This window comes from Pelobates fuscus, chromosome 7, assembly GCF_036172605.1.
Source record: "Pelobates fuscus isolate aPelFus1 chromosome 7, aPelFus1.pri, whole genome shotgun sequence".
In the NCBI taxonomy this organism is placed as follows: domain Eukaryota; kingdom Metazoa; phylum Chordata; class Amphibia; order Anura; family Pelobatidae; genus Pelobates; species Pelobates fuscus.
In genome coordinates this window covers 103,154,359-103,298,537 of record NC_086323.1, presented here as the reverse complement: position 1 = coordinate 103,298,537, position 144,179 = coordinate 103,154,359, and the positions used below count along the sequence as shown (strand labels likewise).

Genomic DNA, 144,179 nt, shown 5'->3' with positions numbered 1-144,179 from the left:
CTTTAAACTGCTCACGTTAAATTCTAGGCGAGAGAGCTATACCAATATGCATATCTTTAACTCTGCACCAGCTGTCCAAGGGTGGACCCAAAGAAGATAACTACTCTAAAATGTTTATTTTTTTAACTTTAGTTGTGAGAATGTTAAACTAACATGCATACCATTCACTCTGTATGAGCTGTCCAAGGGTTGTCCCAAACCTGTCTTTAATCAACCCAAGAGCAGCTAGTATGAGGTACCAAAAAGTGTCTTAACTCTATGAAGCGATGTCATGTTGTACCAAATTGTGAATGCCTAACCCTAAGCGAGTAGCCAGAGAGCTATGCTAACTGATATATTCCTCACTCTACATGTGCTTCTAGGGAGTTTTACCTAATCAGGCATTCTCAGCCCCGCAGGAGCTGCAAACGTGTCATACCAAACTGTCTTGATTGTTTATGGCCTCACTCAATATGTGTCACGGGCGGGCTGCACCTGACTGTAGGGCTCTACATCCCCCACCTGACCTGCCACCGTACCCACCCGGGTCCGAGACACGGGCACTAACTACCTAAGATAGAGGGGGACCACAGCCGGGGTACAAAATGGACGGGGGGAGACGGCCTTCGTGAGAAACACAGAAGAGGGAACGGGGGGGATAGACAGGACACCAGTGGGTGACAAACAGGGACCAGACACACGATCAGGCACCACAACCACCACAGAATCCGGGGGACCTCTCAACCCAGTAATATGACTGCAAGGGGACAGCCAACGGACATGCCCCGCCAATTAACAGCAGGGGACGCATTGAGAGACAACCGGGTGACCCGAATACCAAAGAAACGAAAAAGAGACTGAAGGAGAGGAGGAAGTGAAGAAGAGCAAGGGTTGGGAGGCACATGTACCACACTATAGAACAGGAGAGACACCTAATGAATAGTGGGATAGGGACGACACCCACGACTGAGGAGAAAGAAAAGAGGGCACCTCACAGGGACACATAAAGAGATCCACACAGTAACCTAATGGCCTAACCACAGGGGACCCACCTGCTCAGTCGCAATTGACTATTATATGCCACTAAAGTATAGCGATGCTTGTTTCTTATGTTTGTATTATACCTTTATATTTTTGCTTTTATTCTTTTTGAACTGGAAATTGTATACTATCACCACAACCCGTGGAAATTTTTCCACAACAAAAATAAAGAATTTATAAAAAAAAAAAAAAAAAGGAACAAATGTTGTAAGAAGGCATCCTGCTACATTCAAAGTGCCACTGCTATATCTCAAATAGTACTACCACTGCACATCAATTAAAGATTGTATTATATATCAAGCATCCAAGTCCACAGTCCTGAAAAGATATAACTTTTCCACGCTAACACTGATATGCCTCTCAGTATTACACAATCCCCTGTGTGATTGGCAGGATTAGTGAACCTTATCCTGAAAGTGCTCTGTGGTCAATAATTAGAGCCACTTGCTTATCCTGGAATTGTACCTGTGAATTAACCATCACACACTGCATATATAGCTTCTCCAATGCTGTTAAACAGTTACATGTTAAATCATATGAGAAAGAAAAGTTCTCTCCATTTTTGTTTGGCTTTAATTTTTTTTTTATCATTTAGATTGCAATTTATAATTATGTTTTACAAACTTACACGTGGGCAATATCCTGTATCTAGTGGCAAGAAGTGTCCCTAAAATACAACTCTTATGAGGTCATGTGATTGGTAGCCCCATATTTCCCCAACCCTGCATTACCCACACAATGAGTGCTGTTGCATATGTTGTAGTACATATATACTACAGATTATGTACTACAATACTGTAACGAATGACAGCAGGACAACATATTCTGTTAAAATGTTTATATGTTGTAAGTAACTGAAAATTTTAATTTGTTGTGTTTATTTACTGAAATCAAAAGCTATTTCAATCAAACTTATAACAACATTTTAACTTTTTAAACATGTTAACAGGTCATGTTACATTTTAACATAGGACCCCTTATTTGATAGCAGCATCACAAGTTTTGCATCCATTGAGCTTGTGAGTTTTTGGACAGTTTCTGCTTGAATTTGTTTGCAAGATGTCAGAATAGCCTACCAGAGCTGCTGTTTGGATGTAAACTGCCTCCCACCCTCTTAGATCTTTTGCTTGAGGATGCTCCAAAGATTCTCAATAGGATTGAGGTCAGGGGAGGATGGAGGCCACACCATGACTTTCTCTCCTTTTATCCCCATAGCAGCCATTGATGCAGAGGTATTCTTTGCAGCATGAGATGGTGCATTATCATGCATGATGATGATTTCATTACGGAAAGCATAGTTCTTCCTTCTGTACCAGGGAAGAAAGTAGTCAGTCAGAAACTCCACATACTTTGCAGAGGTCATCTTTACACCTTCGGGGACCCTAAAGGGGCCTACCAGCTCTCTTCCCATGATTCCGGCCCAAAACATGACTCCACCACCGCCTTGCTGACGTTGCAGCCTTGTTGGAACAGGGTGGCCATCCACCAACCATCCACTACTCCATCCATCTGGACCATCCAGGGTTGCACGGCACTCATCAGTGAACAGGACTGTTTGAAAATTAATCTTCATGTATTTTTCTGCCCAATGCAGCAGTTTCTGCTTTTGAGCATTGGTTAGTGGTGGCCGAATAGAAGGTTTATGCACAGTTGCAAGACTCTGGAGGACTCTACACCTTGATGTACGTGGGACTCCAGAGGCACCAGCAGTTTCAAATATCTGGTTGCTGCTATGTAATGGTATTTTAGCAGCTGCTCTCTTGATCCTCTTGATGCATTGATCTGGCAGAAATCTTCCTCAATGTGCCTTTATCTGCACGAACCCGTCTGTGCTCTGAATCAGCCACAAATCTCTTACTAGTGTGATGATCACGCTTAAGTTTTCATGAAATATCTAATATTTTCATACCTCGTCCAAGGCATTGAACTATTTCACTCTTTTCGGCAGCAGAGAGATCTTTTTTCTTCCCCATATTGCATGAAAATGGTGCTCTGCTTAATAATGTGGAACACCCTCCTTTAGTAGTTTTTCCTTAAATTGGGCTCTCCTGGCAATCTAATTATCACAGGTGTCTGAGACTGTTTTAAGTGATCAAAAGAGCCCTGAGACACAATGCCATCCTTGAGTTAAACTGAAAACCAAAATATTTAATCTTTGTGACACTTAAATAGAATTTGCATAATAAATTGGAAAAGGGTGTAGATTTTATCTCTTTTTGTTTTAACTTGGAGGCCAAAGTTTCCAGCATACCATTAATAGTTGACAATCTGTGGGCTGAGGGTATTACTTGTCCCTATACACAGTGGCGGCTCTAGACTTTGTGAGGCCAGAAAACAAATTTGGGTGTCATTGTGTGTGGATAAGGAGCTGTAATTATATTGAAGGGTGGGCATGTAGCGCTGGTTACAGAGAGCTAGTCTCTGTATTCATCATTCAGAGGCTTGCAGTGTCACGGCTTCCTGTGCCGCTGCAGGGTCGGCCTGTCCATTGGTCACACAGGTGAACCCGCGGCAACGCTCTGATTAGCTGAGATCGCAAGACACTTACCACATAGTCTGCAGCTCTGCACCCAAAAACAGCTATTTGTTCTACATACAGCAGTCTTTAATTATGTGTGAAATAAATTATATTGTCAATTACTAATATCAGCCTCAAGAATAATATTAAAATAATAAATTAGTACAATAAAAGTCCAGAAGGGCGGGGCAGGATAGCCGACCAAGATGATCGCATTAACCTGAAGCTCCTCAAGGAAAACTTCCTACACAGCCTAATCTTCGACATTTGCACTATATTTTTTTAAACAAACCTGCATGTTGCTATCAGGTAGCACCGGGTCGAGTGACTGACCCGCTTGAGTCCGACTTCGGAGGGCATAGCTTTCACGGCCTGCAGAAGCACTCGAGGCTGGAGAGGCGGCCGATCCTCTGCCCGGGTCTAGAAAGCACCCACTGCTGAGACCTGTCCCCCCTCCTCCTTTGGACTGGTGGAAGTTATCCCGGTCACCTATGGTACACTCTCTTGCGACCCACTATCAGCGGCTTACTAAATCGAGTAACTCCAGGGGTTGTGGCGTATGGCTCAAGATGGCCACCATACTGCAACCTCCAGCTATACTGACCTTCCCACAGTGGTCTCACTACTACAACCTGCTTCTTCGGGCCTTTGACAGGCTGTGTGCCAAGTTCTGGGCACAACTGAGTTCACGCATACTTACCACTCCTAAAAACCAAGGTGAAGTCCTCTGGGCCCGGTCTGCGGATCGTTGCCACGTGGCTGGATCTCACCCATGTGGCCAGTGCAAGACTTTGCGGAGATGGAGGCTTAAGCGTCTGCCAAGACCAACGCATAACTGTTGCACCCGGGAAAGGAAGGATGAGGAGGCCAAAGTTGCTACACGCTTATGACATACCACTTGTTACGCCTCATCACCGTGTCGCCAGTGGTGTATCCTGGTTTTGTGCTGCCCTAGGCAACACAAAACTCAGGCACCCCTCCCCCCCACCCCACCTTCTAAATACACATACACACTCACTGACAGACACATATACACTCACTAATAGACAACATACACACTAACAGACATACACACACTAACAGACATACACACACACTAACAGACATACACACTCACTAACAGACACACACTCACTAACAGACACGCATACACTTTCACTAACAGACATGCATACACACTAACCGACACCCACACTAACACACTCACTAACAGACACACACATAGTAACACACTCACTAACAGACACACACATAGTAACACACTCCCTTACAGACACACACGCACACTGACACACACATACTAACACATTCACTAACAGACACACACTCTCTAACAGACACACACAGTAACACACTAACTGACACACACATAGTAAGACACTCCCTAACAGACACACACTAACAGACACATACACACTAACAGACACACACACTCACTAACAGACACACACACTAACACACAAACACACTTACATTTTTTTTATTTTTTTTTTAATTCAATCCCCCGAGCCTCCCTACCTTTGGGAATGCTGGGGTGGATTCTCATTTTCCCTGGGGTCCAGTGGGGCTGTTGGGCGGCCAGCCGGTCGGTGAGTGCAGTCAGCGAGGGAGCACTGATCCTCCTGTTCAGCTCCCTCGCACGCTGCGTAGTGATGCCGCCGCCAGAATGACGTCATATTCCGGCTCCGGCATCACTGCGGTGCGTGCTTCCTCACCGCCCGCCCGGAAAGCTCCGCCGCCAGCTTGGGGGGCCCTGAGGTGGCCACCTGGCCAGCTCCTGGGTCCCCCAGGACAAGAGGCTGGCAAGGCATTTGCCAGGGCAATTGGGGGGCAGCTTTTTTTCCCGCCCCCCCCCCCCCCCCAGAAAGTGCCGCCCAGGGCAAATGCCTTGTTTGCCTCGTGGGAAATACACCGCTGCGTGTCGCTATAATTCGCCTTGGGAGGGAACACACTCAGCAAGTGCCATCCATGTTGTCTGAGGGTCCCAGCTCAGCAGACCTGAACGCGTGCATCACCAGGGAGCTGGAGTCCTGTACCTGTGGTTGACCGATGCTGGCCTCGTGAGACACTTCCACAACTTAGAGGAGTCTCACATCCGTATGTTGACAGCCTCCCACTCGCAGGCATCGGCAGAGCGGCTCCTAACCCAGCTCTCTTATCACTTACTCACGCATAGACCGCACTTCATATTGCTAGCTCGCATAGCTTGACCCATACCCAGTGGTTAAACTAACAACCCTAGTTATGCTTCCTTACTAGACTAACCTACGTGTTATGTCTCTATCTCTCTGCATAACTTTATGTGATTTGTTCTGCTTAAGCATGTTCATTTACCCCCAAAATTGTGCTGATTTTTCAAATTCCATGATATTGTTTATTTGAAATTGTCCTCATAAGCTTGTACCTGTTGATTTGGCATTACAAGCCTGTTTGTTATTCTAAGCACAGAAAAAATAACGAATTATACAGCAGGCGGACACATGGACCGGGAAACTCCCGGTGGTATACCACGGATGAGACCGGGGTTTCTCCAGCCACACTACATGACTAGCAGCCTCCACAGACTTGGTCCCAAATAGGCTCGTACCCACCGCAACACTATAACCATGTTCTCCCTGTGTCATGAATAAATGTAAACCGTCGAGATGCCCTTTAGGCACCTATGTTTCACTAATGATGTCAACACTGTTACCATTATTGACACATGACTGTTTATATCTGTCAAATATTGTTATGCATAACACTGTCTGCCACTTAAGCAAAAGTAGAGAATTAAAAAATAAAGAATTATAAAAAAATAAAAGTCCAAAAAATATACAATTGATTAAATTCTAAGAATTGTACAAAAGCTATTTGTTCTTCATACAGCAGTCTTTATTTATGTGTGAAATAAATAATATTGTCAATTAGTAATATAAGCCTCAAAAATAATATTGAAATAATAATAATAATAATAAATTAGTACAATTAAAGTCCAGAACATATTTTTTCTTTTCAATTCTAAGAATTCCACAAAAAGCTGTTTGTTCTATATACAGCAGTATTTAATTATGTGTGAAATAAAGAAGATATTAAGTTAAATACTCTATTACAATATGTTCAGTTTCTGCTCAGTCTCCGTATTTGACCTGGATTTTGTGCTATCACTTTTAAATACACTTTCTTCTCATGTATTTAAATCAGAGACAGGTGTAGCGTTAATACGTTTATGAGAAGCCTATTAACACTTTGCAACCTTAGCGTGGATTACAATGGCTAATTGAGTCCTCCTAAACCCATTGTTGCTGACACTAGGGTTGGCAGCTTACTCAAGGTGGCACATTATAAAGACGAGGAGGTGATCACTCTTGCTATAGAGCAGGTCTGGCAGGAACGCAAGCACCTTAGGGGTCCCTGAGAGGAAGGAGAAACATAGACTGGTTTCTTTTTAGAGGGGGAAAGGACTTTTAAGATTTGCCACCATGAATGGAACAGAAGGTCCAAATTTCTATATTCCCATGTCCAACAAAACTGGAGTGGTACGAAGCCCCTTTGAATACCCTCAGTATTACTTGGCAGAACCATGGAAATATTCCATATTGGCTGCTTACATGTTCCTGTTAATCCTTCTTGGCTTCCCTGTCAACTTCCTAACTTTATATGTTACTGTCCAACACAAGAAACTTAGGACACCCCTAAATTATATCCTGCTCAACTTGGTTTTTGCCAATCATTTCATGGTCCTCTGTGGTTTCACTGTAACCATGTACTCCTCAATTAATGGTTACTTCATTTTTGGCCAGACCGGATGCTACGTTGAAGGCTTCTTTGCTACTCTTGGTGGTGAGTATACATAAACAGAAAAGGTTGCGTTTATGATTTACTAATTGTTCCCTTGAGTGTCAGGGGGTTAGCAAACCAGTGCTTCTTTCACTTATCTTGCTCTCTCTAATTTGCATAAATAGATTAATATACTAATGTTACCTTGCAAAAAAGTCACTATTCCCTTCTTCTTTAAAGCAATACCAAAATAATTTGCCTTATAGCTTTTTAGTACAATATGAAGCATTTATGGCTTTTTTAGGGGAAAAATAAAAATATATAGTTAGTAAAAAAAATTTACAGGATGAATTTAAGAGGAGGGTAAAAAGACAAAGAATAAGTTCTCTAAATGTATGCCATTGTGATTGTAGATTAGCTTTCAAAAAGAAGACTTTGTAGTTCATGGTTGGCATTTTAAGTCGCCAACTTTTCAGCTTCTTCTCAGTCTGTCAGTTTGTCCTCAAGCCCTCAGTTGACGTGTCATCACGTTTTTAGGATTACCTAATCTCTCTTTGTTTCTCCCTGACAGGTGAAATTGCCCTCTGGTCATTGGTGGTCCTGGCCGTTGAAAGATACATGGTGGTCTGTAAACCCGTGAGTAATTTCCGATTTGGAGAGAATCATGCTATCATGGGAGTAGCCTTCACATGGATCATGGCTCTTGCATGTGCTGCCCCCCCTCTCTTTGGATGGTCCAGGTAGGTTGGAGCAGAAAAATATAATGATTACATTAGAATTATAAACACTTTTGAGGCAGAATGTTACGTTCAATCATGTATTATTGACATATATTTTCTCTCATTTCTGTTGACTGGTTTTCTTTACTTAACACAAAAATATCTCACCACGTAATCATAATGAATTAAAGGTCTACTTGGAAGATCTCACTTAAAATAGTGTCTTGTTCTGAAGACCATTACTACAGCAAGAGTTAAAGATATTAGGAAAAAAATTAACAAGAGTGTTAATATGTATACTCCTGTTCAATAATAGATTTCCAGAAAATGATTGTATTCTCTACATATATATTTGTATAATGCTATCATATTCCCTCTGAGGCACAGTTTTTCTTAACTAAACAAAAGAAACAAAAATTGTTAACCTTTCTTCACAACTAAAATCTTCCATTCCTTTTATTAATTTTGTAGCCCGCCTCTGCACTTTTCCAAGTGCCATCATATCCTTCTTTAGAATAGGTGCCCAAAATTGCACAGCATATACAATATGTACTTACCATTGATTTATAAAGAGGCAGAATTATATTCTCATCTTGAGAATTAGGGCCCTTTTATATGCATGACAATACCTTATTGGCCTTAGCTACTGCTGATTGACATTGCACATTGTGGTCTAGTTTGTTGTCTATAACAATTCCCAAATCCTTCTCATGTGTAGTTATCCTTAATTCACTACCGGGTAAATTGCTTGTGCAATTTTTACCCCGAAGTGCATAATTTTACATTTATCTACATTAAATTTCATCTGACATTTGAGTGCACAGTCCACCAATCTATCTACATCCCTCTGCAGTGAAGTAATACCCTGCTGCTCTCATTGTATTACTTTACCGAGTTTTGTGTCATCTGCAAACACTGAAACATGACTTTCAATCCCTATTTAAGATCATTTATACATATGTTATAATTATAATAATGTGAATATATAAATAATATAAGTGGACCCAGAACAGAACCCTGAGGGACACAACTTACCACTTTCACCCAGCTTGAATTTTTACCATTAATGACAACTCTCTTTAAGCCAAGCTTCTACTCAAGAACAATATGTTTTATCTAGACCAATTTATTTTAGTTTGAATACTAACATTTTGTGTAGAACTGTATTAAATGACTTGGCAAAATCCAATAAAATTACATGCACTGCAACACTCTGGTCTATACTTATACTTAGTTATTTGTAGAATGCAAGATCTATGTTTCATACAACCATGCTTATTTGTGCTAATAACAATGTTATTCTCAATAATTCCCTGAAAATTACCCATTAATAACCCTTCAAATACTTTCCCAGCCATGGAAGTTAAGCTTATAGGTTAATAATTTCCAGGCAAGGATTTGAACAATTTTTGAATATACGAACCACATCTGCCTTTCTCCAGTCCTCCAGTAAAAATCCTGAAAGATTAAAGACAGAGGTTCGCTTATTTCCACACTTAGCTCCTTAAATACTCGTGGGTGAATACCATCAGGCAATCAGTTGTTTACATTACCTTTCTTTATTTGCAGAAGCAAATTGTCTTGAGCTTTTGCAGCAATCATTTGCATATCTCTTTCCAAAATTATTTAAAGTTTCTGCCTTTTCTTGGTCTTTATTAACTAACACATCCATCTATGATTTCATTTTTTCCCCTTAGAATTAATGTACTTACATTTTTTTGTTGGGTTCAATTTGCTCTGTTTGGCTATCACTGTCTCATTTTCAGGTTTAGCCCATTTAATTACCTTTTTGCGTGCATAATTAGCTTAGTTATATCTTAGGATAATTCCACTGAATTGTCTGTTTTAAATGCTTTAAATACCCTTTTATTTTATTTATTTTTTATTTCCTGGGTTACCTTCCCACTGAGCCAAAATTGTTTTAATTAGTTTTTTTTCACTAAAGAGTTTATGCCAGTCAACGAGTTGTAAACCTGCCATTATCTGAAATTTTAAAATACCCCATGTGTATTTTTTTTTTTGTTTATTTCAAAAGACCCTATATTGTGATCACTATTTCCAAAGTGCTCCCTTACTTGAATGTTTGTCACAATATCAACATTGTTTGTTATAACCAGATCCAGACAAGCATCCTTTCTACTTGGTGATTCTACTAATTGTGACATAAAGGTGTTATTAAACAGATTTAAAAATCTGATTTCCCTTGCTGAACTACTAGTTCTTCTATCCCAATTTATGTCTGGATAATTGAAATCTCCGGTTATTAAAGCGTTACTCAGATGTGCAACTTTCCCAATTTTCATTTTGCTATGGTAGCCTATTTCAAGTTGTAGTCCCTTAACCTGTTCTTCCCCAAGAGGTAAGAACCTCATCTAAGCCCTTCTCTACTGGAATGGTCTGTGTTATATTTGGGGTTCTTACGGCAGAGAATGGGCACAATATTGAAAGCTATGAGCATTTGGTAAAAGCTGTACATATCCAAAGGCAAACTTCTCCTTAATTCGTATTTGTTTTCCATTTGTTAATGAAGAATATATAAAATACATGTAATGGGGAGGTTTATAGGCCCGAAGGAACTTAGAGCATATCTTATACATCAGAGATATCAGCTATAAACAAGCAGTATACTATATAGACAATAGCAGGCTGGATTTTCCAGGAAGTTACAGACACTTCTGGGAACAACCATGTTTTGAGAAGTGAAATCTCTCTCTAACCCTGTGTGTTCTCCTTTTCTGCAGGTACATCCCTGAGGGAATGCAGTGCTCATGTGGAGTCGATTACTACACCCTTAAACCTGAAGTCAACAATGAATCCTTTGTCATCTACATGTTTATTGTCCACTTTACAATTCCATTAATTGTCATTTTCTTCTGCTATGGCCGTCTGGTGTGCACTGTGAAAGAGGTAAATAGCCTATTACGCAGTTCACCTTATCTTGAGAAATAAGATTCCACTCCTTTTCTACCTTTTTTATCTCTATTTTTTTCCTACTTTCCTTTTACCTCTGTCACTTTCCTTTAGTTCTACTTATCAGTCTGTCCATCTTTATTTTATTTTTTTAGGCTGCAGCTCAACAGCAGGAATCAGCCACAACTCAGAAGGCTGAGAGAGAGGTCACCAAAATGGTGATTATCATGGTAGTTGGCTTCTTGATTTGTTGGGTCCCCTATGCTAGCGTGGCATTCTACATCTTCACTCACCAGGGAGCTGACTTTGGACCGGTCTTCATGACATTTCCTGCTTTCTTTGCCAAGAGCTCTTCAATCTACAACCCTGTTATCTACATTCTCTTGAACAAACAGGTACCATCTACATCAAAAGCTTTATTAACAATCTTTACTCTTCACCCATTTAGTCCTTTTTCAGTTTCTTTATCTCATCAATTATACTCCTCTTTCTTGCACCCTCTCATCCCACATCTGAATAGACTATTGTCTTTCTCTACCAATCCTACATGATCATCCTCATTAACCATGATCCGCTTCCTTGCCTCCCAAATATGCCACTGCCCTCCATTTCAACAATTCATGGTCTTTTTTGCAAACCATCAATTCAAGCTCTCCCTCCTCACAAATCCATCAAATTTTCCTTATTATTGTTTTTCCTATAATCTTAGTCCCAGTACAATATGACCAACATCCCAATAGTATATCAAACCCCAAATCCACACATGCCTTCCTCCACATATCAATTTAGATACATTTTCCTCATCTTAATAATAATCCCTTCTATCTGTCTTTTACCGTAATTCATATACCTTATTTCCAAACATAGTTTATATAATTAATGCTCTTCCTTTATACCATATTAACTAATTATTCCTCTATAATTACTCCACACCATCTAGAGTAAGATTAAGGATGACCAGGCCTAGGCTGAATTCCAGAAGTTGTTATTTTGCCCTCCACTTCCCCTCCTGCTTACCATTTGGCAGTAATGGGCTGTTATTCCTGATTGTCCAGTGAAGGGCCCTCTGGACTGGATTCATGGTGGTCCAGTGGAGGGTTAACTTGGAAGGAGGATCCCTGGTGGTCCAGTTGGGAGCATCGTAGCCTGCACCATTATCAGGACTGACCACTTTAAGAGCTCCCTGGTTGCAGCATTAAGTCATTGAGATCCACCAGGGGATGGCAAGGGATCTCTTAAAGTGATATGCACCCGATATCGGTGCACACGACAATGTTCCCTCGAGTAGGTGAGGTGGCTCAGGGACAAGTAGTGAGACCTCGATCTCCCTGATGCCTCAAAGAAGGCAGCCTCACAGCCAGAACCCTCTACATTACTGTCTAATATAACATGGCATTATGGTACATATACTTAACTGGTTGTTTCTTTTTTCCTCCAGTTCCGTAACTGCATGATCACCACCCTGTGTTGTGGCAAGAATCCCTTTGGAGATGATGAAACCTCATCTGCAGCCACCTCCAAGACAGAGGCATCTTCTGTGTCCTCCAGTCAGGTTTCTCCTGCATAAGACCTTTACCCAGGCCTGTCTTAGGGTCCGCCGCCTCACACCCCAGCCCAATTTTCATTTTGTTAAGGCAGCCTATTGCAAGGTGTAGTCCCTTAACCTGTTCTACCCCAAGAGGTAAGAACCTCATCCAAGCCCTTCGCTGCTGGAATGGTCTGCGTTATACTTGGGGTCCTTGTGGCAGCGAAGGGGCACATCATTGAAAACTATGAGCATTTGGTCAAAGCTGTACATATCTTACGGCAAAGTTCCCCTTAGTTTGTACATTTGTTCCTTAAGAATTCAAGAGGCTTTGCAGATGTTCCAGTAGTTGGCAATCATTATGGGGGAGGGGGAGGTGACACAATTATGCCCATTTGTCTCTAGCCAGGTAAACAACAATTTTACAACAGAAGGATATTTTTGTAATATATGTTCAGATTTTCAGTCAATTTCCTCTGCTTCTTGGCAAGGTCTGATAGTGAGGATAGACAGACCCTTTGCACAGAAACCCTGTAATAAAGAGCACTTTGCAAGTAAAAAAAAAACACAAAAAAATGAAAACGTCTTTTTTTTTTATTATTATTATTATTATTATTACTATTCATGATGCATCTTTTTGGGTCCCTCTACCTTCCTAAAAGTGAAAGCCCTACACAAAGTTTGGAAAGCTTCTCATTAGTGTTGTGTGAAACTGATCAGGAATCATCTACCAAATACCAAAGACATTGTTCGTAGTTAAACAGAGCATCATACAATATGTGTCCTCATACGTTTCCAGATAAATTCTCAGGGTTTTAAAGAAGTATGCTATATTTCAAAGTACCCCAAATAATTTCTAAAAACACATTTATTGATTTTAGACTGATTTAAGAAATCCAAATATTGGCACGCAGTAGTTCTGTCTGCAGAGGCAAACAAAAGTGAAATTGTCAAAAGACTAATTTAATCCAAAACTACAATTTAAAATAATATTAAACCAATGCTTCAAAAGAACCCTTCCTCTTGTGTGCAAGTCTAATAGAGTTCAAATACAAAATACTGTCAAGAAACAATGAGCTTACACGCTAACAACTGAAGAGTGTAATCCTATTGATAGATCCATTGGTTTCTTTTACAATCCACTATGGTTATTTTACCTCCCACTCTCCAAATTAAGAAACATGTTAGTGTATCCTGATCTCCCCAAAATATTTGGGGAGCATCACATCTGAGGCAAGACTGGTTTTCATAGCACACTAACCTGATTGCTGTCACTCGAGATTGTAACATAGAGTGTTTGGCGGTGAAAGAGTTGATTTTTGTCATATTTATTATATCCCTACCACTGAAGTTTGAGATGCGGCGTATTTAACCCTGTCACTGCTAAACAAGACAACAATACTCCCTCCACGTGCACTGCTATAGTAAAACACCCAGTGCATTTTTTTCCCCCTTCTTGGCAGTGAAAGGGTTCACGTGTCAATCTCAACACTGGATGTAAAAAGTTTGTCTTATTTGGAAATTTGATATTATTTTATTTTTTTCCGTTTTGCAAATCTATGCTGTGGAAATGTAGAGGCTTTTGGAGGACAACTGATTATATTAACTCTTGAAAGTCCTAAATAGATGGGTGAGTAAAGGGGTTAGCGGATCAGACTGACTTCTTGTACAGTCAGTCTCAGAATCAGGACAAGACTTCATTCACTACACAGTGGGTTGCGCTGAGATGGCTACCAGGTTGCAAGATCTAAGCCAAACAAGCATGGATAAGAAAAAAAGAAATATCCGATGCTCTATCACATTAGATATTTTCCCCATATTGGCTATTTTGGTCTAAACATTGCAAGTAGGTTGTTGACTTTGCACAACTCACAGTGTAGAGAATGCACCCCAAATAATTAACTACATAGTGATTCAATCACAGTTTTGTACATTTTAAAGAACAATATTTGGTAGGCCTGTTTGCATTATGTGTGTCTATAGCTGCATATCCACACACACATAAATCTATATAACCATAACCACTAACAATCTGCTTAAATAGCTCTCTTTCCCATCCAAAGGGGAATTAAAGTATTTTGCACACAATCTTGATTCATATCAGCAGGTGACAAATAAATGATGCATTCATTCAACTCGGTGGCACTCATTTTAATCAACCTCAAATGGACATATAAAGGCAAAATGTACCCTGAATACATCAGAACCTGCAACCCTGAGGTTTCAAAAAGGTTTAACCAATTGAGCTACCTCACGTATACATGTGTGCATCATGTGCAGAAGAAATGGACATACAAGGACGATGGCATTCTGGTTTCTGTAACAGACTTTCTCCTAAGTGTAGTAATTTATTTTCTGTATAATACTGTAGATGACATGTCCACATAAAGAAACATTTCCTGCTTAACTGTCTGTTTTTGTATATTTATTAGGCTGTCTCGAACTCAGAGCACTCAGTGGTGCTGGTGGTGCTGGGAGAAGGAGGTGGTGGGGGGGGGGGGGGGGGTCAGTTCTGCTTTAAGATACTGGTGATTGGGCTTTAATCAGAGCTTTTTATATTGCCCCTCTCTCCTATGTAATCTCAACAGAATTTGCCAAAGATTTCCAAAATGTGCACAAAAATTACTATTTAAATATATACTAGTCCAGAGGTCAGCAACCTATGGCACGTATGCCATGCATGGAACTCGAGGCGCCTTTGCATGGCACTCAAGGCTGCCAGAGATAGTCTATGGCATATTAGGAGTCCCAGTGGGACCTCAGATATCTGCCAATGCAAACCGAGTGGAGATACATGACATTTGCACAGACGTTATTCGGCATGTGCTAAAACTTTATATAAACCTTTGCACAGACGATATTCGTCATGCACTATAACTTTATACTAAATGAGACACGGACACAGTTAATTCTGTTGGAGTACAAAGTCCACAGCTTTTATTAATTAATTATTAATTAAATTATCATAAATTAACATAATTTAGGGTCATTGTCCAACTATACATTAATTACTATACCCCCCACACAGTACCCCTGACAATGACCCTACCAATTGAACAATAAATAACCAAATAACAATTCACTTGAAACACGGCCTACCAAAGAGGCCCCACATCATATTGTTAACTGTAGGGGTGTACCTCAGACACCCCTACACCCCCAGGTTCGTCGCCACCGAAGAGCTAGAACCAACCAGTCCTTAATTCCATCAGGCCTACACCTCGGCCTGTCCAGTTGAAACTCCACGCCAAATTCCAATTTTTACTACGCCCTGTTCCGCCACAGCACATGGCTTGACCTCCTTAAGCACATGTGCGACCCCCACCACACCTAAACAGGGCCTGTTCAATGCCTTCGTGGAAGCCTAGATTCAACAAATCATTCCCCACGTCAGACAGGTGAACCCCGTCCCTCCTAAAATACCCAGGCAACATGCCCTCCAACTCCCTGTGACGCACCACTACGCCCCCAGAACGCCTAATAAAAACCGCCATCATCTTATTAACTTTACCCCTTGATCGAGCTATTGCAGCCGGATCCCTGGCGTGCCTCCACGCAAAGCGTGGAACCATCTCGGACCACACCACCACCACACCGGGAACCAGCTCCCTCAGCCGATCCACATCCCTCTTCATCCTCCTAACCAATTCCCGTTGCGGAATCCCACCTAAATCGTTCCCCCCTCCGTGAACCAACACCACATCCGGGACTGACCCACCAACCACTTTCTTAAACAAGAAATTACATAAACTCTGCCAACTAGCACCCCTAAAACCAAACCAGAATAGAGTCACTCGTTCCAATGGAAAGCCCAGCTGTGATCCGCTTCTGCGAACTGCGGCTCTCTTCTCCGCCCAGTACACATACGAGTGGCCCAGCAACCAAACTTCCAAACCTGAAAAGAGACAAAATTAGTGGCAGAAAAAGGCAACGTCCCCATCCCAGATTCTTGCACCCCAACAATTACACCAACTTGTCTGGCCTTACGTACGAGCGGAATCTCACAGACTCCCACCTCCCTATTTGTTTGATCCTCTCGTCCCCCAAACCCAAACGCGCAGCCTCTGTCGCAGCCCCAATGTGAAAAGAGTGCGTCCCAAATTGGCTCGGTGCCAAACCCATCTTCTGCAATCCTAACCGAAAGACCCGCAGAAACTGAAATCGTGACAACGCCGAGCCATCGGCGTGTAAAAAGAAACAACCTTTCCCTTCCGCCCGAACCTCGCAGTACCTTGCGCCGCAAGCCACCGGGCAAGCCCCCGACCCTGGCAACTCATATAGCACCACCGTACATCCCTTGCCGCAAACGTCCGTTTTAGACCGGCGCAGCCATATCTGCACCCTGTCGCTACTTATGACCACATCCTCGAACATCAAACCGCCGTTCCCCAACTTGTTAGTACTTACCAGTTCCCCAATGCGAAAAGCACCAAAGAACGCCCAGACAAACGCCCCGGAAAATAGTGTTACTTCGAAAGGGGAATTACACAAATCAATCAACACCCCTAACAGTTTTTGCAAAACCGAAAACAACACAGGCCGTCGCGGGTCCGCGAGCTTCTTACCCCTCTTAAATCCCTTCAAAGCCTGTCGAACTAGAAAATTCTTCGTAATGTCCTCCCAACCATTGAACTTGAACAAAAACGCCAGGGCAGACATGTACGTATCTATCATGGCCGGAGACGCCTGTTTAGCAAACAAGCGACACATTACCCACAACAGCACGTCCACCCGCTGCCCCTGCGAACTGTCGCCCCCTACCTGATGCATCGCCTCATCCCATTCCTTCCAAACCTTGGTGTAGCCCGACCAAGTGCTCGGCGCCAGAGAATTCCTTATACACTCCCCAAGCATGCGGTCCCGAGCTGCCACATCTCGCCCGGGCAAGCCTGCCCCTGTGCCAAAGATCCCGGCGCCGCTTCTCGAAATCGCTCCCACTGAAAACGAGAAAGCGCGTCAGCTACCACATTCAACATACCAGGGATGTGCTTAGCCCTAAACACCAAATTGAAAGACATGCAAAGAAGGACAAAACGCCGAAGCAAACACAACACAGGGGGGATGACGCCGACAAACTATTGATCGCCTGCACTACCGCCATGTTATCAGAGTGAAACACGATATGCTTATTGGACAACACCTTTCTCCACAAACTCACCGCTACCACCACCGGGAAGAGCTCCAAAAACGCTAGGTTTTTAATCAGCGAGCTCTGCCTCCAGGCCTCAGGCCATGGCTCGGCACACCAGTGACCCCCCAGGTAAGCCCCAAAGCCAATGCTACCAGAAGCGTCAGTGTACAGACCCACAACCTCCCCCGACGCCACCGGCTCTCGAAAAATCACCGTCCTATTAAAATCCTGCAAGAACCGATCCCACACCATTAAGTCCGCCTTCATATCCGCCGAAACCCTGATGTAATGCGACGGCAGTCGCACTTTACTCGTAGCTTGCGCCAGGCGCCTACAAAACACCCTCCCCATGGGTATGACCCGGCACGCGAAGTTAAGGCTCCCTACCAGCGATTGGAGCCCCCTCGCGGAGCCGTGATAACTTGTCACCCGGTAGCCTGCATTCCCATTTACCGGAGTCAATTTCTAAACCCAAAAAACTAAGGCACGTCGTAGGCCCGACCGTCTTGTCTTCCGCCAGCGGAACCCCGACTTTGTGCGCTACCCATTGAAACACGTCCAATATCTGTTTGCAACGGTCCGAGTCCCGCGGGCCCACGCAAAGAAAATCGTCAAGGTAATGCACCACCGCGCCCCCAGACGATTCCGTCCGCACAACCCACTCCAAGAAGGTACTAAACCTCTCGAAATAGGCGCACGAGATCGAACACCCCATAGGCAGGCACAGATCAACAAAATATTCCCCTTCAAAACAGCAACCAAGCAGATGATGGCAGTCCGGGTGTATCGGGAGCAGCCGAAACGCTGCTTCCACATCCACTTTTGCCATCAGCGCACCATGCCCCAGCCTCCGAACCAACTCGACTGCCTTGTCAAATGACGTATAAGAGACGTAGCTAAGGGCCGTGTCGATGTCATCATTCACCGAAGCCCCTTTCGGGTAAGATAAATGATGAATCAACCTGAACTTGCCTACCTCTTTCTTGGGGACCACGCCCAGCGGGGATATTCGCAAATCGGGCAATAGCGGTGACGAGAACGGTCCCGCCATCCTCCCCAGTTGCACTTCCTTACCCAGCTTTTCCCGCACTACCTCCGGGTGCTCCCGCACGGACTTGAGGTTCCCACATAACGTACCAGGTCCCCGAACTACGTAGGGAATAAAGAACCCCTCCCTAAAACCCCGCCACAAGAAAATTGCGTCTTTCCTATTAACGTATCGCCTTAGCCAAGGCAACATCACGTCTATTTTCACCGGAGACACTCCCAGCGGAAGCTGCGGGAGCCGTCGCCCCTGTGGGCCCTCCTCCCCCTCCAGTCTTACCCTTTTTGAAACAACGGTTGACACCGTGGGTCCCCCCGCAGCCCGAACATTCGTGCCGGAACCTGCAAGTATTTCCCCATTTGCAATCTCCCTCGTTGAACATCCAGCAGAAACCTTTCTTTTGCCCAGCCGACCCGGCCCCTGAGGCCGTGCCGGCTGCCCCGGGAAAGGGGGCCGCCTTCTGGGCCATCATAAGGCACATCCACAACGGCAGGTCCATTTGGTCCCACCGCATGCTCGTATTCGCTGCCAGCCGCTGACGAAACTGTTCGTCGTACCTCCACCAAGCCAAACCTCCATAGGTTCGGTACGCGTCTCCTATCCCATCCAAATAACAAAAGAGTTCCGAGCAACGCCCCGGAGCCTTCTCCCCGATCACACTAGCTAGAATGCAGAAGGCCCTCAACCAATTCCCAAAAGTCTTCGGTATCTTGCGATACCTCCGCCTTTTTTCCTCCTCCTCCTTTTTGGCATCTTTCTTATCCTCCTCCTTCAAGTCTAAGAACTCCTCTAGGGGAAGGAGGGAAAATATCTCTACAAACTCACCTTTCCATATCTTCTCTTTCAATTCCGCTTTCAAATGACATCCGAGAGGGCCCGCGAAGGACACGTGCACATTCTGCCGCGCCGCATCGGGAACCTCACCTACTTCACGCTCCTCGCCCCCACCTTCCAACCCGGACAACTCAGACACCGCGCCTGACTCACCTCCGCCGGGCACGGACAATCGTGTCCCCCCGAGCCCCGACACTGGGTCCCGGCTACTCTCACGCGCCCACACCTTCCCGAATTGCGCAGGCGACCCCTCCGCCCCCAGACAAAGACTCTAAAAATTTTCTCAAATCATTTAACAACTGTCCAGGGTTGTGTGTGTGTGGGAACTCACCGCTCGAACCTCTGGCCGCAGCAGGCTGCAGAGGCGCCGTCCTTCCGTCCACCTTTCCAGGCACCGGAGAATCCCGTTGTCGCCGACTCCCATCCGCCTGGACTCGCCTCGAGACCGTAGGGGTATTGCTCCGAGACCTGTAGGGAGAGGGAAATCTGGGTAGTCTGTCCTGATCTGTCCTCACCCTCCTTTCCTCCCTACGTTCCTCCCAATCTTCCTTAGCAACGTATCGTCTCGCAGGGCGACTGCCCTCACGAGGTGATCCCCTCCATCGATCACTGCGCCTCCCTCCTGGTGAACCCGATCTCCTTCGCTGACTCCTCCTTTCGCTGTCCCTGGAATCGCGCCTCCTGCAACAGGAGCCTGCTACGCTGCACCCGCTCCGCGCAGGTGACCTCTCCCTGCTTCCTGCACTCCTTGTTCTACTCCTTGAGACGCTGCGCCTGACGCCAGAGAAGCGCCGGTCCGCTCTCCACCCGCTCCCCGCGGCCTCCATGTCATTAAGCTGACCCTGAGAGCGGCCAGATGGGCCCTCTCGCCTACTTCTGACATCCTTAACCGACCTAACAGGAGGAGCACCCTGCCCCCCAACTGTCAGTGCCGAGCCTGGCCTCTCCTCGGCCGTCTGCCCCAAGCCAGATTCAACATCACTATCCTGGCAGACCGCCATGTGCCCAGACCCACTCGCTTCCTGCGAACTCCCCCTGTCCCTGCAGCTGTCTCCCTGACCTGCCTCTGTCTGAGACGTCCCTGCCACGACTCCGCTGTCCTGGCCTCCCCCTAAGGCCTGAGGGGCCGTCACATACACGCCATCACCATCACTCCCCTGCCCCCCAGCACTCGCACTAGTGGCTGACTCACCGGGACGTGTCTGCTTCGAGCCGCCGCTCACACGACCTCCAGCCAGCCTGGCCTCCTTCCCGGCCGTCCTCTGAGATCCGCCCGGACCGTTCCTCCTGCCAGCCGCGGAACCGCGTGGCTTGTATCCTTCCGCCACCGTGCGCAGTACGGCCGTCCTCGCCAGGCCGCTGCTGCGCCCACCGGAGCGAGCCGTGCGCCTCCTTGGCTCCGTCGACATGGCCTCACCCGGACCGTCGGCCACTCCACATCCAGCCGAAGGGCTCCTCCTCCGCCGCGCTGCGGGCCCAGCGCCCGGGCTCAAACGCTGGGGTGGTCTCGTCCTCCTCGCCGGTCGACGGCCCGGTACCGCGGGAGCAGGCCCGGCAGTCCCCAACTGCTGATGAAGCCAATCCAGCCCCCTGTCCTTCACAGCTGCCCGAACACCATCCAGGATCTCTTCAAGCGACGCCATAATCCTGCAGAAACGAAAAAGAAAAAGAACCTCGCCGACCTGATACAATTAACAGGTAAGAAAGGCTCTGGTTAAAATGGCCCCTATGTAAAATGGCTGCTCTTTATACTCCCTGTCTCCACCCCCAAGCACCATTAAACTAACCCAACCCCCAAACACTAGCACCTGCCCACTCCCTGGCTCTGTCAAGGCCCACTCCTCCTACTGCGTTGTTCCATGGGCTTCAGGTGGTGAGGGAAAATCCTCAATTTACATATTGCAGCACTTAGAAGAAATGAACTCAGATCACTTTCTCCCAGCATTTTTGAATGGGAATCCTCACTGGAGTAGAGCAGCTGTCCCAGCTATCGCAGCTCCTGTCCTTGATCTGTATCTGGCCAGCCTGGTCCCCACTGGATCCCAGGAATGCCACCCACACTGCGAGATATACACAGAGCTGCAGAATAATCACTCCCCTCTTACAAATAATGCAAACAGCCCACACATAAACACACTTGCAGACCCCACAAACACAACAGCACTGGCAATCCACATACACACACACACAACCATACAAGCAGCCCCACACATACACACATCCCCAAACACGCAACTTGACATATCATCCAGACAATTACACAAACAGCCCCCATTCACAGTCTACATTAATAAGTATCGTACACAAAACCACAAACTACTCATGAACATATACAATATAACAGCTCATATAGACACAAATACAACGCTACAAAGCAACTGCAGCACCCATAAATAACACAAGCACAATATGGCAACACACGCCTCAATTTAAAAATTAGAACCAGCACAACAAAGGACTTGAAGATCTTGGACTACTAAAAAGTTTCCTACCCCTGCACCAGTCTGACCTAATGACATACTTGGATACAGCCATCATTATTGGTATTAATATTGGAAAAGATGTAGGGACCTCTTTATGCCTGAACCATTAGAAGTCTTCGAGGACTGAGATTGAAAAGTCTTTTCTATAGAATGTCAGATGTACTTAACCCCTTAAGGACCAAACTTCTGGAATAAAAGGGAATCATGACATGTCACACATGTCATGTGTCCTTAAGGGGTTAAATGCAGCATTCAGGATAATGGCGTGTCTTTCAATCTCATGTAATTGCCCTGGTTTTCACAAGGGAAAACTAACTGTCGGAGCAAATTGGGAACCACAAGGGAGCTGGGCTCACTGTCTCTTCTGCCCTGCTATGGAGACTGGAAACCAGTTATTGGAAGAGCTACGGTTCTAAATAATAGAATGGAGAGTTCAGCGTGACAAAGAGTATAATGTACTTTAATGTGTAATATTACAATTCTTATGAAGACCTCTGAAGCCAATCAGGAAGGCAGTGTCTCAATCCATCGCTGGGTTAACTGCAAATCACATCATTAAAGAGATACAGAAATGTTAACTCAAGTTCAGTCTTCACTCTGTCAACTGTAATGGTCTGTGAGTCCTCAATTTCCAAGAACCGGGGTAACTTTAATTTATGAATAATAAAATAATATTACCATTACCAGTGCAAACGTCACATTCCACCGTGTAAGGCTAAAACATACAATAAAAAACATATACCTCAAATATTGACATTATGCAGAATATACATAACATGCCCAGAGAAGGGTGACCCAGTGATTGATACTAGATAATAGAGCACATTAACAACGGTTAGTGGAGTGATTAACTGCCTTTTAGACTAGGGATACTAATTTTTAGACGAATGGAAGTGCCTGCATATACTATGTGCACATTGTTAGGGATAGCTGAGGGACACAGAACAAGCTGTAAGACCTTCTAATTGCCGTGTATATTATCAGTCTTCTGTCCTCCGAGCAAAAGTAGAAATAACACAGCGCTGTGTGGGCAGAAGTGAGAAATGTGTGTCTTGATTTAGAAGTTTTTATCTCCTGCTCTGTAAATTTAATTTTAATCATACAAAGGCAACTGCAGGGTCTAGCAGGCTATTAGAACAGCATGAGATAATGCATGCTAAACTAAACAGACTGTGCAATAAAGGAATTTTAAACATTAGATCTCACCTTACAGGAAGTGTTCAGGAAGGATTTTACTAGACCTGTATAAGCAAAGTGAATTAACTCCTAAATAGCAAAGCATTGAGCAATGAGACCGTATGATATTTCACAACAAAACTGCTTCACTAAGCTAAAGTTTTAATTCTAGGGGTGTGATTGGATGCCTGACCATGGGCGGGGCTTTTCTGAGACATTTTATTTGACTCACTATTAACAATTTATATTGATACCGGAGAAACTGACGGAAGCCAAGCACAGAGAGATGGACACAGGTTTCTTCAGGAAGGAAGAGATTCTTTATTCGGTTCACCGATCGGGACTCAGAGGGACTAATGTCACCAAAATACAACAGGTTCTGAGCCCCGGACAATAGTGCAGGCTCCTTATATAGGCATATAACTCCTCCCATATTAAGCTCCACCCGCACATTCTCTTAACCAATCAAAACAAATAAGAACTAACTTCCTGCTTGACCGCATGGCTTGTCCAGCACAATGGAGGAGGGGAATACTACATCCTGTATTCTCGCACATGCTCCGTACACTACTGATCGTATCTTACCACGTGCAACCAACCGACCGATACGTCAGCATATGCACGTACACATGCCATGTGGTAATCTCGGCCTACTAAATTTATTTTTACCGAGATTCCACCACATTCCCCCCTTTGATGCCACTTGATATTTCACAATTACTTGAGGCATCACTTAACCTTGGTTTGCATACACCTCAGGTTACCATGAACCAGACCAGACTTTTCCTATGATGTGAATCCCTCAACACTCCTCTTCCTGCATTGGTTCTCCCTGATCTAGAGCCTTATATTTATATATAGCCATTATCTGTGCTGCAGCCTTTCTTTCTGCTATATTTTCTATCAGGCTTTGCACAGACCTAACCACTAAGGGAATAAGACATGGCAGGAGTAGACACAACATTAAAATCAGTATGACTCCGCCTACCAATGCCTTAAGCCCTCCAAACTGCTCATACCAGTTACCAAACCAACTACTTGGATTGTACCCTTTCCATACCTGAGTAGGCACATGCGCTAGTTTAACCATATGGCTAGTAAGCTCAGCTATTGCTTGCCCTTCGTCATCTATTTGAAGACAGCAATTGCTCAGGTTAAACTTCCCACATACACCTCCCTCTACTGCCAATAGGTAATCCAAGGCTAATCTATTTTGGTACACTGCTGTCCTCATCCTGGTATTATGCTTCGCTAGAAGATTGAGCGCTTGTGAGGTCTCATTAGTAATTATCTCAACCACCGCCTGTAATCTTATAATGCGGTTGAGCATATAAATTGGGGTTCTATATCCGAAAGTACCATCCTCTGCCCACGTGGCTGGCCCATAGTAATCTATAATACGCTGGGGAGGCCATTCATCATCTTCCCAGGCACCTATCTCTATGGGTCCTCTTTTCTTTCTATGATTCACATCATACACTTTAACACCCAAAGTCTCACCTGTTTCAATAGGTAACAAGAAGAAGGATGGTTTGAGCATACCTAACACACATGCCCCTTCCCAGTCCTGTGGCAACTCCGAATAGGCCTTCTTACCACAGATCCAGTACAAATTTGCTGGGGCTTTCCAACTAGATGTGATAGATAAATCAAACCATACGTCCTTTAAATTGGCATATCTTGCAAACGGGTTTGATGGTTCTGAGACATTTGAAGCCGACCACCAAGTTGTATTCTTTGTATCATCATCATAAGCTTTTTGCCCTAGACAAGTTAACTCTCCTACAGAAGTATTAAACATCATTCCTTTCCTTGCTATGCAAACATAACCTATGATGGAGGTCTTTAATCTCCACTCAGATTTACCTCTAACACTCATCTGATAATCGGCTTGTGAAGATATTAATTGTTCAACTGCCTCAGAACCGGACATTACCTCCTTTGCTTCCCAAGGCCATTGGTCTCCCATGTTAGTACCTCCACACACATAGCAGTTGGTTACATTAAGACTACCGGCAATACTCTCAGCTAAATCTATGAACAGGTTTTTAGCGTTATGGGGGATCTTATTATCTATACTCATCTCTTCATAAAACTAATGGAATACCTGATGAGTTTGGGAGGTTACCGTATCGGTCTCTATCCCTATAAACAATACTGTCCCAGGGTCTAAACCCGTCCCGTATATTTGAAACCCAAATAAATTACCATATCTATCTAAGAATTGGTCAGGATTGTTTATAAGAATATGGACTGGATTACATTCCCTAGACTTACAGTATGGATTGGTAGGCAACTTAGTCACAATCATGTCCTTGTCTGCGGTCTGTCCCCAAGTTGCCCACCCCACACAAGACCAATATGGGCAAAAATTATAATCCCTATTTGGGCATCTAGGACTCACATACTTATTTTTACTACTGGGACATATATATTTATCATTAGACCCATACGTTCTCTCCCATCTAAGATCCCCACATACATTCCACGGCTTTCTACCACTTGATATTGCTTTACATGCATCAAATAGTAGAACACCCGAAGAATGTACGGATTCTAACACCGTTTTGTTTATTAGGGTCCCCTGAGGATCTCCATTCCTGAGAGTCAACCAAATTGTACGGGCTTGATACTCTGGATTCAAGCACTTAGGTTCTCCTATCCCTAAATGGCATACACTATACTCTACATTTAAGTATCTACACCTAGACACATCACCTTTACACTCATATTGCGAATGCCAAATTGGGGTCTGGGAAATATGATTACCTGTTCTTGTAGTCTTAATGCATACCTCACAGCTAGGAGTGTCGGTACCTCTACCTTCCTGAATATAAAAATACATATAAATAAACATTATCACAAATACATCTTTCGTCGGCTGCATCCTCAGTCTTCGTCCATGCAATGGCACCTCAGCTTCCAGGATGTAAGGGCTGCAGGGAATGGAGTTCTGCTCGTCTTCACAGGGGTCCCTTCGAGACTTTCCTGGCTTTTAAACTACACGTTGGTGAGCGGACAGGCTTTATTATGGCCGTCTCAACACTCACTTACCAATCTCTGAAACAATAAAATTTGTAATCCACAAGTTTCCTCGTCACTCCGACTGAGTCGTGCGCTTTAACCGGATCTTGCAGGGATTCTCTGGATCTGTTGTAGCTTGCCAAGAATCTACCGCTGCTGGTTTAACCCTGGAGTGATGAATCCACGGAGTCACTTCAGCCACTTTTATCGCTGTAGGGGTAGACAAAAGAACAACATAAGGACCTCTCCACTTGGGCCCTAACGGTACATTATTCCATTCTTTAATCCACACTTGGTCTCCTGGGTGGTAACTATGAACTGGGGGATAAATATTCACAGGTAATCTGTCTTGTACCCATTTCTGTACCTCCTCCATAGTCTTACCCAACTCTACAACCTGCTGCCGGGTAATTCCTTCTCCCAACTGACTCAAATCCCCCCTTAAGTTACCAAGTACGGGAGGTGGACGCCCATACATGATTTCAAAAGGAGAGAGACCCATCCTTCTGGTAGGTGTACTGCGAATTCGCAACAGAGCTATAGGCAAAAGGACGTTCCACTTAAGTTGGGTTTCCTGACACATTTTTGCCAACTGGTTCTTAATAGTCCTATTAATTCTCTCTACTTTACCAGAACTCTGAGGTCTATATGCCGTATGAAGTCTCCACTTTATACCAAGCATATGAGTCAGTTGTTGTAGGCACTGATGAACAAAAGCTGGACCATTGTCCGATCCTATAGAGCAGGGTAGTCCATATCGGGGTATTATTTCTCGTAGCAGGAATCTCACAACTTCTCCTGCTTTCTCTGTACGAGTAGGACATGCTTCTACCCAGCCTGAATAGGTGCACACAACTACTAGTAGGTAGCGATGTCCACCAGATTTAGGCATTACTGTATAGTCAATTTGTAGATCGGACATAGGGAGTCCCCCCATATACTGAACTCCTGGTGGCTTTACTGGTCCTTGCCTTGCATTATTTTTAGCACACGTTACACATCTTCGAACAATGGCTTGAGTTAAGTTGGACAATCTTTGTATGTAGAAATGTTTTCTGAGAGATTCTTCTGTACTATCTCTTCCAGAATGCGTCCCGTTATGATAGTTTTGGACGATTTCTACCGCTAGTGATGCTGGAATAACTATTCTCCCATCTTCTAACTGATACCATTTGTTCTCCAAATACTTTCCAGGTTCAGTCTTTAACCACTCCTCTTCTTGAGCTGTATAAACCGGAGTCCATTGAGACAGTGGAGTTGGAATAAGAGCAGCTATATGTTCCACATATTCCTGTCTTCCTGATTCAGCGGCACGCTTAGCTGCACTATCTGCCATCCTATTTCCTTTGGTTACATCACCATCTCCTCTCAGATGCGCTCGACAATGTATAATACCGACTTCTTTCGGTTCCCATACTGCTTCCAATAGTTGTAGTATTTCAGCTGCGTACTTGATTTCTTTTCCCTCTGAATTCAATAGTCCTCTTTCTTTATACAAAGCTCCGTGGGCATGAGTGGTTAAAAACGCATACTTGGAGTCCGTGTAGATGTTCACTCTTAAACCTTCAGCCAATTGTAACGCTCGTGTCAGTGCGATCAGTTCTGCCTTTTGTGCTGATGTTCCTTTTGACAGTGGCCGAGCTTCTATCACCTTATCTATCGTTGTTACTGCGTATCCTGCATAGCGAATCCCTTCTTTCACATAACTACTGCCGTCTGTATAATATTGGACATCGGGGTTCTGGATGGGAAAATCACGAAGATCTGGTCTACTTGAAAATACTTCATCCATTACTTCCAAACAATCGTGTTGACTTTCAGTAGGTTGCGGCAGAAGGGTAGCTGGATTTAAGGTATTTACAGTCTCTAAATGCACTCTTGGGTTTTCACACAACATTGCTTGATACTTGGTCATACGGCTTTTACTAAACCAATGATTTCCTTTGTAATCCAACAACATCTGTACTGCATGTGGAACTCGTACATAAAGTTCTTGACCAAGAGTGAGTTTATCGGCTTCAGCTACCAGCAGTGCGGCTGCAGCTACGGCTCTTAGACAAGGTGGAAGACCACTGGCCACTGCGTCCAGTTGCTTAGACATGTAGGCAACAGGTCTTTGCCATGATCCCAAGTACTGTGTCAATACTCCCACAGCCATTCTTCTTTGCTCGTGTACATACAAGTAGAATGGTCGTGTGTGATCAGGTAGACCTAATGCTGGGGCACTCATCAAAGCCCTCTTCACATCTTCAAATGCCGTTTGCTGTTCTTGAGTCCATAGGAAGGGGTCGTGTTCTGTACCCTTGATAGCTGTATACAGAGGTTTTGCCAATATCGCATAACTGGGAATCCATATCCTACAGAAGCCTGCTGCCCCCAAGAACTCTCGCACTTGTCTTCTATTCTTGGGTGTTGGTATTTGGCACACAGCTTCTTTTCTCTCTGGCCCCATTATCCTTTGACCTTCAGAGATATGGAATCCCAGATATTTGACAGTTGGCAGACACAACTGGGCCTTCTTCCTAGACACCTTGTATCCTGCCTTCCAGAGAATGTGTAGTAGATCGTGTGTTGCTTGCTGACATATTTCTCTTGTATCTGCTGCTATCAACAAGTCGTCTACATACTGTAATAGTACACACTCTCCTGGGATGGACTTGAAATCCAGTAGATCTTGACTTAGAGCTGAACCAAATAGGGTCGGTGAATTTTTAAACCCTTGGGGCAGTCTTGTCCAAGTCATCTGGCGTTTTGAGCCCGTTACAGCGTTTTCCCCATTGGAAAGCGAAGATACATTGGCTTTCTGCGGCAATTCGAAGGCAAAAGAAGGCATCTTTGAGGTCTAGGACTGTAAAATAGGTAGCCCCGCCCGGAATTAAAGCAAGCAGGTTATACGGATTGGGCACAACTGGGTGTATACTAACAACCGCATCATTGACTGCTCTCAAGTCCTGCACAGGACGATACTCATCTGTACCGGGCTTTTGAACAGGCAGCAATGGGGTGTTCCAGGGGGAAGTACAGAATTTTAGGATACCATACCGTATGAACTTATCCAGATAAGATTGAATATTTTTCTTAGCCTTCTGCGGGATGTGATATTGCCGTAGGCTCACTGGATAAACCCCAAGCTTTAGTTCGATTCGAATGGGTGGAATATTGCGGGCCAGTCCTGGTGGGTTGTTCTCTGCCCAAACTCCTGGTATGTTGAATAAGGATTCATCACTCTTAGGGTTTTGGCTAGTCAACGCTGTATAAAGTCGCCACTCTTCTTCCTTTGGTACGGATAATGTCATAATACCTGAAGGTCCATTAAACTTTAAGGATGTTGTTCCATCTGGTAGGAACGTAATCTGCGCTTGTAATTTGGATAGCATATCACGTCCCAGCAATTGGACTGGACATTCAGGCATGTAAAGGAATTGATGTTTTACTACGTGGCCTCCCAATGTACAGAGTCGACTTTTAAGAACCGGTTTTGCAGCACTCCTTCCAGTTGCTCCTATTACGGTAATAGTTCTTCCAGATGGAGGAGCAACCAGATCAGTCACCACCGAATGTTCAGCACCAGTGTCGATCATGAATGCACTCCTTTTTCCCCCTATTGATACATCGACCATAGGCTCCGCTCGACCAAGGGGGATGGAGCCCGGTCGGTATCAATAGCTCTCCATGATCGTGTCAACCAATCCTACAAAGTCCCTATCTTCTCTATCGCGGGACCTTTGCGCTGCGGGATAGTATCTATCTTCTCTTACACTTCCTCTGTTACCACTGTTACTCCCTCCGGGACCTCCTCTACCTCTCGCTCTACCTCTAAAGTTTCCATAACCTGCCCTGGGTGGGTCTCTCTCGTATTGCTCTCTTTTTGGACACTCGCTTCTCCAATGCCCTTCTTCTCTACAATACGCGCACGGATTCCTTTTTTTTTTTTTTTAATTCTTTATTTTTGCAGTGCATATGGTGATAACAATCAGGCACGTGGTACCCCAAAGGCAATCCGCATGCACAGTCAAAACAGAGAGTGAGTGACATAGAAAGCATTAGGGTATTGTAGTACAATGCACTAATTTTATAATTATAAACGAGCTTACATCATGCTATAGGCATACTGTAGATTATAATATAGCTTTTCTATAGCTGTATGAACAGGCTTGTGGTAACTAATGAAATTCCTTAATATATGTATGATACAAGATAATATTACACGTTAGTAGCTTATGTTATCCTAGCTGGTTACAAGCTTTTAAATGGTTTCCTGCATGGCTGTTCATCAGTATGGGCAAATGTATGACACAGTTGAATCAAAATGGTATATCACAGGTATATAAAAAAAAAAAAAAAAACATATTAGAAGTATAAGAATAACAGGCACAATTTTATATTGTAGGCAGGCTAGGTTCAGTATATTGTAACTTAAGCTATTCAGTCGAGTCTGATACCTATTACTCTGTACAGGAGCTGTCGAAAGAGAATTAACTAACTAGGTATACGTTTTGCAGCTTGCATGGCTAGCTAGACATAGAAATGATTAGGATAGCATTATATTACATCGCATCTAAATAACACTTGTTGGTAACATTTTGGGTATTTCTTGAGGCTGTAGTTTAGTGTAGATTTGGTTACATCTTATTGTAAGTGAGCCTTTAATTGCTACTACTGCATGGCACACGTCAGCCAGCTCTCAATGGTACCTTAACTCAGGGGGCCACCACAAAACAATAATACAAGGCAGAGTCCACTGTAGCTGCATAGAAGTGGTGGCGTGGCTGCAGTCCCACCGCAGCACAGCAGCGAAAGTCAGCCAACTCCCATGGTTGGCAGGAGCGATGTGCTGTCCAAAGAGTCCCATGGAGCCTTGATGTCGTCGGTCAAGTGAGCTGGTGGGGCTCTACCACCGCCCCCCAGTCCTCCGTGAGTACCTTGAGTGGAGGGGGTCTGGGCTTGGCGGCAAGTCGGCCTCTTCGCTCCCAACGTAAATCTGTAGGCTAGTGTCCTCTCGATGCAGGGGTAAAGACCTTCTGGGTATCAGTGGCGGCTGTGCGTGTCCTTGGGTGGCCGATGCGTTGTGTCATCCTCCCATCTCCGCTGGCCGCGGGCTGATCGTAGGCTCTCCGAGTATGTCGCTTCGGCTTGGATAGCGGGTGGCAGTGTGTGGGGGGTCTCATGGCATGTCGGGACCCAGGCTGGCTGTGGTGAATGCGTGGTCTGGGCATAGCCTTCATTCTCCTCTGCTGCTTCGCACCGGTCTGTGGCTTAGTTGTGCGTATGGGAGCCGGTTTGTGTGCATGCGAGGTAGTGGGTAGTGGAGAGAATGTTGTAGTCGCCTGGTTCCGAGCCAGTGTGGCCCACAGCTGTGTCCAGAAATGGTCGAAGGCTGCTGTTATGCGGTCCACGCCTGCCTGTCGCGCCAGTAGAGGTTGGGTGTGTGTAGGCCCAGCAGCCCGGGCAGCAGCCGCCATCTTGGTGGGTGAGTAAGGGATGCAGGTAGTCGTGGAGGCTTTTAGGGTCCTGTGGCCCTGTGGAAAGTGGACCGGGATAACCCCCGCCGGTCTATAGGGGGGGGAACGTGGGCTCAGCAGTGTGTCAGCCGGGTATGGAAGCGGCGGGAGAGCGTCCGTCTCTCCCATGCCGCCCATGTGAGTAGGCCGCATGTCGGCGCCGAGCGGGATATCCGCGTTTGAGGTGTCGATGGGTAGATCTCGATGTTCCCAGCTCGGTAGCAGCATTCAAGGGCCCGGATTGGGTATTGATTTTGACAGATTCTGCGAGTTTTTGTCCGTTTGCTCAGGAGCTGTTGCTGCCCGCGTCCGCTCGGCTCAGCGGTAGGGCCCGCCCCCACGCGCACTGATTCCTACTCAGGGGTTCCCTATTCCACCTACTATCGCCTCTATCTGGGCCCCGTCTATCTACGCCTGCGATCGCTACCGCTAGCATATCCGCCTTTTAACGCATCTTGCGCTCTTCCTCTTTCTTACTTTCTGATTCCCTATTCATATACACCTTATTTGCTACCTCCATTAGTTGGGTGATGGACATTCCTGCAAACCCTTCTAATTTCTGTAGCTTGCGCTTAATATCTCCATAAGCTTGGCTGACAAAGGCAGAGTTTACCATTCGGGAATTATCAGTGTCTTCCGGATTAAAGGGGGTATACAAGCGGTATGCCTCCAATAATCGGTCATAAAAGACACTAGGCGCTTCATCACTTTTCTGAATCACCTCAACCGTCTTCGACATATTTATGGCTTTCTTCCCTCCGGCTTTCATGCCAGCAATTATAGCGTCTCTATAGGCTTTTAGTCGAACCATATCTGCGCCATTAACATTCCAGTCGGGATCGGTATTAGGATAATGAGTTGCGGCCCATGCTGCTGGATTTGCTTGGTTTAAAGTACGGGCTTCTTCCTCCAGCGCTTTAATAGCCGCTTGGTTTATCCTAGTCCTCTCCTCATTGTTAAATAATGTCATTAATAATTGCTGGCAATCAGCCCAAGTTGGATTATGCGTCTGGACTATCGAGGTGAACAGGTCGGTCATGGCTTGTGGCTTTTCAGTATACGAGGAATTGTGGGTCTTCCAATTCAAGAGATCGGTAGTCGTGAACGGGACATATACGAAGACTGGGTCAGCATACACCATTTGACCTAAAGCATTAAGATAGGCTGACCCAGGATTCAAACGAAGAGGCATCTGGTAATGTTTGGGTTGTTGGGTACCGGTCAGTTGTCGGGTTAGTATAGGGCTTCGTGGAGGGGCGTCGGTTAGAGGTTCCGGTCGGGGGGTAATAAGACGTGGGGATAGAGAAGCTTCATCATGGGGAAGGCCGGTGAATAAAATATTCCGGGCCGGGCTAGAGGAAGCCTGACCGGAAGCCTGAAATGGCGCCAAATCGGAATAGATGGACTTAACGGGGGCTGGTGTCGGAAGGGGAGGTTTATTACGGCGTGGGGTGGATTCTGAGCTAGAGGAGGAAGTAGATGGGTGAGGGGGTGTGGAACTTCCTGTACTTGTATCACCTTCCTCTATAGGGAAATAAGGGGGCGGCATAGGGATCTCGGACTCAGGGGGCGTGTCCAAAATGGGCTTAACCGTGGTCCTAGTGGACAAACAAGTCCTGGCCACCATGAGGCGACATTGCTCCTCGTGGCATATTCGGACCCATCTTGGCAAGTCGTTTACGGCCTGCCTCCAACAATCAATGTATGGAAACTGTCCGTAAAGTTCAGGCCTACCTGATACAGCCACGTGTACACGCTGTACCAGATTTGGGTCTAAACTGCCACGTGGCGGCCATGCCGCAACCAAAGTAGGCCATTCCCTAGTGCACAAAGTGATCAAACGGGCAGGAGACATTTTAACCCCAAAATCACATACTGTGAATCCCTTTTTAAAATTCTTTACCATACATCCTAAGGGATCCAAAATCGTCGACTCCGACGCGCCCATACTAATGGAGCGTCGTTGACAACGAATGCTATACACACGCTCTATTTAACAGTCACACCCGTTTCTTCCGGCAACAGCACCACGTGGTACAGTTACCAAGTGAAACGTACACAGTAACACAATAAAAACACTCAGGGAATTCCCGTACACACACAGCTGTTACACCAGTCACTAAGTAATCAATATTATGCCCTTTGGCGAAACTATACCGTCACCCACGCTATAATTCTCTATATATGAATTACCCGTCTATAACACACCCCAGTAACATCGTCTTTTACAAATAGCAGTTACAGTACGGTTAGCATAGGTCAAAGTACAATTTAAGGTCACAATACAATTATTAGTGGTTATGGTGTTAGACATGCAATAGACGACAATTATTAGTACTTATATACAGTATCAGTAAATATACAGGGTTATGGTACCGTGCACTATAATACAGCAACACACTATTAACACTCTCGCTAGATGGCAGAGCTCACGCTATCTAACAAGATATACACGTTACTAAACAATCTTTAACACATATACAATCCCAACTAATCTATTGGCCAGTACCTTGATGGACTACCTAAAACTATCTACATCCGTTTTGGTTAGCCACACTGCCCAAGCACCACATATAGCGAACTAGAGGGCGGAATTTACAACAGAACCCTTTTAGTCTTTCTACTCTATCAATAGTCTAGTGGGTTCCAAATTTACACGCCTTCCCACTTAGCCAAGATAGGTTGAGAGCTAGCGGACCGAATTTACACAGACGCCGCTTAGTCTCCCGGTCCCTCCGACCTAGCGAACAAATTGTACACCCTAGAACGCTAGTCTAGACAAGACACCGGTGTTCGGCTAGGGCTATTTACACAGAACCCCGCCTGACTCCAAACCAAATCAAACGGTCTTACTAAAGAGCGTTCGATTGAGCGGTGCGCCTTCGCTCCTTCCCTCCGACAGAGGGGGCAGATTCCATACACAGATTAACCCCTTATGGGCCTACCGCACAATCGGTATACCCCTAGTGGGTCCGCCGTCTAAAACAGCGGTCGTCTTACCTCCTCGTTCCTGAACCTGAGTTCACACTCATCGACGGGGACACCCCAGCACTTACTACGTAGAGGCCGATGATCTCCTGGACAACAGACCAGTGGCGCCGAGATGAAGGGAGGTCCACGCAGAAGTTCAGGGGTGCAGCCGTAGAGAACGTGGGCAAAGATAGACCGTCTCACGCCTCTGCTTCTCAGCTACCGTTGAACGATGAGCTTCCCGGCCAATGCACCAAATGATACCGGAGAAACTGACGGAAGCCAAGCACAGAGAGATGGACACAGGTTTCTTCAGGAAGGAAGAGATTCTTTATTCGGTTCACCGATCGGGACTCAGAGGGACTAATGTCACCAAAATACAACAGGTTCTGAGCCCCGGACAATAGTGCAGGCTCCTTATATAGGCATATAACTCCTCCCATATTAAGCTCCACCCGCACATTCTCTTAACCAATCAAAACAAATAAGAACTAACTTCCTGCTTGACCGCATGGCTTGTCCAGCACAATGGAGGAGGGGAATACTACATCCTTTATTCTCGCACATGCTCCGTACACTACTGATCGTATCTTACCACGTGCAACCAACCGACCGATACGTCAGCATATGCACGTACACATGCCACGTGGTAATCTCGGCCTACTAAATTTATTTTTACCGAGATTCCACCACAATATTACCATAAGGAGCACAGTGGAGGAGAAGGTTGCTAAAACAAAACCCTAACTTTATTACATCTAATATAGAAACAGTACCTAAAGTAGCTAAACGTACAATATGATAAACAGTAGTCTAGGGCAGGGGTAGGCAACCTATTTTAGAACAAGCACAATGTATCTTATTTACAGACTGGTTTCTAAACACATTATTATTATTACTATGAAGCTCTGTTATACACGCCAACAAAATGGAGCTCATAGAAATGAGGGGCATTAGGATAGAAAAAATGGACAGAGGGATTAGGTCCCAAAATACGGACAGTACCTCCTAAATAGTGACAGTTGGTAGGTATGAATTCAGGTCCTATACTACAAAGAATGCAACACCTGACAAGATCCACATATTCCCAAAACTAGTGGATGTGGGTCTTACTGTCTATGGCACAATTTAATTAAGGAGATGCGCAGTAAAAGCCACTACAGAAGTAATGTCCAATGTAGGAGATGCCCTTTAATAGTCTTTTTTATTTCCTAACCAGCTCCACTTTCCAAACAAAATGGAGATTCCTGAATGGAGATAATGAAAGCTGCACTTTTTAGTTACTCCACACAGCCCTAAACTGTACTTGATTAAGAAGAGAGAGAGAGAGAGAGAGAGAGAGAGAGAGAGAGAGAGAGAGAGAGAGAGAGAGAGAGAGAGAGGAGAGAGAGAGAGAGAGAGAGAGAGAGAGAGAGAGAGAGAGAGAGAGAGAGAGAGAGAGAGAGAGAGAGAGAGAGAGAGAGAGAGAGAGAGAGAGAGAGAGAGAGAGAGAGAGAGAGAGAGAGAGAGAGAGATATATGTAGTGGGAGTGATATATCTCAGTTTGCAAATTATTACAAGGGAAAACTAAACCAAGGATGTGTATAAATGATATTGGTAGTGAATGGGTTAAAGGGGTATTGTCCCTTCAGAGGGAAAGCACGTCCCATTAACTAACAAGCTAAATTATGTTGGACCTGATGTCCTTGCATCTTTTGTAAATATATGGAAGTGCAGAGAGTCTAGAAGTTGTTTACTTCCATCCAATTCATACAATCTCTTATTAAATGCTTTACTAGGTCATACCCCTTTAAATAAATACAAATTATTCACAATGGCTACAGTAAACAAGCCTTGTTCTAAATAACTTACTTCATCACATGACAGTAATACAGAATGTCTGCTAAATCGTCTCTTATATCATGTTTTGAAGAAATGTATCCACTTTTGTACATTTGGGAGTTTGGGAGGTAATGGACTCTGATGAAAACACCTGATACACGTTCCTTCTGAATGGAGGCACCTGATTAGCTCTGACCCAAATGACCTTCACAAGGTATAAATAAGCAGACAAAGGATGATAGAGGTAGTGCTGTTGGTGTGATAGTAAATTCAGGGTAATATGGCTCCTAAGAAAGCAGTGACTTCAACAGAGGTGAAAGAAACGGAAACTGTGCCTGCCCCAGAAGTTAAAGAAAAGGAAACTGTGCCTGCCCCAGGTGAGTGTCAATGTTACTACTACAAAAACTGAATAAATATGGTCTTTGCCCCTTCTATTTCAGTCTCCCTGAATAAAAGGCATTATTAGGCTTATTGTGTGTCCTGTATAATATGCTGTTAGTCCTTCTTGTAGGAGGCTGACCTCAGGCTTTGCAAGGCCTCAGCATTCCACCCACATCCCTAATACTGGAACTCCCGTGGTTCTCCCAAACTGCCACTGATGGACTGCTATATATCAAATTGCTGATCTGTATATTGTAACCTAACTCCTGTTTCTTTGCTCAGTGCAACTTGGAGTTTAGTTAGACATGTTACAACGGCCTCCATTTTGATTTGTGTGTTTTAATGTTCTAAGCTGTCTATTGCAGAGTTTTCTCCCCCCTCCCTCCTCTCCATGCACTTATTAGTAGTATTCTGCACCATATATGGCTTATCTGTGTTGTAACTTCCTAGTACTACACATCTTCTTAAACCCTATCTGCAAACTCCAAGTTGTGAAGGTATTCTAGGTTCTTAATACAGTAATTTAAAACACTGTGACTGCCTATCCTGGCATAGGATATATTATAGTTAATAATCTGCCTTGCTATGCATATCCTTCCTCCAAATATGAGCTGACACTCTGCCATTAAACTCTTGATTAGGCTTTGTTCTGAGCGATGCTTCAAACCTGCCATCTATGTGGATTGTGCATTATTTGCATTTCTTCTTTCTGTAGGGAAGGTGAAGGTGAAGGCAAAGGTCAAAGCCAAGCGCAGACTCACAAAGTTGGTGACGCCACTGGGCCATCCTTCTACGCTCTCAATGGTAATTGAAGCCCTGAAAAAGAACAGTGAGCGCAAGGGGACCTCCGTGCCAGCCATACGTACCCGAATTCTGGCTGCACATCCCACTGTGGATCCTATGCGCCTTAAGTTCCTCTTGAGAACAGCCCTGAACAAGGGCATTGAGAAAGGCGTCCTGATCCGACCTCTTAACTCCAGTGCGAAAGGAGCCACTGGACGGTTCAAGGTAAATGTCCATGAAATAGCTAACTTGGTGACCAACTTGGATCTGGTGAACTAACACTTGGCTAACAATTTAGCAAACTTACTGAATTAACAGGTGATAAGGGTTTATGTAAAAGTCTCGTGCTGGTGCAAGGATTCTTTGCCAGCCACAGACTGGAGCAGCCCACCAGGAAACTTCTGGCTATAAAATGCAGATGACCCAGCATTCTGGGAGGCTGTCAATCATGTGCTGATGCCAGACAGTGGAGGAAGGACAGGCTACTAAGGATTACTCTGACCAAAAAGTGTCCCCCTTCTTCTAATGCTTTAGATTCTCCCCCCCCCCCCCCCCCCCACGATAGAAACTGTCACTTGATGATGTTACATTCCCCAACTCTTTTCTTCTCCTCCTCCCCCCCCTCCCTGGTTTTCAGTAGTAATTAATACCACATCATACATAACATGGCAATGCTGTTCTGTACTCTCCAGCTTGCAAAAGGTGAGAAGAAGCCAACCACTCAGAAAAAAGAGATGTCTGAGAACATCGACCCAAACGCAGAAGAGAAACCAATAAAGAAGACTACTAAAAAAGCAAAAGTTGCTAAAGGTCAGTAACAAGTTTCCCATGGTTACTTTGGAACTAATGTGTTTTGGTAAACACGGCGTTCTAGACTACCAGCTAGCACTTGAGTGTTTTTTATGCTGAATCCCTACTGACCTGCAGTAACTCAGACCTGCTCTACTTATGGTGCATTCTAATGCTTCGAACTTACAGCTTTCTTGGAATTTAAGCTGATCTATTCCTTAAGTCTCTTGCTGAAAGACTGCCTAACAATATCTAACCCATGTCCCTGCACTGTGGCAGGACAAGGCTTTAGGCAAGGTTCTCCTTTAGTGGGGGGTGGGGTGGGAGGAGATGTCTTGTGTGGGCTTATTCTTTATCTTTAATCTGGTCTCTAAGAGCAGAGGGTAGCAGTTTGGTAGGTAATGTAGGCTGACTGTGTAAACCTTCTCTTGTGCAGGTGAGAAAACGGATAAGGTGGACAAAGCTGAACCCAAGAAGGATGTGGTGAGTGACTCATGGTGTGCCTCGGTGATACGGGGCTGTTCTGCTTTCAGTGTGATCCTCAGATCATCCCAGTGTATTCTGTTTAATGATAAATGAATCCCACATCCAAAAATGCATGGCTTAAAGTGTACCTGTCATTCCAGGCACAACTTGTGTGGTTTCCAAAGATCATCAAATTATAGGTATACATTATCCTAGCAAACTACAGCTTTGGAGAGAAGCTTAAAATGTCTAAGCATTAGTGTGAACTATTGTTACTCTTAATGTGCAATATGTCTAAATTGTCAGCCACTACCACACTGATGTGCAATCTGCCACTGCACACCCAAACCAGTCAACTAACCTACATGGCCAATGACACGGAGTGTAGAAGAGACTACCCACAGACAGTCCTTCTGTTCTCCACACATGGCAATTGCAGTGCATGCACTGGCTAGGCTTTGGTGACAATGTAGTCACACTGACAATGAAGGCAGTGTTGGCCCCAAAGTCTTTGCCCTGCTTGGGAAAGCAAACATGTCTCTGGCATGGCAGTTTTGGATTTGGGCAAAGAGTCCTAATGGGCTTCTCTTGGATAGTTTGAGTGTCCATGACATGCAAACTGTCTTTCTCTATCATGATATAGAAATACATATCTGTAACAATGTGTAGCAGACTGTTATGGGAGTGCCATCATTGAAAGGGGACAGGGCATATTTCAGAGGGACCCACTAACTTTAGGGGTGTGAATGAAGGTGGGGCTGTCCTGAGACTTGTGTAAATGCAGCTAACCAGGGCTGCCATCAGAAATTTTGGGGCCCCTGACAAAGCACAAGGTCTGGGCCCCCCCCGCCCCCTCCCTCCCGGGCCGCCCACGCCCTACCTAGTCCGCTGACAATGATGCGGGACTGAATGTGGTGTGTATAGTGGAAGTGAATTAGAATGTGTGTAATGGAGGTAGTTTGTGTGTATTAGATACTGTTTGTGCAGTGAATGCAGAGTGTGTGTTTGTGTAGCGGATGCAGTGTGTATAGTGAACGCAAAGTGTGTTTGAGTAGTGGATGTAGTGTGTGTACAGTGATGTAGTGTGTGTTTGTGTAGTGGATGTAGTGTTTGTATGTACTAGATGAAATGTGTTTAGTGGATGCAGTGTGTGTATTAGACGCAGTGTCTGTGTATAGTGAATGCAGAGTGTTTCAATTTGTGGTGGATGTAGTGTGTGTACTGTGAATACAGGATGTTTGTGTAGTGGATGCTGTGTGTACAGTTAATGCAGAGTGTGTGTCAGTATAGTGAATCCAGAGTGTGTGCATAGTTTAGTGAATGCAGAGTGTGTGTCAGTATAGTGAATCCAGAGTGTGTGCATAGTTTAGTGAATGCAGAGTGTGTGTTAGTGCAGTGAATGCAGAGTGTGTGTAAATGTGTAGTGAATGCAGAGTGTGTGTAAATGTGTAGTGAATGCAGAGTGTGTGTAAATGTGTAGTGAATGCAGAGTGTGTGTTAGTGTGTAGCAGATGCAGAGTGTGTGTTAGTGTGTAGCAGATGCAGAGTGTGTGTTAGTGTGTAGCGGATGCAGTGTGTGTGTTAGTGTAGTGAATGCAGAGTGTTAATGTGTAGTGAATGCAGAGAGTGTTTGAGTAGTGGATGTAGTGTGTGTACAGTGATGTAGTGTGTGTTTGTGTAGTGGATGTAGTGTTTGTATGTACTAGATGAAATGTGTTTAGTGGATGCAGTGTCTGTAGTGGATGTAGTGTGTGTATTAGACGCAGTGTCTGTGTATAGTGAATGCAGAGTGTTTTAATTTGTGGTGGATGTAGTGTGTGTACTGTGAATACAAGATGTTTGTGTAGTGGATGCTGTGTGTACAGTTGATGCAGAGTGTATGTTAGTGTAGTGAATGCAGAGTGTGTGTTAGTGTGTAATAAATGCAGAGTGTGTGTTAGAGTGTGTCAGTGTAATGAATGTAGTGTGTGTGTAAATTTGTAGTGAATGCAGAGAGTGTGTTAATGTGTAGTGAATGCAGAGAGTGTGTTAGTGTAGTGAATGCAGAAAGTGTGTTAGTGTAGTGAATGCAGAGAGTGTGTTAATGTGTAGTGAATGCAGAGAGTGTGTTAGTGTGTAGCGGATGCAGAGTGTGTGTTAGTGTAGTGAATGCAGAGTGTTAATGTGTAGTGAATGCAGAGAGTGTGTTAGTGTGTAGCGGATGCAGAGTGTGTGCTGGTGTAGTGAATGCAGAGTGTGTTAATATGTAGCGAATGCAGAGTGTGTGTCAGTATAGTGGATGCAGTGAGTGGGTTAGTGTGTAGTGTATGCAGAGTGCATGTTGTATTAGTGAATACAGTGTGTGTATTGTATTAGTGTATTAGTGTATGCACTGTGTGTTAGTGTATGCAGTGTGTGTGTGTTGTGTTAGTGTATGCAGTATGTATGTTGTGTTAGTGTATGCAGTGTGTGTTGTATTAGTGTATGCAGTGTGTGTTGTATTAGTGTATGCAGTGTGTGTTGTGTTAGTGTATGCAGTGTGTGTTGTGTTAGTGTATGCAGTGTGTGCTGTGTCAGTGTATGCAGTGTGTGTTGTGTCAGTGTATGTAGTGTGTGTGTTGTGTCAGTGTATGTAGTGTGTGTGTTGTGTCAGTGTATGTAGTGTGTGTTGTGTCAGTGTATGTAGTGTGTGTGTTGTGTCAGTGTATGTAGTGTGTGTGTGTTGTGTCAGTGTATGCAGTGTGTGTGTGTTGTGTCAGTGTATGCAGTGTGTGTGTTGCGTTAGTGTATGCAGTGTGTGTGTTGTGTCAGTGTATGTAGGGTGTTGTGTCAGTGTAAGCAGTGTGTGTGTTGTGTTAGTGTATGTAGTGTGTGTGTGTTAGTGTATATAGTGTGTGTGTGTGTGTGTGTGTGTGTGTGTTGTGTTAGTGTATGTAGTGTGGGTGTGTGTTGTGTTAGTGTATATAGTGTGTGTTGTGTTAGTGTATATAGTGTGTGTGTGTTGTGTTAGTGTATGTAGTGTGTGTGTTGTGTTAGTGTATATAGTGTGTGTGTTGTGTCAGTGTATGTAGTGTGTGTGTGTTGTGTCAGTGTATGCAGTGTGTGTGTTGTGTCAGTGTATGTAGTGTGTGTGTGTTGTGTCAGTGTATGTGTGTAAATTTGCAATCTGGGGTGAGGGGGATGAGGGGCGTTTTAACATAATTTAAAAAAAAATACATTTATTTAAATTGTTTCTCCCCCCTCCCTGCTTACCTGTGTCTAGGGAGGGGGGAGTTTCCATCCCTGGTGGTCCGGTGGCATGGTGGGGCCCCCCGGCTTCCCTGTTACCGCAGAGGGGGCCCAGGCAGCACACAGCTTCTCCTCTTCTCTCTCCTCCAATAACTCTCGCGAGACCCGCGGAGCGTTGCCATGGCAACCGGGTCTCGCGAGAGTTATTAGTAGAAACGAGAGGAGAAGAGTCTGTGTGCTGCCTGGGCCCCCTCTGTGGTAACAGGGAGCCGGGGGCCCCCGGCTGCACACATAGATCGCGATATTCGCTATCTATGTGTGCAGGGAGGGAAAGTGGGGCCCAGGACTGCCAGAGCAGTCCGGGCCCCCCAGGGCCGCCGGGCCCGTGACAACCGTCATGGTTGTCACCCCCTGATGGCGGCCCTGCAGCTAACATTTCTATTCAGCAACAGCATGATGGACTAACCACTACAATGTGAATGGTCAGGATTCCAAAGGTTATTTTACAAATTCTTGCTAAACTGAAACCCTAGCTGATCCAGACAGTGTGGGTTGTTGTCTGACATTGTGTCATGTTCTGACTTTTGGGAATTGTGTTCTGTCAGAAAAACAAACCTGCTGCAAAAGCAAAGAAAGACAGCAAGGAGAAAGCTGTTAAGGCTGCTGCAAGTAAGAAACCAAAAGCTACAACTCCAGCTGAGGGAGCCAAGCCCAAGAAGGTGCCAGCCAAAAAGGAGCCAAAAGCGGGGGCTTCAAAAGAACCCAGTACAGCAGAAGGCCCAGCACCCAAAAATGGCAAGAAAGTAAAGAAATGACCAATGTGTCAGCAAGGAGTTTTAACTTTGTAAATGTAACTTATAACCTAAATTATCTTATTTCTTTAAATAAAGTGTTTACATGTATCCCTCAGTCTAAGAATCACTGTCTGCTATTGGTGACCAAACAGGTCCAGTTACACAACCGCTGTAATTTGAGTGGTCTCATTGTACCTAGTATGTGTGTCCATGTATCCCACTGTTGCCATGAGACACTGAGCAATCCATCTATTCCACAGAATCAAACAAACTTTTATTTTTTCACAGAATTTACTCCTTGTGACTTACATCATGTGATGTCACACATTAGTTATGCAAATTAGGAAGTTTCCCCCCTTCACATACTCTTGCTTCAGTATGGAAACTTAAGAGGGATATATGAAAACAAAACTTGTGTGGACTAGCGGAAATTAAATTTAGTTAAGGTAATGCTGACTTTGGTCTCTAACATTGCGGCATGTTCCCTTTCTTCTACACTCACTACATCCACCTTTTTGTCTCACCGTATACCAGGAGCTTCTGTCTGCTAGAAGACGACATGTGAGTTCTAGGGGACAGGCCTTGGAAAGAATGGTACAAGCGCATCATTAGATGCATAAAGGATCAGGATGCTGTTGGCCAGCAGGCAGCCTGACATGCATTCATGCCATGCTAGCCTTCAATTATCTGGGCAGACATGCCTCCTTATTGGGCATGTTCAACCCTTTCAGATGTTCTGGTTACATGATCCGCGTCAGTGGCACAATTTTACCCCGCCCATTGACTTCCTGCTTCACTGGACACTGCTGTTAGGGGGTATGGATTTACTTGAAAGATGAAAGCCTGAACTAGCGAGATTGGCATTTGAAGGTTTTTTATATATATATATATATAGATTTTTTTTTTTTCCTCTATCTCCTATGAGTTTCCATCCGGCAAAATCTCCACCAGATGCATATTGCTTGAGAGGTATGACTGTGATTTTGTACTTGGGCCCCTCATAATTGTCAGCACTGGGCTCTTAATCTGGGGGTGAGGGCTGGAGAAATGACTAATTGACAAAGGCTCTGTAGTAGACATTGAATCTCTAGCTGAGACCCACCCATTAAAATGCTCTAATCCCGCTCTTTTGTACCTGAACCTCATTACTGGGAGTAGTCACTCATGTTTCAGAAAGAACATTAGTACGATTTTCAGTGGGTGTACACAAGCCTGTCCTGCTATTGGAGGCCAGGCCTGACCTATGGGTCTTTCCAGAACCTGTATGTGATGGGCACAAAATCCACTGTAGTGGTTATTGTATGGGGATTCCCTCATTGGTTTCCTGGCACTGGAGGTTCCCTCTCCCTCCCAATCCCTAGTTGCTGAAGGGGTGAAAACCCCTTCAGTCACTTGAGGTAGCGACGATGTCCCTCATCGCTGCCTCCTCCTTCGCGCCGCTCCTCCTGTCTCCGTCGGCTGGTGGGCGAGACTGATCCCGCCCACCAGCCGAGGAGACCTAATGCACATGCGCATTAATGCTTTCCTATGAGGAAATGAGAGACACTGGAGGTCCTCACACAGCGTGTGTCAAAAAGTGACCTCTAGTGGCTGTCTAGTAGACAGCTACTAGAGGTGGAGTTAACCCTGCAAGGTAATTATTGCAGTTTATTTAAAAAAAAAAAAAAGCTATAATTACACTCGCAGGGTTATGAGTAGTAGGAGTTGGCACCCAGACCACTCCAATGGGCAGAAGTGGTCTGGGTGCCTGGAGTGTCCCTTTAACAGCTTGACCACACAACTGGGGACTACTGTGTGCTATCAGACTCCACTGTATCAACAGAGGTAAATCCTACAGACTGTCTGTGGAGAGTGCAGTCAGCCAATCTACGCTGAGGTAAGGCTGTAGAAATACTACAGGTTCTCCCGTCTGCTAAATGTTGTGCATTCATCTGCAATCCTAATCTCGTTAAAGTTGTGGATGTAATTTTCACTTGGTTGTAAATGTTTCAGGCGTATGTTATTGTATCCGCTTGTATTGTGGGATATCAAATGCCATTTTCAATAAAGCAATGAGAGCATTCTTAAATATCAATTTTATTACAAATGACCACATTTTTAATATAGAATCTCACAATAGAACATTAATACAAGAATTAACCTATATACATCTCCATACAGTGTGCATCATCAAAGCTCCCTCTAGTTGTGGATTGAGGGGGCAGAAAGACATCAAAGGGGTAAACATTTGGATTTTGGACTTGTATCTGCTGCCCTTTGTCTCCTACTCAGGAATTCATAGCCAGCAAATGAGTTGTACGGCGCTCCTATATCATGTTTCAGCAAGTAATCAAGGGGAATGACATATACATGAGGTCGAGGCCCCTGACACCTGGACTAAAATCTTTTAACGTTAGATGGTATTTTGGCAAACAGACTCTGCCATTTAAGTATCTTGCCGATGGCAGGCTTGCACCGGCATACAATACACTGCAGGGAAATGGCAGCTTTATTAAACGTCTGAAATCCATGAGTGCCTCTAACTAGCCAGCTGCCTGGGGTTTGTAGCCATATCTCTGCTCAGCAGATATTCACAGCACTTTTAGATTTAATACTTTACCATATACATATATTTAGAAAGTGTTCAAAGCTTCCCCCTTGGTTTGCTAATGTGGATTTATTTTTGGCCGTTGGGCTTAGTAGTGATAGCCAGCTATCCATGTCCGATCACAAATCCCACTTTTTAAATAATTTAAACATTTGAAAGGTTGTTTGCCCATCTGCATACTAAAGAGCACTCACAAAATTAGGGGTGATTGGGTTTAAAAAAAAAAAAATATTACCTTCACCAGTCTCTCTGTCGAGAGGGGGAAGTTACCATTTGGAATGTTCTTAGAATAAGGATGGAAACCTCACTCGCGTGTCGTGTGCTGAGCAACTCGGTTAACACATGGATGAAAGTTTTCCTAGTGATACGATTAAGGGATGATTATTTTATCCTCTAACAATAAATCTGGACTCTAGTTAATGTTTATTAAAACTCTTGCATTCCCTTCAGAAAACAGCCAATCCCTATTCTCTCTGGGATACAATAACACTTATTTGCTAGGGGGAAACTGTTACTTTCTACCACGGCACACTACATTTAATTTATTTTTTAAAATTGGTATTCCTGAGATTCTGGCAATAAGGCACTCACTGAAAGTATCTAACTCGACCACAGCAAGCCAATGGCTGACTTTATCATCCTGTAGTGCCTTAGCAGCTCATACAGAATGGAAACGGTCAACACAGGTTAGCAAGGTTGTGCAATAAGTGTCTGCTTGGATAATAGAGGTGCAGACTTAATACGGACTTAGAAAGTGGTTGTCTCCTTGGTAGCAATGTCCCCTTTGGCTTACAGTACATTTCATGGTTGCCAAACGGGACAAATGGCATATTATTTACAGTGCAACGGTTGGTGACCCTGCAAGGGCCAATCGTATTCAGGTTTCCCAAAATCCTGTACAGGAGGAGGAGCTTTCAGTGAAGGAAATGAACAATTTCACTTTTTAGAAGGGCAGTAATTGGGGGGAAAAAAAGCCTAAGTAGCAAATGTTAATCAAGAATTAATAGCACAGCATTGATAGGTCCACATTTGTTTTCCTCTTGGTCCATAGGCTCACTCCCAGAACTGGATGCTGTAGTTAGATTTTAGTACAAGTAGCACCTGCCCCCTAATAAGGGAGCTCATAACCTGGAAGCTTAATCTCAGGGTGCTGAGTGGCAGGTTCTCTTTCCATACAAGGAGGGCTCTCTGTTTAGTCCTATCTCACGTGTTCCCTCACTAAGCATTGCTGCTACACGTGTAAATATCGTCCTCCATCAATATAATCACTTGCTCAAACTTGTGCTGCAATTGTGCCCGTTTTGTGGTGGGATTGGAGTCCAGAGCGGTGACAATCTGCAAGATCATGAAGAAGAAGTTTTAATAATGCCATCAACATAGGGTATTCCAGCAAAAATAAAGGAAATTGGTAAACAAAAATTCACAGAATTTAAACAATCCAGCAGATTTGAAAAACATAAAAAAAGCACTTTGCATACAAACATACTTACAAGTCTATGGAGTTCCCTAAAAATTTCCAATATGTAGCTAAAAAATGCTTGCTTTTTTTCTGCTATGTTCATAGCCTAGCCATTTGATCCCTAATTAGTAATGGGATTTATGAAACCATTTCCTTACTTAAAGTAAGGATGACTGGTAGTAGTTGAGCTTAACCCCTTAAGGACCAAACTTCTGGAATAAAAGGGAATCATGACATGTCACACATGTCATGTGTCCTTAAGGAATACAAATGTGTATTCCTGACACTATAGGTCTAAATAGCTGTTTAGACCCTCAGCCCCACTTACCACCGGTTAAAAAGGTGATGTACTTGCATGAGTGGCAAAACGTCATCATCTCCTCATAGAAATACATTGAATCAATTCAACTCTATGGAGGAAGATTAGCGCTTTGGTGCAGTGTGTAGAGATACTGAACGTCAGTTGTGCTCATTGTTCAGGACTGACCCAGGAAACACCTCTAGTGGCCATCTGACTATCATTAGAGGTGTTACTAGACAGTAATGTAAATACTGCCTTTTCTCTAAAAAGACAGTGTTTACATGCATTTTTTTTTTTTTTTTTTAATTCTTTATTTTTGCAGTGCGCATAAAGGGTTACAAGCAGGCATGAGGTGCCCCAAAAGCAGTCCTCAGGCATTTTCTCCGCACAACATGCGGGGCAATTGATTATCAGGCACATTTTTTATAATTATTTGCTCCATGTATTCAATTGGTGAGAGTAGTTTTAAACTGTGAGTAGGCTTGAACATTGTTTAAACTAGTCTTAAGCATTGGTCGCTTTAAACATTGGTCGCTTTAAACATTTGTCGCTTTAAACATTTGTCGCTTTAGACATTGTCGCTTTAGACATTTGTCGCTTTAGACATTTGTCGCTTTAAACATTTGTCGCTTTAAACTTTGTCGCTTTAAACTTTGCCGCTTTAAACTTTGCCGCTTTAAACATTTGTCGCTTTAAACATTTGTCGCTTTAAACATTTGTCGCTTTAAACATTGTCGCTTTAAACACTGTCGCTTTAAACACTGTCGCTTTAAACACTTTCGCTTTAAACATTTGTCGCTTTAGACATTTGTCGCTTACGCATTTGGTGCTTAGACAGTTGTCGCTTTAACATTTATCGCTTTATGGTCAGATTTTTAGTAGTATCAGAGCTTAAAGTAAAATAATAACATGAGGTCACAAGCAAGGCAAAGGCTTAAACAATAAACGAGATACTGAGCTGACTTATTAAACAGCATAGGAAGAGTAGTGTGCAGGGTTTGCAACAACAGCAATGGGGAGATACTGGTAAGGGTTTTCTTGCACATAATGTATATCTAGTAAGTGTGATACCCAGTGGCTGTTGCTGAACAATGAAACTCAGGGAGTTCACCCAATACCCATACTTGCGACTAGCAGCTCATATCGAGCCTGAGTCCCAACAGCTTTTTGTGACCCTCTCCATTGATCCCAGGCTGCAGTAGGGGCCAGTTTACAGTTCCCATTGCTTCTACTCGTTGTGTCTCCATGGCCTGCATCCCGGTTGTCTGTGTTCCCAGAGTGGCAGCGCCGGTACCTTCTCCGTGGATGTGGGAGTTGCTGTGTGGGTAGCCGCCTATAGACCCTCAGGTTAGGAGTGTTGCAACGGGTTCCAGTCATCCTAGGACGCAGACATGCTGTGAATGTCCGGTCTTGTCTGTACCAACCCTTAGGTTTAGATATGCTTTGACGTTGTGGGATTTTTGGGTCAGGCCCGGGGCCTTTAGCTGCAGTGGGTGAGTGGTTGCGTCGGGCTGCAATCCAGGGCACCCGCGGGTGTCTCCGCTGGCGTTGACGGCTTGGGTAGATTGCACTCCCTGTCGCTCTGATGCTGTGTCAACCCTTTGTGGGAGCTGTAGCTGCTTGGGTTTCCACCTGCCGTGCTCCATCCCTGCAGTGTTTGACACTCTCCCCTCTGGTGGCATATCGTTCCCTGTGTGTCCTGGGTGCAGCATCGACACGTAGTGGAGGTAGGGCCTTTTGTCTCTGCTCTAAGCGAGACCAGAACTGCCTGCAAATGGCCTCGAACTTGGCGCTGAAGTTTGCTGCCCAGTCACTGGGGTTTTGGCGGTTTGAGTGGTTAATGCCACTGTCGGCCATTTTGAGTATGCCTCGTGTTCCCCACTTGCCTGCCGCTCTCCCAGGGGTATTTTGTAGCTGGTTGGTCTCCGACAAGAGGAATGGACCGGGATGACCCCCACCGGTCCTGGGGGGGGGGGGGGGAAGGTGCTTTGCCGAGGTCCCAGATGCTTTCGTGCTCGGGGAGCGGCCGTCTCCCCGATGCACAGTGTCTGCTAGGCCGCAAGCCTCGGCGTGTCCATTAGGCTGAGTTGAGGTTCGAGAGAGGTACCATTTGGTTCGGCAGCCTCTCCCGGTCACGATTATAGTGATTTGCAGCCTGTGGGACTCGATGGTTGGGCAGGGTGCCCCGGTTTCTTTTCCCAGACGTGGGAGCTCTCACCCAGCACGTCTGGGCTGCTTGGCTGCCTGGCTCCGCCCCCCTACATGCATTTTTAATACATTGTTTGCCTTAAAAAGCCTGCAGGGACATGGTATAGACACCATAACAACTACATTAAGCTATAGTTGTTCTGGTGACTATAGTGTCCCTTTAAGTACTGTCAAAGTCTAACACTGAATCCTTAATTAAAACTCTAACAGAGAATCTGATGTAAATCATAAGATATATGTGAGAAAAAGTATGGATTACTTTGTCTTATGTATAAGTCTGGTTTTAGCAAAATTTACCCATGGGCAGATATTCCGCTAGCTCATTCTACCATCTCCTTGCACTGGCTGATGGTAACAGTCATTTTCTTGCAATAAATGCAAATATGTTCTATAGATGAAATCATCTGCCTTCACACATTGTCATAAAATGCAAAGACACCACTAGTGACAGTTCCGCTTTAAACTCCCTTGGACTCTTCCTTTTCTTTTGATATGTTTTTGTTAATTCTTTTCTGGAGTAAAACAAGTTTAGGCAGGTTTTTAGGTGCATTTACAGGTTACTCCAACCACGACTATTTCAGTGATTTGAAGTGGCCATGGTGCTTGTAAACACTGCACATACAGAGTTTAACCCCTCTGCTGAAAGATGGGTAATGTCACTTCTGGCATCATCATCGAGGTATCATTAGCCAGCCTGGAACAAGAGCTAATATCAATTCTGTGCATATTGGACGACTGTTGTCCGCAAGCAAGGAATAATGGCAATAGGCATTCAATGGTGGCACAGCCTCCCCTCCCCCTGCTTGCTACCCATGTCCTTCACTCAGCCCACCTAACTCCGGCAGCTAGGGCGGGTAAGACAGCGGAGGAAAATCGGACCATGATAGGAAAGTTTACTTTAACCAAAACTTTTAATTTTTGTAAACAGATTTGTTTTGGATGAAGTAGCCCTTAAACTCATCTCAGTTGTTACATTGTTTACTGTAAAATGTTTGTTAGCATTAGTCCTGCCACTAAGTTCATAACATCCCCATCACGTGGGGACAAACACTGTTCTTTTTGATGGACACTGACCTGGGAGCGGTACTTCTTGGCGTACTTGTAGATTTCAGCCATTGCCACGTTGGTATTAAATTTATTCCGATATTTCTATCACAAAGAAAATACGAGACGTTTGTTTAGAACAGTGCTCCACAATGTTAAACAGGGCGGATAGGGGATATGCAACTTGAATCAACAGACTCTATTACTGTAACAATACATATAATGGTATCTGGAAGAAATCAATCATTCCCCCTGCCCAAAAAAAGACATAAAACACACGATTGTTACCTGTCTACAGCCTTGAACATAGGGTTATTCGCTAAACTCTGAAGTATCGCAAATTAAACCTAAAAGGAGAAACTGAGACAAAAAAAAAGCTGATCTGGAAGAATTCTCCAGCACAGCAATAGTCCCAACTTTTTGTCTCCATTTTTACATTCAGATTTAATTTGTGAAAAATCTGAGTTTAGTGAATAACCCTGAATGTTTCACCCTCTGTCCCCCCCATAGTGATTGAAAACCTGCCTGTCCGTTGCCCGGAACTATATATTTATATACTATATGGTGAGAGGAATTCCACATCCATATAAGGTTATTCACTATGACCCTAATGTGACTCCAAAAGGCAAAATCCTTGAATTTGATCCAAAATTACCATTTAAATATTTGCAAAAAGGACAACTAGACATGTATTTGGTGAATAGCCTTGAACTTGATAATTTGATAAATAATACATTTTACTATCAAGTACTGACAGAATCCATACAAAATAGATGATTCCGAACATTTATCAAACACCAATTCGTCCCAAACTGCCCTTTAATTTGGTGATATGGATCGTTGAGTTCACCAGCTATTCACTAGTAAACTTAAAGAGCTGCGTCACGGAAATCTGAACTTGGCTTGTGCAAATCAGAGGGTCATACATTTAGTACATTTCCTCTGAATAATAATTTGTTTACTCTAAAAATAAGCTTAGACCATGACTCCATGTGAGCTATGTCCTGTAGATTGTGAACTTGCTTGGGCAGGGTCCTCTTCAGCTACTGTTCCCGTATGTCATACATGCTTTGTTAGAATAAAATGTTTGACTTGTTTCTTGTTGTACAGTGCTGTGGAATATGTGGGCGCTACATAAATAATTATAATTGTCTAAGCATGCTCTTGCAGTAACACAAGGCACTGGCTATGTCATTGTGGATCTGCTGTAGATCTTAGGTTATAGTCAGACAGACGCGCTCAGGACCCTCCTCACCCGTGACTCCTCTGCAAGGTGTGCGTTCATTTCCTGCTCGCTCAATGGGTTCATTTCCTTAATCTGCCGGTAATATTGCTGCACAATTTTGCGGTATTCTGGTATCTCCTTGGCATAGAGAAGCTTGTTGGTTGGAGAATCCTGAAATATTTTAATGAAAAATGTTTAGTGTTAGAGATTCAGAGAGAAACAAGTATATATTTAGCCATGTTCGGCCAGCCCTGTCTCTTTGTAATTTACATGTGTCTTCTGTTGTGAAATAATTCTACACCTTTGAAGTTTAGCTCCTTAGGGCAACCAGTACATGTTCTTATCTTAACCTTGGTCACTGAACTCTAGTCACCTTAAAACATTTCCAGCTGTGACTTAGGTTTATCGCGACCCCATAGGGCAACTTTCCCTGTAATGAATAAGTAGAAAGTGCTCACCCATGGTGCAGCTTTGTGCATGTATCAATTAAATTATTTATCTCAATCTCAAGAAGATGAAGACAGAGATAGCAGAACAAAATATCAGTGGGAAAAAAATATAATGAGTAAGATATGCCTTTAAGGAAGGTACTTTATTGAAGTTTTGTTTTTGTCCAAATTCCAGACAAGTGACGGATCATTTTTAACCTAGAGGCTTTGTACTCCAATCTGACAAATGTATAAATATTAACCCCTTAGGACCAACATTATAAATATTTATACACATACTAATAGAAAAGCCTTACATGTCAGGAGGGTCCACATTTTCACTCACCAATGGATACACACATATATATATATACACCACAAATTAAGTTTTGTAGTATGCACTGATACCTTTTTTTATTTTAAATTCTTTATTTTTGATCATTCTACATAAAAGTAAGGATCTTACAATCATAATATGAAAAAATATACAAGACAATTCCTGTGGCCCGATTTGTCTAGTAATGTGAAAGAGTAATGGGGAAGGAGAATTTAGAATTTTTAAAACAAAAGTGAAACATGGAAAAACAGAGAACATGTTAAATATTCCTCTAAGGGGATAGGAGTTGGACAACTAGGTGCACAGGGTTAAGTCCTGCCTTGGGGCAACTTGGAAGTCTGTGAAGAAGGGATGTAGGTTTTACTATACGACTGTGGCAACAGGCAAATGGCCAGTAGGCAAGGCCCAAACCGAAATGGTTGAACACAAAAATATGTGTCCAGGTGAGCAGAGTCTTAGAAGTAACTGCGGCTGTCGGTGGTAGGATCTTGGTGGGACTTGGCAGCCCTTGCATTGGTAGTTGTGGTAACGGTGCAGTTTACGATGGCTCCGGTTACCTCACCTGAGCCACACCTCAATATTGGGTGTTGTGTTGTGCTGGGGTGAATTCCACAATCACCAAAGGGTCTAGATTTGCCAGGCCAGAGATTGTTGCCTTCGGTGGCTCCGCAAGGCCCAGTGTTTGCACTGATACTTTTTTAGTGGACTAACATAATATTTAAAAGATTGTTTTTTTTATTTTACATATTGTTAGTCCAATAACAAATGTATTGGTGCATCCTGCAATACTTCAGCATTTTGTCTACTGAACCAATACGGCTAATTCTATCTATCTATCTATCTATCTATCTATCTATCTATCTATACAATGTAATGTGATGCCATATTAATAAAAGTTTTAATAATATAAATGATAGGCCAGGTTCTGGAGGATTAATAACCTTTAATAAAAAGTGGCACACTTAAACCATGACCTTTTTTCTTTTGCACTACAGCCAGACGTGTGAATAATCTCTCTGTATACATTGCGTCAGGAACCAGGCTGTGTCTACAGGAGACATATACAGGGTTCTGGTGTGACAGCCAACAAAGAATTGGAGGACGGCCAAGGGGAGTTTAATCAAGGGGAAAGGGCACATCTGAAATAAGAAAGGTAATGTCTTCAGATGTTTTGCTTCCTTACCTTGCCCAGCTGCATGTCCGAGATGGAACAGGCGTCAATGAATGCTTGTGCTATAACGGATAGACAGGCGTCCATATGGTCCGACTTTTCCATATCAAACACAAACTCTGGATTCTTCAGGATGTTCACCCAGAAACGCAGTGGAAGACTGCAGACAAATTCATTACAGTTAGAGGGACATTGGCATGGGTTAAGAATTCATTTGAATATTATGTGTCACGTGACTGTATACAAACATATATTTTATTACATGATTCACTTTGAATATTTGCAGTCTGCTGGCTCGGTGTAGGATTATTGTTTTCATTCGGTACCTGACAATTCCCACCAAACACACACAGGCTTGCTCATAAAAGTGAGAATTGTTGGGAATCTAAAGTAAATTTCAAATTTAAGGTCAAAGTAGCCAATCTGAAATCACAGCTGAATTAGAGAATCTTTACAGTTCAAATCTTTTTGATCTTAATTTTGAAAGCGACTTTTAATTCTACAACTTGTTTTTAACAATGACAAATCTGCCCCACGAGTATACATTTAGAGAGGACTAAATTTCTTGGAAAATGGGGCAGCTAACTACGTTTCAATCCAACTTCCACTTGACGCTTATCACCACTGGTGTTTCTTTTGTACCCCATTGAAGAATATTGCAGCTGGGTTGTGCTGTGTGTGGGAATGGTGCATATTATTATTATTAGATTTTTTATATAGCGCCAGCAAATTCCGTAACGCTGTACAATGGGTATATGAAGTGTACATCATGCAGACTGGCTGGCCCATGATATTCTGCAATGTTGGGAAAAGAGTGAACTCAAACTGCCTGCAGACAAGAAGGAAGATTCTACTTGCAGAACAGGAAATGGATAGGCGTGATAGACAGGAATGGGGCAGATGTTGGGGTTAAAAGTAAAAGCAAGGACCATGAAGAAATAAGATGGAGGAGGGAGACATAAGACACCAAGCAATAAATTGTTGGAGACCTGAGTTATACAAGAGGGGGAAAGGAAGATAAGAGAATAAGATATAGTGGGTTGATGGTAGAGGTTATCTAGAGGTCAGGGCCGGATTTTCCTATAGGCTAACTAGGCTTCAGCCTAGGGCCTCAAGATCAAGAGGGGCCTACATTCAAATTGTTAGCAAAATTAAAATTACACTATTCTAAAAACAGTGAAAACTAAAACACTGCACCGAAAATAAGGAGAAATTCTACGCATATGATATGACCAGTGGCGTACTAAGGGGGGTTGGGGAGGTGTGGGGGCGGAGCTGCAGACTGGAAATGAGGGCCACCGGACCACCAGGGACCCCACCAGACCACCAGGCAGCTCCCACTGGACCACCAGGGATTTAAGGTAATTTTTTTAGTCACCCCCCCTCTCCTCATCACCCCCCTCCCTCTCACAATCACTCCCCCTCTCCTCATCACTCCCTCCCTCTCACAATCACCCCCCCTCTCCTCATCTCGACTTTTTTTGAATTTATTATCCATGCCACATTTTTTATAAAGGTTAGTACCAATCACAACATGTTTCATTTAACATATTGATATATATCACAGTAATTATGTATTTTATTGTCTCTCATGTAATTTACAAACTTAAAAATGGGAGGTGAAAGGGCCTCATAAGTTTAATAGCCATGGGCCTCTTTTCATCTAAATCCGGCCCTGCTAGAGGTGGGATCTGGGAGAGAGTAGGTGAACGGAAGCCATAAGTAAAACCTAGACTAAGCACTATTACCATTAAAGATAGTTCTGTCTTTTACCTGTTGGTTTTCCAAATATGCAGAGTGTCTGGGTCAGAAATACCTCGCTTCTCTGCTTGTTCCTCTAGGAAATCAAAAAAGTACTTGATGGCAAGTGGTGGCCGTTCCTCCCGGATGGTCAGTATGGCTCTGAACAGGTCATCCAGGAATTTCTGTAAGGTTCCCTATGGGCAAATAAAAATATATACAGCTGAGAAGGGTGACAATCATGTCCTCTGTTTCCATAGTGTAATACAGGCACTATGTAATGTTTTTGAACACTTCAGAAACAGGCTGCTTGCACCGACACTGACTTTTGTATAGGTGCACTTGAAGCACAGGGACATGATGCTGTGTGTTATCTGTGCACACAAGGATGTGGTGGTGCGTGTGATTTGTGCACACAGGGGCATGTTGCTGCTTGTGATCTGTGCACACAGGGGCATGTTGCTGCTTGTGATCTGTGCACACAGGGGCATGTTGCTGCTTGTGATCTGTGCACACAGGGGCATGTTGTTGCTTGTGATCTGTGCACACAGGGGCATGTTGCTGCTTGTGATCTGTGCACACAGGGGCATGTTGCTGCTTGTGATCTGTGCACACAGGGGCATGTTGCTGCTTGTGATCTGTGCACACAGGGGCATGTTGTTGCTTGTGATCTGTGCACACAGGGGCATGTTGCTGCATGTGATCTGTGCACACAGGAGCATGTTGCTGCTTGTGATCTGTGCACACAGGGGCATGTTGCTGCTTGTGATCTGTGCACACAGGGGCATGTTGCTGCATGTGATCTGTGCACACAGGAGCATGTTGCTGCTTGTGATCTGTGCACACAGGAGCATGTTGCTGCTTGTGATCTGTGCACACAGGGGCATGTTGCTGCTTGTGATCTGTGCACACAGGGGCATGTTGCTGCATGTGATCTGTGCACACAGGAGCATGTTGCTGCTTGTGATCTGTGCACACAGGGGCATGTTGCTGCTTGTGATCTGTGCACACAGGGGCATGTTGCTGCTTGTGATCTGTGCACACAGGGGCATGTTGCTGCTTGTGATCTGTGCACACAGGGGCATGTTGCTGCTTGTGATCTGTGCACACAGGGGCATGTTGCTGCATGTGATCTGTGCACACAGGAGCATGTTGCTGCTTGTGATCTGTGCACACAGGAGCATGTTGCTGCTTGTGATCTGTGCACACAGGGGCATGTTGATGCTTGTGATCTGAGTATACAGGCGTATGTTGTTGCTTGTGATCTGTGCACACAGGGGCATGTTGCTGCATGTGATCTGTGCACACAGGGGCATGTTGCTGCTTGTGATCTGTGCACACAGGGGCATGTTGCTGCTTGTGATCTGTGCACACAGGGGCATGTTGCTGCTTGTGAGCTGTGTACACATGGGCATAGCTCTGCATGTTATCTGATTCTTTTTAAAATCCGTACATACATTGAAATAGTGGTGCAGGCACAAAGAAAGAGGGAATTTTGTCAACAAATCATAGTACCTTTGTAGATAGCAGCCGTGTCAGGTAGATCTCGGGCAGGACCTTTTTCCTGTGACTCTGTCTGTGAGATCTCTTGTTCTCTAATAAGTCATCAGCTGGGAGAACCTTTAAAATGAAAGCAGAGAATTGTAAGTATAACGCAAACTGTTGCGGTAAATGGTACTGCCCTGGAGCATAGTAACTATTTTTGCCTCAATATCTGAAAATTTCAATTATGTGAGTGATACATTAGCCACAGCCCAAGGCCATAATCTAATGTCATTTAAGAGAATCAAATAATAATGCTCTTCCAGCAAATGAGCAAGACTTACTGCTTTCGTACTGCATCTGGTACACACCAGGAAAAGGCTGAGCAATTTCAGTCAATCGTGGTTCTCATCTTGCTTGGGATTTGCAAATCGACAGCTTGCCTCTTATTTTTGGGAACACATGATTAATGCTGAATAAAAACCAAGAATGATACGTATCCAGCTGGACAGAGGGCACCCTGCTATATACTATCTAAAGATAACCCTTGGGGGATGTGACCCTGAGAAGTAACTGCCCGTCTGTATGCAAAGCCACTACCTAGGTCCTCCCTTGTTCTGGGGAGGTGGTGGAATTGTGTGAATTATTTATGGAATTATGTCCATCATCATTTCTTACACAACATTTTTTCTTAAAGGGGGGGAAATTACTGGGAATTCAAAGTGAATTTCTAATTTAAGGCCAAAAAAGCCAATCTGGACACAGAATGAACTTATGAATTTATCTAATTCAGCTGTTTTGGCCTATGTATTGGGAATCACTCTGAATAACCAGGAAGTCTCAGTACTGTTAATAGCCCAGCAAATGTCACTTTAATCTCTAAAAATATTCTATTAATCTATAGAACTCAAGCATGAAGGGTTTGTTTTCTGCACAAGCTATCTACTTGCTGCCTATTGTTGAATCAAAAATAGCAAGAGCCATCTAATGATTTTAGAAGCTGTAAGTCATTAATACGGTCAGCTGCAGTTTTCCACTTACAGTACGTCAAACAATCAACAGAGATTTGTTGAAAATAGAAAGTGTGTTAATCACTACATCACCAGGTAACAGCCAAAAACAAGTGTGTACTCGGTAAAATATAAAGGGACACTATAGTCACCAATAAAACTACAGCTTAATTGAGTTGATCTGGTGTCTACAGTCTGTCCCTGCAGAGAAAAAGCAGTGTTTTCATTGCTGGCTAGTTACACCTCTAGTGGCATTCACTCAGAGGGCCCACACAACATGTGCAGCGCTGAGGTTTAGCATCTCCACGCTCTGCATTTTCCTACGGGAAAGCATCAGATTGGCTGAGATCATCAAGTTTGGTGATTTTAGCCAAGGGGTGGAGCATGGACGGACCAGCTGTGACAGGACACTTGCGGTGCTGAAAAAAGGTGAGTAAAATCACCTTTTAAACCATAGGTAAGGAGGGCAAGGGGATTAAACGGTTATCTAGACCTCAAGTGTCAGGAATACAAAACATTTGTATTCCTGACACTATAGTGTTCCTTTAAGGAACTTTGCAGTACATAATCTTCACAAATATTTCAACATATACTTTGTGCTATCAGGAAGTACAGATATGGCACAGGCTGCCATATTAAAGTTACCCAGGTTTCTTCTCCACCTCACGTGGCATCCTTTCTGATATCTCTCCAAAACCCAAGAAATGCCAGGTCATATCGGAAAGGAAGACACAGAGAAGTTGGATTCAAGATGTCAGGAAACTATAATTACCATATCTGGGAATCTACACCTTTACTGGATAGCACAATGCATAAATCAAAAGAGTTTTATATTAAAAAGTCTCTGTTAAATGGAACCTCTGTTTTCTTATGTTTAAAAAAAGTTCCTTTAAAGACCAGATGCTTATAAGTAATTATTATATATAGACCGTTTTTTTTTTTATTATTATTATAGGTTCCGTAATCAGGAAAGTCTTTGGTCACTTGCAGATTCCCCAAACACCCGCAGAGTAAAATAATGAAATAAATATGTCCTAGGGCTCTGTGTAAGGGCATCTGTGTTACTGTCAGCTGTACTATGTGACTGTATTGTATACATTCTAATATTTTGTACTGATTTCATTTATATATCTATAGTAAGAAAATACATTATGCTGAGTGCCCCTGCTTCCCAATGCTTCTCCACAGGGACCAGAAATTAGGAAGTGTTTTCAAACATATTACACGTGTTGCTTCCATGTTCCTGTTTATTGGGGTAAAAATCTGAACCATCTGACAAGTTGGCAGAGAGTTGGGACTGTGAGATTCCACGCTCTGCTCTGTAAAATAGCAAGTAACCCGCAACATTCCTTCCATGACCCCAGAATCCCTTGCTCTGTGCGGATTGTTATCAGAAGCTCGGGGAAAAGCTCTGTTTTTAATTAGATTGAATCCTGCGGAATCTGTAACATTATCTCACCCCAGCCAAGTCTAGTCACATTCATTTTCGATAAATATAGATCTATTCTTCTCTCTCTTCCTTAAATGTTTTTTTCTATTATTAGGCTTTGTGGATTTCTCTTGCTCTTTGTGTACCCTAGACCCATCTGTACTTCCAATATAGAATGCGCCTCTCACAAACAATGGCTCCATTAAGCTCATATTTATATAATGCCATCTGTGTTACTGACCTCTCAACACTGGTATTTTAAGAGTTAAACATATTGTGTTAAGCAAACACATTAACCCAGCTATAAATAGTGAACCTTAGATATGTCTAAAGGATACTTGTATTTTACATCTTCTTCAAAAAGCATAATTTAAGATATGATCACATCATTATTAATTTCACCAATTCTGTAAAGAATAATATAAATATTTTATTTTTAGCTTTTAAAGGGGCACTCTAAACACCAAAACAACTGGAGTTTAGAGAAGTCGTTTTGGTGTATAGATCATGCCTCTACAGTCTCACTGCTCAATTCTCTGTCATTTAGGAGCTAATTCAATTTGTTTATGGAGCCCTAGCCACGCCTCCCCTGGCTGTGACTCACACAAGCTCCCTCGACACTTCCTGAAAAAGTTTTTTTTTGGCTTCTTTTATTGCACAGTGAGGTTAGGAGTTCTTATCACCTGCTGTATTTTAGGCATGCTAGAGTCAACAACAGCCTCCTGTTTGGGTTTATAGATCATTTAACAGAGAAACAGATAGGAACTTTTAAAATACACACACTGTGTTGTACGATCTGATTGCATATTAAACCTTTTTCATGCAGGCTGTGTGAGCCACAGTCAGGGGAGATGTTTCTAGGGCTGCATAAATAAAGTGATTCAACTTTAACATAATGCAAGACAATTGAGCGGTCAGATGGCATGTGGATTAGGTATACACCAAAACCACTTAATTAAGCAAAAGTTGTTTTGAGAGATTCCCTTTAATTGTGTCCAAATTGCAACAACTGCTAAAACAAAATAACTTTTTACTTACTAAGTGAAAATATTTGTCTGTGTCCAGATCCTTCACTGCAAAACAAAAAAACACAAGATGTCAAATTAATTTTGATAAGAGAGTTTGTAAATTTTTTACAGAGCATTTTAAGGGGTCAGACTGAACCTCATCAGAGCTACATTTCCCAGCCTGAATGCATATAGCCATATATATATATATATATATATATATATATATATATATATATATATATATATATATATATAATTCTCTTTACAGTGTAACTTCTAAAGACACTATACACTTTCAGTCTGTACAGTATAAAACATGATGGCACCATGCCTTGTTTAGGGAAATTTGTTGCTGCTGAGAACTGATTTTGAACTGAATCTCAGCACAGTTCAGTGATGCATCCTTTGCATGTTAGTACATGAGTGAGAGCATCAGCTGACACTGAGTGAAAGACAGTCAGGAGCTCCCCATTCTTAAAAATAGCTCAAGAAAAATATATACATTTTTTAAAAAAGTTTTTTGAATGATAAGCTACTGATTGCCTTCCAGAGTTAGCTGCTGCTCTCCGTCAATCAGCAGTGTCCCTGACCGTGGAAGTCTGAGGCTTTCTCAGATCAGCGAAAAGGCAGAGCTAAACGGCGCTCGAAAGGAGACTTTGGGGTTAGACCATTTGTGAACTGTTTAACCCCTAAAGGTGAGCCTGTGCCAGGGACCACCTGGCATCATAACTTCATTCCTATTAGGTTGTTATAGTACCTGTATTAAACAAATGGCAACTAAAGCCATTCTGATCAACTATTAACGTTCCCTTTACTTACCTCTGCCCAATGTGTCATCCCGTTTGTCCTTCAAACTCATGGCCAGGTAGGCTCCATCACACACCTGATGGAACAAGAAATATAAAGTTCACATACTTAAAGACGTACCACTGAGCTTAAGCTAAGTTTGATACAATAAACAGTGCTTGCAGTGTATTTTAGGTCTGGCTCTAACATGGGCTTTTCCATGAACATTTAGCATGACAAAAAAACTGAATTAGCTGATAACTCTAACTAGCTAGTTAGCAAATGCTACTACAGGTGGAGGTTAAAGAGTGACTTCTATCAGACTCAGCCTTGCTGCTGTTACCTTGTAATGTGCTAGTGTGTTGAGTTTCTTCTTTCCATCCTCCATGAGAGACGTATCATCCAGATTGCGCAGGATCAAGCTCTTGGAACTGGAAGGGAACCATTCTATGGAAAGAGCAGAAATGTTGAAAGGGAACCACTAACATGAGACCATTAATTAAGAGGAGGGATTACATGCAATACAATTTTAATAGGTTGCATTTTTATTGCATCATCTCCATAACACATTCAAAATAGTTATGGTCTCTCTTTAAAGGGATAACATTACTTTACTGTAATAACACCATGGAATAACAAATCACACATTATGTGAATTAAAGGGACACTCCACACACATAAAGCACTTTAGCTTGTTAAAGTGCTTTATGTGTGAAGAGTGTGTCCTCTTTTTTTCATTTTACAAAAAGTGCAGATTTCAATAGACATTTACTTTTTAAAACTCTTCATTGTCATACCCTCCTGGCTGTCAATCAGGCGACAGGTCCTGTTACTTCCTAGCTTGGTTAGCTCAGTGGAGCTAAACGCAAGAGTCAGCAATAGCCCAGAGCACCTGCTTTACAAAGCCTTTTCATTAAGCTGCTTTGAGATGTCTGATTAGACAGCTTGAAAACCAGGAGATGGACCAGGCACTCAGAGTTTAATAAGCAGGTTTATTGGGAGACTGTACAGCAACGTTTTGACCCCAAAGGGTCTTTGTCAACCTTGACAAAGACCCTTTGGGGTCGAAAGGGACATTACTGTCCCTTCCAGATAAATATTTGAAGAGTGCCGATTGTTGTCAGTGACACCCAAGAAGCTGCCAATTGCATCCTGGTTAAATTGTTACTCATACCTAGATCCACATCCTCTACTAGTGGCCATTGGGAGAATGGCAGGTTCTTGCAGAAAGCTTCCAGAATTTTTTCCTTGGCCTGACTCACTGTGTCTGTGTCGAGTACGCGCACTGTCAGGGAATCCATGCCACAACCCTGGAAGGACACGTTGAGGTTCTGCCACAGAAGAAGACAAGAGAGAGGGTGAAACATTGGCAAGAAATAATAATAGTTATAATAATAAGTTAATAGGCTTGAAACCACCAGCCAACCGCCACAGCGCCTCTCAGGTTATAGGGGATGATCTTACCTCTCATTGGATAAAATGTTACGTAAATCACTCTGGCCCTGTTTTCCCACAGAGCACTGCTGTATAGTGCACTTTCCTTGATTACTGTATACTGAGTAATAGAATGTGTTGAATTGCATACAAAGTGTCTAAATTCCAAATAATCTTTATTTCCTGCATATTGTTTCTCGCAAAACAATAAAACCTTATTGAACATAAATACCAACCCTTTATCACGACTAAAAAGTGTATTCCAATGACAAGATGCAATGTATTATTAAGTTCATTGCATATATTTTTTTAAGCCAAAGGCTGGTCTTACAAAAAAACACAAACACCTTATGTGCACATTATACCATCTCATATTTAATAAGCCCAAGCCTTTATGTTCATTTTATTGCATAGATTTTTTTAGGTGCATCTGAACATCTAGGAGGAGAGAGGAATTTACAGGGTTATGCGCTAAAGTTAGAATTCAAGGTGAATTCAAAGTGATTTTCAAATTTAAGGTCTGTGCTTTCAGTTCGGCTACTCTGGCTTGAAACTTGAAATTCTCTTTGAATTCATGTTGAATTCTCACCTTATAAATAACCCTGTAAATGTTGATCTCTATCTCATATTAATCTGTTTGCCTGTCTAAGTAGCATGCAGGCTGCATAGGTAAAAACATGACTATTTGGTGGGATGGAAAAGAATAAGCAGGGGAGGTAAGACTGTCACTGAGCTCTACAGTAAATGTCCCATTATATATCTGAATCATGGAGCAAAAACTTATTTGAAAACCTTTTTTTTTGTTGTTGTTAAAGACAAGCAAGACATAGAAATACATTGTGTCATCAACCTCTAGGGAGTTCTCGCTGTTTGCTATTTTTGCTTGATGCAATATGAACGTTCTGATTCCTGCAATACTATGTTGACTATTGTTAGCAATAGCCTGAACTTTTCATCTATGCCACAAAGGAGACCTTACAATCTCACTTGTTTAATGTTAGATTTGACTTTTGAGATACCCGCATGTTCCAACCATTCTCGATTGAGTTGGCAGAGTTTTGAAAAAATATTTCAATAAACAGAAATTTCCGAAAAACAGAAATACATTGTGTCCAACATAAGTATAGACGGAGGATGGTACAATAGCTACTCAACGATCTTTCATTACATGTATCTCATTTATCTTTAGTATCCAGTCTAGCCGCGCATGATGTCTGCCAGAGCTTGCCATATATATATATATAAACAGCTCTCCAGTAAAACCATATAACATTAGATTATTTATTGAAGAACTGAGATCCTTCACATCTTGCAACAGCCAATAGGAGGCTTGCTGCCCCCTTTTATGTATGGAAAGGAATCTAATAACGCACGGGCTGAGGTGTGTTTATGCACTGTTGTATTTATAGGGCTGATGTGTGTTTATGTATCTTTATATATATATATATATATATATATAGCTATGTTTATGCTCCTAGTAATGTGTGTTTGTTTTAGCTAGCATTAAACGGCCTAATGTGTTACCACTGCAATACAGGTTAACAGGTTTATTAAATTATAGACATATTATCTGATGGCGAAGGGAGCCCGTGGCTGATACAATCTTTGCTGGCAGCAGGAGAGGTCAGAGGGGAACGTAATGAGTTTATATGAGACTGACAGCTCTAAATAAACATCACATAACATCCAGGGGAATAATAATATTACCCAATGAACAAAAGCTTAGAGTCTCCTGTTCCAGACATGACACAATCACATCTTTGGTACTTTTAGACCTGCAGTGTTAAAATGGGACACAAGAGCAGGCTGTGGCTTAAACTACCACATTTACCCCTGTACGTAGGTGCCGTTAGAAAGTACATAATTACCCGCTTTAGTCAAAATCTATAACTTGTGTCTCCCAGACACGGCCATAGCAGAGCTTGATCACAGATTAATATATTTTAGCAAAAAACATACTTTTTGCTCTTCCATACAGGAAATTCTCAAGAAACCATGCTCTGACTCCTGTGCACGTGTTTTATTTGTTCAAACAGATAAGTCGACTGTTGACATTATTATAATAAGATCATAAACAACATTATTTGCACATTAAACCATCTCATATTTAATAAGCCATGGCAGCCCATGTGTGTTGCACAGACTAAGGCTTTGTCATTACTCAGACCAGTGATGGATGGCAGTGATAGGCTGAGAGTGGTCAGCTAATACTCCCAACCAATCACAGCCACCTGTTGCTGGTATGAAATGGTTTTGCTTAGATGGAGTGTTTTTTCACCCTAGCCATAACTCCAGTGGCAACAGGGATGCAGATAGCCAGAGACCCCCACTAAGTGTTAAACGAATAGAAAATAATTTCACATGGAATGGAGCCATGGGACTCTGTTTAATTAAAGGAAGTTGTCACAGTGCCAAGTGTCGCTTAAAAAGAGTAATGTTTTATAATTCAGGAAATTTGCTACCAAGCTATCTCTAGCTGGTATCGTTTTCAGGCAGAGTTTCGTCTCGTTATCCATGCTGCTTCTCTTTGTTTTTGGGACTGTGAATAGGAAAGGAACTACATTCACCTCTAAATGTATGTGTAGCCCCCCCTCCCAAAGTTTCCACTGCTGCCATATTGACAATACCCCAATAATGGGAAAAATGTGGTCCTTTCATGCCCAATAATAAAAAATATTGCATTTAGTAGCTATGGGAAAAAAATGTCTTTATCGTGGAATGACTCATCTGAGATGCTCTGGCTTTGGACACCCTGGCTCGATGAATGCCATCTCACAACCTGACACGTCAGCCTACTTTTCCCTTGATAAGCTTGTATTTATTTAAAAATCCTTAATTCTCCTGGGTCCTTCCTTTTTTCTTGGAATTAAACAGTTCCTTGCATTGTCTTTCAAGTATACTTTATAGCCAAGCATCAGAAAATGCAGGTTAGAATGCCCTTGTTCTCATGTACAGCTGTGCTTTGAAACATGTATGTCCTTGGACTAATTTATCGAGTCACTCTTTCTGTTCTTTCATTATTTTTTGTACTTTTTATAATTTTTTTTACAATTAAAGTTTATAATAAATAACACTTTAATTGTAAAAAAAACAAACAAACAAGAGTGATGTTCACAAATTAACTTTACGTATACAAGATACACATTTAGAAAACCTGAAATTCATTTGTTAAGTTATGAATCCAGGCTACATAAATTTACCTGCATTTTACAATACTGGACCCCGGATTCATGATCATTTGGCATTGACCCCTTTCTTAAACCACGGCATGGAGGAGGAATTGGAGTCAGGTTGAAGTGAGGGGGGGGGGCAATTCCCAATTTACATAAATTAATTATATAATTTTAATTTATACAATCACTGTTTGGTCCTTTACTCTGTGCTTTTGTTAAAAGCATTTTGCATTGGAAACCGTAACAGGCAGCATTATGACAAGGGGTTAAATGAAAGACACGAGTTCCTGTGTGTGTTCCTGTCTTGGTTTACATAACCCACCCAAGTGACAGCATCTCCAGTTACACCCTGTAGGTCCACATAGGAAATGAGCCTGTTTTCTGCAGTTTGTAACACCTCTCCTTCTGAGACAGGGACAATAAATCACAGAGCTCCAGAGGGAAAAGAGCTCCATCCACCTAATCCATCAGACACAGCATGGAAAGGGCTTGCGAGTTAAACCTCTCCGCTGGAATGTATGTCTATTTATAGAAAGTGAAAATAAGGTGGTAAAAGCACAATCTACAGGTCCGTTACCATGTATGCTTCTCACAGTGTCCATACTGGTGGAGATTGTAGAGATACATTAATGAGACCAATCTAAATTCTTCAAACTACGATTCCATTGAGCCCTTGCCATGTTATCATATGAGGGCCCCATCCTTACACTTAAATAGTTATTTGCATATCCTCCTCAACTTTATCACTGGCAATAAACACTGAAGGGAATTGCAAAGCTTAGTGTGATACACACTCTGAAGACCAATCTATAACGTAAAAAGGAATTCATAGCACAGAGAAACCAGTTTGGTCTACAACTATTGGACAGAGATAGTCTCTCTCTGACAAACATGACCTTGGGACTGAACACACACACTGATCATCGTTTTGAATAAATACGGTTAGATACAAAATTCCCAACACCTATTGAATAATGTTGCTAAGCTAGGGCTCACATGATATGTCATCCTTGACAGAGACCTTTCAACTCATAGGTCAACAAGCTGTGTCCCACCATCCCAACCGCCAAATCCCAGCGTGATTACTCACCATAGGCTTGGCCTCGATGTTCTCCCTAAGAAGCCACTCCTCATTCAGCGTGTATCTTGCCTTCCCAGTGATAGCGTCAATGGAACCTTTGTTGATCTGCTGTTTTATGGCGCAGAGTAGAAGAAAGAATGGCTCCCCCACTGTCTCCTGTCAAAACAAATGGCTTGTTACTCATAGAGAAGCTCAGGGCTATTATTACCAACCCCCTCCTGCCCCCCCAATAAAATAATTTGGGCATTGCATTTTATGCTATTTTTCATTTTCGCTTATTTCATTTTTGACCATATTAAAGTTTCTGACACATTGATGATAAGCAGTAATAAATATGAGATTATATTGTTGTATCTTTGAATGTTACATTTTGTACAGGTACGGGTAGTTATAGTAGTGATCTTTCATTTATCTATTCGATTGTCACAATAGCTGCATCACTAAGACATTTGATCCTTAAAGTTCTCTATTTTTGTAAATTTTAGATGAAATATTTGGATAACTTCTCCACTCACGATGTGACATTAAATACTTTGATAAAAACCTTTGGCAGTATTTTGTATATTAGATGTAATAATTGGTCTATCTGCCAAGGAACATATAATCACTAAATAATACTCTTGTCAAATTATTTTATTAAACAATTCTCTTGATCTTCCTTGGAGTCTCATGGATTGAAAGTAATTTTTGTTCTCTGGTGAGGGTTGATGGTTGAAATGTGTTGCTATGTCCACTCTAACCCTGACTTCTATTACACGGAGAACCTCTACAGCTTTAGCTTTATAAAATCTACTTTATCCCACCCCACACTATTTTTGGTTACCAATGCCATCCCTTTTTTTTCTTCAGAATCACTCATACTGCTCTGTACACGGCTCCTTAATTAGTCTTATGTGTAGACTGGCTCATGCTACACAGCAGGAGTAACCAACACATATTTCTCCACTTGTTGTGAACTACAACTTCCAAGATGCTTTGCCAACTTGAGCATCACATTAGACATAGTGCCACAACATCTGAAGAGTTACTAGCTGGATACCCCTGTCGTGGGGCCTATATCCTAAATTAATGATTGGAGATATAAATCAATTTACAGTAGTGTTACATTCAGAAAACCCTTCCCCGATCTTCTCCCTCCCGAAAATAATTAAAGATCCTGACATGTTAAAACCCATTTGATTCAAGAATTGATCACAAAGGCTGAATCCATTGAAAAGTTGGAAACCTGTCTGCCGTGAACTTAATTTATATAAAACTCACTATTTCCTGAAGATGTCTGTCAATCACAAGTCTAAGCTGTCAGGCAAAGCCAGGGGGACTCAGATCATTTTATCCACACTAGCCCTACCCTCACGTATTCATCCAAGTAACTATGTATTAACTCGCTCCCATTATATGTGCGAACAGCCTGACCACATATTTACTTATTTATTAATATAATCCGTGCTTGTTTCTCTCACTACTCTATCGGATTCTATTCACCTTGAGATTTGCCAAGCCAGACCCTCATCTTTTTTTTATTTTCATAAACCTTATTGGCTAAAAGGCTATTTGACAATGTTTTGCCCAAGTGCAAATCTGTACCACTATATAGGAATTCAATAAAAGTTCATTAAAAAAAAATACACTGGGACGGCACAGTAAGAGCTAATGGAAATGTTGAATAAGAAAGCAAAGAGTTGCATTGCTTATTATGGGGCCCTACAGCACACATTCTGCATGACCCACCGTCCCCCTTCCACCCTCAGTAAAAGCAGGTTTGCATCTGAAAACATAGCCCTCAGTCCCCACTTTTATTTTTCTCTGAAATCCCCAGTTAATTAGATTATGGTTTGTTTAGAGAATGTAATTGACTGAAGTTAATCAATTCCAGGCCACTTTGTGATGCCTCTTGTAACAGCACAAGGTCACTAGCAGTGTCCATGTTCTTATGACACGACCTGTGACCTTTCACCATGTGACTCTCAGTGTCCAGGTTATAAATCAAACATTCACTTTTATTACTGGTTCTGGGTAATAGCTCTTTGCAATGAAATGCAGGATGGCTGAGGGAAAAATAACATTTGCTAATAAGGTTCTCCTCAAGGTGTCAGCTTTACATTCCTCTTTAACCAGTTGATGAATTTGGCAAAGAAGGCAGCGGCCGTTGGAGCCATGCAGTACACAGATATATGTCCAATATCTGAATGGGTGCAACTGGTCACTCTAATGTAAAGAGCATCCATCATAAAATATACCTACACTTCTTTTAATGTAATGCTGTGCCAAGTTTGAGAGTTATGGATTTGAAATCCTTGCATTTTAGGACAGTTTCTCCATAGAAGCAAATTATCTGCCTTTCGGTAGTGACCATAGCAACACCTTCTGTAGAAGAAAGCACACATTCTCAGCATTCTGGCAACATTAAAATAGGTCATGAGATATCTCATTGACCAGCTGAACTATTTATAAACCCTCTTCAAACCTAAATGTTTCAGAGTTTAATCCCAGGAGGGTCAACTCAACCTCTTATATTCTCAATACTGAAAAAATTACCACCATTGAGAGGGGTTATGTCATTTATCTCTCAGGACAAACTCAGAAACAAAACACAGCCTTTCTGATATTTACATCATCTAAGGCAATGCTGTAGATGTGCTGTTTATCAAATCCATTGACTTTTGATAGGCATCCTTTATGCATTTAATAGGTATGCAGGTCAAACGACTGCTTGAACACATATGATTTATTTGTAAGATTTCGTACTACTGTACTTTCCATTTTATGTATTTAAGTTTGAGAACTCTTATTGAGCAATCCATACCCTAAGGTAACTGTACATGCAGATAGACATCCAATTAGTCAGCATCTTCTCCACCACAGACTCCGTCCTGCGCAGCATCAGTTTGGGGTTCTTGGAGGCTGACGAGTCTATGAGATCCACCAGAAGATCTTTCATGATGCTCGTGTAATACTCTAACTTCCCATGCAGTGCGATGGTCAACAGAGAAGCCAAGTTACACCTGGAAAATAAAGCAATTATGTGACTGAATCAGGCTCATGTGACTCTGGCACAGTGGGTGAATCCCTCGGCACAGAGGCTTTCAAAGTGACCTCTGGGAAACAGTAATAGCCAAGGATTTAGGAACTGTACAATTTTGACCTTCTGGGATTTGTGAAGAGTTAGAACCATTGTTTTAAGTTGGTCAGATCATATATATTCACAGTATGCACAAAAGGTGGGTCAATCAGTCTTCTGACACGATGTTCCACAAACTGGGGATAACCAACCCAGAAACAAAACCTAATTTTCAATGCATATACTGAGATTATGTATTGTAAACACAATGAGTAAATTATGGCATTTTGTGACTCAGTTGTGTGATGTATATTTAAGGACAATATGCCATGAGCCATAAGAATAACCCTCCTTGTACCTGTCACGGACAGCAAAGTCCTTCTGAAGCTCCACAGCATGAATGAAAGTGACGAGAAAGTGCCTGTTGTTCAGAAGGGTGCTCAGTAGGGACATGCCTTCTTCCATATTGCTTCGACAGTTGTCGGGGATCTGGAGTGGCAACAAAGGAGTAATGTTAACAGACCAGTCTCCATTCTCTTCATGCAATAATGTATACATTGTTTATATGTTTGGAATTAAAAAATGTTCTAGACAGTAAGCTAGTATGAGAGAGACTTTTATTACCTGTATATTAATATTATTTTTAGTTTAAGTGTATCACCGATATATTCTGCAATGCGTTATAGAAAGGGGATATTTGAAGGTGAAGAAGGCCCTGCTCAAATAAACTTACAAACTAGAAACACAATTCCTAATCACCTGAAATTATCATAGTTTAATAATCATTACATTTTATAGAGTTTACATTTTTCTTTTTAAATAACAATGAAAATGGTCAAATACTGTGCTTCCATATTATGTATGGAATTTGCTGGCATTTATTTTGTGAATGCAGATTCCCAAAGTACCTATAGATTATATATATATATTAGCACTATATTGTATATAATATGCAGGATATTCAAATGAGCACAGACAGGCATAGTGTTTCAGACTTCACAATGCATTTCTAGTTTAAACCAAAGCATGGGGTTGTGATCCAAGAGGTCTTTGGTCCTTTTGGGTCACAAACTGTGCTTTGTTTTAAAGAAATATATCGCAGCTGCTATTTTAATGGGCCCCTCTCCTTTTAGTGCTATGACAGGAGAGGAGCTGTGGTGACAGAATCACAAGGTCTCTGTGTTCCAAGTTCCTCTGTTGGTATATCAGTTTCAGGAGGATGTCTGAACTAATGGCAGCAACTGTAAACATCAGCTGCTGGTTGGGAGCAAAACTCTGCCTAATGCTGTGCCGGCCAGGACATAAATGTGTTGCATTGAGATAGTGTTCCCTATGCTGCCCAGTGTCAGCAACAATGTACATTACACTTTTTAATGCAAGATGTGATGCCACCCAGTTTGCAGGACACAATTTGAAACATAATCTACTTGTTAAAATAACAGACCAATCAAATATAGCGTGCCAGTTATCACTGCATGATAACAAATACAATGGGCTGCAGTGATTATGGTGTTTAGAGCTCCTCTACTCTAATAGAGAGTACGTGACCTGATTTAACTCTGTTGTACTTGCTAAATATATGGCTGCAATACATCTGGGATATTTGAGAGTGGAATTAAAATATAAGACACAAAGCCCCAGCAGGCATATATAGCTTTTTGTTTTTGCAGTTTTCTCTTCTAGTCAGACTGAAGAGTTCTGTGTCTTGGGGATTTTAATGAATGTTTATTGGACTTTCACTATGATGCGCAAGCATCACGTTCCACAGATTGGAAATGTCCAGCAGGCAGAGGGAATACCAGAAACCGTCACTTACCTTCCACTCTCCACAGAGAAGTGGGTGCGTTTCCTGCACCTGGAAGCCCAGTTGAGAGTTGAAGTTCTGTGTTGGCAAGATGTAGCGTTCTTCATAAAGGGACGAGCACTGTGATCAGAGATTTTAAGTAGATCTCCATCATTATCGTGTATTTAGTAAACACCCATGGGAAATTTAATAAATGCAATAATAAAAAAATAAAAAAAATCAAACTCAGGCATACAGGTATGAATGGAAGTGCAAGCTCAGCCCATGAGATAACAATCTAACACAGAAGAAATTCTATACAAAGTCGCTAACAAGACTGAGCGGCTGATGATCAGGAGGATTAAACATGTGAGTGTTTCCTTAGGGGTCAAAAAAACTTCTCTTTTTCAACCCTTTGATAACCAGCATTGAGCCACTTTCAATATCAAAGAAGGCTATTCCAATAGAGCCAGTTTATATGAAGGATGCCTGTAAATCTTTGCATTCAGTCACACGAGCTCACGATTTAATAATAACAGCTTTTGGTACAGTCTAAAACGCTGTGCATATTCTAACACAGGATAAAAGACGTGAAACCTATTAATAGAGTTGAGCAGCCATGCCTTGGCAAGGTGCCCTTTAAATTTCCAGCCTCTCACGGACTTGCAGAGTCAGGAGGGAGCTGCCATGTGAGGAGGGGGTCAGAAAAGGAAATAATGAGGGTGGAGAAGAACGATTTTACATCCTAAGTTTCAAACATGTGGCTTCCTTCTGCTTTTCTAAGTATAAAGATGGCATGAGATATGGATGACATACCCAACAAACACACAGTACATCCTTATTACATGTAGATTTGAATCAACATAATCATTTGACCCAGTTCTCACTTCCTCTTCTGGCTAATTTCCTTCATTCCTCTCCCATTTGAATAATGCTTACTGCATCCTCACTGAGTTGTTAACATAGGACATTCTAAATATTTCCACATTTGTTGGGCCCCTGTTTGGTCCTATAGATCAGCAGCAGCCATGTGTAGGGACAGTTTTTGTACATCCTACAGATAACATAAAGAATGTAACCCTATGGAACAAGCGCAGCTTAGTGGAATAGGGGCTTGACAGAGCTCGGAGGCGGGCATAGGGGGAAGGCCCCATGTGGGAGCGGAGTGAGAGTGTAAAAGGGGGTTGGCCCAGTATAAATAGGCAGCCATTTTAGTGACAAGCACTCTTAATCTGCTTACCTGGCCTAAGTTGTCCCTCCCACTTTTAAGGGTAAGGGGTGTTAGCTCCCGTTTGGTCACAGCGGCGGGGCTAGAGAGAGAAAGGTTAGGGGACAAACAGGCTCTAGGGTAGTGTAAATAGAATAGGGCTGTAAGGCTGCTGATGAAGAGCTTGGTTAAATGGTTCCTTATGAACCGTGGTAGGTTTCGAGCTCGGTGGTGGCTCAGAACCTGGTGTGTGGTAGGGGTATCCGGGTATACCCCTACCATGGTTCTTTAACAAAGTTTGGCAATTATGTTGATGGTGTTTGCTATTATGGTTGTTGATGTTATTTATATTTACAGACATAATGGGTCATTGCCTTTTATTTTGGGGACATATGATGTTATATGGCGGGATGGAGGCTGGGCAATGAGTTTAATTTATTGTTATCAATATTAATAAAGCTGTGGACATATTGACTCATACATCTGTGTCAGTGTGTTTTTGGGGTAAGTTTTGGGGGCAATTCCACCTGCCCACATGGCGACTATGCGTCTGTCATGGGATGGATTCGAATTTCGACTAAATAAAACACAGTATTGTATGTATCATTTTTATCTGAATATTTAACATGGACTTGATTGTATATGCAATCCCCAGTTGTATCAGCAATACTCCCTATATTTTTCCAATAGTTGTACTGTCAGATAATCCCTGACACAAACACAGTATTGGGGAAATGCAGGTGCTAAACTCACCTTTGGGAAAAATGTACGTGTAACAAAATATTTGTACTCCAAGAACGGAATTCCTTGGCTGCGGTTTAATTCTTTGGTCAGATCTGTCATATCTGTCTGGAGCTCAGCAAATCCTAGAAACAGGAAAAACACCTAGTTATCCTCTTCCTGGGGGGGGGTGTTCAAATTCTTACATTCCGAAAAGCTTGTGATCAAATTTTAGTGATAGTAGGATATCCTTCAACCAATGCTAAAGGCCATATATCTTAATTAAAACATGTGGCAATTTGTTATAAATGGCCCTACACTAGTGTGAGATTTCTTCGTATAAGGACCTTTGATTTACACATTCAATCTAGTCCTGTTATCACGTGCTGTTCGTAGTTTTATTTAACAGTTTTTTGTTTCTCTGCCAGTTATGTGCAAATAATAGAAAGTGGAATAATATGTGAAAATGGCACGTGTGGAAAACATAAATGACAGAAAGAAAAGAAAAATAATGCGGCTAATACACCCATACCAGTTCTTGCTATGCAACACACCGAAAGCAACAAGCAGAAATTATTATAAATTGTGAAAATGATCAACATTATAAATATGTGCTCCTGTTAATCAATCTAAGTCTTGAACAAGTATATTCATTAAAAAATAGGGAAAAAGAAATGCAAACATACAGTGTATACATGATAGTGTGATATAATCAGTATATGAAAAACCTTTGTGATTTACATGCCTACATATGTGTCTTGAGCAATACACTCAAGAACGGGATAAAAGCCACTTTCAGGGCTCTGGTACATGTGAGTGCAAAATTGTTCATCGAATGTTTGTATATTGCTAATTGTATTGCATCATGCCTGTGTCTCCTGTTCCGTATATATTCATTTATATATTTAATAGAGAGATAACAGTGTGTTATACAATGATGCAAGTACATATTTATATTACGTTTATTTTCACATGAATGCAGGTTAACCATTATTCTCTATGAGTGGTATGATGTTTACTGGTGAAAACATATCAGTGAAGTATCTGATTGGATAAACAGGAATTAAAACAGATGTTGCCAACACACTCATCCAGGCACAATAACACCGTCCATGATTTAGGTCTTGCCCAGTTCTATTTCAACCAGGATATTGGAAAAACCTGGTCCATAGGTGTACTATGAGGACTAGCTTGCGGGCCTCTGTTTTAAACTCCTCTGGGGTTTGTGAACATGACATTCATTAGATCTAGTGTCCTGTGTTTTAAGTTATTTGAGGAGAATTACCTTTACGAATTTCATCTCGAATCTGAGACTCCATTTCCTCCATCTGAACCAATGTCTTCTGCCAGTAACGCTCAGCTCTCCGACTCTTGGTGCAAAAGACAAACAGGGCTGCAGAAGTTAAAATAAGTATAGTGACTAATATTATCTCCTAGACCACTGACAGCTAAACTTGGCACTAGATGTTTAGGTTGTGTAGTTTATAAAATAAATTAGGTCCAGGCACTCAGGATTACTGCAGGAAGGCAGGTTTATTGGAACAAAAAGTGCTTTATCAAGCATTTGCCAAGCCTGAATTACTAGCTTGTGTAAATATACAAAAAAAAAAAAAAAAAGAGTACCACTCAATATCTCCGTAAAGGGACAGCTGCTTTTACTAGCTTGTGTAGTTTGATATTACCTATAGTGCTTAGATTAGCAAACACCGCTCTGGATCCTCATTGTATGTACACACACAAACTAGAGATAGATGAATGGATTGACTAACATGCCAGCCAAGGCTAAACATTGAATGGGATTTAGAGCACACAGAGGGAGGTATCAGACATCACATTGAGGTGGAAATATGGAGTATTAAAGAATAAACAAACAAGCGTAAAAACAAAACAATTACAATCAGATACAGATTGACAAAGAAAAAAAAGTTGTTCAGATTACCCAGAAAGGGTTGGGAAATTAATTTGATGCTCATAAAGCACTTTTGTTAAATTTCGGTGAAGACACTATAGTAAACCCTTTTAGAATGAGAACTCTTCAAGGGCAAAGGAAACGAGCCACGCAGAGCATGATGGGACTTTAGTCCAAAAACAACTTCGCTGGAAATGTGTGCTGCAGAACTGTAACCTAGTTTGTTTTAAATGTATGTAATTGGCACAAAATTCTATAGAACCACAACTTTCACTTTCAATTGGTGTCAGTAACGTGAGCCAGTATAGAGCATACGTGGAGGCCATACTTACCCACCACAGAGAGAAGTAACAATATACTGCAGATGACTATGGAGACAATGATAGATGTGTCTATCCCTGCCAGATGCAATGTGGTGATGGTCTGATTGAATTTACCAACTTGTATCTGTAGAAATAGGAGATATTAATTGACATACTTGAATTACTATTACAATAGCTCTCAACAAATTAAATGTTACAGAAAATAAAGGAATCAAGGAAGGGTAACTAGATGATAAAAGTGCACAGAGCCAAATACAATTCATTGGAAGGACCAAAATTAAACAAATGTTTCGGGTTTCCCCTTTGTCAACGCGAAAATGTCCTTCAAGGACAAGAGGGGAAACTCGAAATGAATGTTTCTGTTTAGTACTTCAAATAAACTGTATGTAGCACTCCTTGTGCACATTTAGCATCTGGTTTACACTTCTTTGATGTCTTTATTTTTGGACTTGGATTTGGCCCTGCTTTGAGCAACAGGGTGCAAGGTTAGCAACACAGTTATCGGGTCCTACTTAGATTGTTGGGTGCTGCAGCAACTTCTCCTCTGTCTCATTGGAGATTCTTGGCTGATATCAGGAAATCTAATGGCTAGTGTAGCACCTTTTGGGGCTTGCCTTGACGTGGCAGGTGAGCTTATATTCAAATGGCCATTGGAATAAAACGAAAGAGCCTCCATTTTGTTTAAATGTACATAGGGATTTGGGGCAGAGCGCAGATAACATTCTCTTTGTTTTTGCTTTGTATTTTGAGCTGTTAGATATTAAGCTAATGCTGCTGTAAGCGCGGCGCTTTTTTGTGTTTTTTGTATATAACCTCTCCTCTATCTATGTTATTGAGTTCACATATACTCGATACACATTTCTCCTCATCATTATGTGGAGAGACGATCGTAAGTCATAAAGAGATATAATAATTGGCAACTGTAGACCACACTTGAGTATGTGTGGGGTGACGTGACATGGCTGGTATGCACAACCAAATGAATGGAAGAGCGATAGAGACTTACGCAACTAATCTCCCATACGTTCTCACAATCTTTCGCTAGTTTTTATACATACTATAAACGATTCACCCATGGTGCACTAGGGAGTTTGGTTGTGGGAATAATGGCTCATGTACCAGAGTCTCAGGAGTTTCCGCAGGGGATACACCCTCGCCTGGTTGTAACTGATGTACTATGTAAACATATTTTACTAATATAACACTGTTATTGTACGACTGAATGCTGTTACAATGCTCGAGACCTACGTGTCTCTTTAAACTAATCTCCGACTCACCTTTACATATTCTAAAAAAATCAATAAACTGATTCATTGTATATTTTTAAATAATCATTTTATTAAGGAGTCACATGCAATGACTCATATCCAATATGAAAGGAATATGCAAACAAAAGTAGCACCCACATTTGGGAATAAAGAGGTTGGAAATAGAGGGGAGGAGAGATACCAATACACAAACTGTTTAGTGAATAACTATCACGGACATCAAATAGTGAAATAAGCAAGGCTTATTAAAGTGACAATTTAATCTGCCATGTTGAATGTAACAGACTAATCTAATCTCCAGCTGACAGCCCAAGACTTGCATTTCTCAAAATGTCAAAATGTCTTCTAATCTATACTAATAAATCAATGACATTGACTTAAGGTTACCCTCCAGATGAAGCAATAGGGATTTTCCAGGTTGGCAATACACTGAATAAATGGCTATGTATGTATTGAAGTAAGCTCTAGCTGTGCTGTAATAGAGTTCTGGGGTACTTAGCTGGTCATAACGGCCAATATGCCTGGAATAAGCTATGCTACTTTAACCTTTTATTCCACTGGCCAAACTGTGACAATATAGAATTTTGTTATTATTTATTATAGATCAGATTATACAAATCCCACACTAATTCGAGCTTCTGCTGTTTCCAGAATGCTTTATTGAACTGTAGACATATTAGTCCATACAAATTTCAAAATGGAGGATAGATATTTAAAGGGACACTCTGCTGCCCAAATCCAAAATACATAAAAAAAACTGTTTAGTAGAAATAGCCCAAATGAAAATGTGCATGCATTTAAATATGCATAAAAAACAGCATGCAAAAACTGCAGCTCTCGTCTGCTGCCTTTGCAAGCCCTCCCCTTCTAGCTCCGCACAGATTGCCTGTGGCTGTCCAATCACAGACTCCCCATTGCAGCTCAATGAGGAGTCTTTGTGAGTAAGGTGCTCTGGGAAGTTGTTGCATCCACTGAACTAACTAAACCAGGAAGTAACATGAACGTTTGCCTGCTTGAAAAGTCAGGGGGTGTAACCAATATAATTTATAAAAGTGTCAATTTCTATTGAAATTTGCACTTTTTCCAAATTAAAAAAATAAGAGGACACACTCTTCACATATAAAGCTTTTCAGCAAGATAAAAGGGGTCTGGATGCCCCTTTAATGTGAGTCATTAAAAGACAACTGCCACATCAAGCTATATTTTAATGTCAGTGAGTGATATCAAGGGATTGGAGTCATGGTCATAATGAGTGTCAGGTCATGGTGATCTAGGTGTAGCAAGTAGTATAGGCTAGAGGTCAGAGTGGTGGAAATGTGGTCAGCATGGATGTGATATGCTTGAGACATAGCCAGCCTAGAGACGAGTTAAAATCAGCCTGTTCATTACCGTCACAGGTAGATAACGTTCAGAGGAGCTCAGAGACTCGTTGATGCTGCAGTGAATAACCTTGTCATTAAAGATGTTCAGCTCACAAGGTATCTGACCAACTTTCACCTTGTATTCTTCCACTCTCAAGCCCAAGTTGTCTGGCTCTTTCTGTCAAACAAAAACAGAGATTAGAGGTAAGTTAGACAATCAGTCTCACGCAGGTCCATAATCTGTATCTGTAAAACATTTTTCCACAAAGATCACCGATGGACAGGATTATATCAATATTTTTATGAGGAAATCATAATTATAAGTCATAGAACTCCAGTTTTTAGTAATTTGTGACCCACAGTAACTTACATGTATAACCAGTGTTAGTGGTTCCCCTACATGATGTTTTATCAGCTTTTCTTTTTTAGCAGTGAAGAACATGGGGTCTGGCTGGTACTCCAGGTTAAATTTGCTACCGATGGACAGGATTTCCTCCCCAGCAAGGTCTTCTTCAAAATCCACTTGCTCCTCTGACAAGTAGACTCCATTTATAATGAAGTCCACACTGACATTCTTGTATTCCAAGGTGCTGTTAGGGGCTTTAGGTGAAGGACAGGTGATGATAACTGGGCTAAGAATGGTGCAGTTCTAAAAAAGAAGAAGAATGCATCAGTGTCATGCGGTAACAACTGATATTTGACCTTTCCAATCTATCGAGAGATAGTTTCTGAAGAGCAAGGCACAGATCAGTTGTCCTCAGTATGACTAAAGGAAAACACCAAGCACCATAACTACTACAATATAGGTGCTGTCCAATAGTGAGTAATCAAACTTTTTTAGTATGGTTCGGCAACTTACTGGTTTCCCACCATGCACCATACACTGCATTCATTGGCTGGGATCACCGCCATTAGGCCTGCTTTATTCTAGAGAGACATCCAGCTTTTCATGCAGGTGAAGACAGGGTGGATGCAGGTAATGGATTAGGTACATTGTATAGACTAATGAAGTTCTAGGGAATAATACACAGACCATTTCCTATGCTTTACGTTTACTCAGTTTAAGAGACAAAGCTTATACTACACCAATACCCGCAATGGACCATTGCATTTACCAATGTGTCTTACACCTCCTAATTTTTTTAATTCTAATATATTTATACTACATGTTAAAGGTGACAAGGCAAGACTTTTGTATCCCAGTTCTTCACTGGACAGCCTTTCCCATCTGTAAAATATGTTCTATACCAGTTATAACCATGCTTGAGAACTTTTTAAGTTATATTTTTTCCCTATTGTGTTATGCCAGTTGAAAGCCAAGCTGTTACAGTGGAGTCTCAATCTCAAATAAGAGTGATGGCTGCTACTGTTGGGACTATATCATCTATACGACATACAATAAGGTTCATACAGTCATGGCTGTCTAACGATCTACCATAACATGGTTTACGCTTCACAGAAGAAACAAAATATGTCAAAAAGGTTTAAAGAAACCTAGTTACTTTTACAATGTTCTCAATTTTACATGCAGATTTAAGACAGTTGGTGAAAACGTCTTCATTTAGTGCTTCTCGTTACTGGTTAGTAATTTTTAAGCCAGTAATAACACACAGACATTTTTATCCAACTAAGCAAGAGCAGACCCTGCTTTCCAGGTTCGTGGGCCACCAACTACACCTCCAGTCATTAAGCTCTGCAGTGAAAGTCATGTACAGGGTTGGCAGAGCTGGCAAGACACCAATGTATTGTGTGGCAAAATGCGTCCAAAAATGCCCTACTGTCACGATATGTGTAAGGGAACCCACACACACAGAACCTAAAAAACAGCAAAGGTACGGAAGCCGTATTACCGTGTTTTAGAGTGGTCTTACTTAACACATAGAATAGCCAAAGTGAAAGCCAAGGTGCAAGGAAGAAAAACAGTAGACTAGACAAAGTTCAGGACCATAGAGAGTAGAATAAACGAATAACAAGCTATGGTCAGTAACATGATAACTCAGAAATAGATACGCACTATTGGGCTTAACAATAACCACAACAGGGCAATTTGGACTAGAAAGAACAGGAAATAAATAGCCCCTGCCTAACAGTGATCGGTTAGTGTCATTTTAGAGCGCTGAAAGACCCGAAATTGGCGAATTGCTGAATCTGTTTTTTTTTTGTGTGCAAATTTGTTAAATTTCACCAAATAGCTACCAGCTGTTGCCCTGTTCAAACGTTGGTGCGAACGAACATAAAGAGGACCACACGAGCAGTGTCTCTCTCCCTTTTGGAGTGGTGAACGGGGGCCTCGGAACAGGTAAGTATTACATCTACTAGCTTTACACAAATTGTTATCCAGTAATGGTGCACACAAAGCTTTTAAAACTCCATTTTATGCACGTGTAACATTAAACATTTTTTGCTGCCATAAGCACCATAAACACTGTATTTTAGAATTCACTCACTGATTGAACAGCTTTCTGGGTTTGTATCTCCATCGTCACATCTTGCACCATATCAAACCTTTTCCCAGTCAGGGTTATCACACGTCCACCACTGGGAAGAACAGAAGTAAAAATAAAAAAAATTAAAGAAGTAGAAGTTTTTTGTCCACCTTGAGCTCACCATGTGACACTTACATCATGGCTTGACATGTATACCTTCCCATAATTTTATCCTGCCTGTTAAGATTAAGTATTGCACTATCTGTAGGTCTTTAGCGTTGGAAGGTTATACCGTTTTATTACTGACTTAACAGAAAACAAAGTAGAAGCAATACGTTGAAGTTTAACTATAAAAAGTGAAAAGATCCCATACCACTTCTTTAATCACTATAGAGATCTAGTCCCTTCACAACATCACAAGTTCCTAGGTAGAACCAACGTGCAGAATGGACATACAGAAGCAACATAAATACTCTACATGAGTAAATGAATCTACAACCTCCAAAGAGAGGCTTTTATATATATATAATTATATGTCTACTGGGCCCACTAGAATTCCCGTTTATTATTTGCAAGGATCGTCCCATAAAACTTCCCTACCTCAAGTGACTGATCTTGGGTTCCATACTGGTGATAACAGGGTTTTCTTCATACTGGAATGTGAGTGCATCATTGACACAATATGATCCTTCAAACTGGACACAGATTTCTACGTTGCCAGTGATAAAAGTTTCCAATGCTGGTACAGTACACTGTATATTGCTCTCGGTGCGTCTGTGGAATTCAAAGGGGAGGATTACTAACAAAAAAGGGGATTTAAAAATGATTTCACTGACAACGGTTTACGGACAGAGAGGGCATACAGATAGTGAGGTCCATGAGATAAGGAGAGATGTACAGGAAAAGGATGGAGGCCAAGCTGTGCAGAGGGAGATCAGGAAGAAGAAGCATTGCTAAGACATAGGATGGAGACCACGTTGAGCAAAGAGATACATGTGGTGAGAGAACAGGAAGACGCAGCACTGCTAATAATGGGATGACGGCCAAACTGAGTGTAGAGAGACATATGTTGTTAGAGAGCAGGAAGGAGCAGTGATGTTGAGACAAAAGGATGGAGACCAAACTGAATAAAAAGAAACATGTGGGACGCCCATAGAAAGGAACTACTAGTAAGGCAGAGGTTGAAGGCCACACTGTGTAGAAATACAGGAATGAGAATAGGAAGAGAGGTTGAGCAGATTCCATGTTAATCTAACAATTCATAGCTCAGCTCACACAAGGTCTCGGCATTCCAGGGTCCCATTGAACAAAACATGGATCTCTTTGCCAATGTCCAGCTTCTTCCCAGAAATTGAAATTTTTGTACCTCCTGCTCTGGGACCATAAGGTGGAGACACAGAAAACACCTCTGGCATCTGCAAATACACAGAACAGTAAACAATGGGATTTATAGTTTATCACGGTTATTCACTAAAGTGGAGATTGTTGTGAATTAAAAACGAATTTAAAATTGAAGACAATAATTGCCGAACTGGATAATTCTCCAAGTTAGCTGTGTTTCGGCTAGTTTGAACTTATATTTGGAATTCACTTTGAATTCCCAGCAATTCTCATTTTAGTAAATATAAGGGTTAGTCACTAAAATGTGACTTTAACGTGAATTTCAAATGTAAGGTAAAAATAGCTGAACTGGAAATTGTTTTCTAACTTAGCTATGCTTTCCACTCAGCTACTCTGGCTTTAACCCCTTAAGGACCAAACTTCTGGAATAAAAGGGACTCATGACATGTCACACATGTCATGTGTCCTTAAGGGGTTAAATTTGAAATTCACAGGTGTAAAAGATCAGCAGTTTATAAAGTCCAACAGGAGCTGCACTAGGCCCTCGAGGACTGCTGGTCACTGATTATCAGCCCCTGCGCCCTGCTGTAGAGGACAAGCAGACCCTACGCCCTGTGTGAGAGATTACTATTTTCAAATTCATTAATAGTCCTGAAAGTTTTCTTTGATTGACTATCATTACACAGTGCTGATGGGGAAAGTTGGTCATTTTTAATTGGGAGTTAAATGAGATGTGACTCCGACTCACCATGAAAGAGTACATTTCCTTGGATCGTCCACCTCCATTCACATCCACTGTTACCCAATTACTGTATTCCCTGGTCGCCCTGGCCGTCTGACATACAATCCTGGACACCAAAACACCAAACAATACAAATCAAACAGATTATCGATGAGTGTTACTAAACCTTCACAAATAACGTGCAAGCGAATTTCCATTAAAGTAGACACAAATGCAAATAACAGCAATTCATACATTAGAATGTGCTAATCTATTATCTGTTAACAGTTTACTATAAAAAGGTACACAATATATTTTATGTTCAATATGGTCTGAGAAAGCTACCACTAGACTGTTTAAGGTTTAAAGGAACACTGCAGACACTTTAACAACAGCAATGGGTGTTGGTGTTTGGCTAAGAGTGTTAGCACATCCGCAATCTATGTTATGAATTGGTATAGCTATGTTATTTCTGCCTTAATCATACCTCAAGTGGGGGCTGAGCTGAGGGTGTCCAGGGATCATCATTACGTGTTAAACTGCTAGATAATAGTTTAACCCTATATGGAGAGAGAGTGCCAGGGGACTCAAAGCACTATAATCAATTCATTAAAATGGTTATGAAATGGTTATAGGGCCTAGAGTGTCCCTGTAATACATGTTTTATACATCTATTGACCCCATGTGTTCTTAGGAGACAAGTCTACAGAGCAGACACAAAGGCAAAAACATAGCATTGGACATTACAGAAATGATAAAAGATGCAAGGTAAGAGAGTCATGAGCTGGAGTACTCACTCCGCAGATACTACATATTTCTCCAGAATAGGGGTGCAGGGAATTTCTCCAATCTTGACTTTGCCATCAATGTCACTGAAGCGACTGCCCAGGTTCCGTCCTTGTATTGTAAGAAGAGTCCCACCTAGATGGGGTCCACTGATTGGCTCTATCTGTGTAGGACAAAGGCAATTTCAAGACGTCAAATGCATTGAATCAGAACAAAGTATTAGGCCATAAACCTCTCTCGTTTTCAGCCACAGCCATCTTAGAAACATAGAATGCGACAGCAGATAAGAACCATTCGGCCCATCTAGTCTAAATACTTTCATTAGTCCCTAGCCTTATCTTATAGTTAGGATAGCCTTATGCCTATCCCACGCATGCTTAAACTCCTTTAATGTGTTAACCTCTACCACTACAGCTGGAAGACTATTCCATGCATCCACTACCCTCTCAATAAAGTAATAGTTCCTGATATTATTTTTAAACCTTTGCCCCTCTAATTTAAGACTATGTCGTCGTCTTGTGGTAGTTTTTCTTCTTTTAAATATAGTCTCCTCCTTTACTGTGTTGATTCCCTTTATGTATTTAAATGTTTCTATCATATCCCCCCTGTCTCGTCTTTCCTCCAAGCTAAACATGTTAAGTTCCTTTAACCTTCCCTGGTAAGTTTTATCCTGCAATCCATGAACCAGTTTAGTAGCCCTTCTTTGAACTCTCTCTAAGGTATCCATATCCTTCTGGGGATATGGTCTCCAGTACTGCGTACAATACTCCAGGTGAGGTCTCACCAGTGTTCTGTACAATGGCATGAGCACTTCCCTCTTTCTACTGCTAATACCTCTCCCTATACAACCAAGCATTCTGCTAGCATTTCCTGCTGCTCTATTACATTGTCTGCCTACCTTTAAGTCATCAGAAATAATCACCCCTAAATCCCTTTCCTCAGATGTTGAGGTTAGGACTGTATCAAATATTCTGTACTCTGCCCTTGGGTTTTTACGTCCAAGATGCATTATCTTGCACTTATCCACATTAAATGTCAGTTGCCACAACTCTGACCATTTTTCTAGTTTACCTAAATTATTTGCCATTTGGCTTATCCCTCCTGGAATATCAGGCGCCAAGGGTTGGAAAAAAATATTTACATTAGACCAGCAGTAATCTTTTTTGACAAGGATCCGCATTCTGTACATTACATTAACATGGTAACCCATAATTGGATTGAGCAAATCTTTAATTGAAATAAATATTAAAATCAATTCTGTAGAACCCCTGCACTGATACTGGCTCATTAGAGAACATGCGTATAGCTCTACTCCTCTAAAACATGTTATGTAAGAGAAGACACATCTGGTGAGGTAAGGAGGCCCTTTTGACTGTCATTTCTCTGAAATTACACCACTGAACAAAACATTGAAAATCACCTACAACTTGTGTTTACCTTTTCCATGTGATGATTTGTTTTTTTGTTTTGTTTTTTTTAAATGTATATTAAAGTTTCTCTGTCAATCCCACAATGTCCTTGTTAGTACAGGCCAATAAGCAAATACCATTATAGGTTTACATGTTTATGAGCTTATTAGTTTTAAAATTGTATTAAAAAGCACTTTTACCATAAAACGTGTGATAAAATGTACTATAGTTCTTGCTGTTACTATTGCTGTGCATCATTGTAGACATTACCTTTCTGATCTCTGGAGTTGGGCATGTATCTTGGATTGTCTGCAAGTCATTGGTTAACCTGCAGGAGGCAGTGTTCTCACTCCAGCTGCAGAGATGCCCCAGGTCTGTGCGGCCCTGACAGCGTGAGCAGTCTGTGGCACCCGAAGCGCAGTTATAAACCTCAACTGAAAAACAGAGATGGAAAGATCAGATATAAAAAAAAATAATACAACGGTCTGTCTGACATGGGGCTTTTCACCAAAGTGAGAATTGCAGGCAATTCTAAATCAATTCAAAGTAAATTTCTAATTCAAGGCCAAAATAGCCAAACTGAAAATAGAAAAGAGTTGGAATTTTTGTTCTAATGCAACTATTTTGGCCTATATGTAGAAATTCACTATGAATTCCCAGAAATGTTCACTATGGTGAATAACCTCATTACTGCTTGAAGAAACACAAGCAAACATAAAGTTTGTACATACTTATAAATGTGTGTGTGCCTGGATCACAAATGGTGGCGGGGCGCTCTTTTGGGGACAATTGCCCCATAGAGAATGATGTAATGAAGACACGTACCATGAAATGTCCATAAAGCGTGGAGCTGTTGATGGACACGCTGATATGGTCACGTGAATGCACCCCACTCCCTCTAGAATGTAAGCTCATTGAGCAGGGCACTTAACCACTCTGTTCCTGTGAGTCAAACGTGTCTGGTTACAATTATATGTAAGTTAGTCCAAACATTGTACAGCACTTCGGAATTTGTTGGCTTTATATCCAAATAATAGTAATACCCCATTTGTGTATATGGCAGTAAGTGTTACTGCCAATAGAGGGCTTAGATCTTCTCTTGATTCATATGAATAACATTAATAGTAAAAAATAACCGGTGTCCCCCTAGGAGTACAATTTCTAAGCAAATGACATGTTGTTATTACCTATTAAGGTCCAACGTATCCCACCCTACCACACAGAGAGTAAAAATACAACATCAAACCACACTTATGTGTAGATTCACAAAAAAAGGTAAATTCTAGCAAATTAAAATAAGATTGGATGCTTAATGAATAAAGCATTTCAGACCAAAGGATAAAATAAGTGTTGAGGATTTGGCCCATGAGCTAACACTCTAACATGTTTGGCCCATTTAGACAATGTAACCAAGAGAGAATTCAGGGCTAAGCCCGTTGGTAATGTGTTTCTTTGTCTTCATGGTACAGTGGTTAATGTCAATGTTGGATGCAGACAGTCAGGAGTGCGGATGTCAACACATAGCAGAACTTTGCTGCTTCTCCAGCATGTAAGAAAGGCAGTCTTTACTTCCCGAATTCCTACAGCCCTCCCTCAGCATCTAAGCATTGAAGCCCCTCTCCTCCTACACAGAGAGATCTTTCACTGCTGTCTGCCTGGGTGTTTTATAGTTAGGGCGGCACAGGGTTAGACCCGGCATCCCGCTATCAGTCTGCACTGTCTGGATGTAAAAAGTCTTGTGCTGGACTGGTGTGTGGGAGTCTCATATTCACACCACTAACAGCATTTTCACCTTACACAGTGCTACATACCAATCACAGCAAACGGGAAATGAATGAAGCTGTGTAAACTATGGCAACTCTCTGATAATGGCAGCTTTCTCAGCTACAAAAAATGGTCTAGTCTGGCATTTCTCACTTTAAAATTATTGTGGTTATTTCAAGAACACAAACTGTTAAATGGGGGCCCATAGCTCAGCTCTATTCAGTTCCTAATACCAGTTGCAGTGAGTGTGAACATGTATATGTATACTAACGTTTAAAATGTGCTTACAGATTCAAATGCAGCTTTATTTACAACATGGTAAAATTACATAAACTGTGGTTGACACTGTTATTAACAATTGGCTCAGGGCTATGGCTATCGTAATCCTCAGCCAGCTTGGTTTTCATATATTTATTGTATACTATAAACTTAATAACAAACTTTAAAATAGACACTTATTGTATGTAGCTTGTGATCTATTGACATAAGCTTTCTAGGAAAATAGCGCTCAGAATTTGAAATAGGCTGATGTGCAACACAGCTTAAAAACCAAATTGTCCCACTCAACCCAATCTGCAAAGCCACAGTTGTACCATGAGATGAAGTGTTGTGGTTGCTGGGCAACATGATAATTGAATATATGGCAAATACCCTGCCACCAACCTACAAAAACATGCACTCACAGTGCTTCAGTAAAGATTGCTCACCTGTCAGCATTGTCGGATTATCAATGAATTGTCCTCGCTGACCACTTAGCTGCAGGTTGACCGGGAAATTCTGGCTGCTCTCAGGTGTCTGTAGCTAAATCAGAAGAATATCAGTGAATCCCAGCTATGGTTCTGCTCCTCTCCCCCACGTCTGTATCTAGACCTTTTCCGGATATATATATATATCCCATGTCCCATGTCTATACTCCATACTTCCTATTCTATTTTTATCCCCATCGACCAATATCTTTATCTGGATCTACATTCTCATTCTGGAGACAAGCTATGTCTCCAGATTGTTCTGTAATGTCTCGTTTATTTATTTATTATATTTAACAGCACTTAGAAAATTTGTAACAAACGGTCGTAGTTATTCTTACCGAAAGATGGATATATAATGACACATAACACACATGACATCCACTAACCAGCAGACTGGAGACATTCTTACACGTGATAAGATCGTGTCTGTAAGTTTGCACTGGCAGGCATATACACATGTATACGTGACAAACCACACAAATGGTGTTCCAGTATCCATTACACATAAGACTGGAAGTATCAGCCATGCACACAGACATACAAACCATACAAATCAGCTATGCCAACACACACACACGCAGTATGAGTTACATACAATGACAGCAAGGCACACACACTGACACACATAGGCATACACATAGTCTGTCAGTGTGCGACACATACAGTAACTGAAGGACACATGCACTGACACACACAGGCTGTCAGTGTGAGTCGCATACACACACACTGACACATACTGTCTTGCACACAGCCTTACCAGAACATTGCCGCACAGGACACTAGAGGAATTAATCCATGTTGCTGAGAACGTCCTTCCTATCCCAAAGTCACATTCCAGCTCCAGCTCCTAGAGGGTGAAAGACACAGCAAACATCTGTCTTAAGTGTGCGGTATTTACATATCTGTGTGTGGGGACATATAAACACATACTCAGAATTATGTGAACTAACATCGTTTGGGAAATTTAAGAAAGATTTGCTATATTTAGCAAACATTTTAACAAAGATTTGCCGTTTTCTATCATCATCATCCGCAGCTAGTTCTGCTGTAACGGCCGCTAACCTATTTCAAGCCACCAACCAGTAAACATTTTATTTTAACCTAATTCAATGACCCTGTGCACAACTTAAAATTGGGGTGAAGGTAGAGTATTGTGGTCCCCAGAATCCTCATATCTGTCTACTGGTCCAGCTTCACAGTCTCCACCAGTCTCCACTGCAGTATGCATTAGTTTAGTGACATGGGTGCACATGGTTAGTTAGTGTGCAGAGGGAGTGGAGAGAAAACATGTTTCTAGTGAGTATTACACATGTGGTGCCAGTTAACGCTAAGTCACGTGAGATGAGAATGGAACAGGATTTTCAAATACATTTTCCACACGCTAGGGCTCAGTGCAAAATAGTAAGCAGACATTTATTTTGTCCGCACATAGGTTTCGCTCAGGGCTGTGGGTGATTGTAACTAACAGTAAGGTGTATTAACAGTTGTAATCAAATTTTTCGACCCTCATTGGTAATCAGGTTTTATTCTCAAATTTTACAGACTTTCAGCTGTTTGTATTGAAAGTCTGTACATTTTTACTATAAACCTGATTTTGTTATTATTTAATTTGTCACAATAAATTGTATCTATTTTTATAACAAATTGTGATTTCATTTATATGGAATACATTTCACTTACATGATAACGATCTTTGGGATCTGGAGAGTTGAAATAGTGGGCAATTCTCAACTGTTTACTATTATTATCCCATAAATATCCCCACAAACTACAACTCCCATGGTGCGTTGCATGCCTTTACAATGACAAAGCATTTTGGAAGCTGTAGTTTTAAAACATGTGGGGATCTACCTTTTGGGCACCATTGCCTTATGCCAGTATGGAAATCCCTTCATAAATAGTGCTGGCCTGCAAGCCATTGATGTAAGAGTGGCTTACAGGATGTTTAAAGGTAGGTTTGTAATTGTCATTACTCCAATGTGGTTCTTTTGGGAGGTTATGGATTGACGACGTGTGTCACGCAGATACCCGGGGTCCAGCAATATTCTCTGACAAGAAAGCCATCCTCCATATTCTCAGCTGTACCATAACTGTGATTTGGCTCTCACTGCTTCAACCAATGAATCTTATTCTAAAGGAGCAAAACCAGTGTGGTTTTACAAGTGAATCCATAAATCTTGAATATTTGTGCACCTCAAGGACTAATTTGCGGGGAGCTGCTCAAGTGGATCCAGTCTGAACAGCAGATGATAATCCAAAATACCCTGCAATCACTGCTCGCCCTATCAACCCGTATCAATGTTGTTAGACCGACAATTGCATTAGAAGTTCTTTTGAACGGTAATTCCTCAAACTGATGCCAGCATAACTCTCTTATCTGTACTGTTCCTTGCACAGAGATTCAGAAAAATGTGGACATTTAGTTATAAACGAGAAAACAGTTATTATTCGGGGTATTCAGTGTATTGTGCCTGGCTGCTACAGTCTACGCACTGCATTGGTCTGCTCTCTGTCTGTCTATTTACCTATCTATATGCACATACTGTATGAAGTCATCCTTCCTCTTTTGGTTCCAAACACTGAAAAGGCGCAGAGTGGCACCTCCACAATAACAGGATGTGTAAGAAAAACAACACAAAATACCAAGTAAGACGAAAAGCAGGAAGGAAATAGGACTGCGTTCACATGGTAGACCGTGAGAGCACAAACAGCTGCATTTTTTGCATTAAAGTATTTGAAAAGAAGGTGCTCATGTTCTTTATCATTAATGAGCTGAAATGTAGAAGCCCTATATAATAAAGTCTCTGACAATAATTTACCTAAAACTCAACCAGCATATCTTGATGGACAAAGGGCCTGAGAGCAAGCAGAGATATACATCGTCACTGGACCAGACCCAAGGAAGTCTAGTAGGAGGAGCAGATGAGCCAGCACACAGAATATATAAATATACATATACATGCTTGTTAGTGCATGGAAGAACTTATGTTAAAGTACGGCTTGCACGATCACTTGGTAGCTAGATGGTGGGTCAGGGACAGCAGAGAAGAAAAAGAAAAAACAGGCAAGAGATGGAGTACGCTGACAGTGGGGAGATATGCATGGTATCGAGAATGCAGACTAGCAATAAGTAAGGCTTCTTGTGAGGCGTGTCTGGTTGCAAGGAGACCAGGTCCGAACAGAATAAGCGAGGAGGTGTCCAGTATAAGATAGGGGCTCGCTCTTGAGGAGTTGCAGTAAATTATATAAATGCCGGCTTCTTAAGACACCGTGGTAAAGTGGTGTCTGTCGCTGGTGAGTGAAGGGATGCATTCAACAGTGTAGCTTCTTCCAAAAGTCAGTAAAAAGCTGGTCCATCCACTGTATTGAAGAGCAGGTCTTGGGGTGCCATATTGAAATGTAGAGTACACCGATCAGCTTTCTCTACCAAAGGGTAAATGTGGTCCAGTACCAATAGTTGCCGGGATACCCATCTCCGGCAGGGAGGGGAACGGGGTGCAGTCTTCTATATGTTGGTAGGCTACTAGTGGAGAGATCGGCTGCCTCTCTTGCACTGGTGACACCATGAGGGCCTCAACTGGGCCGCAGTATCCACCCCATCAGGAAACTTTTCGGTGTGGACAGGCTTGCCTCCAAAATGCTTGCCAGCTGAGCCCACAGTGTTGCTTTGTACGATTAGTAGGTAGAAGTACTTGCTTAACCAGGGTGATGGCTTTAAAATTTCATTAAATTCAATCTTATATGTGACTGTACAGCATGGCCACTTCCCCCTTTCGTTTACTTTTTTAGGTAGACTATTTTGCCCAAACATGTGTGGTCCCCTTGTCAACTCTCTGCAATCCCCGATTTAGTAAATAAACCCTTTTTTCTGAAGGTTGTTCGAAAACACTTTTTTTTTTTTGCACTTGTCATTTCTTTTGATGTTCCATGTGGCTGATTCTCCTTATAACACATGAGCTCTGTTTTTTAGCTTTTTAATATTATTAAGGCTTAAAAGCAATCATTTCCATCCATTTTTAGACAGCAAATAAACACTGTCATACCAAATTAAGCAGACATAACAATAATTATTTACAGATGATATCCAGAGATCCTAATTGCTCATTACAACGATTGTTCGCTCCAGTCTGAAGATTTTTTCTTTACTTACTGTAAATTTTACAGTAAACAAGATCGGCCCGAAAAGTTCACATGAAACAGGATGCATGGAAAAATCTGTTTTCCCTATGTCTTGTTACAATTAAAGTGATAGGATACTACAATTAAAGTGATACTATGTTTACAGTGCTGAGGAATATATATTAATAACAATAATAATATATGATTATTAGGAAGAAAAAAAATGAAATAAACTTTTTTACATGGAAAGGTTCTACATGCCAACAAAGAAGCAAAATCCTGGCTACAAGATGGACATAGGGTTAAGGAGAACACAAGACAGACACAGGGTTAAGGAGGACACAAGATAGGCACAGGGTTAAGGAGGACACAAGATGGACACAAGGTTAAGGAGGACACAATAAGGAGGACACAAGATAGACATAGAGTTAAGGAGGACACAAGATAGACACAGGGTTAAGGAGGACAAAAGATGGACATAGGGTTAAGGAGAACACAAGACAGACACAGGGTTAAGGAGGACAAAAGATGGAGGGGGTGAGGAGTATAGGATAGAGGTTGCAGAACTAAAGCTGTAATACTGGCACAGTATCATGTTAGTTAAATTCTGGGGGTAAACCATATTATATTTAGAGTGAAGCATTTTCTTAAAATAAATCCCCTGGACCAATGTTTCTTGATGATTCACCCATGGATACCTATCTCAACTTTTGCAAAATTCTGAATGAAATACCTGTGAGGCATTCACATTGGACATCGTCAGCGTGAAGTCTCTGGTGACACCGGTGGGAGTGGTGAACAGGTTTGAGCTGGTTATACTTGGGCAGTCACTGGTGTCCTGCCAAAAGGAACCATACATGTCAAATTCACAAATCTCTGAAGATCTCAGAAAAAGCAGCTCTAGCCAAGCAATGTCACATTCTGCCAAGTAATGACATGTGTTTCACATATACTAATATGAAGCATTCACACTCCCCATAAAATCCTGCAAAGCAGAACCTGTTTTAAGAACATTAAGGGAAACTAGACAATCTTAGATCAGACAGCTGATTTCAGGGCATTATGAAAAATGCAACATATTAGCAGGTACAGCGTTTAAGCAGCAGTTTCACAGTCAACATAAAAAAATATTACTCATGAAAACATGATTCAGTAGCTAATTAAACTGATCTGAAAATGATGTGTGTACATCACAGGTTTATTGAGAATTGTCAGTGTAAAAAAAAAACAATCAAATGCATATCAGTACAATTTAGACCAGGGATCAGACGCTGGCCCCGTAGATGTTGACATCCTACACTTCCCAGTATTCTTTGAATGCAATAGATGGCCAGAGAATCAGGGGAGTTGTAGTTCGGAAACATATGGGGGACCAGAGTCTGAGATACCTGGTTAAGACAGTACACATTAATAGAAATACAACTCAACTAAACCACTACGAGACCTAATCAACTAGAGAATTATTACAGAAAGAATGATCATAGAGATAGCCGTATAGCTTTCAGAGACAAAGCAATTTTTACAACTTTCCATCAGCAAGTTTTGTAATTAGGAAATCTGCAAGAAAAAAAGTAGGTGTACCATTTTTTATGAAAACAGTACAAGTTTTACTAAACTAAGGATGCCTGTGCCGCCTACAAGATGTCGTCCGCCCCAACTTCAAATGAAGCCCTTGGCATCACACATGTACTTTTAGCTTTGCTGCCTTGGAGACGAACACTGCGGAGACTGAGATATTTAAAGCAGACCTGTCACCTGCTGGTTTATAATACAGTTAATATTTTTATTTTAAGCAGATGATATGAGAATCCATGGGAGGTGACACATGCTGGGCTCAGGGATACATGACGGTTCAGTGCATTAGCTAGAAAATGAGCCGCCAGTTTAGAAGATAACATGGGAACACTTTGTCGGCTGCACACTCAAATGTAGCAGGTAATTAGATAATGAGTTTTAGGACGTCTCTAATTAAGGGATGATAATGCTCAGTGAATCAAGATTTGATTTCAGCCCGGGATAATGGGATTATGGGAGAAAACCGACTAATGTTGGTAAAGTGATGGAAAGTATTTAACACTCAAGCAGCTGTAAACCACATGGAGAGAAGCAGCCGAAAGTGGCTGAGCATCCTGGGAGTCTAACTACAGAGCAACAGGGCTGCCAAATATCTTAGCTCTCTGTTTACAGGCATCTGAATATGTATCTCTCTCTATCCTCTTTTTTTTTTTGCACAGACACCAGGACACGTACCTCTCACCTACTAGACAGTACAACTTACCTCTTCCTGATACACAGATATCAGAACCAATACCTCTCACTTACTACATAGTACCACTTACCTCTTTCTGATACACAGATATCAGAACCAATACCTCTCATCTACTACACAGAACCAATACCCATCACCTGCTACACAGTACCACTTACTCTTCTTGATACAGAGATGTCAAATACTCTCTCACCTCCACTTAATATGTAAACATCAGAAAACATATCTTTCATCTCCTTCTATTATATGGACAATGTATCTCTTATATCTTCCAAAAACACCAACACCGGGACACATACCTCTCTCCTCCTCCTAATACGCCAACATTCTGATATGCTCTTTAAAATTCTGACATGTGCCTCTAACCTCATCCTAATACAAATCCATCAGGACATATGCCATTCACCACCATCTAAAGCACCAATATTATGTCACAAATCTCTAACCTCCTCTCCCTATAAAATGTTCTTACCTGGATAAGAGAGTCACATTTTAAGGATTTGGAGGTACATTCGTGTTGGCTGGCGCACCAAGTGCAATTCCAGGGTAATGTCAGACAGCTTGTGCACCTGTTGAAAATATAAGTGACTAATCAGTGTGTGGTCCTTCCATGCCCCCCTGGCATCAACTACACCCTTAGCTCAATATACAGAGTTTCTGAAACCTGGCAGCATTTCACAGATTATTCTTGGTATTTTAGAATAAATGTAAGATACACAGGAGTCAAAAGGGAGACCTCTAGCCACTTAAAAGGTTAGAAGAAGTAAAAATGCTCAGGCACTCATTATGTTGACAAAGACCTGAGTGCAGGTAGAAACGTTGCTGTGCACTTGATGTTCCATTAAAATCCTGCTTATTCTTCAACACAGTGAGTGCCTGAGCATTTTTTAATTTCCATACTTTACATGTGGGGTGTGCTGGCCCTAGCTCAGTTTAGCATTTTTTCTTTTCCATACTTTACATGTGGGGTGTGCTGGTCCTAGCTCAGTTTAGCATTTTTTCTTTTCCATACTTTACATGTGGGGTGTGCTGGCCCTAGCTCAGTTTAGCATTTTTTCTTTTCCATACTTTACATGTGGGGTGTGCTGGCCCTAGCTCAGTTTAGTTTTTTGGTTGAGTGCAGTCCCTATTAATTTTCATACAAAGAAGGTTAGATGCTAAAAAGATTCTTACGGAGTGGTGGGATGAATTGCCTGGGCCCTCTTGCAGTCGTAGATGACAAGGCTGTGCCAGGTAATTTGGATTCCTCCAACTGTTATGGCGACATCAATAGTCACGTAATCTGATTGAGAAACAAAGTGAAGTAATATTTAGCACATGTTATAGTTAATAAAGGCTGTCAGAAGCTGTCTTGTTATATGATAAAATCAATCATCCTCATCAGCATGTAGACATGTTTGGGAAAAAGCTGCACATTCCAGTTAAGAGCTTTTTCAATCCAGCAACAAATATAGGTATTACTGGTTCTATTTATTTATCCATTACATGAGGCTCTGTTTTTTGTGGTTTCCCTGAATAGTTATATTCTGATGTTGCAAACTATATTATAGAAAGGCACAAGTAGGGCATCCCATGCAAACCTGTTTACATTTCCCAAGAGTCTAGGCTCATATTGGGTTTATTCACTGAATCTGTATGGTTATAGACAGTGTGTTGACTTAATTTGGGAAAACACCAAAAAAATAAAACAAATAAAAAAGACTCTCTTTTGACATCAATGTGACCTTGTTCCCCTGGACTGCCACAATAACTTGAAAGTGGAGAAATCTTAGGTTTTAAGAGTTTCTATCTAAAGATAACTACAAAAATAATTATAGAAGGCATCATATCTCATCCAGTGATGTATGACTGCTGGGAATTAGATTTGACTACTTTCCTTGTTTTTGTAAAGGCCTCCATTCAACCCCAACACCAACAGGAATAACGTTAATTATAATCGGCCTATGAACCAGTGTTCTTTTCTGAAATACTTAGGAACTGTTTACATCTTATGAAGGAGAGTACATCGATTGTCCAGGAGACCTAGAATGTTAATTAAATGTGTGCCACAAATGCAACTTGAATCCTGATTAGCAATTATCAAAGTTGAGAGATAAATGTTAATCTTAGCATAAGTGAATCATCAGCTTTTTTAATACGTGGCATTACATATGTATTTATATTTTATCTTCTACTGACTTGTTTTTATATTACAGGCTATCTTTCATTTCCCACAGTGCACCTGTAAGTGCAATGGATATTCTATCACCTAGTCAAATAACAGGAAAAACAGTAACATGACATGTTGATTGAAATTAACACTTTTTTCCCCCCCAGATTTGCAAATTAATGGCAAACACCTATTTTTCACGAAACCTACATTCATTAAAAGACTCTGGATTGAAACGGAATTTGGGATATTACCCATGATCTCACATCATACCTTGATTGGATGGAAACGGTGGGTATTTCTCACTGGGGAGAAACGGGCAGGATACCCATTGCCCAATTGCATCGTAGACAACTTTTGCTGGCATGAGCACTTCATTACCGAAGTCACAGGACACGTTCATCTGTGTCAAGTTGGGCAGATTTCCAGTAACACTTAAAATGATTGACTAGTGGGAGAAAATACACAAATATATCTATCAGGGTTATTCACTAAGGACACAATACAGTTCAGACTCATAACATTTAGTTGAAGGGTTACTCCAAACACCATGACCACTTCAGGGATCTGTATGTGCCGTGTATCTACTTTAAACTCTGCACATCTAGAGATAAGGCATTGCCAATAGGGCATTAGTAATTAATGTATGTTAGAAAGGGTTAGAGTAACCCTTTAAATGAACTGAATGGCAACCAAACGTACAATTCTCATATTTAGTTAAATTCAGTTGCGCACATCTTATTCGGTACCATCTGGTGCCTGCTTTAAAACCAGAATACAAATGTTCCCACACAAGTCACAAGAGACGTGACACTTCTGATTAAGCTTGCAAATTATTATTATTATTATAACTGGCATTTATAAAGTGCCAATTCCGCAGCGCTGTACAGTCGGGGAAAATAGACCATATAGTACAGACAATCCAGTACAAAAGGAATAGAGGACCCTGCCCGTAAACTGAGATCTAGCATCTACCTTTTATACAGAGTGCCAAGCTAAATGGCTCATGAGCTTACAATCTAAAGGTTATTAAGGGGACTTGAGATAAAAGGGAGCATAGGGGAGATCTAAAGGTAATGAACAGCTAGCCTTTTAGCATTTGTACCGACTGCAATATGTTTTGTGATTGAGGAGGTAATTGGGGAAGATGCCAAATAAAAAAATATAAGATAGTGCTTGGAGTGGATTTGTGATATAAAGCCGTTTCTCCCATTGCAAGCTTAATCTGTGCACAGACTTCCATGAACTCATATGGACTAATTCTGTCTGCATTGATGTTTTATGACTGCTCACTGTTTAGCAGAAATGCCCCCACCAGCGGCATGGAGAGTGGGAGCATAAGGGACTCTTATATTAAGGTGTGGGCCATATTGACCCTCGCAGGCTTTTTATAAATATCTTCTGCTACTGCCGCCAGTGGGAAAATAGTAAATAAAAAGTATTTATTAACCACTTTCAGCTGTCAAATCTGACAAGGCCATTTATTGAGGATTATGTGCCTAACAAATGGAATTAAATTGCCTCATCCGATGTTTTCAATGTAAAGTATAGCTCTCGGTTTAGAAATTATAATTATGAGCTCCTGATAAGCCTGTAATGGTGGTAATTGAATTGATCCGAACCATTAAATGCCTTATTGGGAGCTGATAAACTGCTCGTACACATGATGGGCTGTAATTCATTCTAGGGCATATAGATGCTTTTTACAATGAGAGCTTGTATTAGAAATGGAAACTGCAAGTTGGGTCCACCCAAAATGTACAAATTCAAGTGAAGTTGGGCAGAACTGCAGACAGACACCTGCCAGTTCTCAGTAATTATCACTGTATTGGATCTGGAATTCAGCCGTACAGTGGAATAACGACAGGGTGATATCTGTCCTACAGTCCAGGTAATTCAGAACCAGCAACCTGGAAAAGCTAGGAATTAGTCAATCTTGACAATAAATGCCCCCGGATTATTTCTGATAATCTGGATTAAGGGTATCTAGTGCTTAGAGAAGAACTATGCAGGTATGAAAAATTGAAAAAATTCAGAAAAGATAAAAATAAAATAACAATAAATAGATTGCATAATTTATTTGATTTCATGTTGGCAGATAGAGATTAGTAAATTACTATATCATGTCAGTGATGCTCGAACTGTAACGAGCAACATACCACACTGAAAGCGGCCAAGGCACATGTTCTGGGTTTAGAGGAATCATCCCTGGCATCGTTTAGTTGGACTGTTTATGTACACATTGTCACGCTGATATGATGCACTATATCTTTCCTCTGTGTGAATCATTTCTCAGATAACTATCCTAAATTTAACAGTACTAGAACGCGAGTCCGGTTGCCCAGGATACCTCCTCTGTGAGACAACAGAGAATAGTAGCCAAAAACGGCTGCAAAATGTGTCACCACTCTTGTGCAGATGATTTAAACAGTGATTATGTGCCGTTACCAGGCGATGAGTAAACTTGGCCAATTCGCACCCAACATGCCAGATCACTGCCCTTGTGGGTCTCATTGTGAATCCCTCATAGTGCCCTAGGTAGCTGGAAGGGAGGTAGAGAATGAAATATAACCCACAGGCTAGGGGTGTACTCTACGGGTTGATACTTCGCAAAGAGAAAAATAAATCCAACATTTAATTAAATACCCTGCACTTTGATTTGTTTTATTTCTTTTTCTCTTTGAAAGTCTAACAGTCAATCCATAAATTCTCTACAAATACATGGTAAATTCTCATGTTGGGAGGTTTAACACGTTTTGACATTCGTTTTTGTTTTGTCTTTCTTTGTGTATTTTTACGCACTGGGAAGGTGTTGGCAATCAAGTAGATTCAGCTTTAACTTTTATTTAAATTTTAAGGACCTCATTTTAAGTTTATATTTTATTTTTACTGCTGGGTGATGTCTCATCCTTAATAAAGCCGTTTTACTTTTTTCCACCATCCTGGGAGTCCTGTTTTTCATCTATTCTTCTGGAGCAACTAGAGGAAGATAATAGTCCCCCGTTACTACCGGGGGAGGCACCCTAGAGCGCTATCTTTCGTCTAACCTTGTGAGTGCATTTCATGAACACTTACCTATTATTTGATACAGATTTACACGATGTATATTTATGTATTTTAATTTTAGATTTCTCAGCCGTATCCCAAATATTTCTGGTTGTTCTATATTTTGCAATAAAGGTTAGATTGTGGTTTTAACACTATAGGGTCAGGAATAAATGTTTGAGTTCCTTACCCTATAGTGTTGCTTTAAGATTCTTACCTTGGTACCAGAGGACACATCGATTTCACTGGGAATAATTGTCATTGCTGGACACTTTTCCACCCCACCCATGCCTGGGTTGGTCCAAAATGTGGTATCTGTGGACCCTTGACATTCCTGCTGCAGGGAACATCTAGTGAAATCAAAACATACATTACTATCGTTAGAGAACAAACTCACGGCTTCTGGGTGACAAGGGTTAAAGAGCAAGAGCAAATGCCAACAGAAACATTATCAGCAGTATACAACAACCCAAAATTAAAGCACCAAACACTGTCATCACTGTCAGCCGTATACACCTCAAAATCTATTCATCAACAAGGTATAAAACACCTCTCACCGGACACAAAGAGACGGGACACCCTGTAGTTGCCAAGCGACTATTTGCTGGCTGAGAATCATACGATTAGCAGTTTATCAAATCAGAACTTATTCTGATTTGCTCTTGCAGTGCCTGGACACAATGAAGCCTTAATAGGTCATTGGAGAGAAACTGCTTCAGGATTAATGAAACTGAATCTGAGTGTGCATAGCAATGAGTAATTAGTGACTTATCAGAACAGTTCAGCAGCCCTTGACCTTCTTGAACCAATCACTGCATGAAAAATTCCTAGCGATGCATCCAGCATACATTCATTTACTGTCCTAATTAATTATATGGAAGAATAAGAGTGAGCCTGTAACTCTAGTAGTGATTTGCCTTTCAGTGCGTTAATTAGTATCTTAGTCAAAATAGATTTTTACCACTGGAAAGGTGCAACGTGTTTAGTGTTATATTAATAGGGGAGGACTGTGTATTACAAATGACAAATTACTTGCAAAGCAAAAAAGTGACACAAACATAATTATTTTTATCTGTGTAGCACGTTAGCTATGGGTATGTCTGAAAGGGCTAAATGTTCCATGCAATTACTAGGCAGCAGAGGGGTTCTGCCACCCAGAGATCATGAGGAAGAGGATCTACTTCAGCCACCTATACAAATGTAAGCCATACAAGATAGATGACACAGTGGATGCAAAGAACTTCATGTGCATTGTTTTTGGGGGGACAGATGTGTACATAATCGCCATGACGGCCATATTTGTATTTCTTCAACAATCAGAAGCCTGGCAGTGCGAACGATTCAAACAGGTAAATTCTCCTTTTATTGTAAAGCGCTGTGGAATAAACTGGCACTATATAAATACCAATAATAATAATAATAACTGTACCAGTAAAAAATATAAACGTGGTTACTTACTAAAGTCTTAATTCAAAGTGAATTTTGCATTTTAGTACAAAGAACGCACAGCTGACGTAGAGAATTTTTCCAATTCTGTTATCATGACCTTATATTTGACTCTTCATAAAATTAACAAATGCATGAGGTCATGCGTTTAGACTGGAAGAAAGAAGATTTCGTCTAAGGCAAAGGAAATGTTTTTATTACTGTAAGAACAATAAGGATGTGGAATTCTCTGCCTGAAGAAGTGGTTTTATCAGAGTCCATACAGATGTTCAAACAGCTACTAGATCAGGGACCGGCAACCTTCGGCACTCCAGATGTTGTAAACTACATCCCCCATAATGCTCTTACACCCATAATGCTGACAAAGCATCATGGGAGGTGTAGTCCAAAACATCTGGAGTGCTGAAGGTTGCCCATACCTGCACTAGATGCATACTTGCAAAAACAGAATATTCAAGGATATAATCTTTCAATGTAGGGTAATAACTGCTTGATCCAAGGATAAATCTGACTGCCATTCTGGGGTCAGGAAGGATTTTTTTTCCTAGTTTGTTGCAAAATTGTGCTTAAAACTGGGTTTTTCGCCTTCTTTTGGATCAACAGCAAAAAAACTAATGTGAGGAAGGCTGAACTTGATGGACGCAAGTCTCTTTTCAGCTATGTAACTATGTAACTATGTAACTATGTAACTTTGAATTCTCACTTTACTTAATATGCCAGATGATGCTGAATATTCTATCCGTGCACCCTCCTGCTGGCTGTTTGCCTTTCTATGGGTCATTTTATATATGAAATCAGGAGCACAATGCAACAGGACTCACAGTTCAAATGACAAAGTCCCTTTAAGGGTAAGATTGAAACGAGAACAAAAGTATCGCTAGAAGGTGTGTATGTGGCGGGTGATTTAAAACTTTCAAGTTGAAAAAAGGTGAAGGTATACGCATTGTTTCTTAGCAGTAACAAAAGGAGAAGGTGCTTGGAGAATAATTCTGATTGCAGTCCTGGAGGGGGAAAATGTGTTAGCAGAGCTTGGAGTGTAGTACTGGTTATGGTGTTAGAGGGGCAGAAGTTGGTATTTAGAGGAAAGGGATGTGAGTTTGATGGAGAATCTAAGTGAGCAAAGATGGAGGGTATGAAAGAGAAGAGGTAAAGGGCTGAACCGATCAACGAACCTGGCTTCCATAGTGCACCAGCCACAGTACACGTCTGCTGCTTCCATACACTCCGTGCACGTCCGGAACTTGCTACATTCTGCCACTTTCACTCGGGCCATCTGGAAAAGGAAACAGGCAGAACTTGAGGGTAATTATGATTTCCAGAAAATATCTACCACAAAAGACACTGAAGGCTGTGACTATATGGTAGGCTGTAACGATGTATTATCTGGGAGATAGTTCTGCCATAATGTTTTACAAGGGAGACAGCAGAAATGATTACATGAAATAACAAGTGTTGTCTGAGAATATGTTCCAACTGACAGGTCACATCAAAGAGTGTAGAGTACGATTCAGTAAGAATTGGCCTTAAGTGACACGGTACCTGGTATGATGTCATCACGTAGAGGTAGGTGGGATCCACAGGATCAAAGTGCATGATGTGATGAACAGGCTGACCCCGTGCTATCGATATGGACTGTCTGCTCACTACGGCCAAGCTAGAATTCAGGTTAATCTGCAGGAAGCAGAAATGGTCAACATTGAAAACAAATCACATCAGAGAACAATCAGACAATCTGTAGCAACTGTGGGAAATTGTGGGAATGAAGTGATTAACAGCAACCAGATAACAGGATTAAAATCTTCACCATATAGCAACAATAAAACTGTTTAACCCTCACATGGACAGGACTTCAGGGATTCAGATTAAAGCCGACTTTAATCCGAGCCCGTAACTAGTTGCGTTAACATCTAATAATAGCTCCAAACCAGTTGCCCTAACACCTAATCCGAATACCTGATTAATAAAACTTACTCCTAACCAGTAACAGAAACACTACTCTAGGTGCTAACTAGTAACACTAACACTAGGTAATAACTAGTATAGCTAACACAAAATCCTAACTTTTTATTAACACTACGGACTCCTAACCAGTAATACTGACAGCTAGTAACCCTAACACTTGGTAATAACTAACATGCATAACAACTTATGGTTCACTTTGTAATGGCACAAGGTGAGCTAAAACCAGATTGAGATCTGAGCGGGGACCCACCGAAGGGCAAGCTACTTGTGCTAATGTCACTTTTCTTTTGCACCCTATTTTTTTGCTAATTGCTACCGAATAAACTGGCAACAAACTCCCTGACAAAACGGTTTCAGTTTAGGGACTGACAATGCATCGCAATATCAGGTTATATGAAACAGGAGGAAAGATAAATGGATGGTACTGATCATTCAAGTCTTAAGACAATGTATGTATATATAATGGGTAGGTCTGGCTACAGAAGGGTTAATATCAGGAAGTCTCAGCCCAATTTTAAACCCGTCTCCACACTTAGTGACAATAAAACAATAGACTATATCCACGAAGGAAATTCCAATTTTCTGTTTCCTATGATCACATCCCACCTCCTCCTTCCTCTCGCCTGTTCTGTTAAATTATTATCTTTAGCTCATAACCTCGCATTTCTAAACGCCACTTCCTTAACCATTTGGGATTTTTCGAATATTATGAGTCACCCGAAAATGATGATCTTGATTATGAGCACCAAATCACCTCAATTAGCACGTTGGATCCCATTTATTGGATTATATGCCTATGTGTGCTTTCGACTGAAATGTGGTGAAGCAGAGAGAGAAGTGTGAAATGAAAACCAGCTCCGCTCATGATGTTCATGGTCCCAGATGATCAATTGCTGTCCTAATCCCCTATAGGGAACAGATCGAGAGACTTTCATTCTGTCTGTTAATGCTTTATCACTGCCTCTCTGGGGTATATGGATCTCAATTAAAATCTATAAAGAAGAGGTCAAGAGTATTTCAAAGTAGACAGTTTATAACTCAGAATCAGATTAGTTATGACTGCGTGGAGTGGGGAGAGTCTCTGAAGATATCTCTTTACTAAACTACAACCCCCACCATCCATTTAAATTGACTTATAGAAACGAATGACAAGCTGTCTCGGGTAGAATACAAGCAGTGCCAAGCCAGCAGGTGTCTGAGAATAACTCCCACCACTCCCAAGTTGTCAAAGGTGGAAGGGGAGGTATGAAGTGGAAAAACTATCAAAGATAAAATAAATAAAAGTATGGGGAAAAAAACTGTCAGGGCATATCTGTTCATCCAGAATAGCCTCGGTATGTGATCATATTAGCACTTACTAATATGTGCAAGAATTTTGAGCCACACTTTATATCCTCACATGTGGCACACTCTATACATATATATTCTTTTTGAGATCGATTCTCTTGACAGGCACATCATCCAAAAAATCCACAGTACGTTAATTGGTGCACTGCAGAATCCCAAGGGCAGCCTACACTTCAATACAGAATCTTATGTGAGTTTAAAGTTAGCAATTACTAAGATGGTGCTGAGTTGAGCTTTTAATTGCTGTTTGCAGCAGTCAGTGGATTTTGCAATGGTTTGGACAGTATCACACATGCTAAGGACCTTCTCCAATTTCCTATTTCAGTTCCTGTATGGGCCATCACAGGTCAGGTCCACTTATGCCAACTTGCTGTTTCTTGAGAAAAAAAAAACTGCTCTGTCACCAAAGTATACTCTGTACAAAGTAAGTGGCCGGGTTACTGACTAAACCAGGAGATGTTAGGAATTGTCGAGGGAATCTGAAATTTCCATATTACCACACAACAGTCCCGGGGTATAAGCTATCATCAACCATGCTAAAACGACAGTTCCAAAGCAGCTGGACGGAAAACATAGCTGACGTTTTCTAATATAGCTATTTACTTTGAATTCCCCACAAATCCTTCTTTAATCAATAACAGCATTAACAATATAGGCCAATCACTGGTGATCCAAACATCAATGGTCAAAGCTCTATTCATTCAATTCATAAAAGTGAACAAACTGTATCTCTGAAACAAATAATGAATCATGTCAATTTTATTTGATATCCAGTCATTTTAGAAAGAAGTGAGCCGCAATTCACCTCTCCACAACCAGACAAAAAAAATATTGTCGTTTTCATCCTTTAACACAAGGGGAAGGAAAAAAACTGAATGTCTTTGGCTTTCTGCGGTGGTAATGACTAAATCCTTTGGTTTATTTCTGACACTGGCCAAGAGAACTGGTCAATAGGGATAATTGCAGGATGTTATCGCAGTGTTTCATTTCTAAAGCTAATGTTTCATGTGTTTTATTCAATTTAATTAAAATCAGAAAAAGTAAACAAAACAAAAAAAAAAACCACGAACATATGCACCTTCAAAAGTTGGCCATTAGATGTCCCTAGAAATGCCACGGTGTAGCCACCAATGCTGGACACTGCCACGGATGTCAGTCCTCTTGCTTGAAACAAGGATGTAGCATTGAGGGGTTGACTGACAGCTAATGGGTGCTGGAGATGGGCAGCCCCGCAATCCAACTGTTCCTCTTGCAGCTGTAAAAAAAATACAAAATAAATTCAGACAACAGAATGAGATTAAAACCAAAACTATAAAGTCCTTAAACTCATAACATGCGACTAGAATGCAGAGAGACCAAAAGAGTCAAATCTTGGGACTGGCCATAGGGTTGATTTGTCTTTCATGTTTACATTTTTTTATTAATCCATAGGGTTGATTTTATATGAAGGTCACAGTTTTATTAAAGAATCCCCAGTGATGTATCACAGGAATACTGCAACAATTGGGTTCTAAAGGGTTTATTACAACAGAGCCTATTATTCCCTGTGGAAAGCAAAGAATTTTAGTATTAACCCCATGTTGGGCTGTGTGTATGGGCGTGGAGTGAAATAATCGCAAGCTAATTGTTTCTGTCTGGAGTCTCGGGATAATTGCAAGAAATGGTTATCTGGGCCCATGCCAGGCTAGCTCACACCCCTGTCCCTCTCAGCAGCCCCATCATTCTTGGTTACTTTCCTCCTATTCTGTAACCCACCCCCATCCTTTACTGCACCCCCATCATTCTTGGTTACTTTCCTCCTATTCTGTAACCCACCCCCATCATTCTTGGTTACTCCTCTCTTGCACCACCATCATCCTCCCTTGAATCCCACACCCATCGTCCTTTGCCCCCACACCCATCCTCCTCACCCCCTCCTACATTTAGGAACTGTTCATGCTGGGAATGTATATAAAAACAAATATACAAACACTGAACAGAAACCTCCTTCCTGGAGCTTCTCACGTGCACCGAGGTTTATACAGATTTCTCAGTACATCACGCACTGACTGCTCCTATACTGTATATCACGCACTGACTGCTCCTTCTCTGTATATCACGCACTGCACTGCTCCTTCTCTGTATATCACGCACTGACTGCTCCTTCTCTGTATATCACGCACTGCACTTTCTCTGTACATCACACAATGACTGCTCCTTCTCTCTACATCACACACTGCATTGCTCCTTCCATGTATACCCCACACACTGCATTGCTCCTTCCATGTATACCCCACACACTGCATTGCTCCTTCCATGTATACCCTACACACTGCACTATTCCTTCCATGTATACCCCACACACTGCATTGCTCCTTCCATGTATACCCCACACACTGCATTGCTCCTTCCATGTATACCCCACACACTGCACTATTCCTTCCATGTATACCCCACACACTGCATTGCTCCTTCCATGTATACCCCACACACTGCATTGCTCCTTCCATGTATACCCTACACACTGCATTGCTCCTTCCATGTATACCCCACACACTGCATTGCTCCTTCCATGTATACCCCACACACTGCATTGCTCCTTCCATGTATACCCTACACACTGCACTATTCCTTCCATGTATACCCCACACACTGCATTGCTCCTTCCATGTATACCCCACACACTGCACTATTCCTTCCATGTATACCCCACACACTGCATTGCTCCTTCCATGTATACCCCACACACTGCATTGCTCCTTCCATGTATACCCTACACACTGCATTGCTCCTTCCATGTATACCCCACACACTGCATTGCTCCTTCCATGTATACCCCTCACACTGCATTGCTCCTTCCATGTATACCCCACACACTGCATTGCTCCTTCCATGTATACCCTACACACTGCATTGCTCCTTCCATGTATACCCCACACACTGCATTGCTCCTTCCATGTATACCCCACACACTGCACTATTCCTTCCATGTATACCACACACACTGCATTGCTCCTTCCATGTATACCCCACACACTGCACTATTCCTTCCATGTATACCCCACACACTGCATTGCTCCTTCCATGTATACCCCACACACTGCATTGCTCCTTCCATGTATACCCTACACACTGCATTGCTCCTTCCATGTATACCCTACACACTGCACTATTCCTTCCATGTATACCCCTCACACTGCATTGCTCCTTCCATGTATACCCCACACACTGCATTGCTCCTTCCATGTATACCCTACACACTGCATTGCTCCTTCCATGTATACCCCACACACTGCACTATTCCTTCCATGTATACCCTACACACTGCATTGCTCCTTCCATGTATACCCCACACACTGCATTGCTCCTTCCATGTATACCCCACACACTGCACTATTCCTTCCATGTATACCCTACACACTGCATTGCTCCTTCCATGTATACCCCACACACTGCACTATTCCTTCCATGTATACCCTACACACTGCATTGCTCCTTCCATGTATACCCCACACACTGCATTGCTCCTTCCATGTATACCCTACACACTGCATTGCTCCTTCCATGTATACCCTACACACTGCATTGCTCCTTCCATGTATACCCCACACACTGCATTGCTCCTTCCATGTATACCCTACACACTGCATTGCTCCTTCCATGTATACCCCACACACTGCATTGCTCCTTCCATGTATACCCCACACACTGCATTGCTCCTTCCATGTATACCCTACACACTGCATTGCTCCTTCCATGTATACCCTACACACTGCATTGCTCCTTCCATGTATACCCCACACACTGCATTGCTCCTTCCATGTATACCCCCCATGCTCTGCTCCATGTGCTCCTTCCATGTATACCCCCCATGCTCTGCTCCATGTGCTCATTTCATGTAAATCTGACACACATTGCTCTACTTCTGTGAAAGCTGAGACACTACACTGCTCATTCCATGCACACCACATACAATGCTCTGCTTCATACATACATACATACCTCACACATTGTTCTGCTATTTGTGTACCACGAATGCTGTGCCAGCTCTGCAGGACCAACACAACACTGACTGATACATATTATTTGTTTAATTTGCAATTTGACAATGATGAATTATAAAATCTAAGTGTTCATAAAATATATCACCAGAACAAAATGGCATGTAAAAGAACACAGTGTGTATTGTACATGATGTACGAGATTAGTTTACTTTGTCAATGTTTTTCCAAAATGTATTCCCAACGCTGCAGTGTACTGCCACCTATTTAGTTGACCCCTCCCCCCCCTCGTGTGGGGGTTTGATGAACGGTATTACTTGTGCTCTGCCTCTTTGGATGAGATTATCAGTGTAGATGATCTCAGCAAATCTCATGTTTTCCCATAGAGAAAAACTGGGAGGCTAGTGCGCATGTAGGGCAAAACGCTATCAAATGGCCTCTGTGAAACTGATTGAATACTTGGCTATTGTGGCGAAAGGACCTCTAGCGGATGTGCATTGTACAGCGCTACGGAATCTGATGGTGCTATATAAATAATAAAATAATAATGTGCAGGAGTAGGCAGCCTTCAGCAATACAGATGTTGTGAACTATATCTCACATAATACTCTTACAGCCAAAATGCTGGCGTAGCATCAGGGGAGATGTAGACAACAACATCTAGAGAGTCCTACAGAACGGCAATGATTTCAGCTGCAGGGTTAAACTGACGGGGGGATGGCACCCAAATCACTTCATTTTGCTAGTACAAGTCTCACATGTTGCTCCATTAACCAGGGGCTGTGGTCTACTCAAACCACGCTCAATTCTACACGTCCACCACATAATGCTCTGACTTCCATTTACAAACAAACTGCTCAGCGTGTGCTGCTTTTTCTATCCAGATACTGTGCTGCATGACTAACAATGGTATTTTCTCAGCATAACCTCCATATACACTGCTCTGCATGACCCGTGCACACGGCTAAATTCTCACGCTGAAAGCACTGCACATTCCACTCACACTGCTCCGCATATCCCACACATTGTATGCTGCTGTCTGCTCATACCATACACACAGTGCTCTGGCTCCATGAAGGGCAGGCAGGAAGTTTTTGTTTGTGAAAATGTTCAGCATTATTGTCAACTAGTATAAGTAATAAACAATTAGATACTTTTAGCACACAAGACTTATCAAATCGGAGAAGACACAGACAACTGCTTCAGCACACTGCCAGCCTCCACTGTTATGTACTCAGCAATACAATTCCCAAGTAAATTACCCCCAACTACCTCATCTACACTGTGCTGTACCAGAGATTATAGAGCACACTGAGGCATTATATCGCGGTCACAAGATCGCACTTGGGGACAAACGACTAATGTGAAATGTTGCCATTTTAATAATGTTACATGAATTTCCCTGTTTGTGAATTTGCTGTTGTGCGATGCTTTATTTGAAAACAAAATCTCTTTGGAACCCAGCTAACAAACATGCCTAATTACAGGGACGCAAAACAGACGCCCTATTACATGTGAACTAACTGTTTATTGTCAGAGCAGATGTATATACAGCTGCAAAAAGCAACATGGTCAGAAATGCGGGAATATAGAGGGGTTTATTCACTAAATAGCGAAACGTAGTGAAATGAAACCGGAAAAAATAAATTTAATTATTGTGGCCAGCCTAAAGCATACCTGTGCAATAATCCTGCTGTCTAATCAGCATCCTGATATGTCACACCTGTGAGGTGGGTGGATTATCTCGGCAAAGGAGAAGTGCTCACTAACACAGATTTAGACAGATTTGTGAACAATATTTGAGAGAAATAGGCCTTTTGTGTACATAGAAAAAGTCTTAGATCTTTGAGCTCAGCTCATGAAAAATATGGGCAAAAACAATTGTTGCGTTTATAATTTTGTTCAGTGTATTTACAACACACACTAGGCACACACACAGAGATCATAGGACACACAATATATTATGAACTATACAAACACGCAAATATAAAACACTATAAAACATAAAGTAAAAGAACACACAGGGCAACACAGACCCACTGACTGCCAAACAAGAGGACACTGTGACAGCATTGTAATTAGCTGGCAGTGCTCATCATAAAACCTAACTTGCATACCCCCCAAGTGTCCCTATTTAGGAGGGACAGTCTCTATTTTGTGCCCAAATCTCTCTCTTCTATCCTAATGTGCCTCTTTTCAAGGAGCTCCATTCTGTTGGTGTGTGAGTGTATAACAGAGCTCCACAGCAATAATACTCACAGTAATTTGTCTTTAAACTACAATAATGTGTTTAGAAATCAGTCTCTGTGTAAGTAAGATACATTGTTCTTGTTCTTAATCACATTTAATGTATAAATTGTTATTATTCAACAAAAAAGCCCTGCCCTTGGCCACACCTTCACTCATACCCCTAAAATGAAAGTGTTCCTCTCTGTCCATTTTAAATGTTGGGAGGTATTTACTTGTAGAATTTTTATTTTACACATCATAATTCCCTGTAAACTTCTCTCCTGGCCTGCACCACATATATTGCCATTGGGGGCTCCATACAAACATTATGCTTCGATAAAGGGGTGAAAGAGTAAAAATAAGTAGCAGTATACCCAGACTGCCTAATGATGGCTGTCTCATGGTGCTATGAATTTCCTTCATATTTGGGGCATTCATTAAACATCTATTTCTGAACACCCTTTGGTGCATAGATCTCCCTCCCTCTACATGATGCCGTTTGTCCCTCACAGAGCCTCAAATCGCTTCCATCCTCCCAGGCTTTCTGAGCCATGGGAAATATCCTGACTAAATTTAGAAAATTCCATCAGGATTATGCTTTTAGGAATCCCAAATTCCCCAATGTCCCAGAGTGGTATTACAATTCTGGGGCTATCTACACAGAATGGGGCAAAGGTTTATCAGAATTCATAAGAGTGTTGTTTATTAAAATGTTCATAGGAATGAATGCAAGTACTTTAAATCCTCAACGCCATAGTCTTCCTGGGTGCATGATAAAGTGGTACACATTGACCAACGTTTAAAAGAAATACACATTACTTGATAAAACTAAATGGGAATCGGACCCTTCTGGGGTGAGATTTAAAAAGTAATGTAAACAGAAAAGTGGTAAAAAGTGTTAAAAGGGGGGGGGGGCTGACCACAGAGCTGGGAAGAAGCAACCTTTAACAGCTCCTACCACACGCGGTGCATAAAAAAGATTACTAAGCCCACAAGGCGCTAAATCACGGCGAAAAGGTGCCCACGAGAGAGGTGACCTTGCCCTGAGCACAGTGATACCGCTTAAGTGCCACCTCAAGCCACACTCACCCGACGGACATATGGGGCCTACAAACTTACCAGGCGTGGGAGAGACGGATGCTCTCCCGATGCCGCGACAACCCGAGCCGCTGCGACAGGGCCATCGTTCCCCCCCCTCTGGACCGGTGGGGGTCATCCCGGTCTATCAAACTGGAGAAAATACTCACCCTCTAACGACTCCAGGGCGTGCACCCAAACACTGGGAGACATGAGGCCTGACAAAGATGGCCGACGGCCTCACTACACACGAGGAGCGACCGACATTCTGTGACTGGGCAGAAGCTTTCCAGAACAAAATTGATGACCTCTGCAAGCATTTCTGGGAACGCCTGGAGGAAAATCGACAACCACCAGCACTGCCAACGGTTAGTACCGGGGTCAGACCACCCAAAGCCAGACTACTAGCCAAAGCCCCGGTCCCTGCAATTGGCACAGCCGGGGAACAGCCGAAGAGGCCCCACCCAGGCATTTATAACCCTAAACCTGCTTCCCACAGCACTACTGGCCCGCCTGGGAAAAGAGCTGCAAGGGGCATAGCCCCTACACCCCACTCACACCTGCGAAGGAAAAAGAGACGCATGCACAAGCCCGGGAAAACAGCCCTCCGCAGCTCCACACAAAGGATGGACTTAACCCCAGGACGGCGGCAGGTCCGTGACACGGCAGACAAGGAAGCCCCAGAGCAGAGTGGGGACCTCATCCAGACTGCGCTGGGATACACAAGCAGACAAATTGGGAGCCGATAAGAAGCTAAGGAGTCCCACCAGCGACACCTCCAGACAAGCACCCGCCACTTGCAGACTAGGGGTCGGCTGACCCTCCAGAGACTGACCTGGTATACCTCTCACGGTTCGTGCATGGGCACCTAATGTGAGAACTCTCCAAATGTCTTCCACTTATGCATATCACATTGACTCTTGCCTTCTAACACAAAAGTCTAGCACCTCTAGCTAACAGACATTATAAGCACTGAATTAATTTAACCTGTTCATGTTCACTGTCAAGCTAACAATCTGCTTAACAAGTACTACTAACGCTGACCTTTAACTTTTTGTGAAAACATAGATTGACATGCAGAAGTAAGTTTCTTCAATAGCCTGGCTAGCATATACCTTATTTTTCTGTTCATTGATACTTCTCACTCATGTAGTCAGCCAGCGCAACGTATGCTTCATTAACTGCAATGTTAACTAAGTGAATGTACCCTATTGTTGTTAATAATCAGACATGCCTGTGCACTACCCCGCTCACCCTCAAGCAGGTCTCACAGATTAGCCCTCCGAGTGACTTAACTTGTATACCTTCTCATGAACCATATATGTTTAACAAGTTGACTACTCGTTTTTTCAGAACACTCAATGGTTATACTCACACTACGTATTAATCTTGATCCATAAAACAAAAATGTGCAGCTATCTCAAATGTCACATATGTTTCACTCTGTGTTATTAAGCATGTTGATGCTGTCGTGGCATTACATGCACGTATGTTAATTCTTGCACAATAAAATAAAGAATTTAAAATATAAAAAGTGTTAAAAGTGGAGGAATCAGGGCGGAGCTTGACCGCAAGCCAGAGCGGACGCAACTCTGCATCGCTCCACGCTAAAAACTGTTAAAAAGCCTGATATTCAAGGTTTCAAACCTCAAACACCCTACTCCTGACCAGGGATATAAGCTGAGCGCCTCCCATGACACCCTATGCCATTCGTATACCCGGCGAGGGTGAACCGGCGTAAACGCAGACCTGGGGCCTACAGACCTACGGTAGGCCTCCATTGGCCGGCACTGCTGAGCGGCTTTCAGTATCCAGAGTACCCCGAGGCAGAAGACTTCCCTGCTGCCTACTTACCTGTCCCAGCATCGATGGGCAGACGGTTCCAAAAGCCACCTCCGGAATCACCATTGGGGTCCAGGGACATAAGAACTGCAGTAACAACCACCTCCTAAAATGGTGGGAGCGGCGGACCGCGAACCCACAAAGGTACTAGCAGACCCCGTACAACCTGACATGCCTCCAGAGCGGGTACAAACAAACAAGGGGGACTCAGACGGGTCAGCCCCAGTTACACAGCGATCAAGAGCCTCCTGACAGCCGACGTGGCGACCATCAAGGTGGACGTGCAAGCAGTCACTGACAGGGTGAAGTCCTCGACGGACGACATGTCATCCCTACAGGACTCTGTACTGGCCTTACAAGCCCAGCAACAAGCCCTCTCTCTCCATTACATAGCCCTAGATGACAGGACCCGACGTAACCACCTCAAGCTTAGGGGGGGATACCTGATACTGTCATGCCTGACGAGCTCCCTCACTATATGAGGTGACTCGTAGCCTCATTACTGCCACCGACACATTTAAAAAAATGTAATATAGATCGGATCTACTGTCTACCATCATTGGGCAGAGCAGCCTCAAATATGGTTCAAGATGTGATCGTGCATTGCTCTACCTCACAGGACAAAAGACTCCTGATGACAGCACTCCGTGGCAAGATGCCATTGACATTCGAAGATGCAAGTCTCTCAATCTACTAGAACCTAACCAGATCCACGCTACAATGGGGAAGATCTCTGAACCCTGTCACCAGCATCCTGAGAGAAGCGGGAATGGAATACCACTGGAGATCCCCCAGGTTCCTGGTGGTCACACACGAGAGGACTGTACACAAAATATCCACACTGGCTGAGTCACCGACCTTCTTTAAGGCCCTGGGCCTCCCTGTTCCTAAACAGGTTACCAACCAACGATCCAGCACAGACGCCTGGGTTCCCAGGCAGGCAGAACCATGCACATCTTCCGACCACTTCAAAACCAGGAACCTGAATTCATCGGGAGCCGATCTACACAGCTGCAGCCCGAACATTCATATACTGTTTCGATGATGTTTGATTTATCCCCAGCTTAATTGTTTCCCTACTTAGAGAGGCTACTGGCTAGAAATTGGACCCTCTGGCACTCAGAATCTTGGGGTCTTGCCCCTATGGTAAGGAGTGTTATACCACTCTGCTGACAACCCCCCCCCCCCCCCTCATCCCCCCTCTCGAGGGCCCCCTTGGTTACGAGTACTGCTAGAAAAAGGCCTCCCTATAACAACCTGCCTGAATTACATTTAAGACCTCATGGCCATTCTCCCTAAGCATTTTACTCACTCCTGTCAATGTAAGATTGAACCACATGTGATAAATGCCTAGTTACTGACAAATGTACAACCTGTTCTTAGGTGTTTGTGCATACTTTTACTTTGCTTTATTTCTGTAACATATTCTACATTGCTACGATAAAAATTTGGCCTGGAAGCTAGGCTCCGCCCCAAAAATTTAAGTTTCAATAAAAAGAGATTGACAAAAAAAAAGTGGAGGAATCACAATGGAAACCAATAAAATCAGAGAGAAAATTCCACTGGTGACTACTCAACTTTCAGAAGTCTGCATCACTTTTCTAATAGTCCTCCAGTACTTCTCTGTTTATGGGAAGCTCTGAATTGCTCTCCAATATGGGAGGCAAAGCCCCTTTATGTGCTAACCCTGTACTCCTCCTGTGGTCCAAAGCTTTCCACGTATAATGGCAACCTTTCTACCACCACCGTCTCTTGCCAAGCAGACTTTCTTTCCAGGGCTGCCATCAGGACATACTCTAAACACCAAAGCAACTTTAGCTTAATAAAGCAGTGTGGGTGTATACATCATGCCACTGCAGTCTCACTGCTCAATTCTCTCCCATTTCTATTTATTTTGTATTTGTTTTTTTCATGTGGGTGAGACAAAATGTCACAGACAGCATGACACAGAGATTACATTGATACATGACATAAGGTGAAAGGTTTGTACAGTGATTCTTGCCCACTGTACATATAATATGTGCACAATGTAAATCAGATTGATTATGCGTGCCTAGCCACACCTCACCTGGCTGTTTTGGCGATTCGAGTATTCCTTCAAAGAGGGGCAGGCTGAGTGCAGGTCCAGTAGTGGGTATAGCATTTTGTATGGGTATGTGTATTTGTGACAGTGTTGTGGCACCCCACCTCCTATAGAATGTAAGCTCGATTGAGCAGGGTCCTCTTCAACCTATTGTTCCTGTAAGTTTATTTGTAATTGTCCTATTTATAGTTAAATCCCCCTCTCACAATATTGTAAAGCGCTACGGAATCTGTTGGCGCTATATAAATGGCAATAATAATAATAATAATAATTGTGCATGTGTGTACTTTCTCATGAGTTTTGGCAATTGTTGAATTGGGATGGGGCTTAAAAGAACACATCAGACAAATGAATCATTTCAACTTGCTCAAGTGCTTTGTGTATCTGGAGTCTGTCATATTTGTGACACTTTAAAAAAAAAAAGTCATAATTTCAGTAGAAATCTGTATTTGTATAATTGGGGTTAGAAATCAGACAGCCAGACAGATTTTCTTCTGCATCCAATAACTTCACAGACCGAATGAAAGCAGCAGGCTGAGCAAGTGTGCACCTGCCTTCCCCACTTCTCAATGAGCTATATTACAGCTAATTGAAAAGGATAGGAGAGATTAGATTGCATGTGTGCGCATGCTCATGGGTCCAGCACAAAGGCTTCTCAACATGAAGGCTTGTGATTTGTGTAGTTCCTGGCATGAACTGAATTTATGCAAGCTGCAGTAAAAAATACATGCATTTTTTCTTTATATATATATCTATGAAATTGTTAAATAAAAAAATAGCATGTTCAATGGGATATTCCTTTAAGTAAAGTTCCATTTCAGCTGCTAAATTAATTTATCCACAAGTCAAAATAATCCTACAGAAAGGCAAACTGCAGGCATCGTGGACAAAATGGCGGCACCAAGGTATTTAGTCCAAGGCAAAAAGATAATAAATATAAATAGAGGCAAGTAGCAAGGGGTGTGTAATCATTAAAATCAAAGGGGAATAGACAACAAAAAGAACTGGGGGGGGGGGGGGGAGAATTATGACAGTGCTTTAACATTCCCATTTCCATGCTCTGTATGCATAACTGCTTTATTTCCCCATGATTCCTCCTGTTTCTGAAAGTTAAGGGAGTTTGTTTTGGGAGTCCGCTAATTTGGAGACAAGTTTACATTGATTTCAACTGACGGACACAGGTCGGGAGGTAACCTTAAACAAGATATGTAAGAGGAATTACATAAAATGTCCCTGCTGTGCCTTGTCAGAAGGCGGCTGTAACATCTGGGGATATTTATATCCATCTATATTTATATAAAATACTCATATCTCACATGTGACAGATTTGCTTTAAAATAAAACATGCCAGCAGCAGATATATTTTGGAAACTGTAGGCCCAGTCTTGGTAAACCCATCATTAAACACATTGTGTTCAAATCGAAAGTGACATTAGATGGCTAGATTTATCCCAGAGAGGAGACGTATTAAAAATATACTCTACACACCATCATTTTATAGATTTCAATATAGCCCAGAGAGAGGAGGTAACACTGCATGGCACGGACGGGGTATACTGTCATACTGCAATGGATAATGGAGGGAGGAGGTAACACTGCATGGCACGGACGGGGTATACTGTCATACTGCAATGGATAATGGAGGGAGGAGGTAACACTGCATGGCACGGACGGGGTATACTGTCATACTGCAATGGATAATGGAGAGAGGAGGTAACACTGCATGGCACAGACGGGTTATACTGTCATACTGCAATGGATAATGGAGGGAGGAGGTAACACTGCATGGCACGGACGGGGTATACTGTCATACTGCAATGGATAATGGAGGGAGGAGGTAACACTGCATGGCACGGACGGGGTATACTGTCATACTGCAATGGATAATGGAGGGAGGAGGTAACACTGCATGGCACGGACGGGGTATACTGTCATACTGCAATGGATAATGGAGAGAGGAGGTAACACTGCATGGCACAGACGGGTTATACTGTCATACTGCAATGGATAATGGAGAGAGGAGGTAACACTGCATGGCACAGACGGGGTATACTGTTATACTGCAACGGATAACGGAGGGAGGAGGTAACACTGCATGGCACAGACAGGGTATACTGTCATACTGCAATGGATAATGGAGGGAGGAGGTAACACTGCATGGCACAGACGGGGTATACTGTCATACTGCAATGGATAATGGAGAGAGGAGGTAACACTGCATGGCACGGACGGGGTATACTGTCATACTGCAATGGATAATGGAGAGAGGAGGTAACACTGCATGGCACAGACGGGTTATACTGTCATACTGCAATGGATAATGGAGAGAGGAGGTAACACTGCATGGCACAGACGGGGTATACTGTTATACTGCAACGGATAACGGAGGGAGGAGGTAACACTGCATGGCACAGACAGGGTATACTGTCATACTGCAATGGATAATGGAGGGAGGAGGTAACACTGCATGGCACAGACGGGGTATACTGTCATACTGCAATGGATAATGGAGAGAGGAGGTAACACTGCATGGCACAGACGGGGTATACTGTTATACTGCAACGGATAACGGAGGGAGGAGGTAACACTGCATGGCACAGACGGGTTATACTGTCATACTGCAATGGATAATGGAGAGAGGAGGTAACACTGCATGGCACAGACGGGGTATACTGTTATACTGCAACGGATAACGGAGGGAGGAGGTAACACTGCATGGCACAGACGGGGTATACTGTCATACTGCAATGGATAATGGAGAGAGGAGGTAACACTGCATGGCACAGACGGGGTATACTGTCATACTGCAATGAATAATGGAGGGAGGAGGTAACACTGCATTGCACAGACAGGGTATACTGTCATACTGCCATGGAGGGAGGAGGTAACACTGCATGGCACAGGCAGGGTATACTGTCATACTGCAATGGATAACGGAGGGAGGAGGTAACACTGCATGGCACAGACGGGGTATACTGTCATACTGCAATGGATAATGGAGAGAGGAGGTAACACTGCATGGCACAGATGGGGTATACTGTCATACTGCAATGGATAATGGAGGGAGGAGGTAACACTGCATTGCACAGACAGGGTATACTGTCATACTGCAATGGATAATGCAGGGAGGAGGTAACACTGCATGGCACAGGCAGGGTATACTGTCATACTGTAATGGATAATGGAGAGAGGAGGTAACACTGCATGGCACAGGCAGGGTATACTGTCATACTGTAATGGATAATGGAGAGAGGAGGTAACACTGCATGGCACAGACGGGGTATACTGTCATACTGCAATGGATAATGGAGGGAGGAGGTAACACTGCATGGCACAGACAGGGTATACTGTCATACTGCAATGGATAATGGAGGGAGGAGGTAACACTGCATGGCACAGACGGGGTATACTGTCATACTGCAATGGATAATGGAGGGAGGAGGTAACACTGCATGGCACGGACGGGGTATACTGTCATACTGCAATGGATAATGGAGAGAGGAGGTAACACTGCATGGCACAGACGGGGTATACTGTCATACTGCAATGGATAATGGAGGGAGGAGGTAACACTGCATGGCACAGACGGGGTATACTGTCATACTGCAATGGATAATGGAGGGAGGAGGTAACACTGCATGGCACAGACGGGGTATACTGTCATACTGCAATGGAGGGAGGAGGTAACACTGTATGGGACCGATTGATGCTTTCATTGTGTTCTCCAGTTTCTAGGCCAGATGTTTCCAGTTGTGGGAATATATTAATGTTTAGCAATTCACAGACTCTGAAGTATCAAACCCCCAATTCTTTCCCCCCGCCCTGCATCGTTTAGGCTGCAGCTGGGAGGAGATGCTGCCAGGGGCGCAGAGAGACAGAAACAGCAAAATGGGTGAACAAACACAAGCTGCAATCCCTGGCACTGGCCACAATACTTAACAAAAATCAGTGTTGCCCCTTTAATATATCTGCTCTAAGGGGATCTCCCAAATTAGCATCACATTATGCTTGTGTTAATGTAAATAATAAGCAATCACTAGATGTACACACGCTAGCAAGTAAACTCCACTGGGACACGAATGGCTAAACTCTCAAATAAAGGATAACAGACAATATATAAAATATAGTATGTCTCCCGTCTTGCTGGGTTTAAGTTGCAGTAATAGAGATTTAGAGCCTGTCTGGGTAGTAATCCAGTCTGAGACAGAAATCATCCATGGAGTTTCCATCAACGAGCAGATTTTGCACCATACTGTATGTACAGCGCCGCAGAATATGTTGGATTTATACACAGTGATAATCAGCCCTACCCCTTTATATCGTGTTGTACTAGGCCATGGAAATCTGTCAGGACCAGGGTAAGTTAAGCCATCCAGCACAGAAGGAGTTAAATCAAAACTCATGGAAAATGCATGGTACTAGTTAATGGTACTCCCACCAGTCACTACAAGTATTCCTGTCAGTTAGAAACAAACTAATAGAACACAGAAGCTAAACGGCTGCAGCCAAGTTTTTCTAACAAAAAATGAGAATTAGAATCACGACCCAGAACATATATTACTTACTTGGGTGCTGCCAAAATGACATAGCTATATGGCAGACAATACAACACTAAGATCAGGACTGACGTGCTTAATTGGGGACAGGCATGCTATGAAGAACACATGTTCTGGGTTGTGATATTTATTTTGTGTGCGTTAAATTAACACTCCAAGCACCACAACCACTTCATCTTACTGGCACACCAATTTTAGGTACTCTATGTATTTTTGAATAGTAAGAATTATTACCTAAAGTCACCTAAGTGTCTCTCCCCGTCTACACTACTAATGCTGAAAGGTCAGAAGCTCCTGGCTAGGTAGCTTCCATTTGCTATACTGAGCTAAGCCAACAACAAGGACCTTTAAGCAGTGATGCAAGTAATACAACTCCTGATACTGGTGTATTCTGACATATCAACCTGAAGTTCTAGAACTGCCGAGATAGTCAAATTTTTCAGATTTTAAAACAGCATTAAAGGGACACTGTAGGCACCATAACCATGTCATCTCATTAAATTAGGTAAAGTGCATGGAGTCCCCTGGCATTCTCCCTCCATTCAATATTTAACCATTTTAAGCAATTTAACACTAGTAGGTCACAGGCGACCCACAGGCCAGCCTCTACTGGAGGTATAGACTACACTACACAATTCCATCTAGCCAAACCAATTCATACCAGCAATGGGCACTGTGATAGGCTGAGAGGGGTTTAGCTGAAACTCTCAGCCAATCACATCCTCCCACCATTGATGCTCAGGCTAATGTTTCCTCTCAAGCTCGAACAGCACAGGGGCTGCTGGAAACTCACTGAGACGAAGCTGTTAGAATGCATAGTGTCCCTTTAAGATGGTTTGTGTTACAGAAATACTATAACACAAACAGAGGTTCCTAACTCAGTCCTCAAGTACCTCCCAACAACAGGGTAATGTTCCTCCTAACATTACCCTGTTGTGACTATTGTGTTTTTTCCTTTCTTTTTAAAAACATCTTAGACACAACTGGGTAATCCCTAAATCCTGGACTGTTAGGGGGTAGTTGAGGACTATAGCATTAGGAATACAAATGTGTATTCATATAGTTCCCTGTTAATAGTTTAGGTTCCCCACCCCTCTTTTTGTGGGAAAACATTTTTTTACTTACCTTTTCCCTTTTAGTATGAAAGCTATTTAAACCCTGCAATGTAAACATTGCAGTTTCTGAAGAACAGCAACATATTTTACACTGCATGGTTAAAACAAGGGGGACATGGCACCCAGATCACATCATTGAGTCTCTTTAAAGACCAAAGTGGTCTGGGTGCAGTGTCCCAGTTCCTTTAACCTTGCAACGTATGTTTACATTGCAGTTTTAAGACTGCCTCTAGTGACTATCTACCTGCTATTTCACAGAGTTTAACTTGAAACAATGCTGGACAATGCTCAAGCTTTGCATTAAGACGTCCAGTGTTTTGCAAAACCCCGTAGGAAAGCATTGATTCAATGCTTTCATAAGAGGAAGTCCTAATGCGTGTGCAACACCTGCTGAGCTTACGCGTTATGTCCCCCCTCCCCTATTGACGATGTCGGAATAGGTGGAGACAAAGTCAGTGATGAGTAACCTCGGTGCTGGAATCAATTATTATTATTATCGCCATTTAAATAGCGCCAACAGATTCCGTAGTGCTTTACAATTTTATAAGAGAGGGGCTTTAACTATAGATAGGACAATTACAAGAAAACTTACAGGAACGATAGGTTGAAGAGGACCCTTCTCAAAGGATCTTACAGTCTATAAGGGATGGGGTATAAAGCAATTAACTGTTTAAATAGTGGTTTACCCTTTATTTGGCACTGGGAAGGGGGGCCTGGACACTAACTTTAGGGCAGAGAGACACTACAGTGTTAGATCTAAAGTTTTGTATTTCTAACGTTATAGTGTTCCTTTAAGCTTCTCTCTCTGTTAATGTTTAGTGGTATTCTTGAGGATGTGGTGGGTTTAACACAATATGGTGATATAGTTTAATTAAATCATATTTTGTAGTTGAGCAGAGGTGTGCAAATATAGCACAAAAAACTACTTGTCCAAGGGACTAAAGTGGTAGCCCAATCCACTTGTCCATCATGACCATCTACAAAAAATGTATTTCAAATTGGAAGTGTAGGGTTCCTGCTTACATTCTCCTGTGCTGCTATAGTCATAACTGGCTATTTTTGTCGCAGTTTTGCCATTAGGATTTCATTTGCGAAAATGTGGAATTTAGTGTCTCCCACTCTGATGTCCCCTCCCCCCCACACCATAGTATGTATGTGGTGGCTAAATGTAATGAGTGTCTGTGGTGTGTGCTGGCTACATGTAATGTATGTATGTTTGCAGCCTGTATGTTTTATGTGTGGTGTGTGCTGGCTGTGCATATAATGTGTGTGCAAGCTTTATGTTTCATGTTTGATGTGTGCTCGCTGTTTGCAGTGTGTGGTGTGCGCTAGCTAGTGACATTGCTTAGCTTTCCTGGTAAATGTTATTGGAACCCTTTAGATCCAACGAGGAGGGGTCATATTCCCTTTGCATTCTAGTGGGGTCCTGGATTCCTGGTGGGCTGGTAAGAGAGCGTGAGGTCTGCAGCTATGAACCAGGAAAATATTACTACAATATTAAATCACTTACATGAGACATACAAAGTTTTAATTCGGAAAAAAAGGATTTGATAAGAATTTTGAAGACACCCTCTGGCAGTTTAGTTGTTGGGAACTAAATAGTCCATCATGTGCATGACATGCATCTATAACTAGAACACTATAGCATAAGGAATACATGTTTGTATTCCAAACGCAATAGTGTTTCTTTCACCCAGGCATGTGGGAGTATAACTGAATTTTTACCATGTATTTTTCTGAAATATTTTGGTGAAATTACAGGGCATAATTTCAAGTTCTACACTACTAGCCAGACCTTACCGTTAACCTGCTATTAATAATTTTACTTACCTTAAATCTCACCCATATACATTGAATACACCATATATCCATAGATCACAAAGATATATGGTGTATTCAATGTAAAATATAAAGATTTACTCACTTTTCCTCTTCATCATTTATGGGTGTAACTCTTCATGTAACACCCACCTCCGGGCCGTCCTCCACTCCGCCTCTGTTCTTCTTTGATTTGCCCTGTTTGGGATGCACCCCCAAGTAGTGCAAAGTTTGCTAGTGGTGTCTGAACGCTGGATTTGTGGTCAGCGTGCCGGCGTCGGAACAGACTGACATCACGTCACTCCGTTCCCATACTCCCTAGCCGGTGCTTGAAGTGCAGGTTAGAGAGTTTCCATAGCAACCACAGCGCTATGCTATGTGGGAGGTCTTTTCAGCTCCCCCTTGTCAGTCAATGCCTCTGCATTTTTAAATAGGTTTTTCTTCTAGTCTATACAACTGCTAGCACAATGTATAGATAGAATCTTATGTTTAATCTAATGAGCATACGTTGTTTGGGGCATGACAGGTAGCCTTTAAAAGTTACTAGCCACTGCATTCCTGCTCCATTTAACATTGGTGAATTCCAACTCGCCATGACTAGAGAAGAGTGGAAATTTTGTGCGTAGTGCGTTTCACAATATTGTCCTATATAATTATTATTTTTTATTTAAATTCTGCAGCTTGTTACAATTTTACAAGGGGATAAAACAGGAAATGAGATACAAAATACTACAAATGTTAACAGGGATAAAAGGTTAACAAGGTTCTGTCTTAAAATCAGTTTATAATCTAGAGCAGAGGTGGTCGAATGTAGATCATCTCCAGCTGTTGTAAAACTACTAGCTGGGAGACTGGCAATGATTCATGGGAGTTGCCATTTTGCAACAGCTGTTCAGTTTAGATTAACTGGTCCAGAGGCACTCTATTAGAGGGTACACACTTAGGAATCTCTTGTCCAAAACAAACCGAGCAAGTAATATCACAGCCATAAAAAGCTAAATCAGTGAAGTAGGTGACAGGCCATTAAGGACTGGTCAAAGGTCATAGTTATGGGATTAATAGTATTTTCTCTAAAGTGTTCAGACTAGTGACCTCCTATGGTGTATCAACACATTTATCCTGATTCCCCCACCCTGAATGCCATGTGCAGCAAACCACAACTCCCAATTACCCAGACACCCAAAAATTAGGCAACCATAAGAATTCCAGCTCTTGTGACCAATCATTGCAAGATGTCCACCAAATGACTGAATTTGGAGCAATGAAGGCCACCTTTCAGCTGAATAAGCGTTATAGGAGTTGGAATCCACATAGGTTGACGTGCCAAAATACTTCTAACCCCTGCTGTAGCCTGTCCCCCCAGCCTCTCTGTCCCCACTGGTAAGACTCAGACCATTGCTGACACAGTGCAGAGCCTGGAGATGAAGGAGAGAATTATCAGGCTTTTTATCAGTGCTCATTAGATTAGTGTCAGGGCCGTGTTTAAGAGATGGATGCGGAGGCACTAGGGTGGCAGTTCTAGGAAAGCTGACGCTGCTGCTCACATGTTATCAGGGGCTGAAAGCAACTGGTTTTATAGACAGTGCACAGGTGGCTGAGCCATCCATTGTCACATTATAACAGGTGCCAGGATTAAACAACAGGACTTGTTGTGAGGCAATACCTAGGCCTTAACAGAACCCTGCCTGAAATATTAATGGTATTAATACACAGACAGACAGACAGACAAAGCCTCATCTAAGGTTTGTGGGGAAATTGAACACAGATAAGTAGATGGTATAACGCATTTAAGAGTGGCCATTTCTTATACTATTATGACCAACAAGGCTGCCAGGGCTTACAAATCATAGACATATATTCATTCTCATTGCCCTACAACAGGGTAGGCAACCTTTTAGTAGTACTGTGCCAAAACATTTTTTTTACTGCGTGTATGCTTCCGTATTGTGCTTGTGTTATTTATGGGTGCTGCAGTAACTTTGTAACATTGTATTTGTGCGTACGTGCGCTGTTATATTGTAGTTTGTGGTATTGTGTATGATACCTATGCATGGGGGCTGCCTGTGTAATTGTCCTGTGAGGACTGTGCTGGTCAGATACCGTTTAAGAGCAGGAGCTGTGATAGCTGTTAGTGTTTAGTTACAGGGGGCTTGTCTTGCAGAATATCGCTAGGCTAGGAGGAACCTTCTGTTAGCACAGGTTCTCAAGTTAGTCAGTGAAATCTATTCACTAAATACCATGCCATGATGACTCTGTTTCGGCCCAAAAAATATATCAGACGTGGGGGAAAATATCCTCCAAATTGGCAGTATGAAGATTGTTTCAGACTAAGCCATTTTAGCCCAAATTTTCAGTCAGTTCTTAAGTCATCATAGACTGACACTTGGCAGCACACTGGCATGTTTAGCTGGCCATGCATTGGCACAATGCAGTCTAATGTGGTCAGAACAGGCTCTGCAGCTGCAAGATGGTAGTGATACTGTAATATTGTTTATCCGTCTCTTTCGCCCATTACGGCTCCTGTGTCATTTTGGCCTAATTAATGCCCTGTAACCCAGAGAGAGGGAACCTGACACTGCCGCTGCCCGCCTGCATGTGATTATCATGGGACAGGCTCCAGAATCCGATCTCCATGCTAAGAGAATTAATCATCGGAATGGTCTGAATGCTGCTCTCTCCACTTGTGTTTTGAAATCATCTGAAGTGGGATTAGGACGTGCTGACATCCCAGGATGTGTTGAAGTTTATATCCCTATAAAGCCAATGTTAAGAGCCTGTAAGAGCCAAGTGACAGAACTGATCAAGTATACAAATTGCTTTCTCTTCTTACTGCAGCCTGGGAGTGCCGTAGGGATTTCCTCCTCGATGCAATGCTCACCCCTCTGGCACTCTGTGGGTTAACTCAGTTGTGGGTGGGAGGTTCCAGGCCATTCTAGCAAGGTTTCAGTTATAAATTAAGGAAATCAAGATAAAGATCATTTAAAACCAGGACAAAGTTCAAAAAGAAAATGAAATAAGAATCCGTACGAAAAAAAGAGCAGGAAACCGTTCATTCCTAATAATGGAGCAATAGCGGATGGGAGCATTTGAGTTATAGAGGATTTTACTCTGAGAGCTTATATTTCTGATAAATCCATCCATTGTACAGCGCGGTGGAATTTGTTGGTGCTTTAAAAAAAATAATAATAATAATAAACAGAGATGGGAAAAGCAAAGAAATAACAAAGCAAAAACAGATATGAAGAGGAACAAGCAAGAAACAGACACTCAGCAGAGGTGGTAAAAGTAATAAACGGTGTTGAATTTGCCCATGGTCTTTTATCCAGTATTACCAGCTGATTGCTTTCTTTTGGACATCATGGGAGAACATGACAGCTGTCACTCATTTTCAAATTTAAAAACTAATCAATATAAAATTAGACACTTTTGATCTCACAATGCCTGTGAGAGGAGTTTCTCCCATTAAGTCATATTTTTCTTTAAGTGATACTTTAAAATTCTCAAATTCTTGGAAATATTAGGATATAAATATCAAGACATAAATAGCTTATGTAGGTGTAGTTCCATATCCCATGGATGGGTATATTCCCACATCCTATGGACAGACTTAATCTCACAATACAATTGGGATAAGTGGGAAAAAAAAATCAAAACAGCATATGGTCTTTGACATATTTGTTCTTAAAGTGCATTGATGTAAAAACATATTATTATTATTATTTTTTTTTTTTTTTGCCATATACACTGTTATGCCTATTTTAATATTGGATGGTTATTCTTTTCCATTTCCAAGTTCCCCTTCCCTTCCTACCCCCAATACAATGTTTATATTCTTGTTGTTATACAAATATGTAAAACTTTAATAAAAATTATTTGAAAAGACTTAATCTCACAAGCCATGAAGTAATATATCCCCAATCAAACACAAGGAAAGGCATATCCCTTAATCACATGGATGGGCATATTTACACAATACAAGGAGGATATCATAGGGACAAGCATATAAACACATAGATGCACAGGTTGAACAGCTTCATATTCCATTTTATGTAATGATTATTCTAACTAATTAAGACTTTCCACATCTAAAAACCCAAAGACATTTTGATTTCTTAAAATTTTGATTCCTGGTATGTCTATAGAATGTCCCATGCTAAACCGAAGCCACGAGTTCAGCAGGCAGTCTTTGCTGTACAGCGAGCCGCGAGTATATGCTCAGTGTTATAGCAGAGTAGGCACCTGCAATGTGAGGAAAACGTACTCGGCCGGGGAGGAGTGCCAGCGAAGGAGCTCAGTGTTCCTGCTCCTCACTGCTCCCTCGCGCGCGCCGTCTGTAGTGAAGCCGGGCGCCGGAATATGATGTCATAATTTGGCACCCGGCATCACTAAACCGTGCGAGGGAGCAGTGAGGAGGAGATAGAAAATCCCTACTGGACCCCAGGGGGAGGCCCCACATCGGCTCCAAAAGGTAGGGAGCAATAAAGAAAATGTGCGTGCAAGAATGTGTAAATGTATGTATGTCAGTGTGTGTCTGTCTCTCTGTCTGTCGGTCAGTGAGTGTGTCTGTGTGTGTGTCTGTCAGTGAATGTGTCTGTGTCTGTCAGTGAGTCTGTCTGTGTGTCTGTTAGTGAGTGTGTGTGTTTGTGTGTCTGTCAGTGAGTGTGTGTGCCTGTCAGTAAGTGTGTCTGTCAGAGAGTGTGCGTGTGCTGGTCAGTGTTGCATTGGCTGCGACTGGAAAGTGGAGTACCTGGAGGTGCATGGAGGCACGCAATGCCACGTCACATTCCGACGTGACATCGACGTGCTCCACCTTCACAGGGTTTCAAGAAGTAGCGGGAGGATCAAATTTGGCACAGAATGCGGACGGCGCCATTTGGGGTATACCAGAGGCCAGACTCCGGAGTCGCATACTGGCAGCGGCAATGTGAGTGGAGTCTGCTTGTTGGCTAGAGGAGGGTACTGGTATTTAGTATATGTGGGGGCACTGCAATTTAGTAGAGGGGGGTGCTGTGGTTTAGTAGAGTGGGATGCTGGGTTTTTTTTATACTGTACTTTTCAAAATAAACCTACGTTTCTATGAAAACTTAAGGGTTTTTTGGGGGTTTTTTTGCGGCCCACATAAACTCAAACCTTGTTTATGTGGCCCGTGCTAGACTTTGAGTTTGACATGCTTGCTGTACAGTACAGAGTAACTGATCAGACTATGTATGCATCATGCTGATTAAATGATTAACATCACTTATTGCAGTCCTTTTCCTGGACATCTGGACCCACTCTAAGACACTGAATTCTACATATAAGCAGCAACTCGCTAGCCTTTTACCCTTCCAACTCATTTCACTCAAGCATAACCAATCCTGTTCTTCCATCCAGTTTAAGAACCTCGGCTCACACAATAGAAAACACAGTGGGAACCTTTGGACATTCCCCTTCTCCTCAGTGTAAGTATTAGCGTTTTGGTCCCCATTCACAACCGAGCCTTCTGGAAACCCTTAGCCTTTACAATTGTATAAATTTCCTGTTCTTGTTACCCGCATGCTTCTTCAAACCTTGGCTTGTCCTTATTTGAACACCTGGGCTTGAATTTTCCCTACGAGACTACTGCTCAGCTATTCTCGCAGTTATTTAATTATGATCACTTTCCCTTACTTAATAAACTTAATTATGGGAGAAGGAAATGAACGCTCACAAAACTTTCTATCTAACATCTCACTGCTCACAAACTAAAGAATCAGTTTAGAAAAACCTCTCTTGTTCCGTGTCCGATGTCTCTTATATGTACTGTGTCCAGCTTCCCATTTCCTGTACTGTGACCAGCGGCACTATCCTGTACTGTAATTACAGAGCAAATCACCATGTCTCATAGCAAGGATACAAAAGCGTCTATTGACTTAATTTACAAAAACTTTCAACGCTGCTACTTTTGCCTAAATGTTCTTTAAGTAAGACTTGTTGAATAAAGACTGTTCCTAATTGATAAACTTGCAATTTGGGAAAATCAAATGAGCTGGGTTGCACACTAATCACCATCAACTCCCATGATCCCTATCCATAATCTAGTTTACTAATATAAGATATGTATCCTTCACAAATGAATAGGTGTTCTCCGATAAATACACATAGAGAAACACACAAGGCTAATGATGCATAAATCATTCATTATGTTTGCATAAAAAGCCTCTGTAGTCCATGATCTTATAATCACACTATTTTAGTTTCATATTACGTAGTAGGTTCAGCTTTCTAGAATGCATCACAACTGTGTTCGAAATCTAGCTCATTTACCAAGTAAAAGAAATGCACCCACACATTTAAACCTATGCAAAGCTCAATAATAAATATTCCTTAAAACGTCTGCAGCTAATCTTACTTCCTGCTATGCTAAATGCCCTATTTAAAAAAATATATAATTTTTTTTTTTTTTTAAACACATCTGTTCTGCATTGTTCTTATTAATAATCATCATTGTCTATGTTGCCTAAAAAAAAAGTTATTGCTAAAGTGTAAAGACTGCATTTTATGGCCCTTTGTTCCGATGACAAGCTTATCTCCTTAGTTTACAATGCTTAATCTTTCCATCTTTTCCAACACAACACATGCAGCTTGGCTGATGGCTAACCTCAACCATCATTCAACCTACACCAAGTAGGAAGAAAATTAACCACTCCCTCACAACAACAGGTATATTATGCAAACTTTCATTGTGCAGTTATTTACTCTTTAAAGAAACATTTTTCTCTGCCATTGAACTCTGATGCAGAGAGACCAAAAATTGTGACCCTACACTTTCCAGCACATTTGTAGGTCAAATGTCATGGCTGAATTTTCTCATACAGACATTGGGAGATGGAGTGAGGGCATCCAGAACTCAGCACACTACAGGCATTCCTTAGTTGCAACAGCAGCCTATAATGCCTTTGTACCCACACGCAGACAGTATTTTCATTCAAACTAAACAAAAACATATTCAAAACAACATCATACAGTCAGATTTCTAGAAATAATTGGAGTAGCTTTAAGTAAGCGTTGCCTTTCCTCTAACTACACTTTGGTCAAAGAATGCACATAAATTCTATTTGTTTGAACCATTTTCTAGCAGAGCAAATTGCTTGCATGATGTGTTTAATGTTTTTACCCTCAAGAAGACAAATGAATTCAGAATGCACTACAGGGAAGAATGTATAAACGTTCTATTAACTTGCAAATACTGTATCATTGAAACAAGGTTATAAAGACAAAAATGGTTCGGCTTCAATTTACTGTTTTGAAAATATCAAATATAACAGTTCCAAATATCATTTAAGGCTGAATTCATAGCACACATGGCGAGAGCTATTAGTTTGCTCCAGTGCATTTTATGATCAGCAACCATGGTTTAAATTTGAGCTCTCCTCTGATTTGGTAAAATACAAATATCTAATTGGAAGGCTTTTACAAACAAAATATTCCATTGTTAACTTTAATATTTAACGGCTTATTAACTGATTTCTCTCAAAAGGAGGGGCTCCCACATCGCTAAAGAAGTATAGCTCACATTTAAATGAGTCCAGAATTGTATGGAATAGCCCTCCAGCTGATGTCGTGGAGGCTATAATATAGGAGGAGGGTTAGGCATCATTTTGAGATATATAAACTGCCATCCTAAGCAGGGGACAAATTTAGCACAAAATCCAGAGCCAAGCTAAATTGGCTACTTAAAAGTTCAATCCCAAACAATCAAGGTTACAATATAGCAAATAAAACAGAATGCAAAGAACGTGTTTAAACAAAGATATTTAATTACAAATCTATACGTCTAACGAAAGCAATGTTTGTGCCTTAATTAGATTACTAACATCTTTAATAAGTATTTCAATATTTTGCAAAATAGCACATCTTTTAAATAAAGACACATTAACGTACACTATAACTCGGAATTCACTACCAGAATGGACATACACTGCGTGCAGAATTATTAGGCAAATGAGTATTTTGACCACATCATCCTCTTTATGCATGTTGTCTTACTCCAAGCTGTATAGGCTCGAAAGCCTACTACCAATTAAGCATATTAGGTGATGTGCATCTCTGTAATGAGAAGGGGTGTGGTCTAATGACATCAACACCCTATATCAGGTGTGCATAATTATTAGGCAACCTCCTTTCCTTTGGCAAAATGGGTCAAAAGAAGGACTTGACAGGCTCAGAAAAGTAAAAAATAGTGAGATATCTTGCAGAGGGATGCAGCACTCTTAAAATTGCAAAGCTTCTGAAGCGTGATCATTGAACAATCAAGCGTTTCATTCAAAATAGTCAACAGGGTCGCAAAAAGCGTGTGGAGAAACCAAGACGCAAAATAACTGCCCATGAACTGAGAAAAGTCAAGCGTGCAGCTGCCAAGATGCCACTTGCCACCAGTTTGGCCATATTTCAGAGCTGCAACATCACTGGAGTGCCCGAAAGCACAAGGTGTGCAATACTCAGAGACATGGCCAAGGTAAGAAAGGCTGAAAGACGACCACCACTGAACAAGACACACAAGCTGAAACGTCAAGACTGGGCCAAGAAATATCTCAAGACTGATTTTTCTAAGGTTTTATGGACTGATGAAATGAGAGTGAGTCTTGATGGGCCAGATGGATGGATTGGTAAAGGGCAGAGAGCTCCAGTCCGACTCAGACGCCAGCAAGGTGGAGGTGGAGTACTGGTTTGGGCTGGTATCATCAAAGATGAGCTTGTGGGGCCTTTTCGGGTTGAGGATGGAGTCAAGCTCAACTCCCAGTTTCTGGAAGACACCTTCTTCAAGCAGTGGTACAGGAAGAAGTCTGCATCCTTCAAGAAAAACATGATTTTCATGCAGGACAATGCTCCATCACACGCGTCCAAGTACTCCACAGCGTGGCTGGCAAGAAAGGGTATAAAAGAAGAAAATCTAATGACATGGCCTCCTTGTTCACCTGATCTGAACCCCATTGAGAACCTGTGGTCCATCATCAAATGTGAGATTTACAAGGAGGGAAAACAGTACACCTCTCTGAACAGTGTCTGGGAGGCTGTGGTTGCTGCTGCACGCAATGTTGATGGTGAACAGATCAAAACACTGACAGAATCCATGGATGGCAGGCTTTTGAGTGTCCTTGCAAAGAAAGGTGGCTATATTGGTCACTGATTTGTTTTTGTTATGTTTTTGAATGTCAGAAATGTATATTTGTGAATGTTGAGATGTTATATTGGTTTCACTGGTAAAAATAAATAATTGAAATGGGTATATATTTGTTTTTTGTTAAGTTGCCTAATAATTATGCACAGTAATAGTCACCTGCACACACAGATATCCCCCTAAAATAGCTATAACTAAAAACAAACTAAAAACTACTTCCAAAAATATTCAGCTTTGATATTAATGAGTTTTTTGGGTTCATTGAGAACATGGTTGTTGTTCAATAATAAAATTAATCCTCAAAAATACAACTTGCCTAATAATTCTGCACTCCCTGTATATTGTAAAGCCTCCTTCTCCCCCTATTTATATGTATACCTGGTCTATCATTGGAAGCAATATAATAATGATACCAGTCTGGGTATTTTCTGGGAGCTCCGTTCAGTGGAAGAGGTAAATCAGTAAAGAGGACAGTAGATATCTGGAATCGTTTTTTAGGTCTATTTGATCCTTTTTAATGTCCCTGGTTTGGGGTGTATAACAAGTATTGAAGGCTAGACCAGTGGTAGGTGGTATGATTAACAGGGTTTCCTGTCCCTTTAAAATCATTTTTGCCCACAGAAATGACTGACTCTGAGATATATATATATATAGTCTTTGTAAAAATAACTACACATTATATAGAGGTCCACCACCCTACCCCACCCTTACAGGACTTACGGCAGATTTTGGGAAAATATTAAGTATTTCGCGCTTGAGGTTCGATCTCAATACAAATTACAAAATAAAGTATTCAATTCCCCTTCCCCCAAACATCCCCGACCACCCACTGAATGGGCAGAGAGAAGTGTGGTAACCCGATGGCTGTTGGCAGAGAGAACATTCCGTGTGAGAGACAGCCTGGAGGACCATTTCCAATAATATATCTGCTGGGAGTTGAGGACGGACAGCAATTTGTGGTCACAAGGCATTTTCACTTCACCATACAAGTGGCTGCTAAGAGCCACAATTAGAATAAGACCAATATATACAGTTCCCTCTAGGTTTATGTAATTAATTACTATGTCATACCTGAAACTAAGTGTGCCACAATACGGTGCATGGCATTATAAAGTGGAAAACGTTGTTGGCATTATGTAGTTAAGACTGCATATGCTAGGTTTCATCTCCCCTATATTAACTAGACAATTTAAAGGGATACTATAGTCACCAAAACAACTTTAGCTTAAAGGACCACTCTAGGCACCCAGACCACTTCAGCTTAATGAAGTGGTCTGGGTGCGAGGTCCTTCTAGGGTTAACCCATTTTTTCATAAACATAGCAGTTTCAGAGAAACTGCTATGTTTGTGAATGGGTTAAGCCATCCCCTATTTCCTCTAGTGGCTGTCTCACTGACAGCCGCTAGAGGCGCTTGCGTGATTCTCACTGTGAAAATCACAGTGAGAGCACGCAAGCGTCCATAGGAATTCATAAAATGCTTTCCTATGTGACCGGCTGAATGCGAGCGCAGCTCTTGCCACGCGTGCGCATTCAGCCGACGGGGAGGAGAAGAGGAGGATCGGAGGAGGAGAGCTCTCCGCCCACCGCTGGAAAAAGGTAAGTTTTTACCCCTTTCCCCTTTCCAGAGCCGGGCGGGAGGGGGTCCCTGAGGGTGGGGGCACCCTCAGGGCACTCTAGTGCCAGGAAAACGAGTATGTTTTCCTGGCACTAGAGTGGTCCTTTAATGAAGCAGTTTTGTGTGTAGATCATGCCTCTGTAGTCTCACTGCTCAATTTTCTGCCATTTAGGAGTTAAATCACTTTTATTTTCTGTTTATGCAGCCCTAGACACACCTTCCCTGGATGTGATTGACACAGCCTGCATGAAAACAAAATGGTTTCATTGCCAATCAGATGCTAACTTATTTTAGAGGTTTTTATCTCCTGCTCTGTAAATGGAACTTCAATCACACACAGGAGGCTCCTGCAGGGTCTAGCAAGCTATTAGCAGAGCTCAGAAGATCAGAAAGTATAAATTATACTTAATGTGCAATGAAGGAAGTATAAACATTAGATCTCACTTTACAGGAAGTGTTTGGGAGACTGTGGACATTACATGCAGAGATGTGTGACTAGTACTGTATTTTAAAAAAGTGATTTAACTCCTAAATTGCAGAGAATTGAGCAGTGAGACTGCAGTGGCATGATCTATACACCAAAACTGCTTCATTAAGCTAAAGTTGTTCAGGTGACTAGTGTCCCTTTAAGAGTAACCCACAGTTGTATCTTCTCCAAGGCAGGGTGTGGGACAGTGGGGTACATACCGGGGTCGCCCGGCCGCCCTGCAACCTGGTATGTACACCAGTGTGGCCAGCCTCTTCTCCAGGGGGGCCCAGGAGCTGGCCACCTCAGGGCCCCCCGAGGCTGGCCCTGGTGTCACCGGGCGGCCGGTCCAGCAGGCGCACGAGGGAGCACTCTCCCCTGAGCGCTCTCTGCCCAGCTCCCTTGCGCGCACCGCACTGATGCCGGAGCCGGAATATGGGCAGAGAGCGCTCAGCCAGGGAGAGTGCTCGCTCGCACGCCTGCAGGACCGGTCGCCGGGCAGCCCCACTGTACCCCAGGGAATCCCCTCAGCACTCCCAAAGGTAGGGAGGCTGGGGGATCACATTTGTTAAAAAAACATGTGTGTGTATGTGTGTTAGTATGAGAGTGTGTGTGTCAGTGAGTGTGTGTGTGTCCGTGAGTGTGTTACTGTGTGTGTCGGTTAGTGAGTGTGTGTTTGTCAGTGAGAGTGTATGTGTGTGTCTGTCAGTGAGTGTGTATGTATGACTGTCTGTCAGTGAGTGTGTATGTATGACTGTCACTGAGTGTGTCTCTGTAAATGTGTGTGTCTGTTAGCTAGTGTGTGTGTGTGTGTGTGTTTAAAGCCCCTTCAGCACTTACCTTTCTCCAGCGCCGGACTCCCTTGTCGCTGGGGATCCCTCCGCCCTGATCCGCTTGTCAGCTCCGAATGCGCATGTGCGGCAAGAGCCGCGCGCGCATTCAAGCCACCCATAGGAAAGCATTACTCAATGCTTTCCTATGGACGTCCAGCATCTTCTCACTGTGATTTTCCTTTAAGTGTATGTGTATCTGCATGCACTGGCGTTCATACCGCGGTCGCAGGGGTCGCACCGCTGCTACCAGGTGCCCGCCGCCATGTGTTGCGGCCCCATGGGTCGTGTGTACGCCACTGGTGTGGGGGATTATCCTTCTCTTTAATAATCCTGGTGACCTGTGCTCAGCAATCCAGGCCTGTATCACCGGAGACAAAGGAGGCTTCCCTTGTATCCTTTGAATCTTCAAATGAAGTTTCCTTTTTTCTCACTACCTTATCAATCATCAGGACTTCAAAGTGAATTTCAAGTTTTAAGACAAGAATAGCTTATCCAAAAACGTAACTGACTTGGGAGAATATTGTTCCAGTTCAACTGTTTTATTCTAAAATATGAAATTTACTCATTTTGCAAACAATTCAGATTGAAACTGCTACCGAGCCCATTGATTCTTCCACTTCATGGCCCAGCAGCTTCTAAGCTTGACAATAAAAAGGTTAATCACTTAAGTTCCCAAATACTTTGGATAAATTACTCACATTTATCCCTTTAGTAAATGACCTTGTATGTGAAAAACCCCACACACGTGAGCATTAGATTTAACCCTTTCAAGGCTTCCTACTCTGACATGGAAACCTTGCAAAGGGTTAAAAGCCACAGTTGAGCCTAGATATTATCCTCCTGTTCCTGACATTTCGCTGTATGTATCCCCCAGATTCCAGAAAGTTAAGCAAGCAAAAGGTCTGTTTTCATAACCTCAAGAAGAGGGGGATACTTTTACAATTTCCAGTGATTTTTCAGCAGCAAATATTTTTTCCAGAAAAGCCACAACATGACATTGAGTCACTGGGAGCCTCGGAGAATAAACCTGCATCCCGCAAGAAATCAGGGTTATCTTCCCAGCATCCAGGACCAAGGGACAAATAGGAGACAAAAGAGGAAGAATGGTATATAATATACTGGAAAAATCGAAGCAGATACATCAGCAGGAAAACTAAAAATAGCCACATCTGAAACAGATCATATGGCGAACCAGGGAACCAATGTAACCAGTTTAATCTTTTCCAGAACTTAATGGCAACCTCCAGCGGCTGGCATCTGTGGTATTAAAGAAGCTGGGTATTAAAGAAGATGTGTGCCATTCACAAATCTATCTACCACTCTGTCTGTCTGTCTGTCTATCATCAATCAAACTATGGCTTTACAAGTCTTTCTTCTAAACTAGAATCTCAAATTAGTTGCTCCCAATCTGAACAAATTCCAAGCACACACAAAACAAACCACTACAGCTTTTTGCACTGGTTATGGTGCCAGTAGTCTTTGGGTGCTATATTTTGTAGTTTTTGTTAGTTTTTTATTTTTTTATTTTAATGTGTTGATTCAGTGCTGTAAAAGAGTCAACAGACATTTGGGACACCAGAAAGTATACAATGATTTAGATTGGCAGCATCCTACTCCAGTGTGCAAATCAAACACATATATTATATCATAATGAGGAAGTAAGTGAGTGAATGTCAGTGTTAATACAACCCAAATAGATGGGTCGCGTTAGGGTGTCAGCAAATATCTTACTTTGTCTCAAGCCATTAGAAAATTAGGCTTCACTCAGGGCACCCTAGCACTTTAACCACTACAATAAGCTGTTGTGGTTATGGTGCTTGTTATGTCCCTTTAAACAGCTGAAGTGATCACATCCCTATCCAGCATATAGGTTAAGTAGTTTGTGCATGGCTTTGCTGACCTGAGTAGATGGTGTGAACATGCTCTGCTCACATAGAGGGGACGTGGGAAAGGGACCAGCTGTGAGCTCAGACCAGTGCCTGAGCGTCTGTGACTCATTAAAGCGCCGGGGACAGAGGACGTGGGAAAATAAACTCGCTCCATCATGAAGCGCTTTTCTTCCACTTCCAGAAATGCAATATTGGCCAGAAGCAATGAAAAAAATACACATTCATCTGGCAGCTTTAAATCCACAGCCCTCTCATAAAACAGCAGAAGCCACATGTACAGCAATACTGAGTATGACCCCCCAGACACAGCTATTACGAGATATTATAGCTGCTGACCCCATCCCAAAATTTGTACAGAGAATTTTTATAAGCTTTCTTATAAAGAGCGTATGTGTTATGCAGAGCTGTAACATAGGCTAAGGTGACATGCAATTACTCTAACACAGCAAAATCTGTCCACACTATAGAAATAAAATATAACAATTTCTATTTCAAGAACTAAAGGTGACAAGGGTAACCATCCCCAGTTTTCTGGATTTTAAAGTGTTAATGTGCCAATGTCTGTGCTAGGGTAATTAGTGTCCCATTACACTGCCAGGCTAATCACTGCAAGCTGCTGACCTAGGCTCAGTTTTTATCTCAATGAAACCTCAATATTCTCCGGCTCATTGTGTTGTTAAGTTAGTTACACACACCTGTGACATTCTTTCCAGGCTATGTTTTTAAAGTGCTCCGATGGCCCCATAGTACTGGGTGTCATTAGAAGGGGTGCTAGGCCTGCAGGTGTGTGCCCATAAACTCCATCCAAGATATGCTATGTATTTACAGAGCCATAAACAACATTGTCCTCATGGTGGGAACTGTCAGGTGCTGATAAGAGCTCACCCGCACTTGCAGGGCACCCAAAGCAACCCTTCCTTCCCCCACTCCATTGGTCTACAAAGCATGCATGGTTTAGCTTAAAGATTCTGACTCCTAGCTCAACCAGTGTACCGCGACCACATTATTCACTAAACAGCGAGTTATGGGTGACATGACGACACCCAAAATGTAAATTTTGTAACTAAAATGTGGAGTTGGTTACATTCTACAATTGACAAATTGCTATACAATTCACCGTAAACCGTTTAGTGAATAACCCTACTATATACTAATCTACTAGTCACTACTGCCCCCTTTCAGAACGAGATTTAACCACATTCATGCCACGATGTTGAGTCATACAGCAGACTCTGAAAGTGTTATCATTTGAGCACAAAATACAGATTAAGGAACAGCGTACACAAAAAATAATAAAAAAAGTTCTAAAAAAATATGTAGTTGGACATTTTACAAGGCTACTTAAAATCACCTATCCTAGCTAACAAATGTGGGGATTATCATTTGCGTAGTGAGCCAGAAATCCAATCTCTTTAACACTGGTGCCAACATATTCTGCAGCGCACAACGATTTAAGTATTGGGCAAATTAAAGTACCACACAAACCACATGTATGTATTAGGTTACAGCAGGAGCTGGAGATCCTACATGTGAGTTTACAATCAGTGAACATGGCTGTTTCAGAACAATGTGGAGCCCTGATAATTCCATGTCCCAGGTACATTGCATGGATCTGGTTTTAGAACAAGTGAAATCTGCAAGTCCATAAAACGTGTGCTATGCTGTAATAGTGCATCACCTATTAATTCTATGAAAAGTCCTCTAACATAAAGCAGACTGTAACTACCATCATTCTCAGTCTGGCAAAAGTTGAATGAGAGTAACTGGAATTGAAGCCCCTGAACACCCACAACACTAAGTTTAAGCAAGATATGTCCTACTAATGTGTAAAACTCAATACCCCAACCACTGACACTATGTACTCCTTAGCCCTCCGTGGCCACTTACACTACCATGGACCTCAAAATGGACTGCCAACCAAAGTTTTAGAGTGCTGTGATCTCTCTCCACTAGTTTAATAAAATATACAATCTGCTGACATTTAAGCTGTAGATATGTAGACACCATATACATGATATCAACAGCATACAACAGATGTATAATATTATTATTTATATAGCGCCAACAAATTCCACAGTGCGGTGGACTAACAGACATGTATTTGTAACCAGACGAGTTGGACACAGTAGGAACAGTAAAGAGCATACACCAAAAACAACTGTATACAGATGGGACAATCTATATATATATACACAATATTGATTGCACACAGCATATACACTATACAGATTGACACACACCTCTTATGTGGCACACACCATACATGCAATATGCACAGCATTCACCATACACATCAGGCAGATGGTATATACCATATACCAACAGAGATGTTGCACACCTTACACACAATATTTAAGGCACACGTCAAACAAACAATATAGCTTGTGCACACCATATATACAACATAGGGAGCAACCACACACTAATGTCACACACAGAAGCAATGCGTCCCAGACATATTTGGAATTTCATAAGATCCACAATAAGTAATATGTAATCTAGCCTTGACATCTAATGTTGGAGAGATATATTAACTATTAGGAAATCCAGGCAATGCCCCTGGCAAACGGCAACGTGAGGCTCAGAATAAGTCTCTTCTTCTCTGTTAGGAAATGAGTTTGTGCCAGAGAAGGAGGTACTGAATTGGCATCCTGTCCAAGAAACTGTATTGTGCTATAAACTGCATGCAGTGAGTCTGTAGGGAAAAATGTGTGTATGACCCATAGGAGCAGATCTGTCATAATGACCATCACAAAGATTTAACTTGTTAGAACTAAATTCATTCATTTAGTAACCTGTATTTATAACTGGTTTGATTTATAACATACAGTAAAAGGAGAGTATTAAATCAGTATGGAGTATAAGGAGACAGATTCTAACTATGTGATCCTAAGAATCTCCTAATTCACACAAATAACCCAAGAGATTGCCTGCTTATAACCCCAAACCCTGGCAATTCAGTCTATTACACCATGAATCTGACCAGTCACCCTCATTGCCACATAATCTGTCCCATATTCACTAAAAGCACTCATTCAACTAAATACTGAGAATCTGTCCATTCGCCTTAATAATAATTACCAATTATATGTCCATCTGCCATAATACTCTGAGAATCAGTAAGGATTAATTTGTATTCCAGCAAGGTCATATTAGAAATATAGTCTTGGTACAAAGTGTCGTATATAACCTGGGCTTTCTAGTAAAACTGCCACACTCATCCCCATAGAAACCAATGTAATGTCCCTAATTTATCCACTTCATCCTAAAACTGCACTACTTCAGTATTGGTAAATGGCACTAATTCCACATTCCAATGGTTTCCATGGTGAATGATTCATACTGAGAACTTTGCCAGGAAATGTTTTTTTACATGTGTCCTTTACTCGTGTGTAATTTACAACTGACAGATTAATTTCGGGATGGTCTCAGCAGGCCTTATGAGTATATATGAGTTCCTAAACAGGCTAAACACATAGTAATAACACTGGCATGGTGGCACATATCTCCCATATGATACCAGCCCCATGAGTGGGGCCCTTACCTGGATATTCCTGAACTCACAGCTGGCGAAGGGTCCCTGCACCTCGCTGTCCAGGACATACACTCCTCCGCCTTTCGGTTGTTTGAAGCAGCGTTTCCGCGCTCCGCGGATCTCCTCCCCCACGGTGCGGAGCCGGAACGCGCACAGCGCAGCCTCCCCTTTGCCCTCGAACACGCCGTAGATCCGCTGGTCGTCGGAGAACACGGAGAGTAGCCTGCCGAACAGCGTGTCCCGGGGCCCCAGACAGCGCAGCCCTAGCTGGATGTAGGACTCGGTGAGTTTCCGCGGTTCCCCCCGGGAATCAGGCTTCAGGCAGATCCGGGCCAGGACACTGATGGGACGACTGTCCTTCCCTGTGGGGGCGGGCTCTACGTTCATTGCCAGGTAACCGAAGGGCCCCCGCTGGAAGGCCCGCACGAAGAGCAAGCGGTGGGCTTCCTTCTTGTCGTGCTTCACCTTGAAGATGTTGTCGTCCGAGGGGCTGATGTCAAAGGTGAAGAGCTGCGCCGGGCTCCGCGCGTTCAGGGCGCGGATCGAGATCTCGGGGCTGTTCTCCAGGCGGTGGTCGACCACGCTCTTATTCCAGTGGAAGAAGGGGCTCCCGTAGCCGGTGTATGTGGCCCCTACCAGCAGCCGGGTGTCCCCCGAGGGGTTCCTGAACAGCATGCCCACCGTGGAGGCATTGGGGTGGTTGGCAGCCACGCTCAGCATGCTGGGCACCACTTCGGGCGGAGGGAAGGGCACTGCCGCCTGGGAGATGTTCCCGGGGGCCCGGAGCTCGCACAGCCCCTGGTAGACCGAGCCGCAGACCACCAGCAGCCCCTGCTCCGCGTCCAGCAGGAGGAGCTTGTTGTAGTTGGGGGTCTGGCTCCGCGGGAACTCGCACTTGGACTCGGGGATCTGCGGGGCATGGCACAGCGGGGAGTCCGGCACCGGTCCCGTCTCGTCCTCCAGCTCCACGCTCAGGTCCCGCCGCAGCTGGTACAGGCGGTTCACGGCCGCCAGGTAGAGCCGGCCCCCGGCCCCGTCCACCGCGAAGTTGTTGGTGAGATGCTGCGGGTTAAAGGTGCTGAGCAGCCGGAGCCCCGGGGCTGGAGCCAAGAGCTGGAGGGCCAGGGAGAGCCCCAGAAGCAGAGCCAGCGACATGAGTGGGCATGGGGGGAGTGAGTGTGACTGGGGTACTCAGCTCTGCCTCACACTGCACATCCTGCTCTCTAACTGTGTCTCCAAATACTGCTCCACTGACTGTCTCTCCAATAGCTGCTCCACTGACTGTCTCTCCAAATACTGCTCACTGGCTGTCTCTCCAAATACTGCTCACTGGCTGTCTCTCCAAATACTGCTCCACTGACTGTCTCTCCAAATACTGCTCCACTGGCTGTCTCTCCAAATACTGCTCACTGGCTGTCTCTCCAAATACTGCTCCACTGGCTGTCTCTCCAAATACTGCTCCACTGGCTGTCTCTCCAATAACTGTTACACTGACTGTCTCTCCAAATACTGCTCCACTGACTGTCTCTCCAATAACTGCTCCACTGGCTGTCTCTTCAGCTAACCCTCTACTGGCTGTCTCTCCAATAACTGATCCAGGGGCTGTCTCTCCAAATACTGCTCCACTGGCTGTCTCTTCAGCTAACCCTCTACTGGCTGTCTCTCCAATACTCGTCTACTGTCTGACTCTTGACATGGGACTGTCACTTTCTTTGCCCTGTGTCTGTCTCACAGTCTGTCTCTCCTCCCGCAGTGTCTCTGCCTGTTGAGCTGGGTATAGATTACACTCATGGTCTTACTCTGGTTTCCCCCGTTTCCCTATGACACTCCCCTTACTGCCTCCCCTCCTCCTGCCAGGATAACTCTTACTGTAAGGGATGGAGTCCCTGGCTGGCTCTATCTACAACCTTTTCTCTCTGTCTTGAATCTGTACAACTCTCTTTTTGTCTCTCTTCTCTCTCTCTCTCTCTGTCTCTCTCTAACCCACTACTCTCTCTTAACTGTCTCACTCTCTCTGTACCACAAGTCTGTCTCTCACGATCCCATTCTTTCTCTCTCTCTCTCTCTCTCTCTCTCTCTCTCACCCAATCTGTCTCTACACCCCAGGTATGTCTGTCTCTAACCCACCCTTAGTCTCTCTATATAAACCTTTCTTTCATTTACAATAATAATTGACATGCATCTGCTATCTGTTAAACTTCCGATCTATAATAAAGAAAAATGAACACGAAATGTCTTTATGTGGAGGAATGTACTGAATGATAGAAGGGGTTGGAGCAAGGATGGGTAGGTAACCTTATGGCTGGCTGAGCATCATGGGGAATCGTTTACAAATCTCTAGGTCATCCATCTCTTGTAAGCCACCGGTGGATCTCTAGATGGCCAGGGCAGCAATTCACATCATTCTCAGCCAGTCACAGAGACTTGGAATGTGGGTATGGAAATGGTAAGATTGCAGTCAGAGATGTCCAATTGACCTGCTGTAAGTTACAATTTATATTATGCCTACAACAATCTGTAATGTTTTGCATAACAGATTTGTTTTTAGAAGTCACTGTATTCAGATTTCATTTGGCCTGTCAGATACTGGGGACTGCAACTCTAATCATGCAGTGTGTCATGTTATGAGGGAAGAACAGCAACCATAACGTGTTGCAGAATGCATTAGCTGGTACTGTCTGCCCCCCTTGGGCTGGTTGCCATGTATGATGAGCAATTCTGGGGTAAAGTTATAAAAGTGGAGGAGTTACCATGGAAACCAGTGGACTGTCACTGCTGATGGCCCCACATTTATCCTTTTGACCTAGAAATGCTTTTTGTTTTGAATAAAATCTCCTCATGATGTTTTATCGGGGTCCCCCCTTTCCATGTATTCTGCACAGCTCCCCTGTCATCATTCTCTGTTCTCTCTCTTACTCACTCTTTCCCCACTGCTGTCATGTGAATATGATTAAGTGATGCCCTGTCATTTTCTTTCATTCTTTCTGTTTGTTTGTTTGCAGAAGCTGAAAGAAGTAAACCATTTCCAGCTCTCAGAAAAGAAAGAGAGCGGCAGAGGAGATGTAGGAACGGCGAGAGGAAGAGAGGGGGGAGAGGAATAAAGGGGGTGACGTGAGGCCTTTATGGAACAATCTGCCTCTAACAAATAATCCTGTGTTTAAATTGGTCTCAATTAAATTGAATATAAAAAAAGACGATTTAAAAAAAAAATGCTGAAGATGAAAGAGATGGAAGTGAAATGAATTGGGTGAAAGAAGGGCTGGATGTAAGACTGAAAACTCTATATAAATGATACTGGGGTTGTATATTGATACCAAGTATCGTTTCACAGTACTAGTCATAGTCAGAGTGACACTGACAAAGCTATTTACTAAAAGGAGAATTCAAAGTGAATTTCAAATTTAAAGCAGCACTGTCACCCCATCTTTATCTAATACTTATTTTAACTGTGTTTGAATTTAACTGGAATTCCAACGCAGTCAATAGATATACAGAGACAAAGTAGACTCTGGATGGAGCTACAGTATTAATCCTGACAGCCGTCACTAGTGCTGGCTGCAGGGATTGGCTTTGTCTATGGAGGGTATCGAGGGATCCTCCATAGCCCTCAATGCTGTACTCTTGGGCATTCGCCCACCCTTATCTTTCCTCCCCGGCCAGTGCCGATGTCACAGTCGGGTTCTATACCGCTTTAAGGCCAGAGTAATCTAAATTAAAGCATAGCTGAATTAGAGACGTTTTCCAGTTGGCTATTTTGAGGCTGAATTTGAAATTCACATTGAATTCTCACTTTAGTAAATAACCCCGTGAGCATAACTCAAACGAAATTGCAGCTCAAGGCCAGACTGTGCTCCTCCTACCGTTAGATAAATTAGATATTTGAAGTAGGGATCGACCTATATTGATTTTTTAAAGGCGATACCGATAATTTGTGAACTTTCAGGCCGGTAGTCAATAACTTGCCGATATTCCGTACATTTACCATTTGGAAAAAATAAACTATTTCTAAAGGTACATGCACAAAATATACATGCCACATGTAGTGGATGCAGTGTGTTTAGACAGAGGAGCTGTGTGTG

General features: G+C 42.3%; 3 protein-coding genes across 3 annotated transcripts; 2 read left to right on the top strand and 1 right to left on the bottom strand.

Annotated features, from left to right (window-relative positions):
* The first annotated feature begins 6,881 nt into the window (after nucleotides 1-6,881).
* On the top strand, nucleotides 6,882-14,858 carry RHO (rhodopsin). Its single transcript, XM_063426314.1, has 5 exons — nucleotides 6,882-7,360; nucleotides 7,869-8,037; nucleotides 10,758-10,923; nucleotides 11,082-11,321; nucleotides 12,365-14,858. Exons 1-5 carry the CDS (start codon nucleotides 7,000-7,002, stop codon nucleotides 12,491-12,493), a joined length of 1,065 nt encoding a protein of 354 aa, XP_063282384.1. The 5' UTR covers nucleotides 6,882-6,999; the 3' UTR covers nucleotides 12,494-14,858.
* A 21,840-nt stretch (nucleotides 14,859-36,698) lies between these two features.
* On the top strand, nucleotides 36,699-42,961 carry LOC134568735 (protein B4). Its single transcript, XM_063427391.1, has 5 exons — nucleotides 36,699-36,813; nucleotides 37,533-37,825; nucleotides 38,293-38,410; nucleotides 38,826-38,872; nucleotides 42,667-42,961. The coding sequence occupies exons 1-5, from the start codon at nucleotides 36,717-36,719 to the stop codon at nucleotides 42,874-42,876; spliced, it is 765 nt and encodes a 254-aa protein (XP_063283461.1). The 5' UTR covers nucleotides 36,699-36,716; the 3' UTR covers nucleotides 42,877-42,961.
* Nucleotides 42,962-46,486: 3,525 nt separating this feature from the next.
* PLXND1 (plexin D1) lies at nucleotides 46,487-141,888 on the bottom strand. Its single transcript, XM_063426313.1, has 36 exons — nucleotides 140,110-141,888; nucleotides 105,001-105,177; nucleotides 102,153-102,284; nucleotides 101,786-101,886; nucleotides 99,385-99,517; nucleotides 96,396-96,570; nucleotides 95,147-95,255; nucleotides 94,446-94,542; nucleotides 92,438-92,542; nucleotides 88,343-88,432; nucleotides 87,544-87,637; nucleotides 85,343-85,506; nucleotides 83,675-83,826; nucleotides 82,905-83,004; nucleotides 82,091-82,230; nucleotides 81,416-81,589; nucleotides 80,837-80,927; nucleotides 78,760-79,038; nucleotides 78,418-78,567; nucleotides 75,770-75,884; nucleotides 74,814-74,921; nucleotides 73,562-73,674; nucleotides 71,635-71,742; nucleotides 70,177-70,307; nucleotides 69,564-69,762; nucleotides 66,770-66,916; nucleotides 62,247-62,403; nucleotides 61,416-61,519; nucleotides 61,106-61,169; nucleotides 60,315-60,349; nucleotides 56,871-56,975; nucleotides 55,389-55,552; nucleotides 53,628-53,775; nucleotides 51,710-51,850; nucleotides 50,485-50,559; nucleotides 46,487-46,777 (listed from the first exon to the last, which is right to left on the bottom strand). The coding sequence occupies exons 1-36, from the start codon at nucleotides 141,253-141,255 to the stop codon at nucleotides 46,661-46,663; spliced, it is 5,640 nt and encodes a 1,879-aa protein (XP_063282383.1). The 5' UTR covers nucleotides 141,256-141,888; the 3' UTR covers nucleotides 46,487-46,660.
* Between the last annotated feature and the right edge of the window lie 2,291 nt (nucleotides 141,889-144,179).

Excerpts from the sequence above, each read along its gene's own strand:
- RHO (XM_063426314.1), top strand. The coding sequence starts at position 7,000 with ATGAATGGAACAGAAGGTCCAAATTTCTATATTCCCATGTCCAACAAA. Across the intron at positions 7,361-7,868 it reads CTTCTTTGCTACTCTTGGTG|GTGAAATTGCCCTCTGGTCA; the intron begins GTGAGTATACAT and ends TCTCCCTGACAG. Across the intron at positions 10,924-11,081 it reads TGGTGTGCACTGTGAAAGAG|GCTGCAGCTCAACAGCAGGA; the intron begins GTAAATAGCCTA and ends TTATTTTTTTAG.
- LOC134568735 (XM_063427391.1), top strand. The coding sequence starts at position 36,717 with ATGGCTCCTAAGAAAGCAGTGACTTCAACAGAGGTGAAAGAAACGGAA. Across the intron at positions 36,814-37,532 it reads GGAAACTGTGCCTGCCCCAG|GGAAGGTGAAGGTGAAGGCA; the intron begins GTGAGTGTCAAT and ends TTCTTTCTGTAG. Across the intron at positions 38,411-38,825 it reads AAAAGCAAAAGTTGCTAAAG|GTGAGAAAACGGATAAGGTG; the intron begins GTCAGTAACAAG and ends TCTCTTGTGCAG.
- PLXND1 (XM_063426313.1), bottom strand. The coding sequence starts at position 141,255 with ATGTCGCTGGCTCTGCTTCTGGGGCTCTCCCTGGCCCTCCAGCTCTTG. Across the intron at positions 92,543-94,445 it reads AATGTGACTCTCTTATCCAG|GACACCAGTGACTGCCCAAG; the intron begins GTAAGAACATTT and ends TCCTTTTGGCAG. Across the intron at positions 79,039-80,836 it reads CCCAGAAAGCTGTTCAATCA|AACTGCACCATTCTTAGCCC; the intron begins GTGAGTGAATTC and ends CTTCTTTTTTAG.